The sequence below is a fragment of the Lagopus muta genome, chromosome 7 (assembly GCF_023343835.1).
Source record: "Lagopus muta isolate bLagMut1 chromosome 7, bLagMut1 primary, whole genome shotgun sequence".
In the NCBI taxonomy this organism is placed as follows: Eukaryota; Metazoa; Chordata; class Aves; order Galliformes; family Phasianidae; genus Lagopus; species Lagopus muta.
The window spans coordinates 39,818,135-39,946,677 of NC_064439.1; the positions used below are offsets into that span (position 1 = coordinate 39,818,135).

General features: G+C 43.5%; 2 protein-coding genes across 2 annotated transcripts; one reads left to right on the forward strand and one right to left on the reverse strand.

The window, feature by feature from the left end:
* Positions 1 to 9,786: 9,786 nt before the first annotated feature.
* Positions 9,787 to 41,597, forward strand: CNOT10 (CCR4-NOT transcription complex subunit 10). The gene is made up of 19 exons (XM_048950646.1): positions 9,787 to 11,690; positions 14,822 to 14,913; positions 17,143 to 17,304; positions 17,548 to 17,698; positions 18,450 to 18,595; positions 19,525 to 19,611; positions 20,311 to 20,394; positions 21,418 to 21,535; positions 22,559 to 22,708; positions 23,455 to 23,657; positions 27,955 to 28,076; positions 28,525 to 28,701; positions 30,671 to 30,751; positions 37,066 to 37,179; positions 38,301 to 38,431; positions 38,866 to 38,901; positions 38,993 to 39,120; positions 40,031 to 40,106; positions 41,303 to 41,597. The coding sequence occupies exons 1-19, from the start codon at positions 11,669 to 11,671 to the stop codon at positions 41,455 to 41,457; spliced, it is 2,235 nt and encodes a 744-aa protein (XP_048806603.1). The 5' UTR covers positions 9,787 to 11,668; the 3' UTR covers positions 41,458 to 41,597.
* A 7,189-nt stretch (positions 41,598 to 48,786) lies between these two features.
* TRIM71 (tripartite motif containing 71) lies at positions 48,787 to 99,303 on the reverse strand. Its single transcript, XM_048950633.1, has 4 exons — positions 98,386 to 99,303; positions 59,844 to 60,011; positions 52,817 to 52,951; positions 48,787 to 51,052 (listed from the first exon to the last, which is right to left on the reverse strand). Exons 1-4 carry the CDS (start codon positions 99,262 to 99,264, stop codon positions 49,601 to 49,603), a joined length of 2,634 nt encoding a protein of 877 aa, XP_048806590.1. The 5' UTR covers positions 99,265 to 99,303; the 3' UTR covers positions 48,787 to 49,600.
* Between the last annotated feature and the right edge of the window lie 29,240 nt (positions 99,304 to 128,543).

Here is a 128,543-nt window from a genome sequence, read left to right on the forward strand (position 1 = left end):
CCTGGAACCAGGGCTAGCACTGTGAAACAACAGACACATAAGCCAAACAGCTCCTCAACTTGACTTGGTATGTATACACCAACAAAATAAAAGGCTGCTTTTCACAGAAGGTGAGATTTCTCTATTTCAAAAATGTTGAACTCAAACTATGTTAAAAGTTTTAACTCAGATAGGAGTGGAAGCACCTTTTGTTGCCAAAATGAAATAAGACATGCTTATCTGTGGTGAGAGATAGAACTTGCTCTTGAAAAAATTGCCAGCCTGCTACTCTGCTTAAGTTTAAGCATTCCTACCAAAGAGAGAGTGAGTCACGTTCTTAAACCAAGACACTTTCTCCCTTGTGCTAACAGTAGATCCCTAAGATCTCTTGCCATCACAGTATGGCTCACATCATTGTCTTTTGTCACATATTCTCCCTCTGATGTCTTGTACTGCTACAAGGATCAAGCTCAGACTCAATAAGCAGTATAAACCCATAAAAATTAGTATATGTTTCTTCTTGTCTAAAACACTTCTGGAGACTGAATAAAGTTTGTACTGAGGCAACTTCACACTAAACTGAGTCAGGTCGTATTCTTTCAACTCCTTCTAGCAGAGTGATATCAACAAAGCTTGGGAGAGTGATAATGAGAATGAGAAGTAATGGTTTCAAGTTGCACCAGAGGAGGTTCAGGTTGGATATTAGGAAGAATTTCTTCTCAGAAAGAGCAGTGAGGCAGTGGCACAGGCTGCTCTGGGAGGTGGTGCAGTCACTGACCCTGGAGGTGTTGAAGGACCGTGTGGATGTGGCACTGAGGGACGTGGTCAGCAGGCATGGGGGGGTGGGTTGGCAGTTGGACTGCGTGATCTGAGAGGGCTTTTCCAAACTTAATGACTCTGTGACAACATTTTTAGTCAATTTTTGCTGTCATTGTCTGCCAACGGCCTTTGCCTTCCTGCAGAAGTGCCAGTTTTTCTAATTAGGTGTTTGTTCCTTAATACGTATTTTTATTTGAACTTGATTAAATTTTACTCAGTGTGGAGGGAAAAAATTGACTTTTATAGAACACATTTGCTAATATAATTATTTGGTACTGTAGTATGAATAGAAACACTCATTTCCATGGTTTAAATAAGAAACGCTGTGGAACCCAAGCCTGTCAGACTTCCATCAGAAGCTTACTGGTTCCCTGCCAACTTCCTGCCCATCTGCCTGGCAGGCTGTCTGTCCTCCCAAACACTGCAGCTGCCTCCATGCCAGGGACAGCAGCACTGCCAGGCTGCGGCTGCGTGGCAGGAGGCTGGAGGGACTGCCTCTCACCCAGAGTACCACCCAAAGGGCCCCCAAAGGATGATGTGATGTGCTGTTCCGCACACACAGCCTCCAGGCACGCTGCTGGGCCAAGGAGCTTTCAAGTCTGGAAATGTCTTACCTTGTGCCAGCTTTTAGTAGTTTTCTGAGAAATTCTTTTATCAGCAGACATCCCTTTCTCAGTCAGGATGATTTTTGTATTTGAAAGAACAGGACAATTTAGTGGTACAACGCAGCGCTAGGGAATTGGGGCTGTAACCCTTCATGTTTGTATAAAAGCACTAACCATTGCTACACCAGGTTTATAATAAAATCACACAGAACAGTTTTGCTTTCTTTTTTTTCTGTTTTTTTTTTTCTTTAATGGCTTGCTACATTGGAGTGTTAGAAAGTATGCCTTTCTTAAAAGAGCTTGCTCCACAAATAAATTAATTCCATAGTAGTAGGGGTGGTTGGAGAAGAACTTTCTTCTGTTCCAGATAATATGTGTAGAGTGCTACCAGATGCCATATAAATATAAAAGCCTCTCCATTGTATTGAATCTAAACAATGATATTGAAAGAGATACAAAATTAATGTTGCAAAGCAAGTGTGATAAAGAAAATATTTTTAAAGATTGTTGTCTGGAGGCGATAAATATTTTATAATTACCCTCAAAGAAATGTAATAAAGAATTATGATTAACATAATATACTAGACCATAAGATAAGTGATGCTTCATATAATTAATCTGTGAAGTAGAAATAATGATACTCCAGTTTGGTAATAATTTACTTCTTGGCTTGTCCTTAGAGTTAGCATATCTCCTGTCCTGAAGTTAGTCATCAGGTAGAATAATGGGTTTGGGATGTAGGTGAATAATCTTTTTGCTTTTACAATGTTATCCACATTAAAGAGCTGAAGAATCAAACCCTGCCTTCACAGGTTGGGCCAATGGCTAATCTTATATAAGCAATACAGTATGGAGGTTGGAAGCACTGTAATTTGAAAAAGATATTATTAGCCCTTCTGTTTCTCAGCTAATGTAATATGGTGGATTGGAGAGGGCTGACCTTGTTATGCACTTAGCAGATGCTTTCAAACCAAATTCAATTGATTTGTATCTGTGCTATGCCAGCCTTGTGTGTATTGGAAACATTGGAGCTATGCTAATAACAAAATCAGAACAAAGTAAAGATAAATCATGCTAGCTGATTCTTACTGAATGAACAAGCTGCTTCTTATTGATCTAGTTCATTTTGCACTCGTCAGTATCAAAATGTTGCTAGTATGTTTCTCACAAACCTACATGCCTCAACATTTACAGACTAAAAGTAGTTGTATGGTTGCTCTCTGCCTGCAGACTAAATAATGTATCAGATTATCATGACAGTCGTATTTTCAGCTACACGCTGGCATAGCTCCAACTGCATAGCTGTTGACTTCGCAAGGATTGAGATACAAACAAAGTTTCTCTCTCTCTCTTCTTCCTCTTGATATCATGTACGTACCCATATGTATTTATCCATTCTCAAAGGCAACGTATACAACCTCTCACTAGCCAAAATGTCTATAATCAGATGAACTGCATTTCAGAATAAATACTTCCTAGTGAATCTTCCCCCAGTTTCATGATGTTTGTGATAGATATAAATGAGGTCCTCTTTGTCTGGGCTTTTGTTTTCAGTCCTGCGTGTTTATTGCAGTTATGGATGCCTGCTTTTCATTATGCTTTAAGAAGTTTACAGTAAATATTGCTAGGTGTAATAAAGGTTTTTAAAGTGAATTATGTAAGAGCTGTTTTATAGCCTGAGACTAAGTGTCATCTCCTATACAAAGCATAAATGTTGTTGCACAAAGAAAGAAATACTAAAATTATGACTGTAGGCTGTGACTTTAATAAACAGTATAGGTTTGCTTCATACTTAATAAATTAAGAGAAATTACTGAAAGTATAATGTCATATTCCTGTGATATATTTGTCTTCTGCAAAATAGCATTAATTGACAGTAATACTTATTTGGGCATTCATGCCTGACCAAATGAACAAGTGTGTTATTAGGCTGTCTAGAGAGTCATGGATGTATTCAAATAAAAAGATTTATAAATGCTCTAATTATCTTGACAAATCAGAGAACTAATTGGAAATATTAGGATGGATTAGAATAAAATACAAATTTTAGTCATATTTCCTAATTTTTTTTCCTAAGAAGGCTTATGGCATGTCCATATGTCTCTTCTGTACGCCTTTATTTTTGTATCTGTACTCTTGTAGTATTCACTAGATGTACTGTGGTTCCTCCTGACGTATTGTGTCCTGTAAGGCGAGGGACAACAGAATCAAGAAATAAACATCTGACCATGTCACAAATCCAATTAGTTCTGACAAGGCCAGTAAAGTCAAGTCAGTAAGAAGTCTGGAAGCAGCTTTGTATTTCAGATTGTACTGGAGATGGTAGGACACCAGCTGGACAGAGCAAAACCACTCCAGGCACCCGAATTTTCTGCATCCAAGAAGACCAACTTTTATAGCCTGGCGAAATCACAAGCGCTGTAGCATTTTCAAGTGTCAGATCTCATCTCTTCAGTGTTTCTAAGTAGCATTCCCCTCACTGAATATAAAATGTGTGCTAATGTCATTGCAAGGTAATGCAGCGAAGCAGAAACCATAGCAAACATCACACAGCCTCTCCTCGCTGCCACCACATGTCTGGCAGTACCCTCGTTTTGGTGCAGCAATCTTCAGGCAGAAATTCTGGTGAAATTCTGGCAATTGTCTAATCCCAGAGTCTATGCATGTTAAATGCAGCTTTCCTTATTCTAGTTGTTGTAATTTTGTCACATGTAGTGAAACTGAGCCACTGATCCGCTGTAGTCATTCCTGGCTGAGATTTAAAAACATTAGTGAATTTTTCGTCTTGACTGTAGCAGTGTCAGTCTGGTCATACTCCTTTGATGCTGGCCAGATTCCTTTGGATTTTATCTGAGACAAGAATCCATTCCCTGACTTCCTTCATTGTTTCTGCATAGAAGTAAACTACATAGAGCATTTAATTCCTTTATGTAAATCAGTTAATGCTGTATCACACTTGGAAGTTCTGCAGCTTTCTCACTCAAACCTAATTCATAGTCATGTAGCATGCTCAACTAAAATGCTCTCTTCCCATATACAATTGAGTAATGTAACAAATAATAAAGACCCATCAAGTATAATGCAACATTCACCATTATTACTGTTGACTGTTGATATTTGCAGCTCATCATAACCTAGTTTTGCAGTTGCCAGAATAGTCAAACATATGGTTCAACAATACGGGCCCTAAAACTGTCACACAGAGCTACTTCAACTTTGGGATGTCAGAAGGGATCTTTCTTTTGGAAGCAGTGTGCTAACCAGGGTTAGCTCACATCTTGCAGCCACTCTGCAGCTGAGTTGCACTGGAAATTTCCCAGCATTTTTCTTATATTTCTATTTGATTGAAATTTAGATTACATTCATTTCAGCAATTTTTTTTTTTCCAAAGGGAGATTTTTCAGACTTAAAATGGGATTTCTGGTCTGGAAATAAGAAACAAGTACAGCAATGCAGTGATTAGGTTATTATATTATTAGATTTGTAATAGGAAGCTGAAATTGTTTTCCCTGTGTCCTAATTCTGTGTTTCTTGCCTATAGGGTACATGTTTTGTATGCACTGCATCTTTTGAATGTTTTCCTCTGAGTTTTATTCCCACATAGAGGCCAAAAAGAGTCAACACCTCCCATATTCTGCAGCACTGTAGTGCCTGATTCCTAATTCCTGGCTAATTGTGCTGTTGGTCCCATCTTCCCTGACACTGAGAATTTAACGTGGGGTGAAATGGGTACATTTGTTTTAGTGGTCAGGATGGTCTCAGAGGTCTCAAAAAAGAGCAAGGAAAAAAAATCATGCTCAAAATGGCTTCTACAGATAATTAAAAATCAAACATTTTGTCATGCTTTGACATTTTCCTAACTGCATTGAAACCTGATCTTCTTGCTACAACTTTGGACACAAAATTTAGCAAATGGATACAGACTGTATGTGCAATGCAGGCATATGCTGACATACGACTTCCATATGTCAGTCCACAGAGATTCTCCAGCTCCTGAGACTGTTTTGTTCTTTAAATAGCTTTCCATCCTTTTAACATTTTGGACCATCTTTCCATTCTCATTATGTTCTTTCTTCCTTCCTTTAACGCCACATTCATTTGTAAGTGACTTGGATTTGGCAGAAAGGACTGAGTGGAAGAAGGTAAAACAGTTTTCAGAGATTTCTACTATAGACAAATATATCTGGAACCCAAAAGACTGATGTGAACTGTTGAAATAAAATAAAACCTGCATTAATCTTAATAAGTAAATAAATAATAATATGGACTGAGACTTTAGTCCTGAGTTTATTCAGGGTCCTATACAATATTTTACTTGGAAGCTAAATTTAATCCATTTTTGATTATTCATTGTTAATTAATTTACTCAGCAAGTTAAAATCTAATCTGAAAAATATAAAGCCTTTGTATTTAATAGCATATCATCAAATCCCAAAGTTTCATTTTGAACTGGAAGCAGCCTGAGCCTTACTGTCTTACAGAGAGTTTAATCAGAGGACCAGGGGAGCTGCCAACAGTGTGTTTCCCGTTGGTTTTCACAACAAAAAAATGGGTATCTTCATTCATGTGATGTGCAGATGTGCAGTAGGAAAGCACCGAGATGTGAGTTGCACAGAAACCTGCTATTTTAGGCAAAGAATGGATAAACAAAGCTTGTATTGTCTCTTCAAAAGATAAATCCACCGAAGCAGTCCAAGATCCTTAGGAAAACTATGTGAATATGAAGTATCCTCAGGCTTACATTCTTCAGTTCAGCTTTGGAAGGTAAAAATACTTCAAATTAACTTAAATCCCGGAAAACTTTAAAATAAAAGGAAGCTTAATGTGAACATACACAAAGGATTACTGCACTATGTCAATGTACAAGAACTGTATTGAACCCATTCTTTGGCTTTTTCAACAAATCATAGTGTTAATCAGCAAAATGCTTCATTTGTACCTTTAAAGAGAAAAAGAACTGCCTGGAATGTCTCAGGAAAGAAACCATCACTTCCTGCTATCTGGAGAAATGCTGAGAATAATAACTATGAAAAACATGCAATTAGTAAGAATTTACATATCTTTTCTGATGTATAGATTTTTTTCTGCCTGGACACATAACAATTTCTCACCAAACACCAGCTTCCTAATGTTTGCAATACCAAGGGCATTGAGTGTTGAGCTTCCTGTAGTCCATATGTTAGCTTATGCTGGCATAGGATGAGTGCTTAAGGCTGGACTGAAGAGCCAATGTTTGCTCCAAGCCTCAGAGTCAACACAGCATATTTTCTTTCTACATCTTGAGGTCAAAGTGCTCTGTGATGTGGAAGGGCATAGAGCAGTGCTTGATGTGTTGGACCTAAACACATACGTCAAGCAGACATCTTACTGTGGTGAATAAATCAGTTTGGTTCAGAATCCTTCTGTTGAAATAAAGTCTCTTCTGTCAATTTGAGGCTTGAAGTGGACATCAAACTTTCACCAGCTCTAGGCTAGCCTTCTCTACAGGAAAGTGAAGAACCCAGAATGCAGGGTGATGTCTTCACAGTTTCCCTTCCTTGACCACATTGATTTTTAGAGAATTCTAACTGGATGCACAGATTTCTTCTGGATGACACCAGAAAGGGGAAAAGTTGTGGAATTCTATAAAAATATGTGTTCTTTATCACAGAAAAGTCAGAGAACATAACACAGTTCAGCTGGTCCCAAGGTTTAAATCCATTAATAGAAAAAGACTGTGAAGCTATCATGAAAGACAGGTGGAGAGAAAACATGTAACAGTACCATAAGCAAGCAGAATCAGAGCAGATATATATGAAGTGGAGGAGTTAGGTGATGCCACAGGGGAATTAATTACCAGGTGCTGTATGCTTTGAAGGAAAAAAAACGAGAACATCTTTTCAAAAGGGGAATCACAGAAGTGTATTGAAGCTGTGGTGGCACCAGCTCTGTAACTGCCTCCAACTCCATTGATCTGTTTCCCCGTGGTATCCTGGCTCCCAGGAGCTCTGTATCCCCTGCTCCATCACACCCCTCAGCAGTGGTGAAGCCCCATCTGCCTCAGCTCATCTCCCAGGCCCTTCATCCACATGGTAAATGTTGCTGGGAAGATGTCCTGCCTTTCCTTGTGTCTGTTGAAGAAGGTGTTGGAAGGCCTTGCACGAGGTGTTTGTCTTGCACTGCTGCTGTGGTTGCAGGCTGAATCCACCATTCCTCCCTCACAGCACCACCATTGCAAGTTCCAGTGTCAGCAAGGAGCAGAAGCAGAAATAATACACTGATGTCTGTCACAGATAGCAGGAGTGAAAAAAGTTAGCTGGCTTCTACCTGCGAGAACATTGGAGCCTGGTGTGGAACAGACCTGCGTGAGGCAGATCCGAGCAGAACATGCTGTTTCCCAGCAGTCCCACAGCTGGGGATGTCTGGTGTGAGGACTTTGCCCCACGAAGTTCCAAAATGTGTAATGGTACTGGGCCAGTTCCCACCTGGCCTAAACCAACATGTGTGAGTGTGCCAGGGGTGTGAGGGACCTCGGCACAGCTTCTTACAGCCATCAAGCCTGCTCCTGTTGCTCCAAGTGAGTTGCTAAAGTAGACACAGCCCATCCTGGTTTGTTACCTGCCTGCAGACAGAATAAAAATGGCAAGTCTGCAATACACCATCATTTTCCAGGTAAATATATTCCATAGTACTCTGAAGGTGCAAATACTGTATTGAAAAAAGATATATTTTATTGGCTTTGATGGACAGATTCAGAAAAAGAGGATTACCAAGCTGAGACTAATAACTGCATTCAATGTACTTACATTTACACACTTTACATTTTAAATAAGAACTCCATCTGCAGGGGGAAATGCAGTCCTGGAACATGCCTTGTTTTATTGCATAGTGCCACCTAGGGGTGGGACGTCTCTAAGGTTTAGAGGGGCAAGAGATACGAAGTCCTATTAGTAGCAGGATAGGTGTTAACCCAATCACCTGTAATTTGGAACTTAGCAAGACAAATAAAATGCTGCCAAGATTTCTATACTGTTGTATATGGCCAAAGAACTGTAGTTTTTACAGTTCCCTTTGGAGCTGGCTCTACTCTTACCTTTCTTTGAAGCCTGGCATGATGGAGGATGTTGTAGATCCTGATTTTCTCCCCTGTGAGCCAGGTTTTGCTTGTATGTGATCAGCAGGGATGTTATCTGCTGCTGCAAGGCTGGGGACAGGATTGCAGTCTTACTGGTTTTGAGTATGCAAGGACTTAAAGAAAGCCTTGAATGAACTGTGATTATTTCTTTCCTGAAAAATGAAAACTCCAAAATGGGAGTTTTAAATATATATATACATATAAAATATATATATATGATATATTTATCACATGTATATATAATATTATATATGTATATATCATATATATATCATAAATATATATATAATTATTTTTTAACACACTTTTTATTCTCTCAAAGGACATTTGATTTTATTCTGTATCTTCTTCAGCAGGTGGCGTACCTGCCTCACTGGAACCAGATGCATGTTCTACTGTCTGCTCACTTGCCGAGATCCTCAGGCAGAATAATGCAAACTGTACATCTGTGTACTCAAGAACTTCTCTCCCTCATCCTTGGAGGAAGGTACTGATGTTATTGCTATATTAATTTTTCAAGAAAAAATATCAACAACATTTTTGATTGCATGACCGTATGCTTGGACTGCACAAAGGGCAGGTCTCTTCATAAGATTTGATTAGTAATAAGAAGGAGGAAAAAAAAATTATTCATGACAAGTTCCTGTTTTTAAATAATCCATACTGGAGGGAAAAAAAAAAAAACCAACAAACGGGGGGGGGGGGAGGAAAGGGGGAAACTAGACAAGAAAGGGGATAAACATCTTCATTTTGGAAACATAAGCCACAGACGTGACAAACGATTGCTGTATGTATCCCTTGGGATGCTGTAAGTATCCTGCAGTACATTGACAGCATGAGGGATGAAGGAAACTACATGACTGTCCTCCTGATGACATGATGGAGAAGAGATGCAAAGCTGGGTACTGGTGCTGCCATACTTCAGGCTGAATGAGCTCTGACAGGACTGTCAAAGCAAAAGTATAGCAGGGAGCAGTAAATTCACAGTGGTGCCTCTCTGTGTCAGTGCAAAATGCTCTGTAACTACCAGGCTGTTTTAGCACTGGCAAAAACACTGTACCCAATCTAAAGAGAGGCTGGAGCCTCTCTCCACATCAGACATTCCTGCTGTTGGTGTGGATTTGGGGCAGCTTTATTGCTTTGGTAAAAGTCAGTCAGAATACAGTTATACTGGCAAGCAAAGTGCTTTTACTTTTATAGGCTCTATTGCTTATCAAACATACCAGCATAAATCATTAATAACACTAGTAAATACACACACACATTAGGAGGGCTGGCTGTTACAACTTTATTGGCAGATGTTCTTAACAAAAACATGGGCTGACAGCCTGGGCCAGCAGCTGTTTCTCACAAAAGAAATGCAACAAATTCAGAGGCTTGAAATAAAGTATTTGTGTTTAAGGACTGTAGGATTTTCTCACATATATGCATATATGTCCAAAAGAAAGCCTGACAATCCAGGTAAACTGAAGAGGAACTGTAGGCATTGTCATTAATAGAAGTCATTAAGCACAGGTTGGAGTATTCAGAATTATGAAAAGAAAATCACTGTACTCTTGAAATTCTTCAACTAGTGTTGTCAAAAATGTGTCATTTTACACAGGCTCACAGAAAGCTCTCGTGGTTTGAAGGCATTCAGAGCCCCTGGAGTTCTATGCATGTTGAATTCTTTCTAACTCTATCCCTTTGTTAAACAAAGTATCACTTTTCCTTACAAACCTCCCTCTGCATTGTGTCAGAGAGTAGCATTAGGGAAAACAGAGCAGCTGGATGCCTGTGTCAGGAATAGAGCAGCCAGCAGGAGCAGGGAGGTGATCTAAACTCCGTGCTTGGCACTGGTGAGGCTGCACCTCGAATGCTGTGTTCAGTTTTGGGTCCCTCACTGCAAGAAGCATATCAAGGCCCTGGAGTGTGTCCAGAGATGGGCAACAAAGCTGTGAGGGATCTGGGGCACAAGTCTTATGGGGAGCAGCTGAGGGAGCTGCGATTGTTCAGTCTGGAGGAGGTTCAGGGGAGACCTGATCGCTCTTTACAGCTGCCTGAAAGGAGGCTGTGGTGAGGTGGGGGTTGGCCTCTGCTCCCAAGTAACAGCAATAGGATGAGGGGGAACGGCCTCAGGTTGTGGCATTGATGGATGTGGTCAGTGGGCATGGCAGGGATGGGCTGGTGCTTGCACTAGGTGATCTTGGCGGTCTGTCCAATGTTAGTGATTCTGTGATTCCGGCAGGAAATTCTTCCACTAAACTGGTTCTGTTGTCCACTTCCCCAAGGATAAATTTCATCCTGAAATCTTTATTGAATGTTCAACAGGCACGTAAGAGGTGGTTTGCTTTAGACTGCCTGGTCTGTCTTAGCAAATGTTGACATCTGGCAACAATGTCAAAATCATATAAGGTAGAATCTAGTGATCAGAATTGGGTATATCTGCACTTACAGTTACGAGCAGTAAAGTGACTCAATGTAAATGAGGAAGGAGGGGAAGTCCTGGAGAACCAGTCCCGGATACACAACACAAAAAAGTATTGCTATGTTAACAGACATAGTTAACAGACAGACAAAGTCCTAAAGGCAACATCTGACAGGAAGTGCAGTGTGATGGAACTGCGGTGTGATGGTGCCGCACGAGGAGCCCACTGACGGGAACTCACATTCTCAGAAGGGAACCGACGCCAACTGCCCTCGGCAGCCAGGCTCCTCAGGCCCTCTTCCAGGCTGCGGTCAGGACTGCTGAGCCTACAGAGGTCCTAGCAAAGACGAGCGCTTCGATACCGGCTGCTGAAGGGAAAATCCCCTTCCAGCGCGAGATCCCCGCCAGCCCGGCACTCCCGGGCGCCGGGTGAGCCCGGCAACATGGCAGCCCGGGAACGCAGCGAGGCGGCGAGGCGCATGCGCACGGCACCCCTCCCGGGGGGGGGGGAGCACGGCGGCGTCATGACGTCAGACGCGGTCCCCGGCAACGGTCGCACGTCGGCGGGCGCCGGCAACCCGGAAGCGGCGAGCGAATAGGGACGGAGCGGCGCGGAGGAGACTGGCAGAAAAGTAGTCCCGCAGGCGGCGCGGCACTCGGTGGAGGAGCGGGCGGCGCTCGGCGGAGCAGGAGAGGGTCTCGTCCCGCTTGGCGCGCTCGGATCGCACGGCGACGGCGGCAGAGATGGCGGCGGACAAGGCTGCGGGTGAGCGGGGAGAACGGCCGCAGGCCCGGGCGGAGGGATACGGTCTCGCGCTGGGGCGGTGAGTGCCGGCACGGAAGGCGAGGGGCGTACTGCTGCCGCGTGTCCTTCCGCCGAGGAAGTAGCGCCCGGCGGGCGGGCGGCCGTGCGACCGGCTGAGCCCGCGGTCTGCCCGCCTCGGTCCCGTCCCCTTCGGCCTGGCCGGAAGGGGCGAGCGGCGGCTGTCGGAGCCGTGTGGGAGGCTCTTCTCCGTCCCAGAAGCGATTATCCCCTGCTTTGGGAAATAAAGTGCTCCGCAGATGTGTGCAGTGAAGTGCTCAGCAGCACGGCTTGTGCGGGATGTACAGGGCCTGGGAACGAGAGGGCCTGGGGGCTGCGGCCCGCGGCCCATGGAGGTGCAGCTAACAGGTGTGAGGAGAATAGCTGCGGCTCTCCGGGCATCAACCGGCCTGCGAGTGTGGGAGAGGTGCCAGCTGGTGCTGCAGCAGCAGGCCGGCGGGCAGGCAGTCTCCCTTCCCAGGCGGCAATCCTGTGCTCTCCCTGCCTTCCACTCCAACCGCTCTCCCACACATCCTGTTGTCCAGCACGCTGCAGCTGCTCTGGTGGGAACGGCTGCCTGCTTGCACACCGCAGAACAGAAAGCCTCCGTGATGTACATGGTGTTTCTCCTGGACTGTCCCTACGTTGCCAGCCATGGAAATAACGTTATGACCTGCTGCTTTTATTGCTAACTCATCTGCCTTCTCCAGATGAAAACCCAAGCTGGTTTTAAGGGGTTTCCTGGGTTGACCTGTTTGCCCTGCAGTCAAGAGAGCAGGAGTGCGTTCCTCCTCCCAGTTCAAGTGGGTGCTTCCAGCATCTGGCACTGGGCAGCTCTTAGGTAGCCGGTTGGTGAGATGTCTCAGTGATGAAGACCAGCTGAAGTCCTCCTTTAAACACGAGTGCTAGGATTGCTGTATATTAGAGGGACATTCAGCTCTTCAACAGGTTTCAAGCATATTTGGGCAAAGGGATTGAAGAGCAGCCAAAGTGGTTTTGTTGCAGGAAGGAGCTGTGCTGTCAGCTATTTTAGCTGGACTTTGGGTTTGTTCTTAAGAGCTTCCAGTTCATATTTACAAATTCGCTGTCTCTGGTAATTTGTAGAGTAGATGCAACTCTTCAGTTTACAGCCATAAAAGTGACTTTGTAGGAGAAAGAACAGCCCTGCATTGTTTAAAACAGTCCCAGGTTTCATTTTTGTCTTTAAACATATGGTATAGAGTCATAGTGAAGTCTGTAGACCTGCCCTGATGCTTCCCTAGGAAATATGCCATGCAGGGTGTAAGTGGCATGTTTCCTGGACAGCTGACAGTCTCTTTCATTGGTTGTTTGCTTAACTGAAGACATATTACTTTGAGATTCACGAGCACCAAATTGCTTGTTTGATCTGCTTGCAGACAGAGGCAGTACCCAGTACTGTAGCTTTGGCTGACCCTACACAAAGCTCAACCTGTGTATGTGGGCAGCTCCTGGCCAGGCTGAACATTAGAAATTTCCCGAGGTTTGGATTCTCACATCTCTGCATTGTTGTTCCTTGTGCTGGTGTAATCTTGAAGGCCTGGTGAGCAAGTAAAGCAGGTAACTTATCTGTTAGCATGATAGTTGGAGGGAAAATGTGTTTATTTCTTCACTGCTGTTAAAAAGGTCCTTGAAAGTCAGTGGGTTCTGTACCATAAATATTAAGGAGTCAGATCTATTATGTGTTTAGCATGAGGAGAGATGCTTCTTGTTCCTTTCCTTTCTCTCTGTGAGAAAACTGTGGCATGTCAAAGCTTTCTGAACTTTTTTGATGCTTGTTTTCTCTCTCATTATGGAAAAGGTTCCACTGCTGAATGCATTATGTGCAGTCAGATTTCATAGCAGGTGTGTGTAGTCCTGTAGCACCCTAAGGGTCCAGCCCTCCTGAGTGCTGGAATTGCTGAGTTTTGTCCAAATCACAGCTGTTGCTGTGGTTGAGATTTAACATCTCAACTTCATGGGCGTCTTGATGCAGGATGAAAGCCTCAAGCAACAAATGTAGTCTTGCTGAAATGTATGATTGCATAGGATGGTGGTTTTCCCTGCAGGAAGTACAGCCCAGGAACTGGTTAGTGACTCTGTTCTGATCCTGCCATGGATGTTACCCCAGGAATGTCCCTAGGCCTGGTTATTATTGCTGTCCGTCTTCATAAATAAATTTTACATGTTTGTAGCCAGGGAGTAGCAGATGATTCAGGAATGTTGGTGCTGATGGGGAGTGGGTTTTGTGGTGGAGTTCATAGAGGGGTGTTTTCATTCGTTTGGTGTGAAAACAAAGTTAGCAGAGTTTGCATTACATCCTTTAATTCTGGGAAGAGAAAGACATTGAATATGCAATGCCCACCGTACCCATTAACATGGCAAAATGTGGGCTCAAGCAAAGCCTCTGTTGTGATAATTAGTTATCTGCAGCAGTGGAAACCATTGCATGTGTGTAATCTTTGTTTCAAAAACACTCTATGAGCATAAGAGCTGATGTTTCCAGATACAAGCCAGGCTGGTGCGATGCTGGTTGTTCTGGTTTTGAATTTTGTATCAAAGAAATTGAAGACAATCAAAATCTTCTTAGATTACTGTATAAGTGCTCAAACCATCAAAAAACAAAACAAAAAAACAAAAAACCAACCAAACAAAAAACCAAAAAGCCCTACATGCTGTACTGGTCTTCATCTAGAAGGGAACATAGAGAAAATACTGCAACTGTAGTTATACTATATTTTTCATGTTGTTCCCTAACAGTGTCTGTTGCTTGCTGCTCAGGAAGCAGCACATAGGATGCATGGGTTTTAATCCAGTGCAGTGGGATACTTGCTCATCTTATGATAGGTGGTCTTCACTATAAGTTTATAAAGTCTATTCCTGCTGTCTGATGCAGCTTTAAAGAGAAATCTAAAATGTATTCATTTTCAGCACAGTAGGGTTGTTGGGTAGCTGGAAATATTGTTGTGTAATAGAGCAACAGGGTTACAGTTACGTGGGAAGCTACTCCTGCTGGCAGGAGGATCCTGAGAACTGGCACAATGCTTTTTGAACTGAATTACTTCTGTTGTGTTTACTTTTCTCTCATCCTTTGTCAGACCAAGGTGCTGAGAAGCATGATGGAGCGGGTACTTCAGGGATCACTGATCAGGAGAAGGAGCTGTCGAGCAGTGCATTGCAAGCCTTTCTGGTAAGATGCAGCCAAACCCAGACTTCTCATCTACCACATAACTGTTAAACTAGCTTGTAGCTTTTTTTTTTTCTGGTTTTTTTTTTTTTGTTTGTTTGTTTTTTTTTTTTTAGCATGGCTGAGAATATATTAGCAAGTTATGATACTAAAATCAATGCTTGCATTACAAAGCCGGCATGTACCTTTTCATAGAATCATAGAACTGTATCGTAGAATGGCTTGGGTTGGATGGGACCTCAAGGATCACCAATTTCCAACCTTCCTGCCACGTGCAGAGTTGCCAGCTGCTAGATCAAGTACCAGATCAGGTTGCCCAGGGCTCCATCCAGCCTGGCTTTCAGCACCTCCGGGGACAGGGCATTCACAGCCTCTCTGGGCAGCTTTTTCCAGCACCTCACCACCCTCAGTGAAAAACTTTCCCCAGACATCTAATCTAAATCTCCCCTCCATTACTTTAAATCCATTCCTCCTTGTCCTGTCTACCTCTGTAGAAAATTAATTTCCCTCATGTGTATGAATTTCCTTTAAATATTGGAAAGCTGTCCCACAGTCTTTTCCAGGCTGAACAAGCCCAGTTCCTTCAGCCTGTCCTCACAGGTGTTCCAGCCCTCTGATCATCTTCATGGCCCTTCTTTGGGCCCTCCCCAAAAAATCCACATCTTTCCTGTGCTGGGGATCCCAGACCTGGACACAGTCCTCCAGATGGGGCCTCACAAGGGCAGAGCAGAGGGGAACAATCACCTTTCTCACCCCATTGGCCACCCCTCTTCTGATGGAACCCAGATACTGTTTTCTGTTACAGTGTTTGTTTGAACAAAGTGTTTAAGAGCACATTTATTCTTGATTCTCAAAATCAGTAGCTATAAAAGCGGTGTGATGAGTTAATTAAAAATGGGCTGGTACTCTGAGTCAACTTTGGAAAAGCCTGATCTCTCTAAAGAATCAATTGCTGAAAGCTAATAACGTTGTGATAAAGGATTTAAAGGAGCTAAGTCCCTGTGCTTCTATACCTTCTCAGTAATTATCTAATAGAGTTGTGGAAATGTAGCAGGACAACAACATGCAGTATCTTTCCACAAACTGCACAACTCTGCTTTCAAAGCAGAGCGAAGGGTCTGGGATGGTTCTATTGAGAGTAGCCACAGAATGGCTGCTTTTTTTAGGGAAGCAGAGGACTGGGTTTCTGCTGAAGGACCACAGAGTGTTTCTTTGCTGCAGTGCTTTTCTCAAACAGGAGTTCAAGAGAACCTCAGTGGAACAGCGCCTTAGAAAAGGAGTAGAGAGTGGGGAGTGATGGTGGTACTCAGGAGAATGGCTTTAGCTTGTGAAATGTTGACGTGTGGAAATGATTCTACGTGTGTAAATAGAAACTGCCCTGATCTGGCAGAGGTGAAGATGATTATTCGTGTAAATGAGTTGAACAGTAGAAAACAAAGAATGATTTAAGGCTTCACTTAGTTGAGATGGTCTAGAGTTCTTTCATTACTCAATGCTACTAAATTCCTCCTGCACAAACACAGGAAAGACAAAAACTGCAAGAGAAGAGATATTTTGAAGTCCTTAAAATTAATTTTCTTGTTTCTGTGGTCAAAGAAAGGGATTTCTTCATTAAATCACTTTTCAGAGGAGCACTGTACTTTGGCCGTGTTTTTAATTAGTCAGGTGCAGTATTCTTGAATAATTCATTCAGCAGCACGAATTAAGCCTATCTTGGGAAAGTTAGGAAAGGAGTGTAACCCCCCCCTTCTGCCAAGCTGTGTTAAGCAGACATCCAGGGGCTAAACTGTAACTCACTCTCTCAAGATGAAGTGAGAGATGAACATAAAGATGGGCCAGGAATTAGACAAGCAGCTGCTCAATGTACATTTGATGGAGACAGACTATGAAAACTGAGGAAATAAAGAATCTTGAAGCTTGATATGATTGAAACCATCAGAATAACAGTTTTCGTATAAACATGTTTGTAGCAGTTAACTATTCCATTTGTTCTTCCTCCACCAAATTCTTTTTCAATTTCAATTAGGACCTCAACTTTCTGACTTGCTTCTCATACATATCACTCTGCATAACAAATGAAGTTTTATGTGGAGCTGTTTATCCCTGTTGGCCGGGGAAATCCTACATTGCTTTCTAGACTCAGAGAGAGGAGGAGACTGCCATTAAAAATTGTTGACTTTTTAAAAGATACAAAGTTTAAACTAATCCCTTTCTGATACATGCTGTTTCCAGGCTGGAAATTATGATGCCTGTTTGCAACACTTAAATAACCTTCAAGACATAAACAAAGATGACTACAAAATAACTTTGAATACTGCAGTTGCGGAGTTCTGTAAAAGTAACCAGACCACAACAGACAATTTGAGACAAACCCTGAACCAGCTGAAGAACCAGGTAATCACTGCATGGAATGTTGATATTTAAGCACTGCTAATGGTAATGGGATCTTCCAATGAAATAGGAAGACAAGGTTTGCCTCTTCCCTTTATTAGCTTATAACTGTTACTGCCCTATCTTTAGGCTAATTAGTACCTGTGGGTTATTTTTCTAAAATAAACATTTGATGCTGTAAAATCAGAAGTATGGAAAGCTTAAGGATAACCAAGATTCTGTTCTGTGTTGTTGTTTTTTTTTCAGGTTCACTCTGCTGTAGAAGAAATGGATGGTTTAGATGATGTTGAGAACAGTATGCTTTACTACAATCAAGCTGTTATTTTGTATCATCTGCGTCAGTATACTGAAGCTATATCAGTTGGAGAGAAGCTGTACCAGTTTATAGAGCCTTTCGGTGTGTAGGCAGAAGAGTTTTGTTTGTGCAGTAATGAGGCAGAGTAAATGATCTTCCTCTGCTTATCAGAAAAGTGATTTGTAAATGTACATAATAATAATAAAAAAAGACAGGCTTAGGAATGATGAGTAATCTTTACTTACAAGGACAGCGTTTGAATTTGGTGGGAAGTGCTTCAGAGACATTTAGCAGATGAGTATGACAAAACCAAAGCAGATATTTGACAACTTTCAAGAGGTGTTTATGAAGCGACAGGGATGAAGTTTGTGTGGGGGGGTCCCAACAAATCCCATAAGTGTAATGCTGTTTCTCTCTCAGTTCTCAGTATGCTTATGTGGAGCTTACTCTGTGAAACCAGCCATGTGGAGATGTGTTTGTATGGAATCCTTAAGTTCTGTGAGATTCTGTGTAGGCATTTGGCCCACACTGGATGTTTGGTGCTGATGTTCTTAGACCAGTTCTCAGAATCAATCAATGTGAAGTGCATTTTAAGCTGTCTCTGGCCTTTGCTTTCAAATGACATCAGTATGAAGGAATTACCTCTTTGTGTTAAAATACTCATCTGTGTGATAGGGGTGTCTGCATCTTTATCTTTTTTCTTATGTCATGTTCTGATTTTTCTCATGATGTTTTGTGTATGCACTTTTCTTAAATAGTTTTTCTATTTATTTATTTTTTTGTCCTGTGGTTGTGTTTGGATGGATTGGTATCAGAACAGTAAGATCTTTTCTACATCTTTTATTTGATACAGAAGAGAAGTTTGCCCAGGCTGTGTGCTTCTTGCTTGTGGATTTGTACCTGCTGACTTACCAGGCTGAGAAGGCCTTGCATCTCCTTGCTGTTCTGGAAAAAATGATTTCACAGGGCAACAATAACAGCAAGAATGGGAAAAATGAGGTAAGCTTAAAGTCATACGAATGCCGCTGTCTTTACTAAAGGTATGTTTTTATTAAATCCAAAAGTAGTCTTTTAAAATACTTCAGAATTTAAAAACTGTTAGAATGTCTGTAACTTCAGACAGCTGATACATTTTAGCAACCAAACGAATTGTGTACAGTAGCTGTATGTTCTCTCCATTCCACCCTTTTTCTGCCAGGGAACTAAGAAGTGTCTCAAGTCAGAGACTTGTATTATTCAGTGCCAGATATACTTGGTTTTCCTTATGTGCCTTGGATGATGACTGTGTGATACTCCATGTGTGAAATGTCAGTGTCAGAGAGGAAGTACAGCTAGTGCCACAGTCATCATCCAAGACTGTTTGAGAAATCAAACATTCCTTTAAGTTAGTGCCTGGAAGTATGAGGCAGAGTTTCAAATGCAATTTTCAATATATACATTTTGGAAACTACAATAGAATGAGTAGTGGCTTGGAAGTAAAAAGTGGGCACTTTTCCAGTTGATGTAACATCACACTTACAATAAAACTTTGAGCATGTAATAGTTCTACTGGAGAAAATATGGAAAAGATAATCAGGAGCGTGCAAATTATCTTTCTGGATAAGAGCATTCTTAAAATTGCTCAGTGCTAGAGCAGGTTAGAGCAGATTAGAGTAACACTACCTTCATACAGAGCTCTGCACTTTGTAGGCTGATGTGCTCATTCTTTGGTTTTGATTGCAAACCTCAAGTCCCAATTTTTGTGTGGAATATACGGATGTTTTTGTGGTGTTTTTTGTTAATATTATTGAATACTGATTTTCTTCCTTAAAAGAGATTATTTTTACCAATCACCTTTTAAATTCAGTTTACAGTTTTCTTCTTACGCTATTAACACTTCTCTTTTGTTGTTTCTTGGTTGTTGTTGTTTTGTTTTGTTTTTTTGACAGTCAGGTAATAATACAAATAAAGATTCCTCCAATCAAAAAGCTGAAAGTGGAGCTTTAATAGAAGTTGCTAAATCTAAGATACATCAGGTGGGTGTATGTATGTGATTTACATAAGAATATCCATTCAGTCCTTCTTAAAACTGAGTGCCACCTGCCTCAAACCTAGCTCAGCATAAATTGTGATATTGTCACCTTAAATTTCATTTTGTAGATCAGAAAAATGGATTTAACTGACCTTTTCCTCTTTTAAGATTCATGTCCAGGAGAAACTGACCTAAAAAAATTCCAATTTCAGTCCCTATGTCTTAAAATAATTGTGTTAAATTGCATTTAGCTCTGATAATCTTACATCTGTTGGACTGCAAGACAGTTTAAATCACTGAGGTTTTATTTCCCAGTACTGCTCTTTGGGTGAAGAAACAAAATGCTTCACTATCACCTTTCACTTACTGGTGTTGTCAGTTGAACAGGTAAATGTCTGGAATTCACACGTTAAATTAATTTAGTTAATTTGTTGTTTTATGTGCTGATGTTTTGGCATTTGAATGTAGAGCTGTTGAATGTTGGCCATTGAACAAAATGCACATTTGCCTCTTGTAAATATGAACTCTATGAATTTGTTGCTGATACTCTGAATAGAAATTCTTCCTTAGAAGGACTTTTTGATCAGCTTTTTACTACCTATTTTACGATGTAGGAAATTTTATCATAAATCTCTAGGCATGGTCCATCTTGCAAACCTGCACAAGTTACTGTTTCTAATATAACAAATTTAATTTTAAACAGTATAAGGTGAGAGCCTATATCCAGATGAAGTCACTAAAAGCATGCAAAAGGGAGATCAAGTCTGTTATGAATACAGCTGGAAATGTAAGTATTCTTAAAGCTATTGTTTTTGTAATCTAGGTCTGTTCCCTATCTTAAAACTGGATTTGGTAACTTACTTTACAAGGAAAGGTCTTCCTGAGGATGGATGTCTGAAATAGTGCTGTATGCAATCAGTTGGGTTTGTAATCTCTTTTCTCTAAGTGTATTTAATATAGGACTTTAAATTGCTCAGGAAGTTGCACATTGTTATTAACAGTATAAAAAACAAACAAACAAACAATGAAATGCTGTGTACAGTAAACTGCTTAAATACGGTTTATAATTTGAGCAATGCAAAGCAAGTTATAGTTGCTAGTTCCCGGAGCATAAATGCTCTGGGAAATAAAATTTTCTGATGTCACTGCTGAGTAAAACCACTTTAGCAAGATTAATTTGGGGGTTTTCAATATTTGGGGTTTTTTTGTGTTGTCTTTTTTCTTTTGTAATTGTTGAAGTTGTTTTGGAGGCTTATCTCTTGCTAGAAAGCAGTTTCTTCTTCTGTATAGGAGTTCTCAACTCAGCGTTGTGTCCACCATGCCATGTATGTTCTGCATTAACTGAGGATCAGGGAGTAGGAGGAGAGCACTTGCATTTTGTTGCCAGTCTCAACAGGTGCTGGTTTGATAGAAGTCTTTCTGGGTCATGATGTGTCTTTTGGCAGGCCGGGAGAATCACAGCTCAGGAGGAAGTTGTTGAGCTCCACAGGGAGGGAAGCGTGGAGGGGAGTGTATTAGAAGGCAGGTTGGACAAAGAGCCTCTTAAAGCAAAAGGGAGATCCTCTGTACTTTGCCACTGCTGTGACAGAGCTCTTGAGCATCATATTTGGTTTTGAAGCAGAAACCAAACAAAAAAAACTAGTTCTGCATTTCAGGAAAGGTTGAGTATTCAAAGAAATGTTACTTCATGAAATCATTGGAGGCTAAGCCCGTGTATTCTTAAAATGGCAGCAGGGGCAAGCTGATCTAGCATGAGCAATCATTAAAAAGAAAAAAAAATAATAATTAACTGTTGTTTTCTTCTTTGCAGTCAGCTCCTTCTCTCTTTCTTAAGAGCAATTTTGAATATTTGAGGGGCAATTACCGTAAAGCGGTCAAACTTTTAAACAGTGCAAACATTGCTGAACATCCAGGCTTCATGAAAACAGGTAAAATAAAATAGAAAGCTTTCATCCTGCGAGTACTTATGTATGTGGTACAAACAGGACTGCTCATTGATACTAACTTTAAAGACATAAAGGATTACTTAAAGCAGCAGGCCCTAAGCATCATGGATTTATATCGAGTACGTGTTCCGCTTTATTGCTGCACTCCTTCAATTAACAATGCTGTGGCTTTCACTGAATGGTCATTTAGACAGCATAGCGACTGAGAAAATAGATTCCTGAAAGTCCTTCTGTGCCATTCATAAAAAGTTTTATTTTCAAATTACATTTTTTTACACAAGCAACAGTAGAATGTTCACTTAGTTGTCTTCCCACGTTATGATTAAAATAACATCAGGCTAATTTGTTCAAAAATGTTCTGGTTTTTGGTTGCTTTGATATATTTTTTTTTTATTATTTTATTTTTTTTTTAGTGCTATGATTTTATTGATGATTATTTTTTAAATAGTGGTAACTCGGTAAAGCTTCAGTTATCAGCAGATAAGTCAAACACTTTGTTTTTTTTGCCATTGTGTGGAAGAAGCTTCTTCCAGTGTTAGTCTGAACATGATATATTTCTGAAGGAGAGTGTGTTTCCTCCTTGAATGGTGAGGTTAACAAGTTTGTTTATTTTATAAAACTGAGGTAGATAATGTCATTAAAGAATTTCCTTTTTACAAGAGCCATCTGTTGGAAAAAGAGAAATGTTTATATACTCTAAATACTATGAAAAATTACAGATAAACTTGCTTCAAGTTGCAGTATGTCAAATTAGCTTTCTACCTGGGTGTCTTGGAACATGGTGCATAAGATCTGAAAGTCTTTGGTCTTTACCCATGGATCACTTTGGGCAAAGTGTCCAGGAGAAACAGAATGATAAACAGGAAGGCAGGTTGTTAAAATACTGGAGGCAGTGACGTAACTTCATAATCCTTGAACATCTTGCTGACCCATGAGAGTGGTGGGAATGTTTTGTCAACTCTGACTTTTTTCAGTTTATAAAAGTAGTCTTTTCTGTTCCCTCAGGTGAATGCTTACGGTGCATGTTTTGGAACAATCTTGGCTGCATCCACTTTGCAATGGGAAAGCACAATTTAGGAATTTTTTACTTCAAAAAAGCCTTACAAGAAAACGATAACGCATGTGCACAGCTAGGAACAGGTAGCTCAGATCCAGGTAAGACTTGTGTTCTATGTCAACTCCGTGACAACTTGTAAGAGATGAAAATAGGTGGCGGAAGAGGAGTGGGCAAATAAAGAAAATAAATCTTGTAGACTTTTAGTAATTACCAGTGAAATTCCTGTTCCGTTTGTTTTGAAATGTGTTCCTATTTTATATACCTTATAAAAAGTTTTCTTGTTTTGAGTAGAAACGCTCAAGTTTTTTTTTCTCTCCGAAATGATTTAATGGTGAAGTAATAATTTGTTTGTTTCTTATTTTCTTTAAAAACTAGTTCTTATCACACTTTTTTTTTGCTGTTCCTCCTTGCTTTTGTAGTCCTATTTACTAGTGTGAGGGCAGAAAATGTTTTCTACTTCTTAACAGCGAAGTAGATTTCTTCTGGAATTTCCAAGACTGAAAAAGATGCACGTTCTCATAAATCTGGAATTCAGTGGTGTTACATGACACTTAACTCAGGTGACAAAGTACATAAGTGGTTAACATTTAGTTTACTTCAACCTTTATTGCAAACACAGTGAATTTATCTTGACTATCAGCTTTAGTGAGGGATGAATTTGCTTACAGAAGGAGTTTAGCTGATTTCTATAACGAAAGTCAGTTTTTGTTTTTTGGTTTGGTTGCTGTTTGGTTTATGGAGGTTTCCCACAGCCCCCTTCCTGCTTCTGCTCTTGCCGCCTTACCCTACTATTTGTTCAGCTCTCCCAAGCTGCACATGCAATATGATGTATCCTTTTGTGCAGGTAAGAAATTTTCAGGGAGACCCATGTGTACACTGCTGACTAACAAACGGTACGAGTTGCTCTACAATTGTGGAATTCAGCTCCTGCACATTGGGAGGCCCTTAGCTGCCTTTGAATGCCTGATTGAGGCCGTCCAGGTTTATCACTCGAACCCTCGTCTTTGGCTGAGAATAGCAGAATGTTGCATTGCTGCCAATAAAGGGGTGAGTAGGTCTGCACGTTCTTTCTGTTGATTGGCATTATGAAATGCCTGTGACCACAGAGAGTAAGAAATAATATATAGCCCAAGACAAGGTATTTTAAAGGCCTGAGCTTGCAACGCCTCTAGGTCCAGATGAATTCTTCTTATACATGCGTGTGCTTGTGTGTTTAACCTGAAGCTGCAACAGATGGAAGAAAACCAATGTCTGTATATTCTGTAGGAACAGTGCCTTGAGACCCAGGGTTAAATCGACTTTTCTGAGATCATAAACATTTGAGTGGACTGTTATAAAGGTTGCATGAGATAAAACAGATATGTGTAGGTGCATCCTATAGCTCTTCAGTAATGCTACAAGACTTTTGCTGGAGAAGTTGGATAAGTACTATTTTTCTGACCCCTAAGACATTCCAACTCATAATCTGAAAGAGTAATCCTGAATTGGTTTGAAGCACTTTGGATTTCTCCAGGTCATCTGTTGATTTCTCTTACTCTGTCTTAAGTAATTTTAGAAATAAAAACAAAGATATTATTTGGTGATAAACTTATGCTATTATTAGTGAGGCACTCCTTTCTAATGGGAAGTGATGCACCCTTTCTGTAGAGAATGCTATCTACTTAGTATGTAGATACTAGCACTAATAATTTAACTTAATGCTGCTGGATATCTTCTAATGCCTGAGCTTCCTACCCTCATTTCATATAGGTAGCAAAATCCATATGCATTGATTTATATAAATATGTAAATATAAATCTCACAACTAAATTTTCTCTTTGCATGCACAGAAGAATTAAATTTGTATAAGATCTTTTCCTTGGTACTCAATTTGTACTTGCAAGGATTTCTGTTCCTGGACTGCAGAGATAGCAAGGTGAAATTGGAGTCAGTGGCCAGTTTGAGCAGTATCCAAAGAAAGCAAGCCTGGCTGCTTGCAGGTTTGATGTTTTGAGGTCTGATGAACAAAAACAACTGGAATAGCTTCTGTTACTGCTGCTTTGACAAAGAAAGGTTGTTTTTCTTCTTCAGTTCTTATTTCTGACTGTAATACCTCAGATTTTTGTATTTAGTCTCTAGGAATTGTTACAGCTTCCGAGGTGATGCTTATGTTCTAGCTTAAATTTTAACTGAAGTAGTAGGAGAAAACATAATACTATCCTGTAGGCATCCTCTGTCTCTAGCATAGGGTTTTCTAGAGTTTAAGCTGTGTTCTAGAGTGTAAGCTGTGATTAAGTGTGGTGCTGCTGTTCTAGCAAGTGAATAAGGTTAGCTTTGATGTTTTTGTGAGTATGGTTATTGGATCAGACTGACAAATGTCTTATTTAAAAATAGAGTATAGCACTGTGTCCTGGAACTTCATTGGAATTTGCAAAAACTCTTGAAGAGAACCACTTAGCATCTGATTCAGGAGCTGTGTTCCTGGGATATTTAAATTATTGATAGCCTTGTAGATGTATAAATAATGAAAGCTCTTTAAATGCTTTTTAATTCTGTCAACTATAAATCCACTTCCCAAATTCAGATATGATGTCATTTATAGGGCTACTCTGGATTTGGGTAATAAATTCTCTGACTTCCACTGATATCTTTACATGGAATCTTCCTTTTCATGCTGGCAAAACTCTAAACTTCCGTTATTTCCTTACTCTGTTTCTGCTGGAGATTGAAAGGGATGAGACTAGTGCGATCAGTCTGGAAGTGGTGGAGGCTGAGGTCCATGCTATTCCATGTGCATATGTGTTCACGGCCACTGGGAACCTGAATCCCTAATTGCTGAGACTTGTCATTCCTTTGCTAGTGAAGCTTGTGGAAATCTGCCAACAGCAGATGTGTTGCATGCCCATTGGACATGTTGGCTTCAACCTGTTGATCCCTGTCTATTTAGGATAAACATGTACCATGGAATCATAGGGTATCCTGAGTTGGAAGGAATTGCAAGGATTATGGAATTCACGTCCTGGCTCCACGCAGCACCACCCAAACCCAATGTCAGAGCACTGTCCAAATGCTCCCTGAGCTCTGGCACTCAGGTCCATGCTCACTGCCCTTGGCAGGCTGCTCCATGCCCAACGCCCTCTGGCACAGACCCTGTCCCTAACTCCCAACCTGACCTTCCTCTGACACAGCTCCATGCAGTTACAGTTCACGGGGTGGGGTACAGTGGTCACTTCTTCTGAACAGGAAACTGCCCCAAAATAGTAAGCCTGTGAAATTGAGATAACATCATTGATTCCCATGTGTGTGTGATGACATAATCTGTAATTACATGATCTCATGCATTTATTTGCACGGTACGCCCATTTCCTTAAGAACAAAGGATGCCTCTCATGCATTGGACAGCAACATTCACTCTTTTTCGTCCTGAATTCTGTTTTTCCTCTGTGCCTTTATTTATTGTATCCTATCCAAATCCTTCTAAATACAAAATTCATAAGATTTGCTTGGAATTTTCAGCATTGCTCATTATTTTGGTATCTCACTTTCCAATGCTTGAAAAAAGCAATTCACAGTAGCTTTATAGATGAGGTTTTCTTATGCCCCCACTTCACAGGCTCAAAATTGAATTTTCAAGAATTTTAGGTCAGAAATGCACTGATTGCATTTCTGCAATCATATCATTCTGCATACATACAACAGGTTGTATGTATGTAGGTTGCTCTGAAAGTAATGTCTCCTATTTATTTCCATGGAAGCTACAACAGGTATGAAGAGTACAATATTGTGATGTAACAAAACAAATAGCTACAAAATATTATTCTTTAACATAGCCACTGCCATTAGCTATGCATTTTCATGATGAACTGCATGTCATGCTGGTAAAATAATAATAATAATAATAATAATAATAATAATAATAATAATCTGCACCAGTGGAGGTAAACTGCTGTCACCACTGCTGAATTACACCATCCACCACCTCACTGTGCTCACATCCATTATTTGGTCTCTGTAGACATTTTAGCAATGGACGAATGTGAATGGGCACCGTTTTTTCCACATGGAAGAATTCAGTTCTACCCTTTTGCTTCTGATGCACTTCCATGTCAGGTGCCACTTTGTCAGACTGCCCCTCTGCTGCCATCTGTCACACAGCAACATGTAATGGAATACTGCTGGGAAGGTTCAGCCTCTACTGCTGTACCACCAACATCTGCATCGGATGTGGGCTAACATAATAAAGCAGGAGGCATTACTTTTGGAGCAGTCCTCATATATGTGTTTGATGTTATTCTATAGTTCTGGGTGCTCAGTTTTATAAAGCAGGGTGACTGCAGGAAGAACAGCTTTCTTCACAGTAATTGTCTAATTATCTGTGTCTATCGCACTGATAACAAAGAATGTACCGCTGATCATCTCTAGTGGAAAACTGCATGGGAGGCTTGCTGAGCATAGATTTTGTGGCAAAGAAAAAACAAAGCTAGGGTTCCATTTACGAGGACAGTGTTTAGGAGTCTGAGAGAGAAAGACAGAAGTGGTGCATTTCTTTGTTAACCGCAAACCAGCTACAGCCAGCTGATCGTGTCAGGTTCCAGAAAAGTAATTCCACTAAATTCACATTTGCTTTAGTATTTTAGTTTATGAGGTACAGGTGGAAGATAGTGTAATTTTTTTCTTTCCATTGCAATTCTTCACTGACTGTACTTAGCAGTTTTGTTGGTAAGTACAGATGGCTTATGGTGGTGGGCTGTGTTGTTGTTGCTAGTGAATATGGTGCAGATAGAAGTCTTGGGACTGATGATTAGCATGCATTGTTTGATCCCCAGAAAACTTGCATGCACAGCAGTACATTTAACAAGTAAATTCAGTGTAACTTTGCATTCGTTGTAGTTCAGCTTTGTGTTCCCCTTAGAACACCTTGAGATCAGTTTTTCAGAGAACATCTTGAATTCTGTGTAAGCAGGGAGAGAAGATGGAAGCTAAAATGACATTTGTGATACTGTTTGGCAGACCATATAATTTATTTTCTTGATAACCTAGCAGTTCTTTTAATATGACTTGATTGTTCCTCTGCTTTCCAAACAAAGGAGAAACTAGGTCAGTGGGCTATCAGACAAGCTGTCAGAAGGGATCTGTGAGAGCACTGTGTGCAGTGAAGTCCCTGTGCAACACAAAGACAATAGGAGGTATCTGATCCTTCATGGTACTTAAACTTAAAACTGTATCCGTACAAACCATTAACATCTACATTGTAGCTGGATGTGAAGACTTCAGTTCTCACTTACCTTGCAAGGCTCTCAACAGTTTAACTGCTTTGATATTTTAGTCCTCCTTCCTTTTTTCCTTTTTTTTTTTTCTTCCCCAGACATCAGAACAAGAGACTAAAGGTCTTCCCAGCAAGAAGGGGATTGTGCAATCTATAGTAGGTCAAGGCTACCACCGCAAAATAGTCCTAGCATCCCAGTCAATACAGAACGTTGTTTATAAGTAAGTATGTTTTCCATGGACCTTTATTTTGTTATCATAACTTTGTTAAGGGTGCATGTTTGTTTACTGAGAGTCTTTTAAGCTGTCGTGGAATTCCCATGTTCATATTGGAATACTCATGTAATTAGAGATGTGTTTTAAAATGCCTGAGTCCTACCTAATCATTTGGGTGCCTCCTCTGTAGTGGCCAGCAGAGGGCTTAATTGTGTGCTGTTGTGACTAAGAGAACTATTAAAGCTTGAAATTTACTTATCTATCTGAAACTTGTGTTTCCAGATAGCTAAATCAATCCTCTTTCTCTCATGTTAAAATACGTATTTTTTGTAATCCACTCTATAGAATTGCAGGTAGAATCTAGTTACTCTGACCTGCACCCAGGTCTTTCTGGATCTCTGCTTTTCAACCTGATAGGATTGGTACTCATCAGTTAACTCTGCGTCTCTTCCAGTGATGGGCAGTCCTCAGCAATACCTGTAGCCAGCATGGAGTTTGCAGCCATTTGTCTAAGAAATGCCTTGCTGTTACTTCCAGAAGACCAGCAGGAGCCAAAGCAGGAAAATGGATCTAAACCTAATAATCAGCTGGGGGGAAATACAGAAAACAGTGAAAGCAGTGAAGCATGCAGGTAATCAGAATATTATAGTTTTAATTGCCTGTAAACCTTTCTTTTTGTCCAAAGTAGCTCTAGGCTGGCAATCTGTGCCTGCTACCTGTCCTGTTTTGGCCAGCAGAAGAGATAATGTGTATAAACTTTCTTAGCAGTTGGGGTATCCAAGGAAGCAGTTGAGCTGCCTGTTGTTTTAATTGCTGCTATGCTAATTTAAAAACAAAATCCAGAGTTGATTCCTGTCATGAAACCACTTTAATGAATGACACGGAGGCATTCTTTTTTCTCACTGACCATCTTTTTTTTCTTTGCTGCAAATGTTTTGTTTTCCCACACACCCCTGCAGTGCCTATTGATATTTCTCTAATTGTAAGTGAAGTTTCACATTACAGTGATTTTGTGTACGTGCACACGTGTGCCATGTACAGTTCAATATACAGATGTCTAGCAGCTTAGTTATAATGATTTGCCTGTGATAAGATTTGGCATTCATCAGTCCTATAAGCTTTTCCTCCCAAGGACAGTCTTTCCTGTCAAGTGATCAAATGATCTATAAATCTGGGCTGCTTCTGTAGGCCCAGGCTGGTGTGTAATTTGTTTACTCGATTTTTTTCATTGGTTGGTGTTTTTGTTTGTCAAGGGTGGACATTGTGAGCTGCCCAGCTTCTCTGGGTGAGCTGTATGCAGCTTTCTGGGATGAAGCTCCTCTGATTTAAGTGAGGCTTAAGCTTATGGGGCCCCGTAGGAGGCAGCAACGAAGACAAAATGGCAGCCTTTACTCAGCTGAGACCAACTTGCTTGTGTTGCTTCACTTTGTTTGGCAGGGGTGAGGAAAGGAAATCATGTCCTGTACAGGGAAGTCCTTTAATACCTTCTGCTTTAAAACCAGATGCTTCTTCAGTGTAAAAAGTCTCTGATATTTCCATGGCCATTCATCTCTTCAGAATACCCAGGAATGAGGCAGGCTGTTCTTGAATTTGCATGTTGCATTCTGAAAGGCTCTAACAGGATTTGTTCCCTCTGACAAGGGACCCTCTGTGAGAGAGCAGTAAAAGATAGAGGGCATTTGAAGAAAATCACACTAATTGAACAGGGTGATTTTGAAGCAAATCCCACTAATTGAATAGGCTGACTCTTGGGCATTTCCTTTGTTATTCACTGGAAAACTATGAATACTTTCAGTGGTTACAGTATTTTTAAATATTCTATCTGGCAAAGGCATGAGGTATCTGCACTACAGTGGTGCTGCATATAAGTGGGAAGGTTCTGTGCTTGGTACATGGATGGAACTTAGTTTCAGTTCAGATTTTTTTTTGTTATCTCTTTGTAAACTACAATGTCTCTCTGCCAAGGTGCAGCTGTTAACTTCTCTTCCTGTCTCTTCCTTTGGAAGGAGGTTTTCTTTCCACTTAATGGAGAGTGAAGTTGCCAATGATTTAAAATAGAGTTGAGTTTTTTTGGTTGGTTGGTTGGTTTTTTGTTGTTGTTTTTTTTTTTCAGTGGGATGCGGGGCAGTCATTTTAAAGTAATAAAAATAAAGGACAGCTATAAATCTAAAAAGGCTGTAGCACTTTGTAGGTTTTATCACTTATAAAATATATGTGTAATTACTGGGAGGAGCTGTTTTGCTGCTTTTCTTAGTGGCTGAGGGAAAAAAGGATACAAACAGAGATTTCTGGAGTTTGAACTTCTTATACCACATGGAACTTCAAAAATAGCTCCAGGCTGTGGGAAGTGGCATGGTTTGTTTGGTCTGTCAGTCAGATCCTTCCCAGCAAATGCCCCCATTCTTCTTTGTCAACCAGGGTTAGTTAGGGTAAGAGCATTTGCCTCAATTTTTGCTTAGCTTCATATCCCTCATTTCTAGGCTGTTGAGTTTTTTGCAGACTTTTTAAATGGGATGAGTAAATATTGATGCTTATTTTACTGTGAATTTTTGTAGTATTTATAGTCATTTGTAATAATTAATATAATGCTTTTATTCTAGCAATAAAAGTCACGAAGGGGATAAATTCATTGCAGCTCCACCTTCTTCGCCTCTGAAGAAACAGGAATTAGAAAACTTAAGGCAAGTGAAAAACAAAATAGTGACAAATTCATGAGTCAGTAACCCCCCTCTTAAGCTGTGCTGTGATTCTGGAGTCGTACTAGCTTTTTTTTTTTTTTTTTAATGCTGTAGCACTTGCAGTGTTGCATTATAACTGTATGTGTAAGGATGACTTCATTCCTATGAGCTCCCTCTCCTCAAGGATTTGAGTTAGAACATCTATAAACCCTCCAGAATTTCAGTTGAGATGATAGATTAGTCTGTATGATCCTGCTGTAGTAAGCCTGGCATTATTTATTTGGCAAAACAAAAAAATCAAGACCTGTAAATGGCAAGGCTAAAAACCTGATAATAGCTTACACGATTGATGGAAGAGAAGGAAGTTACAGTATGGTACCTTTACCTCTTAAATCCTTGCTAAGGCTGGTTTGGAACTCAGCTGGCACTATAACATTCTTGCTGGGTTTCAAATAGAGCAGCACTCACAAAGAAACTGATTCAAAATCTGACTTTTGTCACAGTTAAAATGACTGTGATATTAAACAAAAATATGCATTTCATTGAAGATAGGGTTAACTAAGATCTATTAAAATAATCCGGTTGGTGACTGTTTGCTTTTTCCTGTGCTACTTCAGATAAGGTAGGATTTCCACAGTCTTGTTTAGAGGGCTTATGTGTGATGGCCTGAGTGTGTGGGGAGATGTGGGTATGTTTGTGGTGGTGTTTTCTTCTACTCAGCTCTCATCTGGACTAGAGACACAATCTTTAATAATCTGCACGGTCCATTAGTTTATTCCTTTATTTCCTTCTTTCCATCATGTCCTAAATGTTTTGCTTTTTTTTTTTTTAAATTAATTTCCCATTATCACTTTTTCTTATATTACTTAGCTATGAAGGTAATAAAAACTCTAAGAATACTTTAATACCATTATTTAATGAATAATAAGTGATGGCAGCTTTTAGGTTGTTTTTACACTTGTAGGTATTTTGACTCTAAATAGTTTTTCCATGATCAATAATGACAACCTGCTAGAAATACATTGTTTGTTTAACCTCCTATGTTCTTTCTCTCTGTATCAGTTTTGAGTTTGCTTTTCCAAAGGGGCATTTAAGAGAGCAAGGAAGTTTGCACTAAGTATGTTGAAGTTTAAAGACAAATGTGAGGGTGCCAACTTATTACAGCACAAATTAGACAACACAAATCTAAGCTGATGTGCTTGGCTTTGCGTTGATTGCGCCTCTGAGCCTTAAATTTCTTAGCATTGTAGTAATGCAAGCATCCATTTTATCACATGACATTCACATTTAAGCTGTTGTTCCATGTTATGTGTAATATCTGTACGAGGTGATGGCAAAACAGAAAAATGCCTTCTGGTGGTTAGCTTTTCCACCTGCGACAAATCCACAGTTTGCATACAGTAGCAGGATCACCTTGTCCTGCTGTTTGACTTCTGCACCACAGAAGAACATAAATAAAATTTGATTGCAATGCTTCTGTGTTCCCAGAGATCTTTAAGCTATTTGTTCAGCAGTCTAAGTGCCCTCCAAGTAGAGTAACTCCCATGTTATCCGAATGAGTACGGTGTTATCTGGGACATGTTTTCCCCAACAAGATTACTGTGTATAAACAATGCTAATTATTACAAGAGGCTGCTAACTTGTGAAAAATTTCTTATAATGCTTGCACCACCTCTTAAACACTTTTGTTGTTTGGTCGTTTTTTTGTTGTTTTTTTTCTTAAGTTTTCTGTATGGACAAAGCATACACTAATTTCCCACTTAAATGCTTGGGTTAAACATTGTTCCAGCCTAACCACAGGTAACCTATGTTTTGTAATGGCCAGCTCAACCTTTACTTTACTGCACTGTGTGTAGCAAATCTACTTGGGGTTGTTTCAAAGCAATTTAGCAGTAACCTGTGAAGAAATGGAGACCTTCAGTATTTATTCTGAAGTGGTTTGAGAGTGTTATTTGAAACAGAGGGCATTGGATTAAAAACAGTGTACATACTAATCTATAACAGTACTGAGTTACTCACTGAGGAGCCGAGTGAGGAAGCTGAAATCCTCCATTTGGGGAAAGTTAAACTACTGAATGTTGGCAAGGATTGTCCTGAGGAATTGGTGTCTGTATACTTCAGTTTCTCCCCTCTGCTGACAGTCACTGGATTGAAAAATCTCCATTGTTTCTAACATTGACATGGGGAACTTAAATATTTCATTTTTTTAACATGATTTTGTACATCCTAATGAGAGTTTGAAAGACTGATTTTGCTTATAACTGGTTCTTTAAAAATGTCCTCTGTACAAGACCTCAGTGCCACGTGTGTTGTTTGGTAGTTGTGTACAACTCGGTTCAACCGACTTTTCTCATATTGAGCAGTAATTCGATAGTAAGGCTTTAAGGTTAACAAGAAGTTTGAGGACACCAAATGTTGCTAAGACTACATGCTTTGGAAGTAAAAACTCCAGAGTTTCCTTCAGAGTTTATTATCAATTTGGCTCATTCTCTGAGAAGCTTTGCTTCCAGCCTCGAATATGTGTCAGTGCACCAGAACTGCGCAGTGCTGTTGGGGCTTGTGGAGCTGTAGTAGGCTGTGATGCTACATTTGGAGACTCCTGTGTATTTTCTTGTAAAAGTGAGGTGGGGAATAACAGACCTTGGTGTAACCTGTCTCCTCACATTGGACAGCTTTGAGTGAACACGAACATGACAACTTACCCCTTCAAATCTATTAGAAATAAAGGAATAGCTTGATCTGCTTCTTTGTCCTGAATAGACTATAACTGTGGGCCCTTCCCCTAAAGCATGTGATCCCATTTCATCATTTTTTTTCTTTGTTTTGACTCTTCATGAGCCATCTCCAGTCTGTCATTATGTTTTGTTTTATTTTATATTTCCTTGAAGCCTTTGTGCCCCAGTATTGTACACAACATTCCAGGAGCATCAGTAGTAGCACCACCACTAATTTCACAGATAGTGATGTAAGAACCACTATCACTCAGCAGCATTCCTCGTCCTTTGTCCCCACATGCCCCACACTGCCTCACTTTGTCCCCTTAAAGGTTGCTGTGGTCTGGTTGCCCTGGCACAATGCTGGAAGCTTACAATGATCCTCTATAGCTGCTTCACCCCCTTCTTCCTCTCTGCATGGTTCTCTGCCATCGCCTCTGTGGTGGTGCTGATTTTCCCCACTGAGTAAGCATCGTCTGTGTTCCATACTTCATGTTTTAGTTTGTGTTGTCTGCATTGAAACAAAAATAACCAGATGGTATATATCCACCACTGGGCTTAATTAGCCGCTTTAAATTATTTCAGATTACTGATGTTCCCTAAGTGGTTTAGAGATGCCGTTTTTATGCCTTCCTGCTAAGTTGTGAAGGACTGGGTGATCTCTGCCTTGCCTCTGCCCTGCGAAATGAGTTCAGCCAAATGTATCGCTCAGGTTCTATAAACTTGCAGCCAGTGTGGGCTGACAAATCTTGTTGCCTAGACCTACACAAGAGGTTGTTTGACATAATCTGGCGGTTTAAAAAAACATTTTTCTTTTTCCTAGTGCAGAGACGGTTTTATTTAGGGAATGCAGGGGCTCAGTTATGCTGGAAGTCTCCAGAGCTTAAAGACGACCTGCAGAGTTTTGTCAGAATCCTGACTGGGGTGAAAAACTAGTTTGTCTTTTCCCTTGTGGTGCAATTCTTCTGCTCTGATTAGCTGTCAGATCTCCTGAGTGTTCTGTTCGTTTTGGCTGCTTCAACAATGAGTCCGAGTGCACGAGGACAGCGTTGTGAGGAGGAAAACGTTGGATGTTTGCCTCCTCTTCAGATGGCTTTTGCTGAAGAGGTCTTAAAGGGATTTAGATGGGGATGAGTCCTTAGAGCGGAGGAATAGGTTTCCAACTTGAAGGGCTTATTGTTGACTGGCTGGAGCGTGCCTTCTGTTCAAGTACAGACTTTCAAAAATAAAAATAGTTTAAAAGTTGTGGTGAGTAGAAGACCTGTATTGACTGAAACGGCAGAAGCAGCAGTGCAGAGCGTTTGGCTGGTGGGACAGCATCTCTGCTTGTTTAAAAGTTGTGCTTCCTTGGGGCAGAGAAGAAAGAGACTGCTTAGAGGCAGGCCATTATTTTGGGATTTTCCCCCCCCCGCCCCACAGTCACAACCTTTCAGAAATATTTTAGGTTTGGGACTTGAGTTGGGGAAGCTTTCCTCTCTTTCTTGAAAGCTTTTGTATGTGTTCAGATTTGATGTGACATCTGGGCACGCTAAGAGGAAGTGGGGGGTAGGGAGAAACGCTGGAGAAGTTTCTTTCCCTGCCTGTGCATAATTAAGGAGCATGCCTCCTGGGAACGGGGAATAAAGGCACCCCAGGCCCTGCCACGAATTACATGACTTACTGCGGGACTCAAAGTGGGCTTGACAGTTGCCAGAAGGGCGGCGGGTTGCAGCCACCTCCAGGCAGCAGGGCTGGCTGCTGAGAGCCGGGCAGGAGGGCTGGGAGCAAAACGGGGCCCAGCAGAGAAAGGTCTGTGCCTCAGGACGGGCTGACCCCACCAAGCAGTGTTGTGGCTGAGCCTGAGGAACAGGACCAGCCAGTAGAACAGGAAGCTTGGCAGAATGGAGGCATCCCAATGTGGGACTGTTGCGTGAAGGTGGAGAATGGGAGTAATTTTTTTGCACAGACTGTCAGGTTTTGTGCCCTTTGGAAGCAGGGAAGCCTGTGGCAGCCACAGAATGCCACATCTGAAATCAGACTCCTGGCAGAGGATTACAGCTCTGTGCAACTCAGAACTGGCAGTGCAGAATTTTACTGTCTCCCTGTGTACAGATGTTGTAAAATACAAGAGTGAAATATGTTACAATTTAATTGACCATGACAATATATCTGTAATTCCAGGTGATTTATAGCACTGTGTGCTACAGAAAACTGCTCTCCTTTGGTGAAGGAGGCAGGAGGGCAGAGAAGTGCAAATGAAGATCCAAGGTTTAACAAATAAAACGAGGGTGGGAAAGTTTCTGAGACAAACAGTGCTGTGGTGAGGTCCCTCTGTTATGGAGAACAGTGTTCTGAGAAGTGCAATGAAGCTGTGAGGGGTCTGAAGCACAAATGTTAATATGAGTGGCTGAGGGAGCTGGGATCTTTCAGTCTGGAGAAGAGGAGGCTCAGGGGAGACCTGATCGCTCTCTACAGCTGCCTGAAAGGAGGTGTGGTGAGGTGGGGGTCAGCCTGTTCTCCCACGTAACAGTGATAGGATGAAAGGGAATGGCCCCAAGCTGTGCCAGGGGATGTTCAGGTTGGGCATTAGGAAGAATTTCCAAAAGAGCAGTGATGCAGTGGCACAGGCTGCCCAGGGAGGTGGTGCAGTCACCGTCCCTGGAGGTGCTCAAGAACCACGTGGATGTGGCACTGAGGGATGTGCTCAGTGGGCATGGGCTGCTGGTTGGATAAAGTGATTTTAGTGCTCTTTCCAACCTTGGTGATTCTATGATTCTGTAATGCACACAGTCTTGCAGGCATACTGTGGTGATTCTTGCATTACACAAGATTACATGGAACCCAATGCGTGCATCTCCTAGTTGAGAGAATGATTGAGGCCACAGATGAAGACAACTCCTTGACTCCCCACTTTGCTGTAAGGATGATAGATGGCTTGGGATTTATTTCTTCAGCACTAAAAAACTGTCTTTCATTTTTGTGAAATCAGAGTGGAGCTGGACAGTCACCGATAAGCTGAGGGCTTTGTATTTTGTGCTAGTGGATGGTTTATTCCCTTCGGGTACTGCTTTTGGAATAAAATGTACTTAGACTAACAAAATCTTGTTGTTTTTTTTTTTTGTTGTTGTTGCTAACTTGCAGGGAATAGTAGTGATTACTTTGTTTTTTAAGTTTTTTTAGGTACATGTAGGAATTCAGTAATTCCAAGTATTTTCCCTTGAATGTACAATAATTTCAACTGAGAACTAAGTACTAACATAGTGGTGTCGTATGGCTTTTAAAACAAATCTGTAGGTATATATTTGTATATAAGCATTCATTTGACATCTTCATATATGACACAAATAGTTTTTTATTGCTTTTATCGTGTACAAATCGAGTCTGAAATGTTGCTGTGTGAAAATGAAAGTAAATCTCTAGAATTACTGAGGTCATCCTAAGAGTGTAGTGATGGACAGCATGCTCTTTGCTCCTGCTTCCAATTCTTTTTGTACTCTGTGTAAGTAATGCTAGCATGTCTTTATCTGGATTTGCTGGACACTTGTTAAAGAAGAAATTTCACAGCTGCATTTGACATCACCGTATATTAACACATTGTCTCCCCCCTTTTCTTTTCTCCTGCAGGTGCTCAATACTTGCCTGTAGTGCTTATGTGGCTCTGGCTCTGGGAGATAACCTTATGGCACTGAATCATGCAGATAAGCTCCTCCAGCAACCAAAGCTGTCAGGGTCTCTGAAGTAAGTCTGACGTCATCTTTTCTTCCTCTTTTTTGCTGGAGAGCTCTGAGCTGGAGCTTCTCGTGTCTGTAGTGACAGTATTATGATGATGGTGATAACGATACTTGGCAAAATTGGTAACGCATAATATACAGGTGAGAGCAATCTAACTTTGTGCCAGTTCTAAATGCTGGAGGCAGCATATTCTAGAATGTTCTGTATCAATTAGTTTCTATGTCCATCTTCAAACTACTGTAGAAGCTCATCCTTTTGCAGTGATTAAAGCAGGAGTTTAGACAAGTTTGTAAGGTAACGTGTAGTTTTCTGCAGTGCTTTTTTAATGCAAGAAATTCAAGACTACAGTTGTTTGCAAAAATAGAGCCCTGTATCTTGGTGCCAAGAAGCAAAGCCTCTGTGTAGGCTGGAGCACTGTACTGTTCCTGTTAAGTGACACATAGGTTAGTTACATTTAAGAAGTTACTCTTGTTTTAGCACATCTCACTTGCAGAAGTTTTTTTGAGTGATGCTTTTTAATAATTCATTACAGTCAACTATACAGTTAATTTGAAATGTACATTATAAATCGCATGCTCAACTTTTGTTTCAGATTAAAGCTTAGTAAATTAACAGTGCTGTGAGTTAACAGGACTCCAAAGCTGCTGAACAGCCAAGCTACTGCTGGCTAGCATCAGGCTTGCTTAGTTCTGTGGTAAAGACTTGTGTTTGGAAAGCTGTTTGTGCCCTATGGACAGACCTGCAGATACGTGGTGTCCTCGGGATCTTACCATGCAAATATCTTAGAGAATTAATTATTACTGAATGCTTACTTAACACCTCCAATTATAGGTGTCTTGGTATCCAAGGGGTGTTTGTGTAAGCATTCATTTTTTCCTTCTTGGAAGAAAAGCCGTAGTAGTGTCTGTCCAGAGTGTTGGGCCATGTGTATGAATTGGTTCTCAGAATTCACTGGAGTCAGAATGGAGCATTATGGCAATACTTTACAAGCAAACTAACTTTGTGTATATCTATTAAGTAGTAGCTTTTAGATGGTTGAGTTAAAGTCTGAATTCAGTTTGTTTTTTATAAGAGTGGCAAATTTTGAGGGTTGCCATGCTGACACACCTGACTCTTTGCTGTTGTAGGTTTCTTGGGCATCTGTATGCAGCAGAAGCTCTCATCTCTCTTGACCGAATATCTGATGCCATCACTCACTTGAACCCTGAGAACGTCACTGATGTTTCCCTTGGGATCTCCTCAAATGAGCAGGATCAAGGTTAATGAATCCATACTTCATTAGAACCAGTTGTGCTATCAGTTGCCTTCCTGCTGTAACTGTTATGTAAATACAGTGATGATGAAGGCACCTCATTTTAAGACCATAACTTGTTTGGGGCTTGTTGGTTGGTTTGCTTGCAGAGCTAATTTTCTTACAGTGCTTTCTGTTGGCAATACTTGCATTCTGAAGCAGAAAAATATATCAAGGGCTCACCTGTATGGCTAAGACTGCAGTAGCTTTGATCTCAGTAATGCCTGCAATTTGAACTTCATTGTTCTCATCTGCTAAAGACCAAAATGTTTTCCCCTTCAATGGCAGACCAAAGTAAAAGCGAATTTGTATCTGCTGGTCTGTGACAAATGAATTTTGTAATGATCTTGAAAAAGCTGTCAGAAAATGATGTTTGGTGTTTTGGTTTTTTTTCTTTGTAGGGTCTGACAAAGGAGAGAATGAGGCGATGGAGTCTTGTAAGTACCAGCCAGCATGTTCAGCAGGGCATGGGAACTTCTGTGGGTGGTTCAGAACAAAAGTCTTACTAAAAGGATAACTTACTTGCAGCTGGCAAGCAGACCCCCCAGTGTTATCCCAGCTCAGTCACATCTGCACGGACAATGATGCTGTTTAACCTTGGAAGCGCTTACTGCTTGCGGAGTGAATACGACAAAGCTCGGAAGTGTCTCCACCAGGTATGGGAGGTGAACCTCAAGTGGCTTTAGGGACAGAAGCGCTCCCTACAAAGTGTCATTTAGCTCACAGCAGATCCTGGTGATTTCATAGCTCGTATCTGTTGACTTTGCTCAGATGGTGGCTCCGTTCTGCCTTCATGAACTAATCTATATTAGTAATATAAAGGAATTCCAGAGTTCGTTCTCATGTGAACAGTTCAGTACTGTTATTTTTTTTTTCCTAGGTTATTTCAAAACAGCAGGATACAAAGGAGCCTTTTCACTTTTCCTAAGGTTTTGTTTAATGGTTTGATAGTTATTGTTGTATTCTAGAAAATAAACTTCTCAAGGGCTTTGGCTCCATGTGCAGGGACTAGTCTGGGGGCTGGTGGGGGCACTTAGCAGAGTTGTGCTGTTCTGAAGCTCAGCTCGGGACCCAGCTCAGCTGGAGCACATGGATGTGCCTTCAAGCCAGCTGAAATCAGTGGTGTGCCAGTGCAGTACATCAAGAGTAGGAAGTCAGATATGGTGTTTGTGTAGAAGACAGCATCATTAACTTTGTAGGCGAAAAATATTAGTATATGGAAAACTTATGATGTTCCTTATTAACTTTGTGTTCTGAACTTCAGAGCAGTGGAGGTTACCTTCACCTCTCAGCAGGAAGATGCAGGCTGGCCCAAGAATGACAGACTCACATTGACAGAAGCATACAGCAGATGGTGCTACTAATTAGAGTGAAGCAATCTAGCAAGGCAGACAATCTTTCAGTCTCTCCTTGCAGGAATAACCCGAATAGAATGTATTGGTTTGAAAAATCTTGTGTTATGAAGGATTCCATTTTGTTAAAGGTGGCCAGGGTCTGCTCAGGGGGCACTTTGAGCTCAGCCTTTCTCTTAAGCACTTTTCTCCCCACCCCTTGTGTTTCAATAAGGCTGCTTCGCTGATCCACCCCAAGGAGATCCCTCCGGAGGCTATCCTGCTGGCCGTCTATCTGGAGTTACAGAATGGTAAACATTTTTATTCTTTTCTTGACATGAAAACAACGTAATATGTAGGCTGCTGTGTTGAATGCAACTTCTGGCATCTTTATCATCTTGAAGCTTACGCCTAACAGAGGCAAAGTTGTAGAACACATCTGTAACATTTTAAAATGTTCTCAGTCCAGAATTGGGGTTGAGCTGACATCAGAGTTTTGCCAGGATTCTGGCAAACCCTTCAGATGCTGTCTCCATTTTACACTGCCACGGATCTACCTATGGATCCATGCATCTGCACCCTCATGTCTATGCAACAATTGCTTGCAAACACATGGGGTTTTCTTCTGTTTGAGTTAGTTTGTTGTTATGGCTTCATAACAGAAGCCATAATCTTCTTGGTAGAAGGGAGGGGATGTTGGTATTTGGCTGGCAGTTCCTGCTGCTAGGCCTGCACAACCCTTCCTACATGCAGCTGTCTTCCTAACCATACATCTTGTGAACTGAAGTTTCTTTGTGCTTTGTGCAGTAGCCAGTCCTGGAGAGTTTCAGTAGCCCTTGGTTCCCTTTTAGGGGATCCCTTCAGGTGTCTCGCATCACAGGGATGCAGGGGACTTGAGCATTTGTGTTCTGAATGGAGAAAGATGTTTCCAAGTTGGAATTCTGGAAGTGTTTCCTTCTGTAACAAAGAAGCACGGAGTGGAAGAGGGTACCAAGTTGGGTTTACCTCTCACATCCTCTTAAGTATAACCTAAAGGGTCTACACTTTGTTCTTAAGTGGCAACAGAAAGGCCCTTCTGAAAATAAAACTTCAATGACAGTGATGTATTGGGTAAGGTGGCAAAATATTCTCTTCAGAACTTCGCTGTTTTTCTCCTACAACTACAGGAGTTTTAACAAAGCTATTTTTTTTTCCAGTTATATTGCTGCTTACTTGCTGAGCTATACATAGCAAAAAATGACTCTTCTCTTCAGAACGCACTTCAGAAGGGGCTCTGCACCTTCCAGCTCAGAGATTTAGCTGGGCGTCTTCTGCTCAGCATCAGTAGAATCGAGCACTGTGCTTGTTTCAGACTTACTTCAGTGCTTTTCATGTCTGTGCCAGCTCCTCACTGAATGCAAAGTGTGCTTGTGCCTGGGTCCAGCTGCAGGCCTGACAGGGACCTGACACCACAGCTCAAGAATCGCTGCTCTCAGGGCAGAGCTGTTATTGCTGTTTTCAATTGCAGGTAACACTCAGCTGGCGTTGCAGATCATCAAGAGAAACCAGCTTCTCCCTTCAGTGAAAACGCTCTCAGACATGCGGAAGAAGCCCGTTTTCCAGCCAGTCCACTCGCTCCAGCCCATTCAGATGCCGACTTTCACCGCTGTGCAGAGGAAGTGAGGGTCTGTTGAGCTCGCTGCTGCCCTTCCTGGGAGGGCTGGGGATTTTGTATATTTTTTTAACCTCGGACATCTGCATACCCGGATTGCTGGAGTGTGTTCCTTTATGTAAATTTTTAATAAAACACTTAAATGTCTCCAGTCCTGCCGTCTTGTCGGTAAAGGTTATTTTATAATGGAACAGAGGTTGGGATCCGTTTGAAACATGAATGGCCTTTAATGGGGCAAGTGGTGTGCAGTTAACTGTGTAATCTCTGCTGTTTGAAGGGATGAGATGGGAGGGCAGTAAATCTGAGGGAAGCACTGTTTATCTGAAGTTATGCTGACACAGCAGTTGTGCAGTATGGGTGCAGTGCATTTTCACCTAGAGGGGAACATTTATGGGTATGGCTGTGACAGACGATGAGCACAAAGGGGAATTTGTACTGAGTCCTGCAAGCAGTGTGCCTCTATTTTGATTTCTGTCTTCTGATTTCTTTTTTCCTGCCTTTTCTGCTCAGACCAACGTAAGACATCAATAGTAACAAGGACCATTTGCTCACTTATTTATTGTGAACACGGGTAAAGAGCTGAGGCTTCCAACCATAGGCCTTAACCCAGAGGAAAGTGAACCAGGGCTCGGCATGGCATGTAGCTATTTCCCCTGCCCCCTCTCTGCCCAGTTTGTGCTGTTTCAGCTGTTCTGAGACAGTCTGGGAGAGCAGGGATCCCACCTTATCTATTTCCCGGTGTGCTCACTGCTGGCACTGCACTTTGCCTCTGGCCCCCTCGGGGCATACACAGCAGCAGGGAAGGTCACAGAGCCGGGCAGCTGCTGGGGAGGGGGAGCCTGAAAGTCCTGCTCAAAGGAATGTGCATGTGAGCTCACTGCAGTTGGGTACTGGGTGTCCCATGTTTGCCCCCAAGATGTTGAATGGGAAAAAAGCCACAGCTGCTAGAAAAGGCACTGTGTAAGTCTGTTAAACAAAGTGCAGCGTGGCTACGTGCTTCTCTCCCTTCATGTTGGGTAAAGGCTGATGCAGTGCAGTAGCACGCTTTGGCACAGCCTCTCCCTTTGGGGAAAGGGCAGCCCTGAGTCTTCCTGAGGCTGTCAGAGTGCTGGATCAACAGGTATGTCACATTTCAGCCAGTTGGTGTAGGAGTGGCACCGACACTGTCCCGAGGTAGGGAGCAGTCCGGGTTTATCAGTATCACCCACACTCTGTAAAGAAGAGAGCCCCAGTGCCGATGCATGGTTCGTGTCAAAGTAGATTGACCGATCCGAGCCGCTTGCTGTGTGGTCCCAGTCCTGAATGGAGAGGATTCTTCCCGGCCCTTCCCAGCCCCCCAAGGAATGCGGCGCATTCACATGCAAAACCGCAGCGCGACGCCCGCAGGCACGCAGCGCTGCCCCGACTGGGGGTGCGGCCCGCGCCCCCCCTCCTGCCCGCACGGAGCTCTCATCGCAGCGCCCTTCAGCCGCGCTCAGGGACAATGGCTGAGCCTCTGCCCTCGGGGCTGCACCGCCCGGAGCGGCCGCGGGATGCTGCTGCCGTGCTGAGGCCTCCGCACCACGAGGGGTCAGGGCCGGGGGCGGCTCCCAGCCGAGCGGCAGCGCTGGCATGGACGTGAAGAGCACCCGGGACAGCCCATAGGGGCTCCTGTCACCACCGCAGGAGGACACTGCATCGTGACTTATGTCGCTTCATAGCACCTCGCATTCCTTCTCCCCTTGCAGAGCTGTGCCTTCACCTTCAGGTTTTCAATAGTATCTCAGTAGTATCACAGCAGCATCACCAGCTGCAGACAGGCAGGCTCACAGCCAGGAGAGGGCTTAATGTTTTTTTGCTCCCCCTTTTGCATCCTGACGGAAGAGAAGTCTTTACTGATTAATACAGAAAAACACACACACGGATTTGCCATGAAAAAAACAAAAACAAAAACAAAAAAAAAAACAAACAAAAAAACAACTCACATTTATTTGATTAAACAAAAATAAAATAAACTGCATAGGAACATTTTAAAGTCCAGAGAGACACTGACTTTGTTTTAAGGCTGCCAGTAGCTGATACATCATCTCCTTGCTACATCCTTCAGCCTTCCCTATGGACCACAGAGATACATTCAGAAGCCTCCATTAACACAAAAAGTTCTAACGTTTTGCTCACTTATCCTACGTAAAAGTTTGCACATAACCTGTCACGCTTTCCTTCCCGCAGTACTCAACAGCCCCACATCTCAAACGTCACCTTTTGTCCAAGCAGAAATGCGATGCCCTGTTTGGAGCACAGAGGTTCTTGTCACAGCCTGTTTCATTATCCATTAGATATAAAAGCTCTGAGCAGCTCATTAAAAGCCGAGCACTGTCTGTCCTGCTGAGACATTTGTATTATTATGAGGAGAGAAGCATGATTAATCACTAAAGTAGAAGGAAAACAACTGCAGCAGAACAGGAAACTACAAACCCAATTGTCTCAAGATGCCCGACATCCAAAGGCTGACAAAACCATTCCGGATCTTGATAGAAGCCTGCATCGAGGCAACATGTTACACAGCAGTAATGAACTTTTCTAAGATGGGGCCGTACTCTGCAGCCAATTAAAGGAGAGAAAACGCGATTTGTCACACACGAGCCTGAAGTGAGCGGCCATCTTGTTGCGGGCTTCCCATTTCTACCCAACTAAGGCAGGCGGCACGTGACAGGTGATGCGCAGCACAACAGCTCACATACAGTAAGGACCCCCCACCAACGCCGCTGACTAACCACACCTTACAACCTAGGTAAAAACTTTTCAGTCGGTTTAGAAAAGAAACTAAAAACAAAACCCAGAAACAGACATCTCTCCCTCGGAAGGAAAAACTACTACGTTGTCTGAAAAGGACTCTACAAACCTATAAAAGGACTCTTCTTTTCAACCTAGTCTGGTAGCTCAAAAGGAAGTTACTCAACTACGGCACTACACAGACACTTAACATTCAGTCAGAAAGGCTCTATGAAAAGAGCTTAAAAAATTATCGACCTGAGTTTGTAAGTTGATACAATCATTAATAGAAGGTCTAAGACCATGCAGGTACACAAAGCATTTTTAGAACCATTATTGGTTAAACAATGATGGAAAAGATGCCACTCTGGCTTGCCAACCCGTAAGATCACTTAGAGACATCAATGTACGTTTTCCACCATAACATTTACCAAACCCAACACAGCTCATCAATATTAGGGAGTTTCTGTACCCGCTTCCATCAACCCCACACGTGAGCGGGGGAAAGAAAAGAGATCTTCCAATACAGTGATCTGAAAATGTGCTTCTGCAACTTCACTCCACAGGTAAAGCAAGGGGAATGCTGCACGTCACTATTAAAGTTGCGTAAAAACCCAACATTCTGGTTTTCAACTGCCTCTCCTGACAATATCTGAACTTAAATCGCCCTCCAGGAATAGGAACTTGGTTGCTTTGTCATGGTGGAAAAAATCCCATTGTGTCAAGAAAGCTACTTCTATGATCACCAAGTCTAACACAAATCAGTATCTTATTCCCTTCAAGCATTCGGTATAGCATTGCATTTGCAGCAATTGTAACATCAGTCTTTCCAAACAGGAACGGGACAACTTGGAGGTGTGCATAAGAGTTTTCTCTTGTAGAGAGAAGACCTAAAGGTCTTAAAGACGTAAGAACACTGCAAATGGACAAGGAGTATGTCAGCCAGTAGTGTCATAATACTGAACAGTCTACATCTCCATACTTAGTAGTGAAAATGGAACAAACTCAAGTGTTTCAGGTATCTCAGTCCTGTTTGCCAGAATACACAAACCTTTGGTTTCATTTACAGATTCTCTAGCAAGGGCAGCTTATTATTTCCAGGGGCGGGTAGAAAAACGCCACCAGAAGCAAGAAGTCTTCATATTGTATGCACTATCTGTTTAGATTAAATGCCTGTCCGAAAGGCAGGATGAATTCTTTGCCAAGGCCGATTTCTCAGCTATTTCTCAAACCTGTCTGATGCTAAACTGAGGTAGATGATTAACTTCTGCAAAGCGAGGTAGAACTTCAAGAAAAAGATAGTGGCATCTCTCATTGTGCATTTTGTACCACGTCGGACTGGGTTTCAAACTCCCAAGAACTTGAAAACCAAAAGGTACAATATTTGCCTAACACAAGTACCAGTGTTCATTTTTATACAGTTCCAAACTGTGTCTAAATATCTCTATTTTTAAATACCTCTTACCTTTTGGCACCGTTTGGCTTACACTCCTTTAAAAAAAAACAAAAACAAAAACAAAACACTTTGGCACAATTTCTTTTAAACCGGAAACAAAGCAAATTTTATGATCAAAGATATGGCCTGATAAGGCTATCAACCTGCACTCTTCAGAAATGATTTTGGTTTCACTGTAACAAAACAGACCGGGCCCATTTTCCTGCAGTTCCAAGAGAACGCTACACCCAAGCGCCTTGCTTTCTTCCCTCACCTTAGTTATGTCTGGCCCCAATACACATCAGTTTTTCAGACACTGTCCTCCTTTGCTCGCTTTCTTTATAGTTATGGGCTTCCTTTAAGCTACTTAAAAGGTACTACACAAAAGGAGTGAGCTATCTGAAGGACCTGCATTATCAAGTATTATATCTGCCTCAGCTCGGTGCTGAAGTTCCTGCTTAACTGCAAAGGAACAAGATTGCTTCACAGGCTGACCCTAGAGCAGCCATACTGACTGCTGATAACATTGTCAAGCAAGTTTACTGAGAGCCACCGGTTTAACCTGGCAAGGTGGAATTTCTTTGGGAGTTCTAGTCAACAGGTCTACCCACATCTCTCCTTTGCCAATGCTAGAGCTAAGAGAAAGAGGCACCTCGGCCTTCTCCACGCCACCTCCGCTGGTTCACATTACTCCGAACACTTCGGCTTGTTTGGTTTGCAATGCAGCATCAAAGCCTTGCTTTCTTTTTTTCTCCCCACACACTTTCACCATGCATGCTATGATACTGGGGCATCAATCTTAGAACACGCACAGCCCAAGAACACTCATGGAAAAAAAAAAAGCAAGGATTGAGTCTCATTAATTAATTATATATTACTTTTTAAAAGCTCCTATGGGGCATCCGCTGTTAGCATTGAACTTGTACATTATTGTTGCTTATTTTCATTGCATATAAAACACTCCATTTTATAAGCTACACTACTGCTTTTCAATGAGACCGAGCGTGCTTAGCACTACGACAAAGATCTGGAATTATCCTGGGTAGCTAAACAGTAGCGTTTTTAAAACAAAAAAGCTCCCCGACATGTGAGACCTAATGATTTTGTTTGTAAGCAAACACACTGATTAAGCAGACAGCAACTTAAGAAGTTGCTCCTCTTCCTGAGGGAGCTGGATGGGTGGTTTGTGCAATGGCTCCATACGAAAGAGCAGAGGGCAACTTCGACGTCACCTTCTACGCAGTGCAGGCTGGAGAGAGGCAAGGATGTTTCTCTGTTCAGCACAAGGCTGAACACACACATAGCCTTTTTAACTTTTTTTCTTAATGCCTGGAAAACAATTCCCTTCTCCCAGCCCCAGAGAAGGGGGGAACCCAACAAGTATTAAAGCAGAAGAGCATTTCTAGAATGCTCTAATCACTGACAGCCAGTCAGGTCACGATATTAACAGAGCTGGCATTTTCATTAAGACGTGACAGGATAAATGCAAGAACACTGCAAACTAAACATTAAAGCTTTGTAAACCAATTTTCTTTGGTATCTAGATGTTGCAGGGTATTCATTTTCACAGCCCAAACTTCAAATAATTCTCGGACTGAATAATACAAAACAAACAAGGCCATCTGCCACAAATGTTGGCCAACCCCCAAGGAGGGAGGCATGGACATGAGTAGAACTTGAAGCTGAAGGTAAATTGGGTTTCTCTCATACCCATATGTTGAGTGGCCACACAAGTTTAATGACAGACATCTGTATAAAAGATTATCCTTTTGAAGACTATTTTTAAACCATGCTATCCTAAGATTAAGCCCAGCTGAAACGCACTGCTTTGAAGAGTTTGCTTCCTCGAGGCTTTGGCTGAAAGGCAGCACAGTTACTTCATTTAATTTAGGTGTTTTTCCTTACCCTTCTTTTAAAAGAGGTTTTGCCATCTCACTGAATTGGTCTGTTTCCTTCTGGTCCTTTTAGTTCAAGCCTCCTTTAAGCAAAGGACGTCTGTATGCAACACATCAGGATTTCTACAAAACCCAGAAAGTCAAACACTCCTTGGAGGGGAAAAGCAGCAATAAGGAAAGTGCACCTTGTGATTTCTCACAAATCTGTAAAGAACTTTTCAATCTCAGGACACTTTTGTGCATGGCAGCTGGCAGCGGGATGAACCCTTTCCTCCAAGGATGGTTAAGGCCCTTCAGACTTCGATAGTGACCATGCTGATGTACCAGAGATCTTCTCTTGCAAGCAGTAATGTAGATCCCAAAGCATTTCCGAGGCAAAGAATGGATAATCCTTCCATCAATGAGTGACAAAAAAGCCCCTTTCCCAACTTTAACCATTGCCACTAAATGCCTTATCCAGAGGGTAAAGCAACAATTCTAGAAACAATATCTGCACTAACAGCCAAATGGGAACTGGAACAAAAAAGAATAAGACTAAATCTTCCGAGGGACTCAAAGTCCTTAGTACGTTAGAGAGCTCTCTATTCTCCCAGGAAGTTTCTGCTCCTCAAAAAAAGCAATTTTTATATCCCTGAAAGGTCTCATTTCCCCCCGCCTCCAAGCTTGTAAGGATCATATTCAGTTATTTTACACAGAATTCTTTGGTACTGCCCTGGAAAAAAAAAAGAAAGAAAGAAAAAAAGAAAAAAAGAAGCAAATTTTCATCTTGATGCAGTTTGCCTTAGGCTGGAACTCGTAGCTTTTCATTTTGATCTGTAGCAAGAACTACACGGAGCCACAGGCTCACCCCACCCTAACAACTAAAGCAGAGCTTCTGGACTTCTCCAGTCCAGCTCTTTGGGGAAGCCAAAAGATGAAAAAAAGTTGCATTTATCACGGATAAAGTTATTGCAATCCTCTAAACACATGAGACTAAAATTCTCCAAAACTCACCCTGAATCTCCAAAGCTGTGCTTATTTCTAATTTTGGAAAAAGGTACCACTTCTGTTCTAACAAATCCACTGAACTTTTTTGTTTTTCTTAAAGACTCTCTATGGGGAGAAAGAAAAAAACCTCGCCATTTCACAAGAACATAAACCAAGGGTTGATTTTTCCTTGTTTCAATGCCCCCTGTAACCTCTGTTACCCAGATCAGGAGCACATACTGATAAAAGAAACTTTTTTTTTTAAACTAATTTAGCTTTCAGGTGAAAGGAGTAAAAAAAAAAAAAAAAGACAAACCTCAAGACCTTGCACTAAAGAAAGCATTGCTTTTTTGTTTAAACTTTACGACAACTGTATTAAGCCACTAAAATGAACAATTTGGTTTCAACTCAAAAATAATTGTGCATTTTCATCAGCTTCTCTTTGTGCTGTTGGATTACTGTGTTTCAGAAAAAAATACACAGAAATGCCAAAAAGATGCAAACTCACTCTTCCTGGCGAGTGAATCCCACTCACTTCCACAAAACGTTCAAAAGTCTTCTGGGAACAAAACGCTGTGCTCACCAGTAAATCAAACACACTGAGGTATAAAAAGGAGAACAGGAAAAAGTTCTCTGCTGCAGCAGCAATTCAAAACAAAAAAAAAATATATCCCCCCTCCCATGTCCCCACCCACAGAAATGCAGTATGGTCAGGAACACAAGTTCTCTACAAATATCTACTATCATTTTCTCCATTAAAAAAAGTGATATAGAGCCTTTTTGGCTTAGCCTACAGAATTCACCACACAAACCACCTAATGTGCACAGCAACACATGTTTGTGCATGAAGCCCCATCAGGGGAGAGGTAAAATGTTCTGAACTGCGAGTGTGTTGGGATGGGGAGGGGGGAGAGAAACCGGGGAGGGAAGGGAGGACAATGAGGTAGATAGAATTTAACTTTACAGGCTCACTCCCTGCAGAAAAGATAAGTACATTCATCTGTAAAAAAATTAAAGATGAGGTAGGTTTGAATCAACGTTGTATTTTTTTTCATTTTCTCCTAGAAGAATTTCCCTGAGACAGTTTCTTCCAAATTCAAACGCAGATCAGAAGACGAGAATTCGATTGTTTCCAAAGTCGACCACAACAATCATGCCATCAGGGGTGACAGCTATACCTGAAGGACGGTCCATCTGACCAAAGCCGCTTCCCTGAGTGCCAAACTTGCATAAAAAGCTACCATTGGACTCAAATATCTGCACCCGGTGGTTCCTGGAGTCGGCCACGATGATGCGCCCCTCTTGATCCACCGCCACTCCCTGCGGACGCAGGAACTGCCCGTTCCCACTCCCCTCCGAGCCCAGGAAGCGCGCTGACTGGCAATCTGCGTGGATGACCAGAAGGCGATGGTTGTTGAAGTCTGTCACTACCAAGTGGCCCTCGTGATTGAAAGTCACACCTCTGGGGGAATCAAAGTGCTTCCAGAGTGCCCCTTCAAAGCCATACTTATTCAGAAACACACCATCGGGCCCGAACAACTGAACGCGATGGTTCCTCGTGTCGGAGACCAGGATTTTGCCCTCTGCGTTGACGGCCACGTCCCACGGGTAATTGAATTGCCCATTCTTTGTTCCTTTCTCCCCAAACTTCAGAATGAACTGCCCTTCAAACGTGAAAATCTGGATGCGATGATTGTCCTTGTCAGCCACGACGATCCGGCGTGAGACGTCACAGGCCACTCCGGCGGGACGATCGAACTGGCCGGGCCGGGAACCCAGAGTGCCAAACTTGTGATGGAAAGTCCCACATGGCTTGAACACCTGGATACGGTTATTGCTGCGGTCAGCCACGATGATGTAGCCTTCTTTATCTACACTAACCCCCCAGGGGCGGCAGAGCTTCCCATCGCTGTCTCCTTCGCTGCCAAACGAGAGCCCGGGTAGCCCGATGCCAATGTAGCTGCGCCCAGATTTCACCACAACTTTGAAGGGGCTGTTCTCAATGTGTTGGTTGCACATCATCACGGACACCAGATGCTCTCCCTCTAGTTGCGGACGGTAGCTGACCAGGTAGGTTCCGTTCTGCTGATCACTGACATCTGCCCCAAACAGATTTCCATCTGGGCCCATTACCACTGCAGAGATCATGTCACCTCCTGAAAGGCGAGGCTCACCATCGTGGTCGTAGCCTATAACTGTGAAAGAGGCCACCTTGCCCTGCAGCGCACGCTTGAGGCCTTCCCCAGTGGCTTTGGTCAGAGGAGCAAAAGCCCCGCTACTAACAAAGCCCATTGATTTAATGGCCATATACAATGCCTGGTCAGGGGGTGTGAACATGATCCTGTCATCCTCCTGGGTCTGCAGAAGGCCTCTCACATTCTTGAGCTCCTGCACCTGAGCCAGCATGCGGTCCCGGGCCAGAAGAATATCTATGGTACGACCTTCCTCCAGGACCTGCTGAACAGCACTAATTGTGTTATCCAGCTTATTTAGGTTCTGACGTAACTTTTCAACTTGCAAATAGAGCGACTTAGCCTTGACTTGACGAATCTTTTCCACCTGGGAGAGGATGAGGGGTGGGGGAAAAAAACGTATGTCAGAAAAGACGACCCTCAGAATCATAGAATTACCATGGTTTGAAAAGATCTACAAGATCTTCCAGTCCAACCATCCACCAATCACCAACAGTTATCACTTAACATCAAAACTCATCCCAACGTCACTTCTACATAAGCGGTCATACATTTGTTGCAGCACGCTGACACAAGACATGATAAGACCAAGAACTGTCCAACAAGTCTTTAGAAACCCTGATGCAGGGGAGCAGAAACAAGGAAAAGCCATTATCTATCCAAATTCAGATGATTATTTTCTCCAGTCCCTCAGTTAAAAATCACACATTCATGCTCCACGGAACTGCTGTATCAAAATTCAATTTGAAAAGAAGATTTGCTTCTTTAGTAGCTAATAATGACTATCTTCCTTAAAAGCTGTTCTGCCTTCTAGTTGCTGAGTACTTGACAGACCATCAGAAGGTACTTCTTATTTAATGACTCTGGAGAGGAAAGAGGTAACTGTGAGCTCCCAGGCAAGGCTGCTCTAAAAAGAGAACTGAGACCAATTTCAGAAAGCAGGCTGTTATCACATAACTCTTAGCCTCCTAAGAGTTGGCATCAGCTAATGGATATGGGCTCTCCTCACTCCCTTGGCTGTCCGAAGTGCTTCCATGTGATTGGATAATACCAGACACCTGGAATTTTTAGGGTCCAATTGCTTTAATATTTTCCCACAAATACCAGCAGCCACACTGAACTACTGCTTTAAAACACGATGCCATATAATGCTACTTCAAAGGGCACAGATGGCAGCTGCCAGTCCCTTCTTGGGCAATTGTAGATCAAGCAAAACCAGTTGGTTGGTTTTGTTTGTTTGCTTTCAGGCTTTGTTTGTTTGTTTTGCATTTGTTCGTTTGTGTTTACATGACCGTGTTTGTCTTTACTTGTGAAAAATCACTATGGATCCTTTGGCAAAATTAATGAAACATAATTGTTTTGTTGTTGGAAAAATATATTTCCTCACTTTTGAATACTTGCTTGGCTGCAGAACAATATCACTAGCGTATTCCACTGAGGGACAACTCGCTGTCTGAAGAGTCCCTTGTCTAGCTAACAGATGTATAAGAATGTCTTTTCATATATATATACACTTTTTTTTTTTAAAGGCTGCTTCTAAAAAAAAAAGAGATGCTTCTTTCAATAGCCCGTTAAGATCATCTGTTTCCAAAAGATTACCAATCACAGTTACTTTCTGGATGTTAGTTAGCTTTGTTACACAAAATAATACACTAGCACTCTTCACGCTACCTTAATATACATTCAATTGCCTTACTTTCGTAATCTCACTTAACTAGTGTGGCTCCATGAAATAACTTTACCAATATAATGGTCATTTTGCTGGCAACACATACACCAGAAAATTAACATTTCAAGAGGATAGAAGGCGGGAGAGAAGTAATTTATATCAGGATGGCACTATCTCTTGACATCTTGACCTCAGCACTTGAGATGTGATGCACCGCTGCTGAGCCAGCAGGGGGAGCGCTCACCTTACTTGTGTGGCTGAGCTTGCCGAAGGACACAGTATTTCCTACCAAAAAAAGGCTTTTTCATAGGGCTAAGAAATCCTTCAAAATAAAACCAACTAGAGGCAAAACACAGCAACTTGCTCCCTAGAAAACAATGAGCTCACCATAAACGGTAGCATTTCTGCTCGGTGTACAAGTTTCCAATATCAAATGTACAAAGCACAGTGTTAGGTACATACCTTCCAGAGCAGCTCGCACTCTCGCTCTTCCAAGGCCTTCTTATGTCTAGTAGTCACTGCTTTGACTTCAGACTGTACCACCTTCGCTTTCATCTCAACTTGCTCTGCCACAGCCTGGGCCTGTTCAATACTCAACTGGAGAGAAAAATAAAACACTTAGTGCTCAACCAAATCTGCAAGAGCTTACTTACATTTAACTACACCTTTAGGAAAAGGCATGAAGTAACACTTCTTAGATTCTACTAGGCCTTCACCCATCTCATACAGCAGAGCTCAAATATTGGCTTGATTATATATATATGTATAAGCAAATCTACTGTACAGAGCTTGTGACTTCATTGTACCATGCACCAGTACAGGGGATTAAAGGACAGCTTCTGGGAGCATGCAAATCTCCTGCACTTTCCAATTACTGCAGGGTGTCACAGCTCTGCCACAATAAATCTGCTGTTGTTCAGCAGGCATTTCCTGTATAGAAGTTGTCCTCTGAAAGCCAATTTTTTAGGAACAATGTTGAGAAGCAGCATTCCTTTTTCTGGTCAAGCACTAGATGATTTTTTCCACCAGTAATCCTTTTTAAAAAAGGCACCGTTCAACACTCATTCCAGCTTCATCCTTCCAGTGTTTGTAGATGAAATGGCTAGCTAACAAACATGCTTGGGAAACTGGAGACAAGAGCTGTGTTGAGGAAACCAGCTGATTCAGTTATCCATTACCAATCCAGTAACAACTACTGTGGCTCCTGCTGTTGGCAGGTGCAGTTGTCTATTTGCAGCTTGCACCTATGCACTCTTGGGACTATCCGGGAGCCAAAAGACTGACAAGATACTCTTCATTCTATTATGGATTTCAACAGAGCCTTGTGTTGCCAAAAATGAAGAAACAACTTTGCAGTCTATCTTGCCAACTCCAGGACTGAAACCAATACTCCACCACAGTAAAATTTAAGTAATGACAGTGTGTGCACTTGATGTGTTTGAGAGCCACAACAAATGGAAACCTTGCAAATCAAGCTTCCCTGTGGCAAACAAGTATGTTCTCATGATGGAATGGAATTCAGTCCAGCAGATATCTGTCACTGGCTACAGTTACCAGCCCATTTCAGAACACTCTGTTCTTCTCTATAAATCTACTCAAAAAGGCAACATACAAATATAAACACATTAGCAGAACAGGACTACAGCATGCAACATTATCTGTACTCTCAGACTGCTAAGTATTTAATGAGGATTATTAAACGAGCAAGTCTTGTTTAATTTGGGCATTTTATACAAATCAAAGGAGTTTGCTGAAGCCTCAAGGTAGTTACGCCTCCTGAGTCATACATTTTATATGCTTCAGCCACTTCTGAGTAAAAAGTGAAGAGCGAAGTTGTACTGGACTCCTTGTGTCCTTCAGGACACCTCTGCAAGTTTTCTTGTAGCTGCCTCCTGTTTCTGCAAGAAACTCACAGTAGTTATCTTGCTACAGTGGTTCTGACAGGGCAACTGATGTATAACACAAAGTAATGAGGAGCTGACTGTAAGAGCCAGAAGTAGCAAGGAAGTCTACATTTTAGGTTCTGTTTCTGGATACCTGGGCTGACTATGGAGGGACCCAAAGCAGGACTCGTCAATTTCAATTTTCATCAGTTTTCCAGATGTCCCATCTTCTAACGGACATTAAGAACTTGAACTTTGACTTAACAAAAAACATTAATAGTTTCATCTTGGCTTAATTATAATGTGCCTATGAAGTATTTAAGTGTACTTTCTAGATACAACACTGCTTGTTCTCACTAGTGCCAGCTTTTTTTAAATGAAAGCTATGGTCAGAAGAGTGCAACACTCAAGGAGAAAGACAGACAAATATGGAGCCACTGTAAAGGTGCTGGTATCATTGTGTGGTTTCTGCAGATTGCTACCCAAATTAAACAAGCACAATCCACATAGCAAAGTACATTCACACAGCAAAGTTAATGAAAAAGACCAACTTAAGTCTCAAAGAGAAGAGCCTGCGAATCCAAATGCAGAGGCAGAATGTTAGAATTATCTATTTGAACACTGCTGTAAACACAGCCCTGTGTGGAATCACCATGAAAGCGAAGGCTGTTTAACTATAAACGTATCACAGAGCATCAATGTTAAGCTTAACTAACTGCTTAAAAAAAGGTCCTTCCACAGATAATGGATAAAGAACTTTAAATACATACCTTCCTACCTCTGTACGGAAGATTTAAACCTTGAACACTAAGGAATTTAAGAGCAAGTTTATCCTTCTTACAGGATATCTAGAGGGGGCAGGGGAAAAACCTTTGAGAAGCATATTCTCTGGCAGACCCTCTCCAAACTTTAGAAGTAAATTAAATGAACTAATGAATGAACTTTCTGCATCTCAGGTTAGCCTTCTTCCACCACATTCTGAAAGGTGTTCTGTCCATAAGCATTGTTTGCTTTTGGTTCCTTGATAATAAGGATAATAAACGATAGAGGGCTGGTTTCTCAGGATTCTTCCAGTTACTTGCTTCAGTGCAAGGTAAAACAACTCAGCCACGACAGCCAGTTTTCTGCATCATAAGAGCTTCCTACTGTTCCTCTACTAGAGAAATTAACTGCAAACCTTACACAAAGTATAGTTACAGTATGAATATTAGGATTAATCAGCTTAATTGCAATATTGGCGTGGCCATAGCAAAGATCACAGTAGCTAGGTCAATTTAAATGGTCAGACTTCAAACTGGAAACAAACTAAAATATTCTCACTTCTGGTGGTTAAAGAATTTAAAAGGGCTTTGACACAGGGAGGGCTACAGGAGAGATTAGCTCTTGTCAGACAAACAAAATCACTTTCTCACTTTTTGCCTAAAGTTTAAGGTAAAGCAGTAGTGTGGACAGTGTCACGTGTAAAAATGCATCTTCCCTGATAACTATCTGCTTGTATATTAAACCAAGGAATTCATTAAAGCAAGGCACAAAGCAGAAATACCTGAAGAAAGAAGTACCTACATGAAAGCTCTCATTGAAGGGCGTCCTTCAGTGCTCAAGACAACCGAGCATTTACTTTGCTGGAGAAAAATTGCTTAGCTATCTCCCTCCCTTTCTAGCAAGAAGGGTGTTCAAGGTCCACCTCATCTGCATCATACCAACTCCCCTCACAATTTCTGTGAAAAAGAGGCACTGCCTTAACGGATGGCCCTCCTTACCAGCAAAGTTTGAGCCTTTGATGCTGGAAGATAAGTCTCTTCTTCCATATTCATCTAATGACCAGACCCCACTGCAAGCTTCCACATTTCAAGCAAAGCACTGCCAAATACCCCACGCAGATATGGGCTCAGATCAAAAAAGACAACTGACCTACACAAATCAAATTGTATTTTAACACTTTCACCTGCAAATTAACCCCAAATGGGAGGAAGCACTCATTGCTTTACTGTTATGCAAGTGCATTAGATTACATACACACACATACGTATATACAATTACACATGTATAGATGTATTTTAAGAACATGACATTTCGAAGAAGCCATCTATCTTTCATCGTAACAGATTTATGTTCAGTTTGTGGCCCACTCCTTGGAAAAAAATTTAGAAGAAGACAGCTAAGCGTGTACTTTCCTAAGGTACAAACAAGCCAGCAGCACAAGCTGTCAGTATCAAAAGGGAACACTTCTGTCTCACTCCACCTCATTAACTTCAGCTTTCAGATCCTCGTGTGAATCACTTCAAGCCACTGAAAATGCGAGAAAAGTACCTGAGCAAAGCGGATAGCTTTCTAATGAGATGAGTCTGCTCAGAAAGAGGTCCTACAAGCAATGAAACGGGTGTTTCTGTTCCATCCCTGGGCACGACCAGTCCCTTTAAGATTGCAATGAGCCAGCCTATGGAGGGCCAAAAAGCAATTCCACTGAGAAGCTGCCTCTTTAGCTGCATCAGTTCACCACTCCGTTACACAAATGCACGTTCTCACGTTAGGGATAGGCTTAGAAATGCATGATTCAGGGCAAGACCAGAGCAGCACTGGTGAACAGAAGCTCTCCACTGCTGTAGAATCAAGAAGATTGACCAACAAGCCTCATGTTGCCAGGCTTACTACTTGTTTTAGAGGAGTTCCAAATCCTTTGAGGAGGGAGATTTTTACTTTTCAGCATCTTAAGTCACTGAAGTTTCATCTGGTCTGTCACTCCTGAAACTGAAATGTACCTTAATGTATGGCAATCGTCACAGCCTGAAAAATAATCTTGCTACCAAAGCCACAGGAAGAGTTTAAATAAACATTTATTCCTAAAAGCCTTCAACTTTGGTTAACCAGATATTCTCCAGCCAGATGACTTATGGCTTGATTTCCTCTCTCCTGCAAGGCCCTTCAGAGCCCACCTCCTTCCCTTCACTCTGAGCTCCTCTCCTCATTCATCCCCAAGTTTTCATGTCAGGAGTATCTCTTTCCTAGCCTATTATAAGAAGGTTACGAATACAGCAGTATGAATCAGTTGCACGGAGAAGTGTTACTACTACCATACTACTTTTCAATCATCTCCTTAGAGCTCAAGTCTATGTTTCTCATATTGCAGCTTGTATTGGAATTTGATTCTCTAGACTGCTTCCAAGCTTTAAAAAAAGTATGCAAGTCAATTTCTTTTATTTTAGCCTAGTTTCCTCAGAGTTTGTTTCAAATGCATGCTGATGTGCTGTCTCCTCCCTGGGATAAATACAGCTTTACAGCCATGTTGTCCCAGCACAAGCTCTTCTATACCAAAATTCCTTTGTTTAGCAGGTTCACAGCATCAACCTTCAACTCAAGCACCTCAGTTCTAAAACCTGCATTTCTTCTAGCTGTTGCTGATGACATTGAGGCAGTAGCCTGCCCTGAGCTGCAGTACTCTCCATCTCTACATATGCAAACACAGATTACTAACTCCTCACCTTCATCATATATCAGCTTGCTCACCAGCTTTTTTCTGTAGAGCAGTTTAGATTAAAAGGCCTTGTTTAAAGTCAGTTCTTGAACAGCCTCATTCATTTTACAGATTGTTTCTCACTAACTGCCCAATTGCACTTCCTCTTAAAGTAGCTGGCCTAGGGCAGAACTGGATGAACTAAATTCAAGAGCTATTTGCTTCAGTTATATATGCAATGCCAGGCCACCCACCTTTTACCTGTCCATCAGTAGTCAACTCAACACAAGAGCAGGAGCCTCCAGAAGAACAGCCAGAGAACAAGAAAGATAGAAGAGCAAAGTAAACCCAAGAGCAAGCAGGCATGAAAGCGTGCATGCAGTACTAGCAGAGTGGTACTCAACACTATTCTTTTGGTTTCTACTCCAAGAGACAGTCACTATTTAGATGATTCGTCCATACCAGTTAAATGATTAAGAGCCCTAAAGGCCAAAGCAATAATTTAATTACTAACAGACAAGCCCTTGTCTAGGGCAGCCTAGAGAAATTCAAAACACTGCGCTACTGAGGTTCTCTAGACTAGAATAATCCCTTCATTCTTGCTCATTCTTGGGACATGTTAGACGTTTCTGAATGCTTCTGATACTGCTGAAGAGCCTTATAATTTTATTTAGAACAAACCAGGGAAGCTAAGTTTTGCAAGGTTTGGGGTTAACATGAGGTTTTAAAATGGCCATCCGGCTCCAAAACTTTGGTGCTTAATGTTCTGACATATGTAACAACATCATAAGCCAAAGGGAGGTATCTGAAACAGTTAATATCTAAACCATCACAATACTTTTTTCCTTCCACGGGTGCAAAGACTCAGGACGGGTCAAATTAGCTGCTCCTTTCAGGCTGAACAAGCTCACCTAAAAAAGGGTTATAACTGTCATTTATTCTCACTTATTAGGGAGGCATAAAGTTGTCACAACACAGAGAGGGATTCTCCAAATTCAGAGAACTGGTTGTAGCCTCTGAGACATACTCTACACTTTGAAACATGCCTAGAGTACAAAGAAGTTCTGTAGCACTGCAGGAAAACAACCAGCAGATATTGTCATTGACTGTGACCACTGCCCTTCAGACGATAAGAGTTAACAGATTTAACAAGAAAATTTAAAAGATCTCATTTAAAATAGTCATCTATTAAAATAAGCAATGATGAGGGGACAGCTCCTATGTAGCACACATTTGAGAGAAAAGCACATCTGACTGAGAAAGCTTACTTCTGCCAGTGTCTAACCAAAAAACAAAGTCCTGGTGGTTAAGTCTAACATAGAAGTGTTGACTATCCAGCTCAAAGCATTTGAGGCTGACAAAATTGGACAGTCGTAGTGCAAAGTAGCTTCATACTATGCCTTCCCTGTCCAAAGGCTCTTTACTAAAGGAAAACTACTGCTAATACCGTAACAGTTATTACTAGATACTACTAAAGTTAACACACAAGTTAACTAACTACCGACATATACTTGCAAATTCATTTCCTGTGCAGATTTTCCTTCTACTGGTTGAAGGTTACCTTCCTTCCAGACCTCACTTAGTATTCATATGTGCACTGCAAAGTAGCTGACGTAGGATGCAATAGGCAGCTGTGGTGTGCACCTGTGCAGGCAGAGCAATCCTTCTATAGAGGTAACTCTGATCCCTTACATAGGCAGATTAAAGTTCCACACCAATCCAAACAGATAATTAGCTTTTTACATGCGGTGGCAACACTGAAGACACAACCAGATCTGTAAGTAGTTACAGTGCAGATGCTGTACAGACATAAGAGACATCTTAGAATAGAAGTCTCAGCTGTAGAAACAGAAACATGCTTGGCACTGCTGTACAAGATCAAAACTTTGCTCAAAATGCTTCATGCTCAAGTGCATTTGGACATAGCTTCATATATATTATGATTTACATGTCAGGATTATGCTGCAGAAATGCAAAATTCATAACAGCGCTGTTTTCAGCTATACAGCCACTTCTGTCAGATCTGAGAGAACAGAAGGGGTGAGAAAGCTGACAGAAGCAGCAGAGAGCTTTTTGCCTGACACCCTGCCCTGTACCAGGCAAGCTGTGAGGGACAGAAAAAAAAAATTAAATACTTAAGTTAGGAGTATCTTACCTGAATAGCCTGTCGTCCTTGCTGAGCATCTGCCAGGAGCTGGATGGTAAGAGTCCTGGAGTCCTGGAGGGCATCTTGGAGGTAGATAAAGCTGTGACCCACATGTCGCCCCATGGTACATTCACGACATATGGGGACAGAGCAGGTATCACAGTAGAAATGCAGTACCTGGAAGAGAAAAACATGTATCACCATCTGATGAAGAACAGAAGAGGGAAAAAGAAATGCAAGGTTGGCAAAACAACAGCAAAAACAAACAACAGATAACAAGAAAGGGAGGAGGCTGGAGGCAGTAGCCATGGGCAAAGACTTCACAATAGTTTCTCCTCAGAGGAAAAGCAAACCATCTTTCTTAGTAAGCTTCAAATTGTATTCTAAAAGTTGGATGGAAGTGTCATTGTTTTCTTTGAAATACAATACTAGGAAGAATGTCCACATCAGCTCCTCTTAAGAACGGAAGCCATCTGCCAACACTTACGGATTGGAGATGTCATCTATGTTAAATTTCAGATGAAGACTTTTCCTGCATTCATCAGATACATTCTCTGAAGTGGGTTTAATAGTGACTGTGCTAGAGAACAGGAGCATCCCTGCCCCCCAAGAATAGAAAACCATTATGCATGCTGAGAACCATCCTGTTTCCTCAGAACACATAAACCCTCTATGCTTACTCAGAGCAGCACAGCACTGGGCAGAACTCCTTTCTGCCAACTCCCAACAGCAAAGCAAAAAAGAAAACCCTTTGCTCTGCCACAGTGTTTCTATTCTGGTAATTTATGGAGATACTTGATATGGAGAGGAAGACAAGACAGTAGCATATCCGTCAGTGTTTCAGTTTTACAGAACTCTGGGTAACAACCAAAGCCCATTCTATTCACAAAGCACTTAAAAAGTATTTCCAACTCACAATGGAAGTCTTACACAAGACTTCAGCCTACAAAGCTGGATCCATTCATCAGCCACAACTGTCTCCATTCCATCCAGTAGAGGGAAGCAGCACACAAAAATAGTATTTTCCACACGTTAGTGCTTTCTTAAGAAGAAAACAGATCAGCTATTTTGTTTTCAAAGATGCAAGCAAAGGAGTACAAAACTGTGAAATGAGAAACTCCACATTCAGTCTCACTGCTAGCAACATACACTATATTTTTTAGAGCAGTGTTAGAAAAATCTAGCTTACCACAGAAGTCAGGAAACCACCACAAAACTCTGTCTGCCATTGTGGAGTACAAACAATTTTTCCATCACCAGCTATTTAAATTCTACCTCAGAGAAAGCAGCAAGAGCAGAACAAAGGCTGGGCAAGTATCTGATATGCCTGTCTCCTCACAGCTGTCACCCAACCAGTCCTGACTCCAGCTAAATATGTATATATATTGTGATACGGTGCATGGCATCCCCATTTCCCTTCTCCTGCAAAAGAACAGGGGAGAGGGAGGACAGGTGATTCCCTCAGATTTCCTGCGTTGCATGAAGAGCTATTTTAAGCTCTCCTGTAAGCACAACAGCTGAAGTGGCATATGGATTAATTTCTCAAAGGAATATGTGTGTTTGCGCATGTTACATTTTCTTCACAGTTAAGTTCTGCTGTAGGGAAATGGAAAAGGTTAGTTTGCGTCTGTTCAAATTCTAATCCCTCAAGCAATATCCTCAGATCCTGAGTCTTCTTTAAGGATGTAGATACTGCCTTTCCAAAATGCATTTTTCAATATACATCACCTCCCTCTACTTGAACGTTCCTCGTCTTTACACTGCGGTTCTCTATATCTGTAGGCAATGTTCACTTGCTCACGCAGTTCTGTAATTTTGCTCTTGAAATTACAGGGAATGTTTATTACATGTTGCTGAATGACTCCACATAAGCAACTGAGAAGTTGAGAGAAAATGAAAACCAAGGGAGAGTATCAAGTTAAGTCACACGAATCCGATATACTTCAGAAACGTACAGGAGGGATTTAGGGACTCAATCAAGCACAGCAGCTGAAAGGAAAATGGTGACCATATGAACAGAAGTCTAGAAGCAAGTTATATCTGCTGTTAGTCCTCCAAAGTAGCCAACATCAGAAGCAAAAGCTGAATGCCAGAGATCTGTCCCGTTACCAGTACGTTCCAGCTGTGACGTGACAGCATCCACTGGCAAGAGTCATCTGGTTGCCCGAGCCAAGGAGAAACTGAATTGCAGCTCTTCAGCTGCCTCTTGCCATGCAACAAAGTGTGGCGGAAAATACCGCTCCTCAATTTAGAATGGAGGGAGACAAGAGCCATAATTTAATTTCAGAAATGTACAGATTATGTAGGATGTGGCTGGCAAGTGTTTCGGGTAAATGCTACAAAGACGTTGATAAAGTCTCCCAGTTGTTTCTTAGAAGACTGTGAAAATCACCTACATTTAAATTTGAGAGCAAAAGAGTTAAAAGGCTTGGGCAAAGAGAAGGGGAATAAGCAGCAGTGGACTGATCTCCATCATTACACTGCTGTTTAAAAGTTATCTTAAATACACACAAAAGAAAACACAAATGCATAGTATCATTACTGCACTCAGTAGGGAAGGGAGCTGGTCGCCAAAAGTAAACTGAGAGAGTCAGCCAGCTTCTAGATGAACAAGGAACCGCCTAGAAACTCCCTTCTGGGCATGCTGACTAATTGAGAAAAGAAAAACAGGAGCACCCCCCAGGATGTACACTGGCCCTACCAAGCAGTGGGGCCCACAGCAGGCTGCTCTCCCAGGGTTAGAACTGGGAAGTACCCAGCTGTGCAGGGGTAGGGGAGATCTGTGCCAGTCAGACTGACAGAGATGGGAGCTTCTCTGTGCTTGTATCCACAGCTGGCCATTTATTATGTTCCAGCCTTTTCACATCCCAGTCCCTAGGTCATGGCCTCAAAGGTCAGGTACTGTTAGGTGAAGTTTCCATGCCTGCTACATAGGAGGGGAGAAGAGAAGCAACGACAAATCAACCACCATCAACACATCAACAACAAAAGCGACCAAGCAGCTCACTCCAAAAAAAATCTCACGCTAACAATACATAGACTTCTTACTTCCTTGAACTAGGACAGCACAAGTCTGCTCTCCATTCGGATGTGATGCATCTGCAGTGCACCTAAAAGCTGGCAGGGCCTCCCCCTTCTGCTAATCTTAGCAACAAGGAAAGGCCACCCTGAATTTCAGTTGTGCTGTTAATACAGCAACATACTGCTCCTTCTATGCCCGTATCGCTGCCTTAAGAACAACAAGCCTAGTCTTGAGCCGTGGTGGGAGGGGGGGAGTGGAAGGAAAGAGCAAGGCTAAGTCCCTCTGGAAAGGCTGGGCTTATGGTGCACAGCCTAACAAACCAATTTCAAGGGGAAAAAAAGGTATTAAAACTGCTCCCTCCTCCTGAAGAGGGGGAGACAATGCTAAGTAAAAGGACCCACCAACTAATTTAGCTATTGTCCTCTTAATTTCACTATTTTCCAGCAGCATTTTGAGCAAAACGTTTTTTACCTTATGCAAGTGTTCTGATAGGAAGGAAACAGAAATGAGAAGAAACCAGGAATAGATATATTTCAAAGAATTTTGCAAGGTTTTATGCTCTTTTTTTCTTTTAGTAATACACAAATACAGAAAAAAAGATTGTTTTAAGAGAAAAAAAAGAAAACCTTTCAGCATTCAAGCCTTTTCAACATTTCTTTCGATAAAATTGTTCCCACTAAGAAAAGATTTCTAAGCGAGTTTGGGTGGATTTTTAAAATAACCATTCTATTACATTAAACAGTATCTCAGAGTTTCCATCAAAACCAAATGAAGAGATAAAAGTCAGAAGCGAGAGCAGAACAGTTTCAGAGATAGTTAAAAGTGATTTATTTTAAAATAAATCAGCTATGGGTTGATTATTTCCCAAACAGGAAATATTTCCTGAATTGGTGGCATACAATTTTAGACACAAAACAATAAAGGGAGCCTACTTCAATTTAAACAGAATCAGTGAACCATATTACAGGGCTATTCATCTTTTACAGCCACAGCAGCTCAAGAAATACAACAGCAAGGCCATAAATGTGATTGCTTCAGGAAAGGCTGTACAGTGCACCGTAAAAACATTTTACAACAGCAGGAATTCCTGGGTGTCGCTCTCCCCATTTTTTTGGTCCATCTGCTTTCAAAGGGGGCAGGGGGATGGGCGGAGATGTTGTTAAACGTCCCCCGGGACTGCACAGCAATCAATCATCATCTGATGAATGGCCGCTGAAGTTAAACCCTGACCCCTCTCCACAATTCCCACACCAGTGCTCCTCTCCTCGCTGACCAGCTTCCAGCGGCCTCTCCCCCCCCCCCCCCCACCTTCCAGCCCTCACCAAAATTTCCCAAATACCAAGGGCAGACAAAAGCAATGGAATGCAGTAGGCACCACGACAGAAGAAAATTCAGCAAAACCAGCAGTTGAGGGGGTTTATCCTTAACTTGCCTCTCCTGGCTCACCAGCACTTGATTTCTCTCACTTCAGATCACATTTAAGAGCACGTACACGCACAGTTGTCAATAAAGCACATGAAATCTCTCCAGCGTTTTGCTTTCTGTCACGACATTTCAGTGTCTTGACAGAACTGTATTTATGCCTGCAGCGTTAAGCAATTGTACAAGGCAGCAACGTATAGGGCCACGTTTTAAAACACAGACGAAGTCTGATGCCCCGAGCGCTGCCCTGTAACCTTAAACAACAACAAACTCTTACAAACTAACTGTAGCCTCTTGGTTCTCCCTTTGGAAAGACCTCCGTCTGGCATTTGTGCATTAACTTATTTTGAGTTTATGACAGAAAAATCACACGCGCTGTGTCAGTCTGAAATTTTCCATTACTAAAGGTGCTTTATTATTTAATTCCCTTGTCAGCAACTCAAACACCGGTGGCTTTGTTAGGCAGTGTGTGAGGCTGGGGGCATTATGAATTTAGCAGAAACTCATTTTCCAATGAATGTCAGCCCTTCTCTTCCAGCACTGGCTTTGGATTTTGTTGTATTTTCAGAAGATCTGGGGAAAAAAAGCTGCTTCCCCGCATCATTCAAGCAGCAGTATATTTTAAACAGCATATAAATGCAATCATGATGGACAACTGGGTCAGAGTCTGATGCAGTGAATTGTTTTGGAGTTTAAGCAAAAAAAGGTGTGGGGTTTTTTTGGTAGGTTTTTGTTTGTTTGTTAGGTTGGTTGGAGTCTTTTGGATTGCTTTTCCTCTGTTAGATCCTGGTCTTTAGTTCCCATTTTAATGGCAACCTGTGAGAATTACCTCGTGATTACTAACTTATTTCACACCATGATCAGAAAAACACTTTTAAATTCCTTAATTTGGATAATTCTTAAAACTTAAATACCACAAAGTACTGAAGATACAAGTAAGCTATGTGATACACATTTAATGTCTCCATTATATCTGGGACATTAACTTTTAGAGATGCTTAAAAAACTTTTGTGAGTATCAGCTAATGAACAAATTAATAATTAATGAACAAATATGTAGCTCTCCTGACCCAATGCATAAGGAGGAAGTGAGTCCCTACCTAACTAGCACTCTCCCATTGAAAACTCAGCTTATGGCTGTGATTTCACCCTACAACTGAACTGACCTGGTGGCTGGCACCACTGCAAAAGGAAGTCCTGTACCTCCTCTGTGTCCTTCTCCTTTACTTCTTCCCATCTCAGTTTAGATACCTGGGGATCTTTACAAACAACAGGGAAAAAATTAGAAAGTACTTTATTCCATCAGCTGACCCTGAACAGCAGTAGGGCCAGCACACGGGAAGGGGCGTAAGAATCCACAGCTAATGACACAGAGTGTGGCTGGAAGACTGTCAAATAGAACTAGGGGAGGTCCAGGTTGGATATGAGGAAACATTAGGAACGGTCAGATGCTGAAACAGGCTGCCCAGGAAGGTGGTTGAGTTACCATCTCTGGAGGTGTTAAAGAAATGTTTAGGTGTTGTACTGAGGGACACCATTTAGAAGGCAAGATTGGTGGTATGTAGACAGTTGGACCAGACCTCTTGAAGGTCTTTTCCAACCTTGGTGATTCTATGATTATTATCTGACTTACTTAAAGTATCAGCTAAGCTACTGAGCTAAGCCACACAGTTCAGTTCCATATTTAACCAGCCTCACAGCTGGTAGTCTACATCTTAAATCTGGCTAGGTAGCGTTCATCTCAAGTTCTAACCAAGGGGACGCTATCAACCAGATTTAAAACTGTTAAAATAGGCTTTTAAAATGGATGAACGTGCTGCTTTCACAGTTCATGAGTTTTTGCTTTCTCCAGTCCTGCTGTTGGGACATGAAGTCATATATTTTAGAGAACAGTAATGTGACAATGCTGGTCATTCAGGCTACCTCGATTAAAAAGCAAAAACTTTTTGGAAGATGGGTAGTTCTATTAATCAAGGTCAAAAAATCCATTGGGCATTAGGCAGTAGTGAAGCAAAGGCCACCTAGGTCCTTTCAGGGGAGGAAAGCAGTATTTGCTAGTTTTGTGACAAGCAAGATCCACTTTGAAGGCCACATCCTCAGTGACGGTGCAACGAAGTTTGCAAAATGTGGCTGAGACATGTAGTCACATCAATGTCAAAGCTAATTTAAAGATTTGCTGGCTTTAGTGTACTACAAAACTGAATCTGTCTTGGATTGCAGTCTTACAACTAGAGCTCCATTTGATGACTACAGCTGCTGGTACAGCAACCCACCAGAGCCCTGAAACTGCAGCGTGCTGAGCATCCCAGCAGCACCTCCACCAGCTGCAATGCACTGTTCATCTGACCCAAATACAGAGAAAGTATTTTACCACTTATCTGGAATCTTCAGGTTAACAACTCATCAGCTAGCTTTCTTAAGGCTCCTGGGCGCAAGTTAACTGAGCCCACTGATCCACTCTACTGCCTCAGGTTATTGACAGACTGGTTATTGATAGAACATTTCATATCCAACTTATAAACAGATTTTTTTTTTCTTTTTTTTTTTTTTTCCTAAATAAGTAAGGCTAAATATTCTTCTAATATTAATACTGATGAGGTACAGGTATAATTTTCACAGTGGAATATCTGTAAGTCTACATTTCAGGATTTTTTTCCATAAAAATTATTTGGGCTAAGAAAATCTCTCTTTTATCTTAAAAAGTCAAAGCATCTGCTTCAGCACAAAGGCAAGTAAAGGAGCCAGTCTATGGGCAGATGCAATAGTATCAGTAGCTAGTAGATTATGCAGCCAGTGATAAGTCAGGTCTTTTAGAGCTTTCAATAGGGAGACCAGCCTGTGCTTCAGCATGCAACTCATTAGCTGTTTAAATGCAGCTTGTATGCCAAATCTGCATGACACGAGTAGCAGCAGGGTGGTCTTGGCAAAGGGGACAGTGGGCGGATCTAAATATTCAACAGTTCAAGAAAGCAAGTTAATAGCCTGCTGTGGAAGCAGATACTGGAGTGGGTCAGGACCCAGTTCCACTTTCAAGCCAAGTTTTGTCCAAGCCACTGTCGTAAGTCCCTGCAGGTCAATCACTGAGCTTCCCTGACTCTTCAGCTCTCTAAAATGCTTGGGCGCCCAGACAAAGCTTGCCCACAGTTTCAGTGATTCTGTAAAGGACTGATAATTACTGTTACGCTATCACATATGGAGTTTTTATGTCTATTTGTTTTAGACAAAATCAACAAATTTAAATATTCCTACAAACCACTATAAAACATTTTTTCCTTTCATGCACAGCTCAACATTAGAGCTTCTCAAATTCTCTTCCAAGACGAATTAGAAACAGATGTCAAGGTATGCTTGAAGTACACTCCCTTACCTGCAACTAACATCAGGTACAGGCCTCATCTCAACAGCTGTATGTATTCCTCAGCTTTGTCCTGTCCTAACAGCCTTTGCCTCCATTCTGGCCCTTGGCAACTGTTGACATTCATACAAGTCTGACGGCAAGGCTGCTATTATACAACTTGCAAACAAATAGCTACAAAACATTGATTTGATGGGTGTGGAGGAGGAAAATGGGAATTCTACTACTCCAAAGTTCCTAGCTCTCCTTCAAGAGAGCTAGTCCTTATGCAGAAGACAAGCCAGTTGTGGAACGTATCTTAAGCTGACGGACTGTGCGGCTTGCCAGAGCAGTTTCCTGATCCCAGTACAAACAGGTCTTTTGTAGGTTCAATTTTCTTATAGAGCAAGCCTGTAGTCAAACCACTGCTCCCTAAGAAATTTCTTTGGTGAACTAAGTCCTATTTATGCAACAGATTCCTATTAATATTTTTAGTGGGCTTCACTGGGAGGGCAGAGAACCTACCAGGCTAGACATCTTAAATTCATAATGCTTAATTGTTAGGGAGGAAAAACTTGACTGAGTAGAAAGAACACATTTATCCAAAGAAACCTTGGCTTTGCAGTTTATGTGTACGGATATACACACACGTACAGGTCCCACACCAGTGTTACTGTGCAGGGTTTGTTTTTAAACAAGCAGTACTGGGTACCTTGGTTTGGAAAAATGTTTAGAGCATGAATCTCTGCTTACCTTTTCACACTGTAATGCTGCAACTGCAGCATCTAATGCTTGTTGCAAGAAAGAATATCACAGTGCGTATTTGAGAAATCCAACTGTTTCAATGTTACATGAATTTAATTTGTAAGTCAAACTGCAGCAGCTAGATACTAGAAAACTAAGTAACCATGAACTCCCACCCACAGTTGAATGTTTAGCCTAATATGCTGGATGGTCACAGCTAGAGGGATGTAGTCAATGACTTTGTGTCCAGATGGAGACCAGTCGTGAGCGTTGTTTCCTATGCATCCATCTTGAGACCAGTGTTCTTCAACACCTGTATTGATGACTTAAGACAGTGGGGTCAAGCATATCCTCAGCAAGTTTCCTGATGACACCAATCCGAGTGGTGCAGCTGACGCAACATAAAGAAGGGATGTCATCCAGGGGGACCTGGGAGAGTCTTGAAAAATGGGCCCACGTGAACCTAGTAAGGTTCAACAAGGCCAAGCACGAGATACTGCAACTGGATCAGGACAATCCCAGATACACGTACTGACTGGGAGAAGAACTCACTGACAGCAGCCCTGCTGAAGACTCAGGGGTCCTGGTGATGGAAGGCTGGGCACGAGCCAGCAGTGTGTGCTTGCAGCCCAAAAGGCCAACGGTATCCTCGGCTACATCAATAGAGCGATGGTCAGCAGGGTGAGGGAGGTGACCGTGCTACTCTGGCCTTCCCTTGTGAGGCCCCATATCTGGAGTACTGCATCCAGGCCTGGGGCCCCCAACACTGAAAAGTGTGCAGCTGTAAGAACGGTTCCAGAGCAGAGCAACAAAGATGATTAGAGGGCTGGAACATCTCTCTCATGAAGAAAGGCTGAAGGAGCTGGGCTTCTTCAGTCTGGAGAAGAGAAGGCTACAGAGAGACCTCACTGCAGCCTTCCAGCAGTTAAAAGGAGATTATGAACAGGAGGGGAAACAATTTTTACATGTTCTGATACCAGTAAGACAAGGGAGGATGGCTTTAAACTAGAAGAGGGGAGATTCACGTTAGATGTTAGGAAAAAATTCTTCACTCAGAAGGCAGTGAGGCTCTGGCACGACTCCCAGAGAAGCTGTGGGTGCCCCATCCCTGAAGGCATTCAAGGCTGGGTTGGATGGCACCCTGGGCAGCCTGATCTAGTAGGGTCAACCCTATCCATGGCAGGCAAAACTGGAATTAGGTGGTCTTTAAGTTCCCTTCCAAACTAAGCCATTCTATGATTCTCTGATTTACAGTCTAGTTGCTCCCCCTTGCTTATGTGGCAATAACATACGCAAGAACCCAAAGTCACAAGTACAGAATATTGATCAAAAGTAACAAATTTCAGAGATAAAAAAATAATTTGTGAACGACATTGGTTTAAAAGAAAATAATCTAAGCATGGGATGGCTCAACATTTTTGCTTTATGTTTAGAAGTAAATGCTGTTTGAGGGAGATGCCTCTGTACAGATTTGTTTACATCATGTTATTAAAATTGCTCTAATCTCTACAGAATTAAAAAAAGCATTTCCTTGTACCTTTCTTAAAAAGAAGATTAACATGGAGAGGAAAAGTATATCAAGTTTCAGGCTAACTAAACTCAAAGCCCTTTTAACAAAGAGGGCAGCTAATGTACATGTAGCAGAATTAAGCAATTTGGTGAACATCACTGCTAGTTTCTGGTAATACTAGTTTAAATAACAGCCTTGTAGGCAGTTCACATACTTGTCCAAGACAATGTCCCTTTTCCATTTTCCACAATCAACTCCCCAACAGATTTACTTAGTGTAATACAAGCTAATGTCACTACAGAAATTGCAATTACTGACTGCTTGCAATGATGCCTTGTGGTAAGAGTCAAACACACTTGCATATACAAACAAAAAAAATACCTCCATTAGTTTAAATTTAGAAATAAAACTCTACTGCGACCCAACAGTAGAAACTATGCTGAGTAAGAACAGAGAACAGCAATACCAATTTATGCTTTAAGGCATAAGCCTATCACCTGGGATATTAGGAAGGAATTCCTCCTGTCTATCACATTCTCAATGAGAAATGGCATGCTTGGCCAACTGTGCCCACATTCTGAGATAGACTCAGGAAACTCCCATCCTTCTCCCCTCAGCACTAGGCACTGTCTGCTACTGTAGGCTGGATTGTCTGACGGAGAACAATTTGTTCCTCCCAACTCTGCATTTCAGCTCTTCCATCTTTAGAGAAAAGCTGTAACAAGAACTGTCTTGGTATTGAACACCCACAGCAGGGGTTGTTAATTTTTTTTCTTTAATTGTGAAACAATCCATGCCTATTAAACAAGCCCAGTTACCACCAAGTGCCATATGCACATCAAACTCAGGTCAAAGCAAATATGACCAATTGCAGCCTTTTATTAGGAAATACAGGCAAGACTTGTCTGGGAAAACTGACATATAAACCCATTCCGAGTGTTTTATACTGCAATGTTTTCAGTTACTGATTATGCGGAACAGGCTGTTTTGAAAACACAAAGGCAGAACTGAATTGCCCCACTCTTCTGTTCTTTACCTTCTCTGCTCCTCTCGCACTGTCCCAATCGCTGCTTTTATAACTATACAGCCACATAACAAGTCTTTATTGGATAAGATCTTTGAAGAAACTTGCTTTTCTTTGCTGAAACCCCAAATGGCTAACACAAACATTTAGAAAAACAAACTCAAAACATTTCATCTCTCTCTATACCATCATCCTCTCAAATGCTCGCACACTAAAAATACACAAGTGTAAAAATTTTACTAGCGTCAGTACACATGTTTCAGAGCAGGAGAAAAATTACAACATGTTGAGGTTTTGCTTAGGATTCCTCATAAATGAGAAAACTTAATTAAGCAAAACCAAATTTGGACTGCATTAAAAGAAGGGGAAAAAAGTAGTTAAGTCCCAGAGCCAGCCAGTAGCTTCCAACAACACATTATATATGCACCATATCAGGGTTCCTCAGCTAATACCATCTAATTGTACCATCCATGTCAAAATAATCATTATCTGCTCTCAGCACACAACTTGGTGCATATGACTGACTATCTTATTCGGAGAAATGAAGCCGAAGATGACGATCAAAGTTTCACTGCTAGTGGTAGAATGCCAAAACTGAATTTATCAGATTAATATGCCTGTTACACAATTCCACTTAATTTTAAAAAGGATTATACAGTCACATCTTATGAAAGACTTCTCTTGAAAGTGCTATCCTTTGGGTGCTAGTGCACTGTTACTTCCAAATGAACTCTACTATCTGATGTTTGTTTTGGAAGACCTGGCTGTCTTAACAGCCACAGGGCATTTCAATAATCATATAACAAACATTACCGCAGGTTACTCTTTAATCCCTTGTGAGTGAATGAGTAAGTTCTTGTCCACGTATCATATTTTGACACAGCTCTGCAGTTGCTGCCAAAAAGGCACAGTAAATCATAAAAGAAAAACAGATCTAAGAATAAGGAGATCTGTTCCTAGAAGGCAGATGTGTTTACTCAGAATAATTTTATCTTCGTCATTAAAGAACAGTAAGAACAGATAAACCTTTGTTTACAAGCTGTTAACATAGAACAAGACATGTATATTTCTTTCTGAAGATTTAAGGCAAGTCTTGATGGAGAATTCAAGTATGTCTTTATACACCTCTGGCTGTCTCTCTAGTGACACAGCACAACCAAGTCCTCAGAAGTTTTGGTACTCTTAATTAATCACTGCTCTGCCCCACTCTTCTTTCCAAACTGATGGAATACAGGAACAAACAAGTTCAAACCCTATGGCTCCCTTTCCCCTCCTCAAGTTTCTGTGTTTGTTTCTGTTTGTTTGTTTTTTAAAGCCGAGAGAGAGCACCATGACAGGAGAACAGAAAGAGTACTGCAATTTTATTTATTTTCATTTTGTCCTTTTTTAAGTGTTCTACTATAAGAAGCTATTTTCCTCATGGAGATATTTAAGAAAGCTCTCCTGAATTTGGAAGAAGAGGAAAGAGATAAGCATTCCAGGATAAATAAACAGTTATGAACTGAAGCAGAGTATCTTTTTAAACTGCAGAGCAGATTTGAAGTAAAGAACTTAAAGACAACGAACAACTAATTATGCTTTTTCATTGCATCACAGATGCTGTTACAGAGAAGTAGGTTCAGTTTGAGGAGACTAAGGACAACCTTGCATCCCAGTCAAGGTTTAAGTTATGACTCACACTATTTTAACCTATCCCACAGGGCTCCTGTAAGTAGCAAGTAGTGTATATATTCACCCTGCCAAATGATTTGTTGTGGATCATTGTATTTTTGGCCTAACCAAACTAAAACAAATTTTGTAACACCCTTGCATGTTCAGCAATATATGTCACAGGCCTTTTTAAGAATTTGAAAGCATTTGGCATTTGTAAAATAATTTAAAAACTTGTGTGAAATACATCAGGCCTTCTCAACAGCATCAGCTGTTTCTCGTAACACTTGTTAGCTTTAAACAGCTTCTATACTGTGCAGGCACATTAACCTTATCTAAACTTCCACTGCATTCTTGTTTGAGCTTTACATCGGGATGAAAACAAACACAACAAACAACAAGGTTTGTTCAGTAGCCAACAGTAAAGACAGAAGAAAAGCCCTAGAGGCAGAACTAGGCAGGAGTGTCCAATGGGACACCTTAACAAAGACAGTGGGGAGAAAGAAAAGCTAAGACAGTCAGCTCCTTGCCCTAGTCTGGGAAAATACATGTAGTATTGACTACAGAAAAGCAATTTTGTGATGGAAGTGGTACTGCCTTGTTACGGGACACACTCCTACGGAAGAAGTCTTTTCTACATACAAGATGTATGAAAGGCAGCATGAACACCCACATTACAAATACAGCATTTCTGACAAGCACCAGCAGACGCCTGCATTTCGGGTATGTCTTTTCACCTAAAGGCTGTGTTTACACAAAGTGTGGCTTTGCTCAGGTAGGCAATGCAGGAGAATTCTTTTTGATTTCTTTTTTTTAAATACTATCACAGCACAATCAGCAAGAAGTCTTTATGAATACTCTCATATACGCACACTGTGCTCTAGAGCCAGGCATAATTGACCTCAATTACCAAAGTTTTGACAAACACAACTATTTGTAAAATGCAAGATTAAACAGAAGTTAACTCATTATTTCATTTTTAAGTACTGTGAAACTAGGTCTACATGTTCCTTGCCTGCTAAGAAGAAAGTTTGAGGAGGTCGTAGATAGGATTTTGGCCAGTCAAAGGTTTTCTGCAATCCAGGCAAAAGAACAAAATGTTTAACCACATTTCCAAGCAGAAGAAAATTAACCTACTGAACGAAGCCTGCTTGGCTCAAAACACTTCCAGGGAAGTCAGCTCGCTGCCCCCTGCATACCACCTTCACTGCAATCAAAATAATGGAGCAACTTTAAGAGCCACACACAGGCAAGTACCTCTGGTAACTTAGCACCAAGACAGACCTACTGCTTCAGGAACATCGCTTCCTGTAACTCCCCTTTCAAGTAATAACCAGACCACTGATTCACTTAGGATTTAATGAGATTACAGCTTGAGGTGATTTGACTGGAGACCATAAAAGTTTTAGGAGCCCATCTGCTCTGCAAAACTAACCTCTCACACGCTGGGTACGAACTGACCTTTGAAAGCTGTGCTGTAGTTTACGTAGGCAAGATTCAAATCCAATTGGTACCTGATGGGCAGGCAGGTCAAACAAAACAAGCGATTGGTGCTTTTGAGCCAATTTCCATATGCACCAGTACAACAGGAGAATCTTTCCAATCAACAGCCTTTTCATTAACGAAAGACTAGTCACCTCAGGGTACTTCCCCCATCATTACCACACCATTAATAGCAAATTCAAACGGTATCTGTTGTAATGGCCATAAAGAAACATAATTCAATTTCAACTTTGCCCATACTCCCACAATCCATGACAAAGCACTGATCCTTGATCAAAACCCACACTTAGCTTAAATTAAAGAACAAAAATAAAAAATAAAAAAAAAAAAACAGAAAAAAGGAAATTTCTAATTGCACCAAGATCATCACTGCCTTCCATATCTCAATTTACACTTCTCTTCCCCCATTAACAGCTCGCAGACACGTTTTCATGAACCAACTGGTTACCTTTCTCACATTTCCTGGTATCAGATCAAACATTATCGACCCTTATTCGAGGAGGAAAGTACAAGAAAAAAAACACATTGATTTGAGAAGATTAACAGCACAATAGGAAGGAGCTACTGGTTTTATTTAGTTACCTTCTACAGAGCATTAAGAAGTGGCATCTCAGAGAGACTGGAGTTAAAAAACTTTGTGAGTAGTTGTCCAACGTTTACATCTAGACTTGAAGTGTTTCACACTTCGTTATGGCAAACCTGAGGCAGCTCGCAGTAGAAGAATCGAGTCTCCCTGGACAGCTGTATGTTGTATTTTAAAAAAAACTTAGCTGCTGTTATTTTTCCCTCCCCTTTTAGGCTGAGATGTTTTGTTGTTTTGTTCTTGCTTCAGTAACGGGCCTCTTTATGCAAGTTACATCTGGAAACAGACAAAAGCCAACTGCCCAGCAGTATTGGAAAATTAAAACATTGGGTCAGACTCCAACGGACTAGGAAGCCAAAGGTCAAAGCAGCATTAAATCATTAGTTTCCCAGCTGCCACCAAGGCATGGAGTTGACCTTTGATTTTTTAAGAAGTGGTCCAAGCAATTTTCTGGTGGCAATATGGGCAATCTGGCACACTGGAATATTATCCTTAAGAAGGGTGGGGGTGGAAAGGAGTTTAGGTCTTGGAGGCAAGAGATTAAACTAACCCTTCAGTCCCTCCAGACAAAGTTTACTCTGCTAAACTGTAAGTGCAACTAGTGAATATGAAATTATTAAACTGTAAAGCAAAGACACTCAAGCATTTGAATCATTCAAGTAACTTCTTCATTTAGTAGGGAGAGCAAGAGGAATTTAAGAACATAACGAATACATTCTAGAGAATACAAAGAATATTGTATTTATTTCCTTGAATGGTTTAAGTCCAGAAATTGTGTTGGAAAGCCCCTTTTTTAGCAATACGCTTGAGATAGGAGGACATGGTTCTTCAGATGGAACAACGAGAGCACTTTATTTAACACAGCTAAGGCAGCAAATACAGAAAGCAAAGGCCAGTTTACTGTGTTGTCTTTCTCTAGTCTCCAGAACATTAAATTTTATCTACTGCTGTCCTCTGGTTGTAGTTCCCAATCCAGTTCTTACACATAGCCCTGCTGAATGCAATGGCTGCACACACAGAATTCTGGTCTGGCTGCATTCAAGTTCCTAGGAAGGAGTTGGTTTTACTGCTGCATGGCAAAAAGCAGCCCAGGTATCAAAGTGGTTTCTGATACATCAAAGTATATTTGAAAAGCATAATTGATTCTACATCAGCAGCTGAGCACACGCACACACAAAACAGCTTGTTTGCAATCATCTATTAAGAGATTTGTGTGTATTTTAAAAGTGTGCATATTTTTAAAGCATTTTCCATCAATTTATTTACTATAAAAGGGTCACCCAGCCCATACCTTACTGGTAAGAAAAGTAAAAGTAAAAGCTACTACTTTTCTCTGTTTCAGGGAGCAGCAAGTTGTCCAAATAGAAGAGCTTCCTCCCCATCCTGTGCCCCAGTGCTAGGGGATTAACTACTGCCAACTCTTCCCACGAGACGCCAAGAGCCACAGCAGTGCCTTTAGGCATGGACTGAGCCACACAGGCAGGGGTGCAAGGAAGGTGAAGTATTCCCTGAGAACTGAAATCAGCCATTGATGGCGAGTGAAAAAACACGCTCTTGCTGTTCTTTTTACAATCAGTATTTTCACTGCCCATCGTGAAACACACACCACCCTGTACAAATACCTTAGTGACTAGGGATGGGCAGGTCAAGATCTGGGAAGGTTCAAATACAGCCAGTAGAAAGTAACAAGCCCTGAACACAGACTCACCACAGGAAATGAGACCTGTCTGCAGAGAGCAACTGTTGTAATGCTCAAAGCAATGAAAACATACTTAAGTCCGCGTTAGGAACAAATGCTACCTGAAACTGTTCTGTGGAAGACCACAACAATAACTTCTCAAGGAACAGCAACTTCACAGTTCAGCCAGTTGGCAAATCAAAAAGCTACAGATGAGTTGTTTATCTTTTAACTTTTCTGCAGATACTCAACTTCGATAGCACTAAAGAACTGCACACACCAGATGCTTTTTGTCACAGATGCTTGAAGACTCCACCAAAACCTTTCAGAGAAAGCCAGCTCAGTTTTCCTTGGTAAGCACTCCGGTTTAGTGCTACAATGTGACAAGCTCAAAATCACCTCCAAGATACCATTTAAGAGTTGCATTCATTCCCAGCAACCTGCATGTTTCCTAAAGGGAGGACGGGTTCTACCACCACAGCTTTCCTTCTTAAGAGGGAAAGGCCAAGGTTTACATGAGATCTACAAGCTACAACTTTAAATGAGAATTAACTCTTACAGCAGTTGCTGTGCTGCCTTCTTGTCTACGGTCCTGAGATAGGTGCAAGACATGCCAAACTAGAAAATATAGTTCTTCAACGCATAGATCTTGTCCACATTCCTTGCTTTCCAACTTGTTTTCACACAGAAAGCAGTCAGTCACCAAATGACGTTATTTTTTTTTAGGATTAGGTAATGGAGGAGATTTCTATAACTGCAGTTGCACAATTAGGTACCACACCGTGATGTAGCTTCTGCCACAAAAACATGGAATCCACCTATCTGCATACAGCCTTCTGATGGCCATATCGATACGAGTGAGACAAGGTTCTGCCCTCTAAGCAGCAGCCTAATACTCACCAGTGCTACAAGTAAGTAATTCGCTCTTAAACAGAGCATGCCATGGATGTTAAACAATATGGTAATCATCCAGGTGACTGACTAGACCTCTTCTGCCTGCTACATGAAAAATGCCTTCTCCACTTATACTAGAAAAACTTCCATTGGACCTTCATTCTCATTTCTGAATGGAACATTGCCAGTGTTTAAGTTTATAGTAGAAGAGAACACCCTAAAAATCAAATCAAAAGCATTAACAAGAAATTATCAGAGATTAACTCTAATACATTGATTTTTCTCAAGCATCAAGTCTCAAGGGTGAAAATTGTCTATAAATATACATACAGAAGTTGAATCTGAAAATAGTTAAAAGCAAACAGAACATTCTTGATTGATGAATGTAATGACTGCCAATACAGTCCATTGAGATAATACATGAGGACAACACTATGCAGTTATCCCCAAGCACCTCAGCTGAAGCAGCTCATTCAATACCACCTAATGGCAATAAGAGACCTTGTAGTCTCCCTACAGTGAGCTTCGGAAGAAAGACGACCAGCCCTCTGGAGTTAGACCAGAGGTCCCCTTTCTGCAACTGCATGTTCCTCTTTGCTACCGTGCGTCTTATCACGAGAGACAGATGCTGGGGGAGCTGCTGAAGAGAATAACAGGCAGCAGCATAAGTCAGGGACAATAGCCTGCACATTTGGGTGTGGTGGCCAACAAGAACCAAAAACAACTACTTAATGCAGTCCTGGGCACAGCTGAAAGCACCCACCCCATCACGTTCCAAAACACCTTCTGGGAGAAGCAGGAGAGATACAGCTCCTCCAGACCTACGTATGGCGCTGAAATGATGAGCCTGAACTCTCCTCCATGCAAATAGTTTTGCTTGGTCTGTTATCAAGCAGGTAGCAGACCCACTTCCACCTACCTCCACAGTGATACTTCTGTGAAAGGATCTCTTGCTTCCAATTCCTTTGCACACATAGCAAGAAGTGGGCTTTGTATTGGGTTTCTTTTTGCTTGGTCCTAACATGCTGCTCTTCGGGAAATGAGAAGACATCAATCATCAGATTTTTTTTTGACTCAGAGAATGATCCTATAACTCTACCTCAGGGTAGGAACCAGAGTGGATTTCAGTGGTTCCTCTAAAACAAACGTTTAGTAAGAGCTAGTAACTCTCCAGTTTTAGGAAGACAGACTTGGCAGACTCCGTGGACTTTCCAGTCACACTGTCCCTCTCTTGCTCCATGGGAGTTTCAGTTTCACTAAGAACAGAGATTAGTCTGGTTTTGATAGAAGAACTACATCAAGATACTTTATGCTGAGGATCCACTTGTAGCACTGTCCTTTCTGACACTCAGAAATGCATGCTCAGGTTTGCATTTTGAGTTCCATGAACCAGCTTTCTGGAGCCATTCCCCTAGAGAAGACAAAGTGGTGCGCCAAGGCTGAGCCCAACGCAGGCAGCCTAGGGAAGCACAAAGTGCTCCTGGGAGTGGCCCTGGCAACCCAGTACTTCTCTGATCTACAAGGCCATGAACATAAAAAACAACTTATCAGCTGGCATCGTTATTCACAGAAACAACACAGGTTAAGTGATTTATTTCCAGGAAGTGTTAAATCCAACCTTGCCTTCTCTCCTGCTTAGAGAAAAACAAAGGCTGAGATCTTCACCTCAAGTGCTAAGAGGAGAACCTATCTGGGAAACTGCAGCTGCACATACAGGTCTGATGAGAAGCAGGCCTTTGCTTCAACTCCATTGGTTTCCTTCAGCTTAGTTCCCTCCTGAGGGCTGCCTTTGGACAGCGAGTCAAAGCAACCCTCTCTGCTGGAACTGCTGGGAAGTTTGGTTCAGCCACCATTATCAGGTAGGAAATAAGGGAGTCATCCAAGGGACCCCTGGAAGATGTGAGCAAAGCACTTCTTCCTGACATAATCAAGGCTGGCTGGCAGCAGACTCTTGTATCTAAAACGTCAACAGCTCCCTTAAAGGTCTAACAGATGTCAGCAAAAATAAACACGGAGTTCTCTTAGGAGGTACCCTATATGACCTCATTAATACCTTCCCCTACTGACATAAAAAAAAAAACCACGTTATATGCAATATTATCAATGCTGCCTTACCTATGATGGAGAAGTTGAATACAGTGCTCTAATCTGGTAGATCAGTAGCAGAAAGACCCTGCTAGGTAAAGCTTAACTGTGACCTTTAGAAACAAAACTGATCTTGCAGGAAGTTGCATGCTTAAAAAAAGTAATTCCAGTGCAACAGGCACTCAAGATGCCTGAGATCTGGAGCTAATACAGACCAGGAAGGGATTTCTTTTCTTGGGGGAAAAAGGGAGGAGTCAAGGAGGGGAAAAGAAAAAAAAAAAAAAAGAAAAAACTTACTAAGAATGTTAACAGCAGACATTATATCTAATTTCTTTGCATTCCTTCTCCCCCTCCTTTTCCTCCCATTTTTAAAAAACAGGAGCAAACTTGTGAGTTAAGGATTCTGATCAATGCAACATGTTAGGAAAAGAGAGCAGGAGGTCAAGAGGAAATGATTAATCCTGTGCAGAAGACTGGCAGGATGGGTCCTGGAATGGCTTAGCAGAACAATGCCCCCACTAATAAGCAGGTCAAAAGACCCTTACAGTGAACAGAAGTCCCAGCTACACTGTACATGAATATTCTTCCCTTACCCCCAAGGTTACATTTGTTCGTTAAAGTCTGAATCAGAAAGTAAAACTGGAGTTGAATTAGTAAGACAGGTGAAAAGCTGTGGTGCCAGACACAAGCATCAAATCTGAAAGACAAAGAATCACAACTTGGCACGTCTAAATGATAATAGCTGTATTCTAATACAGTATTCACAGGAGGCCACAGTAAGCAGAGGAATGGGGGAAACCTCACCATTACAGATTTCAGTTGTAAGACTGACAGTGTTCAGCTCATGGTGCAACCAATGCTGCCTCTTGATAAAGCCTGCTCGTGTGTTACTAAGTGGAAAAGGCCAAGCAATTTCACTGCAGGCTGAACTTTGGATGTGAAGCTGCACATGGTTCAAGGTTTATTCTGAGAAATAGTTATTTAGCATTGAGGTTAGTTGCAATGTAATCCTGAGGGATTCTCAGCCCCTGGTAATTATCCCAATCGCAGCCTGTTCCTCCCTTTTAGCATCATCAGCATTGTAAAGTCTTAGGGCTGCAATGGGGAAGCAGCCATACAAAGTCAGCTTTACTTTCATAAAGATTAACTTACAAGAAGCGTTGCCTACTCCATGATGCAGCACTCGGCACGGCCCCACAGGTTTATGCTTGTAAATATACAGCTGAGGTTTCACAACTGCTTCAAGGCATGACCCTCCTATTAAGAAGCAAGCACCCTCTTTTGCATGCTCTCGGCTCTTTGTGAACTCCCTCACGTGAGCATTAGCATCTTCTTGGTGCCATTGGGGAACCGATGGGCTGAAAACTACCCTGAAGGCTGTTCAAAATGCAGTTTGGTGTGATTTGATGGGAAGTTAACAGGGAAGACAGTCTTTTACACCTGGAATAGTGACAGTGTGCGAGCAGCCAGCTGAAGAGGAAGAGGGGCCGGGCCGCCCCTCCTCCCACGGCACGCACTTCGCTCCGGCCATCCACAACCATAGCCCGAAGGAGCCAAGTGGTGGGGAGGGAACGCCCTCCGGCAGCACTGCTGATTGCCTTTGTATCAGCAAACAGCCTCCATTTTGAGGAGCTGAGGGTTTATGGGCAGCCTGGGAAGGCCAAACCTCAGCCTTCGACGACTAGGAATGTAAGTGTCAGATCCGTACTCGTGCTTTCCAACACGGGCCGTCATTAGTGCCAGCACATGCTGCTTGTGCGCACAGGGCGCATTTACCCGCGGGCCACTCCTCCAGCACCCCGGGTGCTGAGCCCCTCCTCCCACCCGCGGAGCAGGGGCTGCACACACAGCTGAGGGCAAGGAGCACAGGGTGCCTGCGGCCACACCGGGCCCTGCACCACAGTCTTAGTAAATCACCCTCATAAACCTCACTAATTTTACTAAGTTGAAAATGAAAGCCAAGGCTAGGCAGTGTGATGCGTACATCATTTTAATCTATGCTCTTTTATCCCGCCCTATTCTATTTTCACTCTCCTGGTTCCGACAAAACCCAGCACGTGAATCCCACCATTTCCACAGGCACAGCCTACTCCAGTCAGTGACCCTTGTACTGCTGACAATCACATACCAGGCCACCCAATAAATCAAAATTTATCTCCTCCAAGCCAAGAGGATACTGACTCATTTATTAAATTCACTGTTTCTGAATCTAATTCCCTATTCACATTTTCACAAGAGAACATGTTGAAAACATTCCTTCTACATTTAGCCTGAGCTACTAATTTACAACAAATTCTGCACCACATGTTAAGAGAGGTTGCCTCTTTAAACACATCCTGGTCAAGTGTTGGCAGTCTCTGTTGACAAAAGCAAGCTGAAGAAAGAGGCCTGAGAGAGCAAGGTTAGGTTACATCACTGCACAGAATCACAAGTTTTTCAGCAACACATGGCTGATGAAAGGTAAAGCACCTGTGAGCTAAGCAGGTGACATTTTGCACCTAATGTGCGAATACATAGGCCAGCCCTGTGTGGCTGGTTCAACAAGCCAAATACAAGGATGTTAAAGAGCCAAATAATTGTTATCTGAAGCTCGGCACACGTGCTGAGTTCAGTGCAAACATCCATTTTACTCTGCTTCCCCACACAAAAGCACGAAAAGTAGATTCCAAAGTTCAAGCACTTACTAAGGGAAACACGGAAATGAAATCCAGAAGAGAGTCACCATAAGCAGTGGTTTCTCCAAAATTTAGAGAACCAAAGTTGTTAGGCAACAGCTCAGTGACAATGCTATTTAGGCTGCATTTCCTATCCTTAATACTTTGCTCATATTCCACAACAACCACTAATCAAAAGCTAGCCCCTCAGAAGAGCCAGGCTAACACACGAGTCATGATATAATTGTTTTCTATTCTACACTTAAGAAGATACTGTCCCCAAGAACAAATAAACTTCAACTATAGCAGAATGTTACGAATATGATCAAGCTACATTACCCCTCCAGTCTCGAGCCTCAGCTAGCTACCTGTGGAAAACACAGCCCCCATGGGTCCCAAGATTATAATCCCATTCCTGACAGCCAGATAGTCATTGTCCCAGCCTTCATCCTGAACTCCCCAGAACAGCAACTAGGCTGTCCTCCATCATCCCTGCTTAGACTTTTCTTGATACTCACCATCTTTCTTACACCACAGCTCCCATAAAACAGTAGTCGGACCCCAAATCTTGTCCTTTTTAATACAAGTACAAGCACTACCGCTAGTTTAAACATTCTGTGGAGTTGCAGACCTTTGAATTCCATCCCAGTCTCCTCTTTGAAGCTTTCCCCAATGGCTGACTCAAAGACAGGGCCTATAAAAAGAGTTTATTTCATCAAACTAGAAGTGGTAGGTGGGGAAACAGCCCTGTGAACATCACACTTAACTCATTAGACTAAGTTAAGTGTTTTGCAGTTTGAGTATTTTGTGGAGTCGGGGAAGAGAAGGCATACTTATCAGCCCTAAGATTGATTTAAAACAGTTTACGGAAACGGGCGGAAGCAAGTACAGGGCTTACTTTCAAATATGAAAAGGAACATATCTTCTTATTGACCCTGTAGTCACATTCTCTGCTGTTTTTCCTTAGGACCATCTAAACAAGACAGATGTAGGCTCTACTGAGGCAGCAGCTGAAGCCTGAACACTGGAAGGCACTCAGGAGTGGGGGTGGAAGGGAAAAGAGGGAGAAGAGAAGAGGAAGCCATTTGGCTATAAAAAGGATCTTTCTTTCCTGTTGAAATGCAACGGTAAAGAGTGTCAAAATGGCTTAAGGGTGGGGAGGTCAAACATGTTTTGAGATGTTAAAAAACTCTAAGCTCTGTCAGAAAAGACTGAAAGAAATCTTAAGGTAGGTTTTTGTTCTTCTCAGAATTGTTAGCCATCATAATAGCTGCAAGCAATCCTCATCTGTGGTCTTCTTTGTCAAAAAAAGACCTCGAATTATTCAGTTAAGATTTTATCTGAAAGAATTTCTCACTACAGAAACATTGCTAGGTAGCTAATTTTTAAGCCAATCCTCTCTTCAATAAGCCTCCATTTTAAAATTAGTACTGCTTATATAGCATGACTTAACTCAGCAATATTAAAGACGCTGGGAAATACATGCTAAGTAGCAGTTTTATTAAAAAGGGACAACACTATTCTGAATAATGCCCATTTACTCTGTATGCTATCAAAACTAAGCTCAATATACCTTTTCACTATCAAAAAGCACAAATATTTTAGGAACACCGGGGACTGGCAGATTACTTTTGCCATTTAAGAATGAAATTTCAGAGCTCTCTTAAGCCTTAAGATTCATGAAGAAGACGATTAAGTGTTTACAGAAAGACAAGATGTGAGGAAAGGCTTTCTAAGATTTATTATCTTTCACCCTTTTTTATTTCCTTACTCTAAAATCTGCAAAAATGCATAAAGCCTGCATGGTGAAACCGTATTTGCTATGGCTACAGTGCCTGCAGCCAGCTTATTTTCTAGTTTGTATTGTAGTGATATGAGATTATCCTTTTTAACCCAGAATAAAAAAATATAGTGACATGAAATAAGAGCCACTGGAACACAGACTGGCAGCCTGCTTACTGAAAAGAAAACCAGGCTCATCCTTGCTCTCTCATAGGCCAGTTATTGAGGTTTTGCTCTACAAAGCTGAAGAGCTCCCACAAGAGACCCCAACACCCAACTCAGAAGATAGACTTGAAAGTTCCTTCACAGAACAGGAACTTGGAATTATTCCTGTCTCATCTTTGTTAATTGCGTACAATAGGGATACAACAGAGCAAAGCCACACCTCCACCATGACATCCCACCCCAAAGTTACACACTGGATGTGGGTGAGAGTGTAAGAAGACTAAATACATTTGGAAGAGGGTTTTGAGATGCGACTTCTGAACAGATGCTGCAAACACATACCCACCACTGTCCCTATCATAGAGCTTATGTAGCACACCAAAAAATAAATTCCATTTGCTAACACAGAAGTCAGGATGTTTAGCAACCTGACAATCCCATTCTACCACTGATGTCTTCTCATGTTCTCTCAGCACCTTGTCTCTTCCTTAAGTTTCTGCATCTGTATAATCAAAAAATATTAGGATGTTATAATCACAAAATAAACAAGAGAGTTAGGCAAAGCAGACTGCAATAACGAAAGAGAATAAATGGAAGGCTTACCCCTATCCTGGGCTCGCCCACAAAACACCAGCAGAGGCTATCTCTAGAAGAGATCCTTGCCCACTGGTAGCCAGCTCTTAAATAGGTCTAGGAGGGATGCAGCCAGGCTCCACCCCTTCCATCACACAGGTGAATTGCCTTCACCTGTGCTCCATGGCTGACTCAGTGCTCGCCTCAGGTGATCAATCAGAGGTTCAGGCCGTGACTCAGCAGTTTCCATACATGCATCTAAAATCTTCTACACGAAGTAGGGGATTGTGCTCTCGGATACGGGTGTTACTGCTCTGCACCAGATAGTTCTGTGTGAATCATTCCTAGAGATGTGCCATGTCAGACTTCTCCCTCACTCTGTCAAGTGTGAAGTCCTCCCAGCACTCAGCTGGATTGGCTTGTTTGGACTAACAAGCATTGGATGATCCTCAAGGTTGGTTTCCTAGCTTCAGTTTTGGTGCACTGACTGGGCCAAAGTCAGCCTTTTCTACGCATTTTCAGGAATTAATCATCACCACAACCAAACACTTGTCAGCATAACACGAGATACATACAGGAAGAGACAAGACTGCTTAAACCAACAAAATTCGGGTAGAAGTGCAACCTTCCTCTTACTTGGGAAGTGTTCATGAATTACGGATAAATTATAACCTCACACAATACTGGTAATACCGAAGATGTATATTTAGAAATTCAAGTCAGCTTCACTGAAACTTCTATTAGAAACGTAATTAGAAAATGACCCTCTTTCTCCAGCTGTAAACAATTCAGAATCAATATTTTTTACTGGAAACAAGAACAGTGGGAAATACTTTGTCAGTTCCTTCTTAGGGAAAATAAAGACTGAATCCCCTTATGCTAGACATCATTACTCTCAAATGCCAGTACTGCTGCCAAAATTATTTGGTCATCTAATTTAGCAAGAACACAAACCCATCCTAGCCCAGTGTTTAAGAGATGCATGCAGAGGTAGATCAGAAAGTTGAGTTGCTAGAACTAAGTTCCAATCCATTATCTTTTTATTCTGGGGTAAAATTAGTAAATGAATAACATTTCCATTCAAAAAAATCTCAAATCTATATAGAGTATGACATTAAGACTTTGACAACACCGATACCCACCCAACTACTCAGAAGTCATCTCAAAATATAGCGATAAACTAAAAAGTATTTGCTTTTTAAAAGGTCAAGGCAAAGATGACCAAGAGATGACAGAGTCTCTATCTGGTAAACAAATAAGAATGGTTCTTGTAGTGTAGGAAGTCCAGCTACTTGAAGTTGTGACAGAGCAAAGGAGATGCAGATTCTCAGCTGCTCTTCTTCCCCACTGCAGTTAACCAAGAATGAGCCTGAAGAAGCTATCAAATTTAAAGCAATTTTTTTTTAAAGTATCAGTAGTAGTATATTACTGCAAACATCCAGGTTTATAGTAATTGAATGCCCGAGGTGGCAGCATTTTAAGTTTTAGTAGCTGCTGTTAAATTAAGAGGTTGTCAAGGCAGTTTTAACTTGACAAATGATTCTCAGTTTTACAGAACTCAGATTTTAGCTTTTTTTGTTTCTGACTTAGTTACAAAAGAGGAAGAGGAACTGCATAAATCAGTACTTAAATTTCACTCAGAATTTAAGCTAGCCTAAGGAAATCCCAAGACTGCCTCACCTCTAAATTTTTAACATGGTTATTGAACACTGGAAGATGAAGTTTCAGTTCACATGTTCAGTGCAAAGGTCACAAGCTCTGCAAGACCATGATCAGAAACATTCCAGGGCAGTGTTGCTTAATTCATGGCAACAGCTTTATTTAACAAAAGCACTCAAGGAATGGTTTCTCTCCGTAACTCCATATGGGATCAAACATGAAACAACTCAGCTTACTTCAAGAAGTGGCTTCTTTGACCACATGAGAGCAGGGTATTTTGAGAATTCATTTGCTTGGTTTTGATTCTTTTTTGTTGTTGTTGTTGTTCTGTTTAAACTTTGATTTATAAAGATTTTTCTTTCCAAAAGCATTTAGACATATCTAATAGTAGTGGAAAAAAAGTCATGCGATACACATTTGGCAAGAATTTATCCCCTGCTCAGAAAGAAACATACATGAAATGGGGAATAACAACCCACACCATTATATTCTGACTCTCACTGATTTAGTAGAAAGAATATTTCAGCAACAGCCATTTGCTCTTTGTGAGCTGTTGGCAGCAGTTTGCGTGAGTTAGATAAGTTTCCTTTCTTAGACCACATGTGTAGTATTTCATATCTTTTCACATCATATCACCCAAGATGCATGTGCTCCTTCAGTGGAATATACACACCCAGAACAACATCTACAGCTGTGGAAGCCACTTTGGATATCTCCCAGTCTATGAGGGCAAGGAACTATATAGCTGTCTGTCAAGCCCAGTCTAGCCACAGAAGCCAAACGGAAAATTGCCAGTATTTCTAATATGAGAATCCTCTAACACAGGTGGCAACTATTTCTTTACACATATACACCTTAAAATTTCCTTATGAAAACTATAAGCCATAATGTAAACTGCCTCAAAGCAAGGAATAAACCAATTTGTCAGAACTCTCAGAATTCCCCCAGAACTGGCAACCAGATCTGAATTATAAAAAGTACATTCTCTTTAGTACAGCATATTTTCATTCTAAAGTAAGCTACATATAAATGCACATTAATTTCTGGAACCATTCTTTCTTATGCTAGAAAATACCTGGAAGAATAAGCGACATTTCCAAGACAGCACAGCATTTCATTGAATCTCTCACCTGCTGATAGCATATTTGGATAGCACAGTCATCTCAGCTGGGAAGTATCGCTACACTCAATTCTTTGTTTTGGTGTTTGTTTTTACATAAAACACTTCCTTTTTCTAATCTACCCCCTAGCTTATGAGAAATGTTTCCTTTTGTATTTACACTTTAGAGGGCACTAAAAGGAATTTAATCTTCAAAGTAAAAACAGATGAAAATGTTTTCTATTAGAAGATAAAATTTCACGTTGTGGATGTATTCAGTTGAGACCATGTTTTTGCTATTACTCATGCTAGAAAAATAGGTGTCAAGGAATAGGACACACTTCAGGGCTTTCCCATGCTCATTTAGGATACAAATTAATTAGAAAGGACACCATGTAAACCATTTATTCTATAATTGTATAGGAACATCCACACTGAAGACCAAACAGCAATTCTGACAGGACACTGGCTCAATATACTATTCTTAGATTAACTATATAATTTACCCTTTATTTAAGGAAAAAAAAAATCTTACTCTGCTAGAAAATACTTCTAAATACTACATAAAATTGTATTTATTTACAAGTATACTGACAATACGTAAAATCAAGGCAAATTCACTAATGCTTATCACTAAATAGGAGTGAATTTGTGTACCATATTTAGACAACGACCAAAACTAGGAATAAGAAATACAAGTCACAAGAATGCTTTAATGAAAAGCAAATCATGGCCTTTGAACAAAAATTTATTTAAAGCATTTGAGTCTTAATTCTATTTCAATGTTTGGGTGGCTAGGTTTGTGGAAGAGAAAGAATTTGTGGAAGAAGGTGAAGAGAGCAAGTGTGGGCAAAAGATGAGGAACTTTGGTTGGTACTTTTTGTCCTGACTTTGTACCACGTTTTCAGCTGTTTTCTTACATTCATCGTCCAGTGTTGAGTCAGCCTGGCATTTGCTTCCTTATTCCTAGCTTTGAGCCAGCTCACCCTGCTGCTTTTTGCCATGAAGCGATCAGATACAGAATGTACAGACGGACTGGAAGAGGCTGAAGCAGAGGAAGCACTCATTCAGATGACAAGAGATTCCTGTGCCAAGTGAGACAACTGACCTGGTTAACTGCATACCAAACACCATTTCATCCCTAGGATGAATGCAGCTTCTGCCTAAACTCCACACTACTGAGCGGCTTCATTAGCTTCAACTTCTCAGCAGCTCTCTTTACTGAATGCATAGACATTAAGAATAGGTTTCACAGATGGGTTGCTGTCTACAGAACAGAGATGCTAAACTCAGATTGTTTTCACAATGAAAATGAAGCTATTAAGTTGTTTAACAATTGAAGAAATTATGATCCTTTCTGTATGACAGATTAAACGCCATCACACATAAAGGCTGATATTTCAAAATGAAGCTACTAACTGAAAGAATGGTTCAAGGTGAACGTATGTTCCAGTACAAGAAAGTCAGGGCTAAGGTTCTCCCATTTCTACTCTCAGTGTACAAGTTTTTTGGCATTGCTGACAAGAGACAAAGACAGGAGCACCAGTAAACTTGTAATTATACGTTACTCGAACCCACTTCATTGGCTCAGAGGCATACGAGAAGTAATGAAAAGAACTGACATGGAAGTGGTCAAGTAGAAGAAAAGCCTTTGGATCACATCCATGCCTGAGTATATACAGTGACACCACAAGTTTAAATGAACCCAACTTTTCAAGTCTTTGTAAATTATTATTTGTAAAAAGAGTTGTTTTAATGACAATAACGCAAGATAGCAACAGTGATAATTCTTAAGCTAGCATATGTTTTGGTGGTAACCAATTATCTTCTAAGAAAAGTCAAAGAGAGTTAAGTAAGGAGAAACCTACGTGGCTATAGTTGCTTAGATACTTTGCAACCAAACCTGAATAACTCAGTCACCTTGTTTTGCCTAAGACTACAGCAATTCCTCCAGTGAGGGGCTGCTCTGTGCCCTCCTTTCAAGCCCACATAGTTGAGAGGCTTTCTACTCTTGGTGCAAATCTAACGTACTAGGACAGTTATTAATCCTGAAGCTGGCTTTACTCACCTGCTACCTCTTGAGTTCCGATTCAGAGATACTTAGTGAACTATTTTTTGACAAGATACAAAGATAACATGACCATAAATCACGTTTATTTTGACAAGTGACAACTATCTAAAACACATACAGTAAGTATATCAAGTCTGTATGCAGCTTCTCCCTGACAAAAGCAGATCTCAAGAGTGGCTTGAGGTTTGGGGCGGATGGCCTTCCAGCAGCATGCCAGATAGCCAGATATGCAGAAAATCAGCTCAAGACCCTCCAGGCTGTTTCTATTCACAGCAGCCTACTCAGACTGCCCACTAACTAACCTCTATACTAGCCATCCCACCACCTACAGCCACAGTGTAATTCAAGTAAAGGAGTCATGCTTCAGCAAGCTCAAGGGTCAGATGTTATTTCTGTTCTGCTAAGAGGCTCAGACTCCTTGAGAAAACAGGTGATGCTAAAAGAGCAAGAGCTACCACAAAACAGTGCTGTCAATTAACACATATACTGTCTACAACTAGACTTTAAGAAAGGGCATGCTATTACCTTTTTGGACATGGTCACCTAGCACCACTTGTAACCTTGAGCTAATGGCTAGCCTATTCACTTCCTCAGTACTCCAAAGGGAGGAGGGAAAACAAAGCAGGTACAATTCATCCTCAGTTGCTGTTGTGTTGAGCATGAGCAGCACTGGGAAGACTGGGACTTCACTGTTCTAGTTCTTTCATCTCATTTTCTGCAATTCTGTAATGTTGTCGTTTAATTCTTTCAGAGAATAAGCTATCTATTCCAGAACAATGTCTGGTGGCTCGCTTTGCTTTAAAAAGGTTGTTTTTTGGTTTGTTTTTTTAATTTAAATAAGTACATAGTCCATTCTGTCTATGAAAATGCTTGTCCACACACCCAAAGCTCTTCAGCACAAGTTAACATCAAATGTGTTGTGCTGGGACACCTTTGTCATGTTGCAGCTGTTTCTACAGTGATAAGTGCATGTAGGGGATGATATCTGCCATTTGTTCAGCCTTTTATTCAGTTAATTCAGTATAACTCAATAGAGAATTTAGTTATCTGCATAGGTTTCCAAAGCCTGCTCACACTCCAGTGTGAGCATTCACTCATATCCACTTTCGTTATCCCTACAGATAGGCATTGTTGTCTGCAGGGAGATAGTTCTCACAGCAACTTCAGTCGTGTTAGTTATCAGTCATCAATTAAAGAAAACTGGGTTTCCAGTTTGCTTATGTAGCCAGAGAAACTCTGTGCTCAGGGACACACTCAGCTGGCTCATTTGGCAACCAGTTTCTTCCAGAGAAGTCATGCCTTTCTCAAGTAACATCCTTGTATGGATCAAGTATTCCTGAAATTTGAGTGACTTTGTCTAGCAGCCCGCAGACCCCCTTCACGCTCCAACTTCAATGTATTAAATCTCCAGTGCCTTTGGGCACACCATATATAGCAGTGGGGGCGGGGGTACTGCTGGGGGGGGGACGGGGGACTTAACCCTTTACCAGCAGGTTTTTCCTTTTTTTAAAGGAGAAAAAAAAGAGACGAGTTCTTTTTGTTCCCTAACAGAGTTCTTCCTCCAAGTAACAGATTCACGGTCCTACACGCACTGAAAGCGTTGTAGAGTTTTGTAGCTGACTTCTGAACAACAGAGACACAGCAACAGAAGAACCCTATAAACTTCCTTATCTTACCCCCTCAATTACACAACAGGACATTAGTCAAGGTTACAGAAGAATAGGAATAGTATCCTTGTCAGTTGAAAGACCAGTACAGACTAGTTCTGGCTAGCTATTCAGGCCTTCCTTCCAGCCTTCCCACTGGAGAGCTGCAGCATCCTACAGTTCCTTGATGCAGCACTAGGTTGGATTACAAAGCTTAAAGGCATCTACAGTGCAGATGGGCTTCAGGCTATGCTGACAAAGATTTAAGTCACTTAACTGACAATATGAATGCCATGCAGAATAAGAATCACTGAAATGAAGAGTAAAGATGGTGTTTTCAAGTTTGATAGGTGACATCTTTCTCTAAATAACAGTTTGCCTTTTGTTAACCAAGATCGGCTGAACAAAGGGCTACATAACACTAGTCCTCTGGCACACACCTGCCGCTCTCTGGACAGCAAATACTCAAGTATACAAACAGAACCCAAAACAGCCAGGGTTAAGGGGAAGATACAGCAACAAGCTGTAAGCACCATCTGATAACCCCACTGAAGATTCATATCCAAATCAGAAGTCCCAGGTAGCATTTTAACCCATCTGAGCATGTCATTTGGTCATTACATGCATGGACAGTACCTTACCTAGGGAAAGGAAATATTTACAGTAGATGGTGATTTACAATGTTGCCTGTCCACATAATGTATGGGAGGGATGAGCACATAATACCCGCTAACAAGTAGAAAGAGACAAGGCCTAGCGAACCTGACAAAATGCCTTTGAATATTTTGCTTACGCGTGGAAACCAACATTAAAGGGAAGATGATGCAACTCAAGTTTACCTATTACCTTTAGCTCACTAAAGAGGATGCACTTCTTTCCTCCCCCCAGAGCCTGGAGAGCCAAGGGCAGCAGTTGCTATCTGACAGTCCTGGAAAGCACTGGCAAAGAGACCAGCATTGGCATTTACCTGTGTCCCCTTAGTTAATGAGGCTTTTACCATAGTCACTGACACAGAAAGACTTAACTACTGAGGTTGCTACAGGAAGGCGTAAGATTTTTCACATTTCCTTGGTTAATATAGGCTATTTTCACTGCACTACTGAAGGCACACCTCACTAGCCCCCAGACTTTAAACATTCAACCCTGAAAATGATTTTCAGCCACTGCTAGCAATACAGTACTGCCTCAGGATGCCTACCTGCTGCTGGATGATAAGCTCTTTTCTCCAAGTTAGTGCTATTCTGTTGTGCTGGTGCTAAGCAAGCAGAATCACTAAATGAGAACTTTCTCATCTAAAGTTTCCATGTGAAAACTCAGCCTCTTCAAAAAATGGTAATTCACCTACATAAGTAGGAAAGCAGCTAGGACAGGACATCATCCTACCACTGCTTACCCCCTGAGGTTTTAGAAAAATGAATGCTATACATGTAAGTGAAACAGAGGAGTGGAACTCTCATTTCTTGGTGGTGAGCATGCAACTACAAATGAATTCTTGTCAAATGTATCCATAGGTAAAACGCAGCCTGGCAGAACAACACAAAACATACATTCGTAAGCCTCATGTGTGGGTACCACATTTTACTTCTTCTCATGCTGAAGAACTAGAGCATTCAAAGCTGTTCAGCATTTGTAATACATGAATGAGACTATTCACTATAGGAACTGTCACTAAACATTATTTTGTTGGGGGCTGGTAAAAGAGAGAAAGAGAGAAATAGCTTAGACTCATTTTTAGGAAACGAGGGCTTCTGCCACATACTTTGTTGTTTTTTGTTGTTGCTGTTAAGATGGGAGGGGTAAGAAGATGAACACATCTAAAAGTGCTGCAAATGGTACTGCACTGTAAAGATCAGAAGACAGTCAGTATCAGTGATTCTTTACTACATCTTTGTCCTGTGGATTCTGAAGTTGGTTTGGGATGCACAAACAACTCAACAGTGAGAGGATGACACCCATCCCAGCCCACGGCCCTCCAATGGGAGCTGTAGACAAGTCCATGTACAACAAACATGTAGAACAAGGACACACACACCCTGAGGTTTTAGAAGTAGGATGATACATTTACAACCATTAAGAGAAATCCCAGCATTGCTGAACTATTCCCATTCAGTATTCCTATACTTCAATTAAAACTTAAAATAGCATAAATGCATTCCTAAAATTTATTTAATACACCATGATGATTTTTACCACCCAAGATCACATTTTTAATTCATCTGTTGAAAGTGCATTACAGGCGAAGATAAACCCCTTCTATGGATCCTTCTCTCTGGTAACATTAGTCTCAGATTCAGTGCATAGTTAATACAGCCTAAGGTCTGTGCTCAACATGATTCTTTGTCTGATGGAAAGACACCAACAGCTCTGCAGGAAGGCAGGGAGCACGGGAGGAGAACTAGGAAGACAGAGGGTCAAGACAGTATTGAAAGAGGAATGGCACCTTCTTAATTTTAGAACAGAGGAACTAGGTAGTTTTCCTCTAAGGAAGCGTGGTCTAGCAGGCTTGTTTACATGCTCTGAAGAATTAGCTGAAATGATAAACTCCACACGTGGTACAAGACTTGTTTTCTAAACTGATATAAAATTCAGCCAGACCTTCTTTCCACATTACTGAAACAATGAAGCCTCAAAGTATAAAACTGAAGTTAAGGGAATTTTTTTTTCAATATTTCAGAAATCCACGCTGCAGTCTGTGTGCAAGCTTCTTCTGCACTCAGTACAAGTTTCTGAAAAATTTTTCCCACTAAAAAGAGTTTGTAAAAGCCCCTCAAATAGATAAGGCATTTTTATTCCTTCCAATTTACTCACTGGAAACTGTCTGAAGTCATGTTTATTAGGCCAGGAGTGTAACGATATCAGATTATCATCAGGAGAAACTTCACTGCATTTTTTCCCTAAATGTTGAGGATATTTGAATATCTGCTATACTGGAGTAGAGGAAAAGAAGACAGAGGTTGATTCCACATAGAATGTTTTTTTAAGTCCTGTTTCACACCCAGTAAAGTTAACATCCTCTTACAAAACAGGTGAAGAATAATCTCTTCTCATGCAAGGAAGAGCTAGGAGTTAAAACGCTTGCTGAGGGAAAGTGCAACTTGAAGGAATTAAAACACTTGCTGAACGCTTGAAGGAAAGCAATGCAAGGTAATTTAAGAAGTGAACTGTTTAGTAACAGGTACCTGAACATTGCATGGAAGTTTAAAAAAAAAAAAAAAAAAAAAAGCAAAAACCAAACAAAGTGCATTTGAAAAATTAAGACATTTTAAAAGTCCTTCATCATTCAAACGATACCAAGTCCACGTTACATAGACCATATAAGATGGATTAAATCAAGAGTGTTCTGTTCTCTTCACTGGGGATAAAAACTGAACAGGAAAACAAGTGTTAGAAACTAAACCCAAAATATTGTCTAAAGACTGGATGCTTGCACATGCATTTGATATCTGAAGAGAAGAGACAAGGCAAAAAGGATAAATGAAGGGTGCAGCACTGTGCAAAAACCCTGCACAATTTCTTATACATACACACTGGGCATTACACACATTCTCTTGATGTGCAAGTTCTCCTATAAAGCTAAAGCAGCCATAGCAGCTGCTCCACTGTTAATTATTATATATTGCAACTGGTGGGTGAAGGTGAAACAGCACAGAGTGCCATACAGAAAGCTCAGCATTTGGCAATGATGGCAAACCACAAAAGGGAACCATATCCAACCTACTCTTCCTTCCCAGAATCTCTTCCTCCTTTTCCCTTGCAGAAGTTCAGTTTTAGCCAGGCTCCCGTGATTCACATAAATATGCATTAATGCTAAATGACGAGTTTATTTACCACATTAACTGGTTAAAGTAGCTCATAGAGTCATCTGCTGAATGCACAGAAGCAAGGCTGGTGGGAAGAGGACAGATGCTCTCCTTTGAGCAGCCATGAAACATTAAGATAGCTTGCTCCTGTTGTGCAACCAGAGCTGCTGAAAGGAGCCAAGGTGTCAATTCAATGACCCAGGACTAGCACCTGAGTTGCACAGGCAGTTGTTTGAATTCCTCCCTCTAAGCATACACAAAAATTGTCTCTTTTACAGTCTGCAAGGCAATAAAATGTAATTTTTCCTGGTAATCTAAAGAGACAAGTTAGGAATATATGCAATTCTAGAATTCAAAATAGCCATCTAATTTCAGCCAGCCTTGCTCAAGTGCAGTATAACCCCATGAAACCATTTCAAATCACTGATCCGATAAGAAACCGCTAATGAGTTTGTGAATTAAGCTGATCATTAAAGAACCTGACCAAAGCTGTAACTGATGAAAGCAAAAGGAAAGAACAGTGTAGCTAAGGAAAAGGAGAAAAATAATTTCAAAATCCTTTCTTGAAGTGGGGGTAAGACATGGTGCTACAAGGTTTTGCCGTGTGGTCTATAAACCACTCCCAAACTGGAACTCATAAAGTAATATATGAGATCTATGGGGTCACAGACCACTAAGTTGACTGGATCTGGCAGCTCTGCACTTTCCCTCCCAAGTGTTACAAGTCTGCCATTAAAGTGTTTTGACCAACCACCACTGTTGCATCACCAAGTGATACTGAGGAAACTCCCACATTATTCAACTTGAGACTTGGGATTTATGTTTCCCACTCTTTGCAACAGTGAAGACATTTGAATTCAGGTAGTTTCACCCAAATATTCCGCAGCTATCCCAACACTTTCTGAGCATTTAACTTGGCTTGTAGTCTGATCGACGATTCTATAAAAAGAAAGAGGTGACCTTTCATTCCAAGATATGAAATAATCAGGCACGCTGACAAAAGTCAGCACATTTGATTCACTTATGGATTAGACTAAGGTAGAATCCTCTCCAAGGTGAAGTTCTACTGGCTTCTATCACGACTACAGCACTGAGAATTCCATCCACACAACGAACAGTCACATGAAAGAAGATTCCAGAGTTGCTGCAGAAGCGTTGCTACCTTTGTAGAATGCTTTGTAACATCCACCTGAAATCAAGCCTTTTCCAGGCTGCCCTGAAAGGATGTTATACCAGGCAGGGAGGTTCCACACATTAAGCCTTGGAACTGGACTAGGTTTCAAGAGCAACTTTATAGCAGATAGAAAATTTAGCTTTTGCTTTTTTGCAGAAGCAGAGTTTACTTCCTTTCCCTTCATGCATCACTGTAGTACCTGCAGGCTCTATCCACCCTGAAACCAGCACCTGGAATTTCATTTTCTTTAATACTGCTGTTACAGTAAGTCAGTCTGCCAAGTTGCCAGTGACTGTAGGCACTCACAGAGTTCAAATGAGAGCAGAACCAAATCAGAGCCTTCCTGATATCCCACTGAAGAGCATAAGTGCTCATTTTTGTACACTGAAAGTATGGATAACTATGGTGCAAATGCCCATGTCTGGCTCCGAGACTCAACACCCAGGAAGCAGCCATCCACAGTGCTGTTTCCCTATTTCACTTGTGGGCATCCCAAAAATGGGGATGTGGTAGCAAGAAAGGTATGGGAACTAGATAGAACTTGGAAAAAGACCAGACAAAACTAGAACCAAAAGGTGGGAAGCAACAGTGATGTTGGAAGGTCATGTTGAGAGGAGGAAGATAAGGGAACCAACTGTTTTGGCCCAGAGAAATGGCAGAATCAAGGTCAAGCTCTTTGCAGCTTATCTCATATAGGGTGAGGAGGATGCATGCTGGGGAAATAGAGCTCCACATCTGAGAGCTTCTGCTTCATAAGCTTACACATGACACTGCCTGTGCCTGAACTTACCTGCAGGACATTGGACTGTGAGGAAACATCCTATGCGGTCACCAGCTTGTCCACTTCATACAGCAAGCCACAATTAGAAACTACAAGGACTTGAAGTTCCAAGCTGCCATTCCAGCCATGCATTTTAGGTTAGACTTTGCTTTGTTTGGCTGTCTAATAGTGCGTTTAGGGTATCACTTAAGTACTCTCCTGGAAGGCTGCCTTTCTATTATCATGCCTTTTATGAGGCTGTAAATAGCATTCTTAGAATTAAACAAGCAATAACCCTCACTGTTTTGCAGCCACCCCTTCTCAAAAATTGTACATCTTGTCCTATATTTTCAGCAAAAGTGAGAAAGATTTACAGCATAAACTGTTCTCTACAGCCACAGTCTCACTCAAATGTTTCCCCTCGAGTTAATAATAAATACTTGCAAACACTAATCAGGCACACCCACATTAAGGAACCACCAAAACTCACCAATCAAGAACAGCAGTAGATGATTAATTCGCAGATAAAAGCTTTTCTCAACAGGGGTTGAAGGCTTGAAAGTGCTCACTTGTTTTAAAACAATTTCTCGGTCTACAGGACACAAGGACCAATCCGAGACCAATCCTAAGAGATGCGTACCCTTTTTCTCCAAGCATGCTTTTGAAAATAGAAAGCATCAGTTACAAAAATAAGCAAGCTTTTTTTCTTTCTTTCTTTTAAAGTCTTGAGTCTCCTTTGGAAGTCTTCACTTCCAGAGAAGCTGTGCAGTTTACACCAGATGGGAACACCTTTCTTCCCTTACTGGTTTAAATCTTTCCACAAGTCTACAACAAAGCACCTGGTCCCGGCCTAGGGACTCCTTTTCACGAGTGGTAGGGAATACTCAGCCTCTGCTGAACTCATTCTTTCTCTCCTTGGCCACTGGCAACTCTTAAGAGGAAAAGCTCTTCCTGAGCTTTCCAGAAAGTTCGAGGTAGCGCAGCACTGGAGGAGCTGGGCAGTGCCCGTGCAAACCGAGCGCATCCCCACGTTTCCCCAGGTTAGATAAGCGCACGCGTTTGCGAGCAGCTGTCCCACACAAAGCTCTGCGGCGTCCCAGCCCGTCCTCTGCCGGGAGGAAGCTGCTTTTAGCGCTCAAGGTGCCAGAAAGTTCCAGCAACACGCCCCGGTTGGACCTCCAGAGCAGACGGGGGGACAGCGAACAGCCATTTCCCACTTTCCGAGGAAAACCAAGTCTCAAATTACCACAGCAAGAAGCCACGTCCCAACCAAACTCACAACACTTGCAGCGCGCAGTGCAGCAGCGGCCGCCCCTTCGGCGACCCAGCGCTCGGGATGGTGCGGAGGAAAACTCCCCAGCACGGCCACCGCAACGCCGGCCGCTCACGTGCGTGGCCAGCGCCGCTCTCCTCTGTGCCGCGGGGCAACTATCCGACACGGGCGAGAGCTTCCAACGCCTTTCGGGCTCCCGAAACGGCCGCTTCCCTCCTCTCGCAGCTATCCTCCCGCCCCATTGACCCGCTTTTCCCCTCGGGCGCGCCGTATGCACAGCACCCTACACAGCAGACCCTACTAACGGCCCGCAGCCTTCCTTTCTCCGCTCCGCACGAAGGCAGCCGGGTTCCCTCCCGCCTCGTGGGGCCCCGCGGAGGGCGATGAGTGGAGGGGGGGGGGGGGGAGGAAAGGGGTGCAGCGCGGGGCGGGCGGCACTCACTCACCTCGTCGTCGTGGTGCTGGCAGTAGCTGGCCCGCTCGGGGAAGACGGAGAGGATGTTGTAGGGCGAGGCGGGGTAGGGCGGACTGAGGGCGAGCGGAGCGGTGGGGCCGGCGGAGGCGGCGGCGGGGCCGGCGGCGAAGCGCTCGATGAAGTGGTCCTTGGTGAGGCGGACGCGCTGGTGCGCCCGCACGCAGTTGTCGCACAGGTGCTCCTGGCAGTCCAGGCAGCGCGAGCTGGCGGCGTTGCCCTCGTCGCAGGAGCTGCAGCGCGGCTCGCCCTGCCGGCTGTGCGGCCGCCTCAGCAGCAGCGCCGCCGGGCCGCCGCCACCCGAGGAGGAGGACGAGGAGGCGGAGGAGGGCGCGGCGGAGCCGGCGGCGGGCGAGGAGGCGGCGGCGGCGGCGCGGTGCGGCGGCGGGCGGCCGTGGTGGCGGTTGTTGGCGCCGCCGCCCCCCGCGCCGGAGCCGGCGGCGGGCCCGGAGCCGGCGGCGCGGCCGTTCTTCTGCTCGTCGGCGGCGGCCGCCACCACCACGACGTCCAGCAGGTTGCTGAGGAGGAAGTTGGAGGAGGGCAGCGCGTCCATGCCCGAGGGCTCCGAGATCACCACCTTCTGGTCGCAGATGGGGCAGCGCAGCTTGAGCGCGTCCCCCGCGGCGGGGTGCCGCTGCGCCTCCAGGCACTGGCGGCAGAAGGCGTGCAGGCAGGGCAGGACGTGCAGCCGCCGCGCCGCGCCCCCGCACGACGAGCCGCCGCCCCCCGAGGAGCCCGAGGTCTGCGAGGAGGACGACGAGGTGGACGAGTTGGAGGAGAGCGGAGCGGGCGAGCCGCACATCTCCTTGCACAGCGGGCACACCTGGAAGTCGGCCTCCGGGAACGAAGCCATTGGTGGCGGGGGGGGGAGAGGGCGGCGCGGCCCCGCCCGGGCGGGCAGCGGCGCGGGGAGAGCGGCGCTCAGAGCGGGGCGGGAGCGGGGGGGGCTCAGCGCCGGCTCGCGGGCATCGCTCAGGCGCTCCGCCCGGCGGGAGCGCGGGGCCGGCTCCGCGCACGCGGCGTCATCGATCCGGCGCTGCGGGAGCCGGGGCCGCCGCCCGGCCCGGCCGCGCTTCGGTGTCACGGCGCTCAGTGCCCTGCGCCCGCTCCCCGCGGCGTGAGACGAACGGTGCCGGTGCCCGGAGCGCTCCGTCCCGAGCGCCGCGCTCTCATCTCCTCCTCGGGGCCACGGGCTCACGACGTGTTGCGGGCGCTCGTCCTCCTCCCGGCGCCCCGCGCATGGGCCCGGCGGCCCGGGGCCCCCCGGCGCGGGGAGCGGCTCCGTCCGTGCCGGGCTGCGTGGGTCGCTCTCAGCCGGGCGGCGGCGGAGCTCTACCTCCCGCTGCGCTCTCTCTTCTCGGGGCGTTGCGCGGTGTCCTCTTTTCCTCTAAACCTGTGCTTGGCGGGGGGAAAGGGGAAATTTCGTTTCAGTTCCTCCCTCCGCTTTTGCAGCGCGAAGCGACTCTAGGAGAGGCACCCAAGCACCGAAACTCTCCGACCCCCCCTTTTCCCCCCCACAGCCCGCTCCCGACGCCCGCTCCGCTCCGCCGCATGACCAGGACTGGAGGCGGCGCCCACCCCGCGGCGGAGACCCACGCGGGCGGGACGCGGCGAGGGCGGCTCCGGGGTCGGAGCCCCGGGCTCTCTTTCCCTCCCTGCGACCGGGGCTGCCCGCACGAGGTGCCCGGCACAGAGGAACGGCGGCAGGTCCCCGCCGGCCGCCCTGCATTATTCATGGAGGGTGGATTATATTCGCTCGCACAAATTGAAGCCGCTGTGCAATGCTATCCGAGAGCGCCTCGCTCGCCCCCTCCTCCTCCTCCTCCTCTCCGGTTCTCCTTCGCTCCGAGCCCCTACAGCGCCCGGGATCACATTTCCTTTGTCATCGCGCCTCTTCGCGTGGTGTTTTATTGAGAAAATTATCAGAAAACCCGAAGAGGGGGAGGGAGGAGAGGAGCGACGCGGCGACCCCCACACCGCCCTGCCCCCCAGCAGCCCTCAGCCCACCGCCCGACCCGGCCGAATTGCGGCCATCACTCACCGATGAGGCGGCGGCAGCGTCCCGGGCGGCGCGGGATCCGGGCAGAGCCATCGCGGCGGGGCGCTGCGGGGCGGTGCGGGCCGTGCCGCCCGGCCCGGGCTGCGGGGGGCGCGGGGCAGCGCTGGGCCCGCCTCGGCTGCGGCCGCGGCACTGGGGCGGCGCGGCGTGCGGGAGCCTTTTAAGCTCCGACGGCGCGGGCTGACTTCCGCCCGGCCCCGGGGGGCGGCCGGGGGGCGGCGGCAGGAAATATTCGCCCTCCTCCCGCTCGACCTGCCCCCATCCGCCCGCCGCCGCGCGGGGCTGAGGCGCCGGGGACCCCCCCCTCTGCACGCGCTTCGAGCCGCGCTCTTCCCCGTTTCGCTCGGAGATGCGGCGCTGGGGCCGCTCTTTGAAAGCATCGGGCCGGGGGCGGTCGCTTCCCTTCCTCCGACGCGGCGGAATTGGCGGCGATTCGCCTCCGTCCCCTCGAACCGCCGCTTTCGGGGCAGCGAGCGCGTGCGGTGAACGCTCCGAGCGCCCGGAGAACTGCGGCGCCCCGAGCGTGCGGAATGCGGGCCGGGGGCGGCGGGTCTGGGGGAAGCAAAACGCGCTCAGGACGAACGCGTGTGGAGTGATGGTGATGGGTAAGAAGAAATAGGAAAAAGGAAACCTTGCTATTAGAACGTACCGAGTGGTACTGCTGCTCTGGTCAGGCCTCGAGCACACAGATGTCTGGGTGCTCACTGAACGTGCCCGCTCAAAAATAAAACATCTTTTGTCCCCCGCTGACTGGTATGGAAGGCAGCAGCAAGGATCTGTGCTGCCAGTATCTCCAAGCACAGATGCCTGGTGCCCAAGCTCCTCAGCACAGCGTCAACATGTCACAGCGTGGTGGCATCGCTGGAGAGGTCCACAGGGTGGCCCATGTGCGTGGAGTTGTAAACCAGTGCAAACGGCTGTCACAGCCCTCAGCAGTGCTTGCAACTGGAAATGAGTGTGATGTCTTGGTAAAGGACTGGGCTCATGGGCTGTGTTCTGTGTATTACACATCTATGTGTTCACATCAGAGGGAGCAGGTGAAGCCCACCACAGCTCTGACTTGCAGAGTGTAAAAAACCATTGAGCCCCTTCTCTGATCTGCACTGCGGCCATGGCAGAGGACTATGGTGTCATGGAGTTGTCTTTTTCCAGAGGAATGCAGTCAGTGGTGTGGAGTGGCAACTCCAAGACCAACAAGCACCTGGTTAGGCTGCCTTAGTTCCCAGAGAATGCTTTCTGCGTACCCCCCTTGGTTGGAACCCTCATCTTCTGTGTTCGGAAGTACATGAACCCAGCAGAAGCTCCCAGATGCACATCTCCAAGCACAGTGACACTGTCACTCCTCTGGGTCTGTATTCCCTGACTGTCATCCTCAGGTTGTAGCTAAGTCCTCCATCTTGCTAAGTCCAAGTGCCTCTGTCCCTTCTCCTTCCACTGCCCTGGAGGGAACGCAGCATTCTGAGGTTTCTGCTGATTATGAGGAGATTTCTTTTTCCCTTATGAATATCCCAGAAAAAAGCTGACAGGATGCGCCAGTCCTACGCTTAGTTCTGCACCAGCAGCTGCCGGAGCACTCAGAGCAGCACTGAGCACCGTTCTGCTCGGTACAGTGACTGGGTGCTGCTTAATCCATTACATCCAGCCGTCAGTCCCTCAGCTCTCCGCAGGCAGAGCGGGGCCCCGACGTACCTCACTCATTTTCTAAGCCAACAGCACGCGGGCGAGTAGCAGCACGAGGGAGATGGATGAGGTGTGAGATCACGGGTTCCTCGCAGACAGCAGGATGAGAACTTGTTTGGGTGATTTTTCCCTGGGAAGCTCGTGCTGCACATGTGTACTTTTTGTTTCCAAAAACAAAAGAACAATGGCTATCCTGGTTAGCAGCCATTGTTCCTCTGTGCCAAATAAATGAAATCTCACTGCTTCCGTGGGTGGCTGAGGCATTTCTCCGCATTCTGTGCCTTCTCTTTTGTGTTGCTCTGTGGAGTTTTCTGGCATTTATTCCCATCTCTCTCAAATTGTTCACACTCATTTATCTCGTCTTTCCTTTGTCCCCATCTCACACACCACTGCTGCTCTCAATTTGAGATGGTGTAGCACATTCACAAAGCGAGCCCATCACTTCCACTGCAGCTGTGCCATGACCACATCACATCTGCGTTAAAATATTAAAGTGTTCCAACCACGTGAAGATCTGGGCCCAGGCAGATGTCCAGAGACACCCACCTCACCTCGGAATAGCTCTGAAGGTTTGAGCCAATTGCCACCTAAGTGGAACATCTCTACTTGGCAATATCTGATCAACTCCCCAGCCACTGCAGCTGAATTCTGCATTGAAAATACATTTTTTTTTTCTCCTTTTATTGCAGAAGAAAGTAGGATGCTGGGGTGGAGGGCTGCACCTGAACGGCTCCCCAGCATGTGCTGCAGGGGTTGGGTTGTACTTTCCACCTCCTGTACTTGGAAACTTTGTTTGCTTGGAGGAAAGCACCTGCTTTCTGCCAGCAGCTTGATGGGACAAACAGAGAGGTGTTCTGCCAACAGCAGTACAGCTGGAAAAGTCCAGGGTCTGGAGGTTAAAAGCTTTGTTAAGTAGAACCAGGTACAGTGACTGTGAGTTTGGGGTTATTTTACTGTAGTTTTAGAGGCAAACATTCACACGAGGAGCTCTCGCCTGCGCCACCTGCGTGCAGTGGCCCAGCAGTCAGACAGCTCTTCTCTGTGTTGAGCACAAAAGCCGTGTGCGAGCTCTAAGCTCGGTGTGGTTGAGAGCTGATGAGGCTGAGGGGCTGTGTGCATCCCTTAGCATGCACATTTAATGGTGAACGAATGGCAGTGAGCTCCTCTTGGCAATGTGGCCGCTCTGCTTATAAGGACCTGGAGAACATCTCTCCAGATGTCACCATGATAAAAGCTTCAGCAAGACTTTGATGCTGCCTTCATCTTGGGGGATTTCTCATTTGTCAAATAGTCCCAAATAAATGGAAGAGGAAGGTTTTGCTGTCGTTCCTTAACTCGCTGTTAGTGACTTATTCATTACACTCTGAGGAATATCCATCTTTTCTTCTTGGCTTTCATCATGACTGCACTCTACAGGCAACTGTGCCACATTAGTCCAGCCACTTTAGCACTGATTTGTGCTTTTTCCCCCCTTTCTTCGTTTTTCCTCGCAAGAACACAACTGCTAAATTTGCCTCAGATTCCACATTTGCCATGCCTGCTCTTGCACACTGACTCTGGCTCAGCCATATATCTGTCACTAGATCCATTAGTAAGTACAGTAGTTGACTTCAGCTTTCTGTCTGCGTTGCTGAGTTTCCTGCATGCTATGCTGGGTCTCAAGGAGGGCTGGGGAGCAAAGCAGTGCTGAGTGTTGTCCCTACAGTGTAAATCAGGGGAGCTGGCTCAAGTAACACATTAATTTAAGCCCCCTCTTCTGCCCTTCCATCTCCCCTCCAGAGGGGTCACCGTGAGTTTAAAGATGTGCTCATGGGGATCTGGTGGGATCCAGAAGGGAACAGAGATGGCCTCCCCCTGTACACCTGTGCAAGCTGAATCTCTAGATTGTTATGTATTGTTATTCACTAAGTGGGATTTGCCTCACAAGGACTTTTAGCACTTTTTTTTTCCCAATAACTCTACCTCAGAAACAATTTTCTCTTCCAGACCTTCTGACTCTCTGCATTCCCCATCTGCCCCATCAGATCTCTTGTTGGACCAAGTACCTGCATTGTCTGCAGTCGCTAATGCTGATGGCACAATTGTTGTCCTCCAGGATGGTCTGGGGGGCAGAAAATGAGGATGTCTGCTCTTTTCACTTAATCAGTTAATGGCTTCCAAAGGGAATGCTTGCCTGAGGAAAGCTCTGAATCCAGGTCTGGAAGTGACTGGGTGTTGGACTTTATAAAACACATGTGAAAATTGATGCTGGAGTGGCATAAAAAAGGCACTCCAACTCACCATCAGAGAGATATCCCACCAAATCCCTTTAGGAAAGCTTAGCAGAGGATACATGTCTTGTGAACATGCTCTGCGGGTCAAGAAATGCTTGTTTGTTTGCAGCTGGAAGTACACAGTAGGTGCTGGCTCTACAGGCTAATAGGATCTTAAAATCATGGAATCATAGAATATCTCAAGTTGGAAGGCGCCTCTAGTGATTGTTGAGTCCAGCTCCTGTCATCCTGCCCCTGCAGCCAACCCAACCATGGCCCATGAGGCGGCCCTGCCCGTGCTCCCCTCCACATCCACAGATCCATTTCCTCACGTTCAGCAGCGTGAGGCAGCACACAGGGCTGCTGCAGGGAGAGGACCTGTCAGCTGCTAATGCTTCCACACAGCTGTGTAAACGTGGGGAGCAGGCAGCTGTTCCCCAAGCCGGCTGCCAGCACTGCGGCTCCTCAGTAGCAGCCCCCAGCAAGGGAGGTGCGTGTCCCCTGATGCAGGCCGGCTGCAGCCTGCTGCTACCCATCTCCTACCTGTTCCCTGGGCTCCACTGCTCCTGTGGGGACACAGGTGCTGCTCCAGGAGCATCAGCCAGCCACGACCTGCAGAAAGAGGCACGCGGCCTCGGTTGACTGTGCTATGTGTGGTCAGTGTGGAGCTGACATTGCAGAGGTGTGAACTGAGAGACAAATGCAGAGGTGCCATTGCAGTGCCCTTAGCTGGAAACTAAGCGCTGTGGTAGTCTGTATGTTGCATGTGCTCTCACCTGGCAGTGTTGACTTCAATGTATACAACCTCTACGCATGAGGATTTAGCTGGTGCTCCAGGTCTCAAACGGGAACTGCCCTCTCTGTGCGCCACTGCCTTGTGCTACAGATGCTCATTGCTGAAATAAAAGCAGCCCTCGTGGTCCCTGCTGTGCAGACCCTTCCCTTCCTCAGCCCTTCAGAGCTGCCAGCCCTGGATGCTGCCATGAACGGAGAAAGAAAAACAAGGAAGGAGGGAGCAAGGCTCAGGAAGCCAAATCAAATGCGGCCGCAGCATCTCAGGAAGCTCTCCCAAGATGGTGGGGTGCAGGGCAGGTGAAGAAGATCAGAAGCGTAGGAAATCAGGGAAACAGATGTGGCCATGCCAGGCTTATGGGAGGGAGCTGCTGAGATGTGGGGCGGCATTCCCATGCGTTCCCATCTGGTGGCGAAGGAAATTATGTAAAGTGGAGGAGCGAGGGGCCCCCTTTCTTTTTTTTTTTCTTCCAATTCTTTTCTCCCCTCACTTCCCATGATGCAATTAAACATCCATTGCTGACATCATCATGTATGCACGCTGAATGCTGCCATTGTGTCTGGGCTGCAGTGCTGTACTATATATAGATTAGTTGCCAATCTCTGCTGTGTATCAGGGGGAAGACACCCAAGGCACCGAGCAGTGGCTGCTCTGTAGGACTCCTGGCTTTTGTCCTGTGGCCTCAACATGCGATGGACCGCACAGCACAACTAGAAGTAATAAGTGACTTGGAGGCTGTGCCAGGAAGCTTCTGAAGGACTGCTTTACAGTGGCTAGTCTGAGATGGCAGGAAAACAGTCTTATGGGTTATGGTGCACAGAGAAGAAAGATGATCTGAGCTGCACGTGTTGCTGCCTTACTTTAAGTAAGAATCAGTAGCTGATCATTAGTCCCACCACGCTGGGCATCTGGGCTGGGGAAGTTCAGTCTTGTGCCCTCCCAATGGCAGGACTTCATTTTGCTGTGAGGCACTCCAGCAGGTCCCTTCTTCTCCCAGCCCTTTGGCAGGAGGTGACAGGAGGTGACCGAGCCAATCTGGCAACTCAGTGCTTTGGAAAGGGTCTCACTGAGCTCCTTCCCTCAGCTACTGCTTTTGCTGCCCATGGCCAGACACTGCCAGGAGCTGACGGCAGGGCTGGGGCAGAGCAGGCGGGGGTGCTAGAGGTGAGCAGCCTCTCCCTGTGCAGCATCCAGCTGCTAGACTGACCCAGAACGGACAAAGGAAGGTGTAAATTGACCCTGAAAAGAAAGCTTTGATGTCAGTTGGTTTTTTTTTCTTCTTTTTCTTCTTTCTTGTCGGCTTCACTCCAGGCCAAATTCCAGCTAAACTGTGGCCACTAGCAGCTTTCTCGATCCTTTCATAAAGCCCATACCAAGGTGATGAGACCAAGAGTTGCCTCAGCCCTAGGCACTCACCTTGCTGCCCTCACACTGCCCTGGGGCCAGTCATGGCTGTGGTGTCCTGAGAGGCATTCAGCTCCTCACTCGGCAAATGGCATTTTTTGCTGCTCTGGCTCTTGCTATGTGTTTAGGAATAAGCCAGCTAAAAAATGTTTGTTCTTAGCAGTTTCTGAAAGAGCAGCTGATGCATTGGTAGTAGGCAGAGAAAGTCTACAAGGGCTGTTCTGCAAATCTGTGATAGAGGTCCTAACTGTCCCATTTCTCCAGCCTGTCCTGGTCCTTCAGAAGAGCAGCTTATGATATCTCCCTCCATGGAAATTATCTCCTCCTGGTACGATACTGTCTGCGAACTTGCTGAAGATGTGTTATCTACCGTTATGCAGATTGTTGGTGATGGCAGTATAAATTAGTTCTGGCCCCACTGCTCCTAAGTGGCTGCTGATGGGCTCTGACAGCTTCCTCTGGAGCCCAAGCATCCAGCTGCTTCCTGACTCTCCTTGCAGTCCCTCAGTGCAGCCCATACCACCTTGGTGTGGCTACAAGGAAGCTATGGGAGACAGAGACTATGGTGAAAGCCTTGCTGAAGCTGAAGAGAGCTATATCCACTACCTCCTCTCCCCTGCAGATGGGTCACTTGCTCCACTATAAGAGCGAAAGGCTGGTCCTGCACATCTTGTGCTTGGAGAACACATGCTGGCTGTTCCTGTTTTCCATGACATGAAAACAGAGTCCCTCAGGACTTGCTTCATAATTTTCCCAGGCACTGGAATGGGGCTGACTGGCTGCTCCTTTCTCAGATTCTCCTTTCTGCCTTTTTTTCTTTCTCCAGTCATCCGGGTCTTCTTCCAGTTGCCATGACCTTCTGGAGAGGACAGAGTGGCCTTGCAGCAACGTTGGCCAACTTCCCAAGATGGAAAGAGATGAATGCCCTCCACCAACTGAAGTATGAGTTGCATTTTCCATCACGGCCAGGTGTGCTTTGTGCATGTCCAAGCAATGTGTTGAACCAATGTCATGTCTTACATCTCACCGACCAAATCTGACCAGGCCATGCACAGGCTGATGCTAATGGCAAATCTCAAGTGAGGCATCAGCTGGCGGCTCAAACACAAACCTGGTTAAAGCTGGTGGGTGTACAAAGCAGCCTTGTGAAATAAAAGGAGCATGGAGAGTCCCTGTGCAGTGTGTTAGCAGCTCATGTCATCACAGCTACAGGATGGCAACACAGGACAGTGACAGCAACTGCAAATAAAATTACAGAACTTTGCATGGAACTCTCTAGTTCCAATCCACCATGTCACTGTCAGTTTTTTCTAACAAATTCTTCAGAACATCACCAAAGATTTACAGATGTTCCTCAAGAGGAAGAAAGAGACATGCTATCCTACCTCATTGCCACTGTTAGTAGCTTGATGTGATTCTGTTCCTACTTGTTAGTGCTTTCAATTGCATGTACAGCTTGGTCAGAGGCAAATCTGGCCATGGGATCCCAGTCTAGCTTAAGTCTTTTGGACTTGGCCACCTTCACTGCCCAAAGAAAGGCAACATCAGAGCAAATAACGAGCACCATGGTACTTCTGGAGGGATGAAGGAGTGCGTCATATTTCCTGGATGCAAGCAGCATTTCTGCATGGTCATAGCAATACTAGAATTAAACTTCTTTCAATCACTGTCTTTTTATGTGTCACATAAGTGAAATTCAGTATTTTTAAATTCATTTTTTATCTTGTCTCAACATTGCTTGACACATCATCCTGAAAGATGCCACCTAATGGGAAGTTACGTTTTGTTTTTAAGTTGGAAATGTATAATCTGGAACATTAAGCACCTCCCAAAGATACTTTAAATATTGGTCAAGCCTTGACTGGGTGGTATGGCTGTCAAAACAACACTGAGCTCTCCCAGAAAACCATGCAGTCAGGAAAATGAAGACTCCCAAGTCCAGTAGTGGCAGCTGAAAGTTTCTGCCACCCTAACTGGTCCCATCAAGAGCGCTCCGCATGGCCATGCAGCCTCCTCTGCTTTATGGGTCTCCGATGAAAGCACATTGTATAACACCACTGGCTTTCAGGTACAGGAGCACAGCCAGCCCATGAGGCTGAGTGCACATCTCATCCACCTTGAGGCCAAAATAGCCTGACCTTTCGATGATCTTCGGAAGATGATGAATAATGTATTGCATCTCCCAGAAGGCTGGTTGCTGCCCATACAGCAACTGACAGTTTTCCTGACATCAGCCAAGCATGTCCGCTCATATCTCATGGAAAAAGGTTCTGAGATTATTGAGGGGACACAGATGGGCCTGCTGGGTCTGTCATCCCTGCCCTCCCTGCTGCCTGGGCTGCTACCAAAGGGCCCAGAATAGAGCCTTCCTGCCACAAGACAGATTCTTTGGTGCAAAAGCACCAAAGTGACTTCTAATCCAAGAGGGAATTTTCAAAAAGATTTGATGCTTAGAAGTTTACACCTGTTCGTGGGACGGGTAAAGCTCCTAAGCCTTGCTTTGCTGCTTGTGGAAGTGCTTTGCCATGCTGATTAGGCACGGATGTGTTTGCAGGGCAAGAAGGATGCTGTTGGAGTTTCACCCACTTCCCTGGGCTGGACAGCTTCTTGTAGCACAACTGAGCTGTCTGCCTCAAAGCATGCTAGGGACGTTGTGGCTGCAACTGGAGCTGCATGAGGACATGCAGTGCTGCAGCCCCAGCAGGCAGCTAACTGTTCACCTCTTGGATGAAAAAATGCATTCAGACCTAACAAATGCTTTAGCTGAAAGGCACTTCTCTTGGGATTTTATCTTCTGATTTGACTCTCTGAACTGAGCATTGCTCCAAGGACTTCTCCATGCCTTTGAAAGATAACATCCATCTTGCTGGGACTTGCTGGGCAGTGTGGGAATGAAAGGCCACCTGGCTCACCAGGATTCCTCCTGCCGCCAGCCCTTGGATCACAAGGTGGGAACAGCGGTATCTGGGTCTACGCAACTCTGCAGAGCAGTGAAATCTGTCCCCAGAGCCAAGTGGGTGTGAGGAAGCCAGGACATCAGGGTCTCATCACTGAGCTGGTGGGCAGGAGGATGGCTCCAGCAACAAAGCTTTGAGTGCGCCAAGTATGGATGGCAGAAGGCTGCTGAATGCACTGGGGTGAAGCACTCTCTCGGGGGAGGGGTGAGGTGGACACGAAGCTGTTCGCAGTTGCTCTGCAGCCAGCGTCTTCCATCACAAGGAAAGATGACAAATTGTTCGTTCAATTATTTAAGGTATTGCTGACTGGCTATGAATTATTAAAGTGTTTATTACTTACCCTTTGGATGGCAACTCAGCCTAGAAAATCAGAAGTCTTTCAAGAAACCTGAGGGCAGCTGTGACTTGCTGGGCATCCTTGGGACTGGGAAGACCAGAGGTGGCCAGCACAGCAGTGTTGGTGTTAAAGAAGGCACAGCCATCCCTGCAGTCTTTTGCAGCCTGCACTGCTGTAGCCAGCTTTGCCACTGTTGCTGCAGTTGTACAACCTCCTGCTACTCCTCCTGATCCTGTTTCTATTTTGTATTTGTATGATGGCAGCACTAGGAATCAAGAGCTTGTTGTGGTGCCGTATACTGCAAAGATGAATCTTGTCTTGTCTAATAATTTGATCCCTGTTACTGTGATTTTCTCATTAAGTTATCTTTAGTTAGGAGAGGATGGAGCTAAAATGACCACATGTCAATTCCCATTCACAAATACTCCTGTTTGTCTCATGTTTCTGCTCTGTTGAGGATGTTTGCAGTTTTTTTGCACCGGCCCTTTTCCTTCCTTTCCAGGTTCCCCGATGTTTTGGGTTTTTGCTTTCTTTTTCAATTTCCCCATTCCTTGAAACTGTAATCGCGAGCTGTGCCGGCCATTAGAACTTCTGTTCAGTGCACACTTATCCTTTGTGGCCTCCACTCAGGAGATGGAGATTACATGATCAAAGAGTGCTCCTTATCTTCTGATGTTATTTTGAGAAAGACAAAGCAAGGAGATAAACACAGCCCATTTTGACTTGCAGCTCTGCTTAACAATACCCTCCGGTCAGTGTCGAGACAGTAAGAACTGGGCACGCGGTTAAAATATAACTCCTCAGAATGGAAATTCTGCTCATAAGTTCTGGCTAAATAACGTAGCTCTTAAATAATGAGAATAGGTTCACAATCCCCCTTCTGAATGAGCAACGTGAGTTTGATTTGCAAGCATACACGATTGCCCCCAGCATCCACGATAGAGTCGGTGAGGGCTGGAAATCTCTGGAAGTGTTTGTGACTCCAGTCAGCTTAACATGTTTGTCCTTGAAACGCGCTGTTTCTTGTTTAGTATCCTGTGTTCATTTTTCCTCCCTTGCAAACATCTCAGTCATTCCGCCCAGGAACTGATTAAACCACCCAACAAACACAGTACAGATGTCAGAGTGAAAAATTCACAAGCTATTCATAACAAGCCATCTGCTGAAGACAATTTGCCTGAACTATTTGGTGAAATTTTACAAAGTAATGAAAATGCTCAGAGATATTTGGGAAGATATTAATTACAAAAAAAAAAAAACCAAACAATCCCTTCCCCTCTCCCACCCCCATTCCCCCCTCAAAAAAAACCACCACCACCAACAAAAAAAACAACAATAGAAGACCTATTTGCATGTTTTGGACATGACTGAAATCTTCATAGCCTACTGCAGGATTTTGGATCCTTGGCCTGCCTCACTGCCTCCTGGCTGCTCCGTTTTAAAGCAGATAGACGTATTTCAGGTTGATGATTTCCTTAGGAGAATGAGCAGACTGGGGGTGGCCCATGCTCTGATTGAAAGTCCTGGTTTTCAGAGCTCTGTGCTGAGCCCCACAGGTGGGCTTTCCCATCTGCCTCAGATCCAGGTACACATTTTTCCATTCTGTGCATCTCTTCTTTCACCTCAGTTTACATACCAGTGCTTTGACAAACACCTGAAACAGCTGAAATATTTTTTGTGTGTGAAGCACAGATTGTGGCCAAGGGGAGATGCACTTGCTGGTAGATCAGAGCTCTTACCTTAAAAGCACAAGCAATTTCCTGAAGAAGGCTTAAAGAGAAATATGGCAAGGAAAAAAAATGGTAGAGAGATTAGTGTCTTTGGGGGACAAAATTTCTCAGCATATTGCTTAAACTTTCCTCCCCAGCACGTGGGTTGAGTAGAGATTGATCCCACAGCATATGAAAGCCCATACAGCCCACATTCCATCAATACTCACATGTTCAGGAACGATTCATCTGACTGAGCACAGGCTGTGCACACACAGAAGGGTGTCAGTGGAGATCTAGGTCCATCCATCTCCAGTGGTCGTAAATGTAACACAGGAACACTGCTGCAAAGACATTGCTGTGGGCTATGGGAACACTACTGCTGTGCACGTGTGGGATGGGGCTTCCTCTGAAGGGAGATCATGTGGCACAAGAAGAAAGGCTGCTCCAACATGGAGAGCCCACATGGCGAGGTAGTCATTGGGGTTTTATTCTGGGGTTAATGGCCTTGGGGTCAAACAGAGAGGTAGGTAGGTACCTCATGAATTCTTCAGTAGATGTTAAATCCGAAACCGGTATTTACAGAATCATTTCCGTGTCCCCTTTCCCTTTCTGTCAGTGTGTATGTCCTACATAATCCTGAATTCCTGTTTATACTGCTAGTAAGCATCTACTAAACAGATAAAACACTACTTAGTAGGCATCACCAATAATTCATGAAGAAAATCCATTTGACGCTTGCAGTCAGAGCTTCCCATGTTTAGGTGAATTCTGATATTGATGTCTCAGTTATGTGATTTCAATTAGAGCCAAATGAGCACACTGTCCAGCTGCCCTTGACGCTATCACGTTTGCTAACAGTTGCCCGTCGCTTCTCGGCCAGCTCACAAGCTAGGCGCGGAGGGTTGGCGTGGCTCCGTGCAGAAGTTGCCTCCGTCCAGGCATCCCCACGGCCGTCCCAGGAGCCGCTTCCTGGGTTTTCCTCCTCCTCGGCAGCCGCTCTGGAGGGGTTTGGTAGGACAATAGTGGCACCCAGCGGTGGGTTGCTCCATCACATCCATCTTGCTCGTCTCCGGGCGGTGATGAGGGACAGCAGCCACCAAAGGGCAGGCCTTGTCCCCTGGGGTCACATAGTTAGGGTAGGGGCAGGTGGGGGGACTGGGAGCTGGAGGGGAGGTGTGGGCTTGCTGCTGCCATACCAGCAGAAAGGGAGCAGTGCACTCCAGGGCCTTTCTTTTACTGGAAAGCAGTGTTTGTTCAGAAGGAGCCCTCATGAAATGGAGACGTTGGGCTGCAAGAGCCAGATGGAAGCTGTGCCAGCAAGAGAAGTGGAAAAGAAGAGCATTGCAAAGAAGATCTGTCAGATGATCCCAATTCCTGGTCCTCACCAGGAGCTTTAAATCCTGTCAGAGCGCCTGGGTCAAGACTGTTGCATTTAAAGATGGGTTTTTGGCCAAAGACATGTAACTCTTTGTCTTAGGGTAACAAAGACCACAGTAATCATGCCTAACATGTAATGGTCTGCTTGTCTGTGTGAACTGGTGATATCCACTGGGTGAGCCTTGCAGCTGTGGAAGCACAGGAGAGAACAAATTGGAGAGCAGGAGCCGGCCTGCCACTACTCCCATGTAACAGCCATAGGGTGAGAGGGAAGGGCCTCAAGTTGTGCCAGGAAGGATCCAGGTTGGATATGAGGAAGAATTTCTTCTGCGAAAGAGCAGTGATGCAGTGGCACAGGCTGCCCAGGGTGCAGTCACCATCCCTGGAGGTGCTCAAGAACCACATGGATGTGGCACTGAGGGACGAGGTCTGTGAGCGGTCACAGGCATGGGCTGATGGTTGGACTAGGTGATCTTAGTGTATTTCCCAATATTAATGATTCTGTGATTCTATTATCTGCTTTCTCTGCTGGCTCCAATCCAGAAGACAGCTCCAGCAGGATGCCAAGCCCCACAGCTTTTACTCCTGCTGAATTGTAATAAAGAGCTGGTGCTCAGATGGCTAAATTTCAACAGAATTATAGTTTGGTGGAAAAAATATTTTAGGAAAAACTGTATTTAGTATTGTTTTTAATTTTTTTTAGAATAATTACAGACTGGCAGACAATCAACTTCTTGTGGCTTAAAACAATCCTCCTAAATGAATAAAGTATGGGGTCTGATAGAACTCGGCTTTAAAACTAGAGAGCAGAGGAAAGGAAAAAGAAGATGGAATACAGTCAGTCCTCATCTCAGCTCTCACAGCCATCTGAGAATTCATGGCTAGGTTTCTACAAAAGAACAACCCCTGGTGGGATAAGAACTAAAATTAGAGGAAGAAAAAAAGATACAAAATGACCCATGAAATTTAGCACAGAATCAAGGAGGGCCACCAGAGGAAATGAAGTTAAGGATATGTTTGGAGGGAGTTTGTTTTCTCAAAGCCTTCCATTTCACTGCAGCTGGTTTAAAGCGAGGGATGTATTTCAGTAGGACCAGTTGTGGAGGGGCCTCCTCTGCTCTGGGCTGAGCAAACCAAGGGACCTCAGCTTCTCCTCGTATGTCTTACCTTCCAGATCCCTCTCCACCTTTGTAGCCCTCCTTCGGACACCCTCTAATGGTTTTATGTCTTTATCGTATTGCGGTGCTCAAATTTGCACACAGTGCTCAAGGTGAGGCTGCACAGCGCAGAGTGCAGTCTGCAACGTAAAGACAGCAAATCAGAGAAGAACACAACATTTTCTTTTTCAGAAAAAAATTCAGCTTATGGTGTTTCAGCTCATTTATTGTCCTGGAGGAAGACTTTGCAGGACACAGGTGATCCCCGAGGCTTTTTACCTTAAATTACCCCTGAAGATACAGCTGTTTGCTGGGTCAGGAGGCTCAGAGTAAGAGATGGTCCTATGACAACCAGTCCCATTGATGCTGGATGAAGGAGTGGTGCAGCCTGCTGCACCCTGCATTTCATCCAGAGAGACCTAGACAGGCTTGAGCAGTAGGCCTAGGTGAACATCATGAGGTTCAACAAAGCCAAGTGCAAAGTCTTGCACCTGTGTCATGGCAACCTGCACTATCAGTACATGCTGGGGGATGTGAGGATGGAAAACAGCCCTGATGGAAAGGACCTGGGGATACTGGTGGATGAGGAGCTGGACATCAGTCAGCAGTGTGCTCTCACAGCCCAGAAAGCCAACTGTATCTTAGGCTACATCAAAAGAATTGTGGGCAGCAGGCTGAGGGAGGTGATCCTGCCCCTCTGCTCTATGCTGGCAAGACCTCACCTGCAGTGCTACGTCCAGATGTGGAGTCCTCAGTACGAGACAATCATGGACATGTTGGATCACATCCAGAGGAGGGCCGTGAAAATGATCCCAGGAATAGAACACCTCTCCTACGGGGACAGTCTGAGAGAGCTGGGGCTGATCAGCCTGGAGAAGTGAAGGATCTGGGGACACCTGAGAACCACCTTTCAGTATCTAAATAGGGACTGTAAGAAAGGAGACAGACTCTTCAGCAGGTTTTGTTGTGACAGGGCAAGGGGAAATAGTTTCAAACTAAGAGAGGAGGTTTAGACTGGTTATAAGGAAGAAGTTTGTCACAATAAAGGTGGTGTGGCACTGGCACAGGTTGCTCGGAGAGGTGGTGGGTGCCCCATTCCTGGATGTACTCAAGGTCAGGCTGGACAGTGCTCTGAGCACCTGATGGAGCTGTAGGTGTCCCTGTTCACTGCAGGAGAATTGGACTAGATGGCCTTTAGGAGTCTTTTCCAACTTAAACAGTTATATGACTACGATTTCCCTGCTGACAGCATGAACATTTGCTTGCTGGTCTGCAGCCCCAGGATCCAGCCCTTCTCAGGGGTACAGTGGGGGCCCAAAGCAGAGGAGGTTACTGACACCATTAAACTAACACAATTCAATGACAGCTTAAATCATAGCTAAATTATGGGGAATTTTCTGCATAACAAGGATCTTTATACTTGAAATATGAATACTAATTGTGTCTGAAAATAGCAGCATAAACAGGGAGAAGTAAATTACATAGTCAAACACCAAGCTGAATAAGGGCTGCACCGGGGTCGTTTCAAGTTTGTTAGCTCTGTACAAAACCGTACTTACATCAAATAGAGCAGAAACATTTCTCCAGCGAAGGGCACAATCCTGAAGGTGCCGTCCAAGGACCCAAGAGCCCTCGTTGCAATGCAGGTTCCTGGGTGCTGAGCTGCCACAGTGCCTCCGGAGCACAACTTCTGACTGCATGTCATGGCTGAGCACACTTTATTGCTTTCTGTCAACACCCTAACACCGAGCTAGGAAATAATATGTGCTTCCAGTGATGCGATCCCTCAGATGACATTTTAAATCAAGCTCCTGTCCGCAGGGAGTCGTGAAAGATCCCATGACACCATTTTTATTTCCAGAAGAATAAAGGCATTCATGTCTGCAACATTGGCGAGATTCACTGCGTTATCCCAATAGGGCATCCTCACATACACACTTGAATTAAGCTGCAGTCTGGAATAGCAGTCAGGGGTAGGAAGCTGGCTGTACAGGGCCAGGAACTCATAAACTGATGTTACTTCTTTGCTAAAACTCTCTGTGCTTTATTATTTTGAAGGAGGGTAATGGGCAGTTTTTGAACAGCTTCCAAACGACGGTTTCATTTTTCCTCAGACTCCAGAGTCATTTTTGTTTGGAAACTGGTTATATTTACAGTTTCAAACCCAGCTGTGTTCAGAAGCGTGAAAAGAAAATCAAATGTAAGATCCGACCCCCGTTTTCAACAAATTTTGGCAAATTGTTAAGAGTAAATTGCAGTTTAGAGCTTTTAAATGTAGTTTTAGTTCTAAAAGGAGAAAGATGACAGCAAGACAACTTAAAGATATAACAATTCTAATTCTAGTGGAGACAGCTGATTTTGCTTAATCCTTTTCTCTCAAGGGAGAGACAACAGCCCTGATAAGGCCCACATCTCCCAGTGGTAGAGCTCTTCACGTCCATTACTGGTCACCATCTTCCCAGCAGCCATGAAGCTTGGAAAACATTATCCCAATTTACAGATGTGGAACGGTGGGCCAGGATTTGGGCTTCCCTGAGGATGGCGAGCAGTCCCACGGCTGAGTCAGTGTTAAACCTCAGGGGAGTCACTGCCATGGCCTGCTCACCAGCACATGCCCTCCGCAAGGCTGAAGCTCACACCTGCCCCTCAGGGAAGACTTGCACTCATCCACAGGGAAAGACTGCTTTGTGCCATGCCAGAAGCACCTGAAAGCTTATTTGGCCTGTCTAATTTCATTCTCCAAGTGGCAGAAAACAAAAATAAGGAGGAGAAAATCATTACGAAAGGTAGAAAACAAAGTTGTTGAAGGACGTAGATATGTATACTAGCCACAGTATAGGGCATACTTAAAGAACATAGGAAGGGCTTAAAAAGCCCAGTCTGAATCCTACTACTGTAATTGTAAGCATCACTTGTAAACGTATGGCTGGGTGAGTAAATCACTTTGTGGAACATTTAGTTCTTTGATTTGTTTATACTTCTGAAAGCTATTTCAGCCTCAACGGGTCTAACAACTCAAGCAGATGGGGAAAATGCAAAGCACATTATTGTATCTTTTCTCCTTCCAGGATTTGCATCAGTTTGACTGAATTTTTTTTTCAGGTCAATTGACATAGCTGTTAGTTTGGAGCTGCGTGTGTGCATCCCCACATTCTAAGTAGCCAAAGCGATGATCTACACACCATTATTACTCTGAAAACCTACATTTAGGAATGACTTTGAGTTTTTTCATCTTGCTTTTTTACTGTCTCATCAATTCCTCTTGCTGTTGGCCACAATTCGGGAAAAATATCTTCAGATGAACTGCACATAACGTGACCTGCCCCATTCCCTGCATGGAAGAGGGTTTCTCTGCCTTCTCTCTGCCTCTCCTGTTCTGGGTTCTCAGTACAGCGTTTCTCCTTGCTCCTGGAGGCCAAATCATTGGGGTACAGGGAGAGCTCTGATCTTATGCAAGCTCTTCCTCCCCCTCCCAAGCAGTGCTACTGGAGAGAAGCACAAGTTTAGCATCTGTCACCTGGCACAGCGGAGAGTTGCTTACTTTGAATCAGAGAATCATTAAGATTGGAAAAGCCCTCTCAGATCACCGAGTCCAACTGCTAATCCACCCCCACCATGCCCACTGACCACGTCCCTCAGTGCCACATCCACGTGGTTCTTCAACACCTCCAGGGATGGTGACTACACCACCTCCCTGGGCAGCCTGTGCCACTGCATCACTGCTCTTTCACAGAAGAAATTTTTCCAACCTGGACCTGGAACATCTGGAGCAACCTTCTCAGTTCTTCCCAAAAGCTGAATCCCTTCTTCCCAGGCCCATGATGGCCCCTGAGGCACAGAAACCCAACCCTGGGGCATCCATCCCACAGAAACTGTACCTTGCCGGAGACGAGCACAGGAGATCAACTCATTGCAGCTGTCAGAACTAACTGGGAAGCAGCTACCAGCCCCCACGCCAGCCCTGCATCTCAGGTGTCCTCAGGAAGGAGAGAATTAGCCAGGACTTTAATGCTGGATTAGGCTGCTCCAAGTCTTCCCCTTCTCTCCTACTCCCGGCTCAGACCAGGAAAGCAGGCGGGCAGCCTCCGGTGTGGGTTACAGCCCTGGGCTGCCCCTCAGATGGCCATGTCCTCTCCTTGACCCACAGCCCCTGCTCTGAGCCGTAGGAGGTGGCCAGGAGAGGGGACAGAGCTGCAGCTCAGCCCACTCCATCCTCTGCCCTGCAAAGTTGAGGCAAGGCATTTTGGGAAGGGTCCTCATTGTTCCATGTGCTGTGCAAACATCAACTGGTCCCAGGAGTCCATTTCATTCAAAACCCATCCATCAAACAGTGGGGAGAGCCCCTGTGACCAGGAAAACTACCCTCACCTGCAATTTTTTCATAGAATCATAGAAACATAGAATAGCCTGGATTGAAAAGGACCACAATGATCATCTAGTTTCAACCCCCCTGTTATGTGCAGGGTCACCAGCCACCAGATCAGACTATTCAGAGACACATCCAGCCTGGCCTTGAATGCCTCCAAGGATGGGGCATCCACAACCTCCTTGGGCAACCTGTTCCACTTTTTAGACACTTCCCTTCTCTACAAAAGTCTTGGGGATGTTCAGCTGAGCTGCAGGAATTCCAGTTGCCACAAATGGTCCATCGGCCCTGGAGGACCAAGCAACATAGTGTTGCAGCCTTGCTCTCACACTGCAAAGGAACACAAGCCATTCACTCTGTGGTTGCAGTAGCAACCATTAAGGTAACCACTAAGAAGCTGAAGTTAGCATGACTTGTTGAACAATGCTTTGTAGGCTTGCTGGCTGGATTTAGAGGGCCTGGCAGGCTGCCCTCTAACAGCAGTCATGTGGAAAACTGCGCAGAAGATCAGGCCGTTGTGATAACGTAATTTTTCTGAGAAGCCTGTGAATGAGCTCCTATGGATTCAAGACAAGAATCCCGTATTCATGTATTACAGCAACAAGAACTGGAGAAGATCTCATATGTGATTTTCCCCTGGCACTAAGAGCTTTGCCAAAAGCACTGTGTGCCAAAAGATGGGAGGGAGTAGAAGAAGATCACTTTGCATTTACCCCACTTCTCATCTTTCCTTAAACATCTGTTACTCATTTTTGCTGGAAAGAGGTTTGGGATGGGGAGGTAGATCACATATGGCCCATGGTCATCACTCTCACTTTCTGCTATACATTTCTCATTTTTTACACCATTTCATTTCCCGAGAGCGCTCAGATGAGATGTTTTCCTCCAGATAAATCATCAGCATTCCTTAAAAGTTTATTAAGCAGCTTTTGAGAAAATATTCTTGATCTGTCCTGCTGGACTGAATTAATATTAGAGATATCATTTTGCTGCCTCCCGATTTGCAAACTGAGGTTTGCAAATATGTCCACGACAAAAATCTGGAGCAGAATGACCTTCTTCTAGCTCTCAGTCTTATCAAAGGCACCAAGTCCTGTGAAATCCTATCTCAGAAGAGCAGATTCCTCCACTGATTACAAGATCTCAGGTAACTGGTGCTTCTTTTGGGTGCCTGATATTAAGGGGGGCAATCCCCTTTTTGGAGATGGGAAGGCAGACCCTCATGGCTAAGTCAGACAGAAGAGCTGCAGAAAGAAACATGAGCTGCATATTTTAGTGGTACCACATTCCTCCCATCAAGCATTTACCCATCCAAAGTGGATAATTCTCCCTGGTTAAACATCTTTCACTACTGGATCCTTTCCAGCCTGGCTTTCCTCCAGTCAGGTCCTACGTGAACAAAGTATGCCAAGACCTATTTTAATTTGCCAAGCAAGGGTTCATGCCCGTGGGAAAGCCAAATTGCCTTCAAGAAGGCATAGAAACAGACAAAATGCCTGTGTGGACAGCTGATGCAAGACTCATAGCTTGGGGAGACAGTGGAGCCGAAGGAGCTTGTGCCAAAGCACCACGAGGAATTCACATTGTTCACAATGAACAAACATTGTGTAAAGTGAAATTTGGGTCCAGCCTCTTTTCTTGTATAAATCCATTTGATTTTTGGGCTAGGCACATGATAGCCCCGTGACTCCCAGCACTGACGCAGTCCCATGCACATCAGCGGTCTTATGGCCAGTGAGACAGCTTGGTGAATGTTTTCTCCATCAGGTAACATTTTGGAAATGATGATTAAGCAAAGCTTAGTTCCTTCCTCCCAAGTCTCATTAGAGATTGAACTAAGAAAGGGGCTGCCCAGCAAGCCCCACGCAAGCCTCAGGGGAGATCTCCACAGAGCTTAGCCCATGCGTTGCCCTCTCCAACCAGCATTCCTCATGGCTACCACTCCAAAACATTGCTGGTCCTGGCACGCAGGGCTTGCAGGGAGAGGCCATCAGGAACCAATGCTGCTCCACTTATTTGCAGAGCTGAAAGGTTTTGTAGGATCTCAGGGCAAATCTCACCTCAGGTGGCAGAGCCTGGTTCTACAGATAAAGCAAATAAACACCAACATGACACACAACGAGTTTTCCACTCATCACTAGATAAAGGCATATGCCCAGAATAGGTCTTGAACGTATGGAAACAGAAAATGCAGAGCAGTGGCTTTGTGCCAATGAACATTTTAAGCAGAGAATATGCCTGCTGAGCAGCATTTCCTCCTGTGTGAGGAGGAAGAGGCATTACCTTGAGTACAGCCTTTCAGAGTGATTTTGCAGCATGTACATTTCAAACCACTATCACCCATCTTGTTGGTATCTGTGACATACACGATCATCTACTGTATCAACCTAATCAAATGGTATCATCAAAGAGCAAAATCAAGCAGTGCTGTGCTCCTCAGCCACAAGATGAGTTCAGCTCGCCTCCCTTTTTGCAGAGGCCTCTGCCCATGGCTGTGCTCAGGGCACGCTGCTCGGCCGCTGCTGGTCCGGAAACACAGTCAGGAGGCCCAGCAGAGGGCTGGGGTGGGACAAAGGCAGCCCCAGAGCAGGCCTGGGGTCGTGACACTTGACCCGCTCGCTCCATTTCCTCTTTGAAACCTGATTACATCTATTTTTAGGGCCGTGCTGGGAGAAGGAGGGGATGGGGTGGCCGGACCCTGCCTGGCAGAGCTCCAGTCCATTTGCACACCCAGCACTACGAGGGCTCCCGTGTCAGTGGCCATCTGGTGCTCGTGCAGTGCTGCAGAGGAGGGCACTCGCTGCTTATTCCTCCTGCCCCAGGCCTGGCAAGTCTCACACCACCCACACAGCAGCATCTCCTGAACACGTTCAGCACAAAACCCGCTGGGGCCATGCATCTAACGCGACACTCACATGTTATTTCACGTACTCCTAACACACACATGCAGCTCTCTGCTTTGTGTTCTCTTTTAAAAAGGACCAGGGCATGGTCAACCAATTCTCTTGGCTGCTTAGCAACAGGCAATTGAGACCGCCTATCAATTCTCAGTTTATAATAACCTGAGGCAGACCTAGATTTTTGTTTTCCCTGGAGCTTTTGTCTTCCCTCCCCTCCGTAATAAATACCAGGAATCTGTGGGCAGCATGTGTTGGAGATCCCCGGTGGAATATCTTTCATCACATGTGCCGGGTGGCTCCTCTGGCAGGAGAGCTGTGAGCTCAGGCACCTTCCCTTTGTCAGAGCACTGGAGAGAGTCACCCTGCACCATGCTGAGCCTCGAAGTAGGTTTATCTTCAGATAAATAATTGTGAAAAACAGGCATTGCATTAAAAAAGATCCAAAGATTTCATCTGTACAGACAAACTGTTGTTTGAGCAGGGAATTGTTGGGAGCGGAGCACAGCATCAGGGAATATCCCAAGCTGGAAGAAACCCATCAGGGTGATTGAGTCCAGCTCCTGGCATCCAACAGGGATTACAGAAACATGGCGTCGTGGCAGCACTTGAGGAATTGGGAAATACATTAAAACACGTGGGCTGTGGTGCAAATCATTGGCAGTTTCACTGAAGCTACACAATGACTTGCTCCTGCAAAACTTACATGTAATCAGGACCTCAAAGAGTTGAGAAAATGGTTCTAGTGTGTGGGAAAATGACCCATAACAATGCTGTGTAAGCTGTGTTAAACTACTTATTGTACTCACACGCATAATGATATAGTAAAATTCTTGTTGGCAAAATGTCTTTTCAAAATTAAATGATGCTTGAGCCTCGCCACCAGGATTTTCTCATCCCAAGTCATGTTTGTAATAAACTTTATAAATACAATAAAATATTACACAGTTCCAACACAGAAACCCAATGGGGAAATTACGTCCATTTCTGTTAAACTAAGTGGTGGATCTTTGTTGCTGGCATTAGGGAACAGCTTTGTGCTTGGCTCGAGATATGTTCTTGAAAATCCCTATAGCTCTCTATGAATAATTGAAGACAGTATATAACCAGACGCTTGTTTGCTACCTCCAGAGTTGGATCCTAGAGGACCATTAAATTAATTTTTAATAACACGCTATAGTTAAAGTTATGGGACACAAAATTTCACTCTAAACGTGTTCGTCGTAAAAAAAATAAAATGAAACCCCAAGGTTACAACCTGGGTAGCAGGAGGCTTATGGCGACTAATAAAACAGAAAGGGAAGCATTAGGAGGGCTTACTGTTATTCCCATTCGTTTCTCACATACCTTTTGTTACGCCTCAGGTAAGGGCTCTGCCTTTACCTCAAGACTTACTCCAAAACTTCCACAGTGCTGTGATGGTAACACCGAGGTTCTCCAGGTCTCTTCCCTCACACGGTCATGTTTTAATTTTATTTCCCCTCTCAGAAATCAGGAATTGTGCAGGTCATTTGCACAGTCCCACCCGTCACAGTTACTTGTCAAGCAGGGCCAATGACAAGGCCATTTCTGCCAGTGCCTCGGGGCGATGCTGAACGTGCTTCGAAAAATCATTATCCAAGAACATGGTGTCATAAATTGTCTGCAGAACCAATCGGTATGGAACAAAATTATCATTAGGAAATGCTGCTCATTTTATGTAATTACTAACTGCACCTAGGCTTCTGTTAATTGATGCCAGTATTTCACCTGGTATTAACTCTGCTCTTGAGAAAGGCTGGCTTATCTCTGAAATAAACAAGCATAACAAAGCAAGGAAGCAATTAAACAGCATCATCTTTAAAACAATGAAAAAAGAAGTTTTCAAACATCCCATGCTATGGGTAGCTCCTTAATTCTATAGAATCTCTACAAAGTACCACCAGGGCACCTCCAACACTTGTGCTTCAGGCAGAGTGAGACAGATGTGCTCAGCGCACCGCCCCTTCCACTCTCCTCTTAAATACTGCTCTGTTTGTGCAAATTAAATGTATATGTAGAAACACACAGGTAAAAGTTTGATTCAGTTATCACTAGATAGAATATGGTCCTCTTTATGGTCTTCCTCTTTATGGTCTCATTCTTATCTCTCAGGTTTCAGAGTTTCCATTTATTTTCACGCCACGTCTTCTCAGCTTTTTATGTACCCATATCTTCAATTTAATGCCTCATACCAACACTTTGAGTAACAGGCTGTTTTACAGCCTCCCATCCAGATGCGTACTGGGCTGATGAATTTACAGAACATAAATAATTTATCAGAGATAGATCAGGTCTCATGCAAACATGCAGGAACTACCAGCCATAACAAAGAACAAATTTTTCTTCTCATGCATTATAAAGCTGTCACTTCCAATACATGAACATTTGAATATTAATGTCAGCTACACGGTACCCTGTATGCACTATGTCAGCCGTTAGAGGGACTATGCATCACATAGAATCATAGTATCACAGAATCATAGAATGGCCTGGGTTGAAAAAGATCATCTAGTTTTAATGCCCCTGCTATTGCAGGGTCACCAACCAGCAGACCAGGCTGCCCAGAGCCACATCCAGCCTGGCCTTGAATGCCTGCAGGGATGGGGCATCCACAGCCTCCTTGGGCAACCTGTTCCAGTGCCTCACCACCTTCTGCGTGAAAAACTTCCTCCTAATATCTAACCTAAATCACCTCTGTCTCAGTTTAAAACCATTCTCCCTTGTGCTATCACTATCCACCCTAGTAAACTGCCGTTCCTCCTCCTGTTGATACACTCCCTTCAAGTACTGGAAGGCCACAATGAGGTCTCACCACAGCCTTCTCTTCTTCAAGATGAACAAGCCCAGTGCCTTCCACCCTTCTTCAGAGGAGAGGTGCTCCAGACCTCTGGTCACCTTAGTGGCCCTCCTCTGGACCCACTCCACACAGCAATCACACAGGAATCTTCCCCTCATTGGAAGTGCAGTGAGAGCTCTAACATTAGCACACATTAGCAGTGCTCCTTGGTAAGCGCTTCCTGGTAACTTTACTTAGCTGTGAGATCGATAGATTTGCATTTATTCTTCAAACACCTTTTTGAGTATTCTGTGATGGTGTAGTTACATAAGCATCTAGTAAGCAGGAAACAGGAGTTGCCCATGCCCTTATGGTTATAAAACAAGTGCAATTCAATCACTCCATCTAGAACTATGCCCCGCTGACCTACCAAACTCGAAACACCACATTAAAAAGCCAGCCCTGAATGTGAGGCTCCCAGGAGCAGGGCAAAGCAGTGGCAGCACAACGTGTGGGTAGGACAAAGTGCTATCAAGGAAACGCCTTGATCTTCAACTGCGGCTGCCAGATCACAGGGCAGTCCTGAGGGAAGACATCAGGTTCTCATCCGATGGCTGCTTTTAGCAAATGGCCCCAGAATATCCTGTTACAGGCAGAGGGTGCACGCGGCTACCATGGGCACCCGCTGACTGCTTGGCTATGGCCCTGCAACACAGAACATCAAATGGCAAAGCAGATGATTAAAGAGAACGAATCAAAAAGAAATTAAAGCCGGCTGTGATCGTAAGCTACATCAAATTGTCTTTTGTTCTCCAGAGCTGCCAGGTGGGGATGATGGAACTAAATTAACAAGATTATAAGCCTGCTCTTTTTATCTAACCTCAGCGTTAAGCATCATTTCGTGCTGCTGCAGTCAGTACCTCTGGCACAAACGCTGGCTGCTGTCACTGTTCCAAAATCCTATTTACTTCCCTTGTTGAAACCCACGAGAAGTGGGGACCCAGCAGCTCATTTTATGACATCTGCTAGGGGAGCAGGGAGGAGGCTGTAGTCAGCACAGCCCACAGCAGAGATGGAGCCTATTTAAAGCTGGTCTCTTTTGACAGACACGTTAGGATGAGCAAAAGTGTCCCCAGAACTATTTAAATTTGCTAAAATAGAGTCACACAACATCCAAAAGCTATGGAAAGGAAATCACGAGGAGACTTTCAGAATGCAAAACAAAAAAACAAACAAACCCAACAGAAACAACACCCAGCAATTCTACCAAATAAAATATCTTCAAAAGCTTCTTATTTTTTTCCCCCAGACATTACTGAGATGACAATCAATCAGTCTGGCTACTTTGACTTCGTACAACATAATAGCAGAGGAGTTAGCAAAAATGAAGTATTAAATTATTCAGCGTTTGAGCGATGGTGTAATGAAGATGTGGCTGGAAAGGACAAACTGCAAAACAAGTATTTTCCTCTTACTGCAACCCATACTGCTGCTTCCTTCCTGGGAGAAATTCAAACGTTACTTTTCGATGCACAGAACTGAGATCTCTTGCTGTGTATTTTTAAGTCAAATTATTCCAGTACTTACATGCAACAGAAAAACATGCTTTGTATCTCTCAATATTTTGTGTTTACAGCTGCCTTGCATTTCCTTTTTAAGATTCTCCTGTTGCAAATCCCCACACTGTTAAGCTTATAAAGAATGTTAAGTGAAGAGGCTGAGCTTTGGATACATGGAGTACAGATGTAATTCATGCATAAGCCCAAGGAATCACAAAGATAACCGTGTTTGGATACATACTGCATTCACAGAACAGCAAAATTACATTTTTAAGCTTTAAAATGCCACCATTTCCTCATAAAGCTTTTAAGCTGGAAGTACACAAACCAGATCCATACCATTCACGTTCTCCAAGGAAAGCTCAGATGCATTTTGAGTATGCACAAATACACCAGCTGCACTATTTACCTTAAGTCTTTTTCAAGATAACCACTATTTGTAATGCCTTGCAAAATACAGCAGCCATCCACACCTGAAGGGGGCTTCAGGAAAGGGGGGGGGTGGGACTTTTTATAAGGGCAGGTAGCGACGGGACAATGTGAAATGGCTTTAAACTAGAAGAGAGTAGATTTAGACTATGTATTAGGAAGAAATTCTTCACTGTGAGGGTGGTGAGACACTGGAACAGAGAGACTGCAGATGCCCCCTCCTTGGAAGCATTCAAGTCCAAGCTGGATGGGGCTGTGAGCAGACTGGCCTAGAGGGAGGTGTCCCTGCCCATAGCAGGGGGCTGGAACTAGATGGTCTTAAAGGTTCCTTGCAACCCAAAATGTTCTATGATTCTATGAACCCAAGTCCATTAACTGTATCACAATAGCCAAAAGCACAGTGATCAGACGAGTACTATTTCACATATTTCATACAGTTTTTACGTATAGCTGAAGGCACCAAAGTTGCTTATCAAGCCTTGAAACACAAGCAGAAAACAGTAACTGGAATTCATACAGAGCTGATGCTACAAAACGTGAAAGCAGACACCTGACAAAATGGAAACTGCTGTTTGCCACTGCTTGCATCTCAGGGCCAAAATATCAGATAGCTTCAAAATAACTCATTAAAAGCAATTAATTTATTCTTAAGTTCCCACATCTTTATTCTAACGTTGAATCTTTTAATTTTCTTCTGGCAGCTGCACTAAAACCTTAAGCTGTTCTGAGCAGCTGAACGACACGCTCTGGGCATCACGGTTTATTAACTCATGATGGATGAGCAGCACACCTTCCAACTCTTTGATCGCTGGTAAAGATTTTTAATTATCTTTCACATGTTTACTGCAAGTTTCTACACGGGCAGAAGAAAACTCAAATGAAGCCAAGCATTCATAATTCAAATGGCAAGACATCAACTCTGACTAATTTAATATCAGAACCTGCTTTTAAAACAGTTCTTGAAACTTCAGTACTGGGCATGTTTTTTGTTGCTGGTCACAGAGCAAGTAGGAATTCTGTACTGACAGTAGATGTTAATACTCATTTAAAGCTATTTTCACAATGAGCTGATAGCACACAGTCTGCTGAGCAGGATTTGAGGTGTTCTGCCCCATTTAAGAGCAGATTAAACTTTCAAATCTCCATCTCTCCTTTGTCATTACGACAGAAGGCTGTCAGAATTCTACATCTTATTTTCTCCCTCATTAGAACACCGGAAACCAGAATAAGATTCTGACAGATTCAGCCTGCATACAGCCACCTATACGGGCAGTTGTGTTCAAAATAAAGCAAAGTTATCAAAATAAATATCTATACCATGTATTAAATTTAAACACTGGCTTTTTTCCCCCACAGTTTTTCTTAACGCATTTAAAGAATGTTTTGAGGACAGAATGCTTGTAAAGCCAACTCAACCAGTCTGCAGCAAAACTGACCTACAGAAAATGTGCTGTAAAAAGTCATTTAAGACTGAAACCGTACAGTGCTGAATTAATGGACTATAGACAATCTCAATTTTACTACAGCTCAACTTCTGAGCAGTTTTTAGAGATTTTAGCATGTCTCTCCTTTCCCTGGATGGGATAGCAGTAAAACTGAAAATCCTTGACCTACTGCACAAACCCAAGAGTCCAGACAAACGTCCAAAGGCTGATAACCTCTTCTGTGGGTTGATGTATTTTGCTAGAAGATTTTATACTTCCTCTCTAGAAGAATGGTAAGACTCATTGGATCTGCTCCAGATTGGAAGTGTCTAGCAGATTATTTCCATTACTCCCACATTTCAGCTCCATTCCATTCAGTCTTGCCAGGTCAGGATCCTCACCAGAAAATTATACTTGCTGAAAGATCCCACATTCTATTCATAAAGGCTCTTTACAGCTTACATTCCAGGCAGTTTTAGTAGTCTTCTTGAAGATTCAAAGAGAAGGTCCCCAGGTCTAGCTCCTGCTTTCCTGTGACATTAATATCAGTCCTCACTCAATTGCTTAGTGGGATTCCTGTTGCAGTCACATCAGATTCTTGGTCGAGTCTACTCACCTTCCCTCATCAAATGTTTTCTCTCTTCTACAGTCAAACTGGACAGCTGCTTCTCTTGCCTGAATGCTTGCAAAGAGGTATTCAATTCAAGCAAGAAAAAGAAAATTGCTTTTATTCTTAAAGGCAGCCTACTTGCAAAGAGCTATTACAGAGAGTATTGCTAGGCTACAATTGATGGGAGTGCCTCACTTGCTTAATACAAGTGGGACATGGACATTATTGTCAATGCTAGACGGAATGAGGGGGAGTAACATGCAATGGAAATAAACTGCTTACTCAGAAGAAACTATCAGCCTATCTTTAGAATCTATCAGCA

What these genes read in the sequence shown, in the direction of transcription:
- CNOT10 (XM_048950646.1), top strand. Translation starts at nt 11,669, where the DNA reads ATGGCGGCGGACAAGGCTGCGG. An exon ending in GTGCATTGCAAGCCTTTCTG is followed by an intron (nt 14,914 to 17,142) that starts GTAAGATGCAGC and finishes TGCTGTTTCCAG; the next exon opens with GCTGGAAATTATGATGCCTG. An exon ending in CCAGTTTATAGAGCCTTTCG is followed by an intron (nt 17,699 to 18,449) that starts GTGTGTAGGCAG and finishes TATTTGATACAG; the next exon opens with AAGAGAAGTTTGCCCAGGCT.
- TRIM71 (XM_048950633.1), bottom strand. Translation starts at nt 99,264, where the DNA reads ATGGCTTCGTTCCCGGAGGCCGACTTCCAGGTGTGCCCGCTGTGCAAG. An exon ending in AAGGACGACAGGCTATTCAG is followed by an intron (nt 52,952 to 59,843) that starts GTAAGATACTCC and finishes TTTTCTCTCCAG; the next exon opens with TTGAGTATTGAACAGGCCCA. An exon ending in AGTGCGAGCTGCTCTGGAAG is followed by an intron (nt 51,053 to 52,816) that starts GTATGTACCTAA and finishes ATCCTCTCCCAG; the next exon opens with GTGGAAAAGATTCGTCAAGT.